The 139502-nt window shown below is 38.2% G+C and overlaps 10 protein-coding genes and 1 non-coding gene across 15 annotated transcripts; 4 read left to right on the top strand and 7 right to left on the bottom strand.

The window, feature by feature from the left end:
* Positions 1-2259: 2259 nt before the first annotated feature.
* Positions 2260-11398, bottom strand: LOC127442198 (NLR family CARD domain-containing protein 3-like). Its single transcript, XM_051700049.1, has 8 exons — positions 11258-11398; positions 9482-9613; positions 9278-9391; positions 7277-9157; positions 6405-6582; positions 5729-5877; positions 4357-4403; positions 2260-4268 (listed from the first exon to the last, which is right to left on the bottom strand). Exons 2-8 carry the CDS (start codon positions 9568-9570, stop codon positions 3730-3732), a joined length of 2997 nt encoding a protein of 998 aa, XP_051556009.1. The 5' UTR covers positions 9571-9613; positions 11258-11398; the 3' UTR covers positions 2260-3729.
* A 1040-nt stretch (positions 11399-12438) lies between these two features.
* Positions 12439-14113, bottom strand: LOC127442500 (relaxin-3-like). The gene is made up of 2 exons (XM_051700580.1): positions 13756-14113; positions 12439-12613 (listed from the first exon to the last, which is right to left on the bottom strand). Exons 1-2 carry the CDS (start codon positions 13919-13921, stop codon positions 12474-12476), a joined length of 306 nt encoding a protein of 101 aa, XP_051556540.1. The 5' UTR covers positions 13922-14113; the 3' UTR covers positions 12439-12473.
* Positions 14114-19576: 5463 nt separating this feature from the next.
* On the bottom strand, positions 19577-19648 carry trnap-agg (transfer RNA proline (anticodon AGG)). Its single transcript has one exon. It is a non-coding gene; the product is annotated as a tRNA-Pro (tRNA).
* Positions 19649-44319: 24671 nt separating this feature from the next.
* On the top strand, positions 44320-49891 carry LOC127442478 (B-cell CLL/lymphoma 6 member B protein-like). Its single transcript, XM_051700539.1, has 8 exons — positions 44320-44370; positions 45965-46134; positions 46254-46475; positions 46840-47502; positions 48339-48436; positions 49062-49192; positions 49297-49434; positions 49678-49891. The coding sequence occupies exons 2-8, from the start codon at positions 45974-45976 to the stop codon at positions 49795-49797; spliced, it is 1533 nt and encodes a 510-aa protein (XP_051556499.1). The 5' UTR covers positions 44320-44370; positions 45965-45973; the 3' UTR covers positions 49798-49891.
* Positions 49892-54013: 4122 nt separating this feature from the next.
* On the bottom strand, positions 54014-62610 carry LOC127442493 (UMP-CMP kinase-like). Of its 2 annotated transcripts, XM_051700566.1 has the most exons (6): positions 62345-62605; positions 58794-58940; positions 58256-58408; positions 56110-56186; positions 54937-55033; positions 54014-54810 (listed from the first exon to the last, which is right to left on the bottom strand). In XM_051700566.1, exons 1-6 carry the CDS (start codon positions 62486-62488, stop codon positions 54769-54771), a joined length of 660 nt encoding a protein of 219 aa, XP_051556526.1. In that variant the 5' UTR covers positions 62489-62605; the 3' UTR covers positions 54014-54768. The 2 variants fall into 2 exon arrangements, with proteins under 2 accessions (XP_051556526.1, XP_051556527.1); XM_051700567.1 differs by lacking the exons at positions 54014-54810; positions 54937-55033; positions 56110-56186 and adding an exon at positions 57455-58125 and having other exon boundaries at positions 62345-62610.
* A 160-nt stretch (positions 62611-62770) lies between these two features.
* On the top strand, positions 62771-68016 carry LOC127442488 (protein FAM78B-like). The gene is made up of 2 exons (XM_051700560.1): positions 62771-63865; positions 66361-68016. The coding sequence occupies exons 1-2, from the start codon at positions 63531-63533 to the stop codon at positions 66881-66883; spliced, it is 858 nt and encodes a 285-aa protein (XP_051556520.1). The 5' UTR covers positions 62771-63530; the 3' UTR covers positions 66884-68016.
* A 1703-nt stretch (positions 68017-69719) lies between these two features.
* Positions 69720-98081, bottom strand: LOC127442483 (UDP-N-acetylglucosamine transporter-like). Of its 2 annotated transcripts, XM_051700550.1 has the most exons (8): positions 97972-98081; positions 91443-91623; positions 91035-91189; positions 90566-90688; positions 86594-86768; positions 85473-85591; positions 85235-85368; positions 69738-71594 (listed from the first exon to the last, which is right to left on the bottom strand). In XM_051700550.1, exons 1-8 carry the CDS (start codon positions 97984-97986, stop codon positions 71504-71506), a joined length of 993 nt encoding a protein of 330 aa, XP_051556510.1. In that variant the 5' UTR covers positions 97987-98081; the 3' UTR covers positions 69738-71503. The 2 variants fall into 2 exon arrangements, with proteins under 2 accessions (XP_051556511.1, XP_051556510.1); XM_051700551.1 differs by lacking the exons at positions 85235-85368; positions 85473-85591 and having other exon boundaries at positions 69720-71594.
* Positions 98082-104861: 6780 nt separating this feature from the next.
* On the top strand, positions 104862-112357 carry LOC127442495 (U3 small nucleolar ribonucleoprotein protein IMP3-like). The gene is made up of 7 exons (XM_051700570.1): positions 104862-105094; positions 105283-105390; positions 105498-105572; positions 105691-105770; positions 106019-106070; positions 111525-111597; positions 112063-112357. The coding sequence occupies exons 1-7, from the start codon at positions 104958-104960 to the stop codon at positions 112087-112089; spliced, it is 552 nt and encodes a 183-aa protein (XP_051556530.1). The 5' UTR covers positions 104862-104957; the 3' UTR covers positions 112090-112357.
* Positions 112358-112497: 140 nt separating this feature from the next.
* On the bottom strand, positions 112498-117992 carry LOC127442494 (vesicle-trafficking protein SEC22b-A). The gene is made up of 5 exons (XM_051700568.1): positions 117482-117992; positions 117173-117282; positions 115956-116116; positions 113657-113803; positions 112498-112873 (listed from the first exon to the last, which is right to left on the bottom strand). The coding sequence occupies exons 1-5, from the start codon at positions 117554-117556 to the stop codon at positions 112719-112721; spliced, it is 648 nt and encodes a 215-aa protein (XP_051556528.1). The 5' UTR covers positions 117557-117992; the 3' UTR covers positions 112498-112718.
* A 1249-nt stretch (positions 117993-119241) lies between these two features.
* LOC127442499 (uncharacterized protein C1orf21 homolog) lies at positions 119242-133329 on the top strand. 2 transcript variants are annotated; one of them, XM_051700578.1, is made up of 6 exons: positions 119242-119325; positions 123242-123380; positions 129536-129621; positions 129714-129778; positions 129878-129938; positions 132123-133329. In XM_051700578.1, the coding sequence occupies exons 2-6, from the start codon at positions 123290-123292 to the stop codon at positions 132159-132161; spliced, it is 342 nt and encodes a 113-aa protein (XP_051556538.1). In that variant the 5' UTR covers positions 119242-119325; positions 123242-123289; the 3' UTR covers positions 132162-133329. The 2 variants fall into 2 exon arrangements, with proteins under 2 accessions (XP_051556538.1, XP_051556539.1); XM_051700579.1 differs by lacking the exon at positions 119242-119325 and adding an exon at positions 121706-123000.
* Positions 133330-133469: 140 nt separating this feature from the next.
* Positions 133470-136823, bottom strand: LOC127442496 (tRNA-splicing endonuclease subunit Sen15-like). 2 transcript variants are annotated; one of them, XM_051700572.1, is made up of 5 exons: positions 136806-136823; positions 136482-136565; positions 136315-136396; positions 135212-135347; positions 133470-134827 (listed from the first exon to the last, which is right to left on the bottom strand). In XM_051700572.1, the coding sequence occupies exons 2-5, from the start codon at positions 136536-136538 to the stop codon at positions 134659-134661; spliced, it is 444 nt and encodes a 147-aa protein (XP_051556532.1). In that variant the 5' UTR covers positions 136539-136565; positions 136806-136823; the 3' UTR covers positions 133470-134658. The 2 variants fall into 2 exon arrangements, with proteins under 2 accessions (XP_051556532.1, XP_051556531.1); XM_051700571.1 differs by lacking the exon at positions 136806-136823 and adding an exon at positions 136660-136727.
* Positions 136824-139502: the final 2679 nt, after the last annotated feature.

Below are 139502 nucleotides of genomic sequence, written 5' to 3'. Positions count from 1 at the left end.
TACAGTGGCAAGAAAAAGTATGTGAACCCTTTGAAATTAGCTGGTTTTCTGCATTAATTGGTCATAAAATGTGATCTCATCTTAATCAAAGTCACAAGTATAAACAAACACAATGTGCTTAAGCTAACAACACACAAACAACATCGTTGAGATGATGTTTTCACGTTGGTATGCGGTGCCCTTTTTACTCCATACGTAGTGCTGCATGTTCTTCACAAACAATTCAACCTTAGTTTCATCAGTCCAGAAAACATTTTCCCAGTAGCGTTGTGGAGTGTCAAGGTGGTCTTTGACAAACTTCAGGCATGCAGCAATGATTTTGTTGGAAAGCAGCGGCTTCCTTTGTGGTGTCCTGCCATGGACAACATGCCTGTTTAATGTTTTCCATATAGTAGACATATGAACAGAGATGTTAACCGGTGCCAATGATTCCTTCAAGTATTTAGTTGTCACTCTAGGGTTCTTTTTCTCCTCGCTGAGCATTCTGCGGTGTGCCCTTTGAGTCAACTTGGCTGGACGGCCACTTCTAGGGAGAGTAGCCACAGTACTAAATCGTCTCCATTTATTGACAGTTTGTCTAACTGTGGACAGATGAATAAATAAGCTCTTCAAGATAAATTTGTAACCCTTTCCAACTTTATGCAAAGCAACAATTCTTGATCGTAGGTCTTCCGAGATCTCTTTTTTGTGAGACATGGTCCATGTCAACAGATGCTACTTGTGAATAGTAAATTCAATATGTTTGAGTACTTTTTATATGTCAAAGTAGCTCTAACCCACACCTTCAATCTCATTTCATTAATTGGATGCCAAGTTTGCCAACTCCTGACTCTAATTAAGTTTTGTTAACGTCATTAGCCTAGGGGTTCACATACTTTTTCCAACCTACATTGTGAATGTTTGAATGATGTATTTAGTATGTACAAGGACAACACAATAATTTGTGTACTATTAGTTAAAACAGATTGTGTTTGTTCATTATTGTTACTTAGATTAATTTCAAACCAGATTTTAAGACAAATTTATACATAAATGCAGGTAATTCCAAAGCGTTCACATAGGTTTTCTTGCCACTGTAGATCTGAACCTTTTACCAATCTTAACATTACGTTACAATTTAACCTCCTCAGAAACAGAATAATTTAAATATGTGCAACACATGAAAGAATGAACTTACATTCTATGTAACATTGTGTTTAGTATCATATGGGCTGTCCTGAGGGCTACTTTCTCTTCAGATTTAAACGTGACACAACAGGTTTTTAGTATCTCCCTATGTGTACTGCTTTCGGTTTGATTGTATATGGATAGTCTTAGAGACAGTGACATTATCTATGCCATTGCTAATGTAACCTGACACTGATGAAGCATATAGTCCTCTAGGTGTGTTGACAATAGGCATCCGCTAGCATTAGCCTGTGCAATCCAAATAGACCTGTAATTCTCTGTTTCAGAACAAGTTTGGTATGTTTGAGAAGTACTCTGTATACAAGAATCACATTCTAGCCACCACCATACAAATTAACAGATGTAACTGCATTTCTGTCTGCATGTAATTCTTTTCAGATGAACAGCTGTATCAAGAATGTTGCAGTGAGCACAGGTGAAAGACTAGAATGGACAGGAGAGCTGGTCCAGTTTTGGATGAGCTTTTAGCAATTACCACAGTCTGCTTGGAACTATTTTTGAGCCAGGGCTTTGTAGCAAGCCGAGACAACTGCAGATCTACCAACTGTATTGTTTGTTGACAGTACATGCATGTAATAATATTAAAGGAATAGTTCAACCAAAAATGAAAATTCTCACTTAATTTACTCACCCTCATGCCATCCCGGATGTGTATGACTTAATTTGTTCTGCTGAACACAAACAAAGATTTTTAGAAGAATATTTCAGCTCTGTAGGTCCCAACAATGCAAGTGAATGGTGACCAGAACTTTGAAGATCAGAAAATCACATAAAGCAGCATAAAAGTAACCCATATGACTCCAGTGGTTCTGAAGTGATATGATAGGTGTGGGTGAGAAACAGATCAATATTTAAGTAATCTTTTACTTTAAACCTCCACTTTCATTTTAAAAATGTGAAAGAAGGTGAAAATGGACATTTATTGAAAAAAAGGACTTCAATATTGATCTGTTTCTCACCCACACCTATCATATCACTTCAGAAGACATGGATTTAACCACTGGAGTCGTATGGATTACTTTTATGCTGCTTTATGTGATTTTTTGACCTTCAAAGATCTGGTCACCATTCACTTGCATTGTCATACACAGTCATACACATCTGGGATGGCACAAGGGTGAGTAAATGATGAGATAATTTTCATTTTTGGAAGAACTATCCCTTTAATTAATAAAAACTTGCATTTTGTTATTTGCTTTTAGCATTGTTTTTTCCCCCCTGCTACCTGTGTAACACACTTGTGATCCATCAGTTGAGAATCATTGCATAAAACACAGCAGATGAAAAAAATTATTTTATCTGGTTGCTGGTTTCCACACACCCAAAACCACAAACAGAACTACAAAAACATCCACCGGAAAAATACAATAAATAAAATTCAAACAAGAATAAAGACAAAAAAGAAACCTTAATTTGTGACAGTCCCATCATGTAACATAATGAATTCAGTTTTCTAATTAAAGGTGTAAGCACCATAAATAGGCATTTAATTACATCCAAAACATAAGAAAACATTTATTTCATTTATGCATATCAATAAAGTACTAAAGATGTGCATGTGGGGGGCCTGGGTAGCTCACCAAGTAAAGACGCTGACTACCACACCTGGAGTCATGAGTTTGAATCCAGGGCATGCTGAGTGACCCCAACCAGGTCTCCCAAGCAACCAAATTGGCCCAGTTGCTAGGGAGGGTAGAGTCAAGTTGGGTTAACCTCCTCGTGGTCACTATAATGTGGTTCGCTCTGGGTGGGGCGTGCGGTGAGTTGCGCATGGATGCCGTGGAGAATAGCATGAAGCCTCCACACGCGCTACGTCTCTGTGGTAACACGCTCAACAAACCACGAGATAAGATGCACGGACTGACGGTCTCAGATGCAGAGGCAACTGAGATTCTTCTGCCGCCACCCGGATTGGGAAGAAAAAGGGGAGAAAAAAAAAGACGTGCATGTGTAAATATTATTCCAGAACTAGTTTTACATACAGCATAACAGTAAATATGTATTTAAATAAGCTATCATATTTCAGGATAATTAATGTATTTTATTTTAATGTAAATGTAATTCATAACTGTTGACAGGCTATATGTGAGGCAAAAGAAGTTTGAAACATCAGTCGTAACAAGATAAAACTGCAATGCATGGCTTTTCAACACCACTTCTGTTTACAATTTTGAAGACTTATTAGATTACATATTAAGCAACTACACATTACTTTACAGAGAGGTAGCGACAGAAGACACTTTTGAATGGCTTTTAATTGGGAAAGATGTTTTTTGGGCCCTGATGGTGTAGTTACGTCTACCTGCATGGGCTAAATGAGCCATACTAACCAGTGAAACCTTGACCCCTTGTGGTGAAAGAGTTTGCATTAATGTGTATAAACAGGGTGGGACATACTTTTCTCAGGATTTAAATGCATGAGACCAGAGTGTTTTGTGTGTGTGTGTGTGTGTGTGTGTGTGTGTGTGTGTGTGTGTGTGTGTGTGTGTGTGTGCGTGCGCAAAACTGTGCATTAAAGGAAAAAGTTGAAAGATGGTTATTTTAACTTTGTAAAATCTGACACAGAGACACTGAACAATCAGGATAAAGTCTAAATCCTGCATAAAGGGGCTCAGTGAATGTGGAGTGAAATGTGTGAATGTGTGTGAGAGACTGTGTGTCAGAGATGCTATAGAAGGACAAAGAGCCGCCCTGCCAGTCCAGATACACTCCCACTCTGTTAGAGGAGGCTGAAGGGGCAGATATGTTTGTTCTCTTATTGTTGTGCCAGACAGTATAGATTGTGTCACAGCTGTACAAACTCCAGGATTTTTCATTGATTCCAAATTGGCAGTCAGTCTCTCCTTTCCTGTTGATTCCTTTATATGTCATAGCTATATGGGCCCAGCCTTTCAGTTCAACCTCCCAGTAACAGCGTTCAGACAGACTCTCTCTACACAGAATCTGCTGCGGATGCATGAATCTCTCTGGATGATCAGGATATGGCTGTTTCTCTTTTGTCCATGTTACTTTTTTGCTGTCCTCAGTCAGAATGAGAAGAGTGTGTGCTGTGTTTTCATTCAGTGTGAGATCACAGGCATCTGCACATAAAACAAAGATTAGAACTCTTGTGAGAAATACATGTGCATGTATAAATAAGGGAGGTCAATAACAACAAAGATGACCTACATTTTTTTAGTCCTGGTGTCATTCTGAAGTGTTCATTATGGTCCAGACTGAGGGAGGCAAAAAAATAAATAAAATAAAATAAATAAATAAAAAACAAATAAAACATGGTAAATAGTTTAATACATGATACATGCATCTCTCCCTTTCTTCCCCAAATAAATACTCTGTCTTATATGCTAATATTGTTATATCTAATATCGGCTCGACACACATCATTTGTGTACTTTTTACATGCAGTGAACCTGTAACTAAAGGTGCAGCTACACTAGGCACTGAGCATGAAAAATTACATAAACACTAGTACTGCAATGAATATGGGCAACAGGAAATTATGTCACGCTCTAGGGTTTCTTCTTCAAATGAATAAAAAATGTAGGGCTGTCATGTGATTATTATTTTTTAATAAAAAAATAATAATCACATGACGTGCCAGTTAATTTATAGAATTAATCGCAAATATAACATTTTCTTTTTGCTGAGAAAGGTCCTTAAATGAAGATAATTCAATATTTAATGATCAAAATAATATATTTTTTTGTTTGCTATTTTGGCCTTGCCCCCTCCTGAAGTTGTTGCTTGCTATCATTTACCACTTGGGAGAATTTAGAATTTAGAAAAGCCTAAATAACTTGTCTACAGTCCACAGCAATCCATTTTGAGTTGAGTTCGTCAATCTGTCAGAGGTAGACTTGAAATGCTGAAACTGTTAATATAACTATACACACACTGAGCACCTTATTGAAACACCTGTACACCTACTTATTCATGCAATCATCTAATCAGCCAATCATGTGGCAGCAGTACAATGCATAAAATGAAAATTCTCTCATCATTTACTCACCCTCATGCCATCCCAAATGTGTATGACTTTCTTTTTTTATGTAGAACACAAACAAAGATTTTTAAAAGAATATTTCAGCTCTGTTGATCCACACAATGCAATTAAATGATGACCAAATCTTTGAAGCTCCAAAAAGCACATAAAGGCAGCATAAAAGTGATCCATATGACTCCAGTGGTTTAATCCATGTCCCCAGAAGTGATCCAATTGGTTTGGACTCTTTTTCATTTTACATCTTGCCATTGCAGTTTGATTTTTGGAGTTTCAAAGTTCTGGTCACCCTTCACTTGCATTGTTTGGACCTACCGAGCTGAGATATTCTTCAAAAAATCATTATTTGTGTTCAACAGAAGAAAGAAAGTCATACACATCTGGGATGGCATGACAGTGTGTAAATGATGACAGGTTTTTCATTTTTGGGTGAACTATTCCTTTAACAAGGCCTATTCATTATTATGTATTATTTGTTTTACATATTTATATACCACAAAACACACAAAATTGTGCCATGAGTACTTCTACTCAACATACTGTAGTTTCTCCAGTTTGAAGCTTGAATCCCCCAGCAGATCAGAAAGCTTCTCTCCTGAGTCTCCTGGGTAATTGTAGCTAAGATCCAGCTCTCTCAGATGTAAAGGGTTTGATCTCAGAGCTGAAGCCAAATACAAACAACATATCCTCTGTCAGCATACAGCCAGATAACCTATAGAAAGAAAGGGGATTTGACATTGTGCTCTTTTGTTGTGCTAGATATCTTCACTTGTGAGCACATGATTGTAAATGTTTTTAAAAGCACCTGAATTCTTCAGTTAAAAAAAGTTATTTAAAGCTTAGTGTGACGAGGAGGAAGGCAGGTCCGGGCTGTGAAGACACATGGCCAGCTATGAATTAGCCGGGAGGGGGATAAAGACAAGCTGGAGGTGCCAGTTCGAGAGAGAGACGCACTCAGCCATGCTGCATGTTTGTTTATGTTGGTTTTAAGTTGAGTTTGACATTTAAATTTTATGTTTACTGTTCAGCCGGTTCAGCCTCCTCCTTGCCCATCTTTATACTGTTACACGTTAGGTTTAAGCTAAACTGGTGAGACTATTTTTCTAGGTGTACGAACTTCTAGTTATATGTTACAGGATTAATAAACTTACAAATTAATACATTTGTGTTCAACAAAATTAGAAAAGTAATGTGGGTTAAACAGCTTTATCTTTACACACCTCAGTATTTCCAGTTGACAGTTTGTATTCTTCAGTCCATCAGAGAGCAGCTTCACTCCTGAATCGCGCAGGTCATTGTTACTCAGATCCAGCTCTTTCAGAGGGGAGTTTTCTGACATTAGAGCTGAAGCCACTGTTTTAGTAGACTGATCAGTGAGATTACATTCAGCAAGACTGAAAGAGAGCAAAATACAACATTCTAATGGTCATTTTAATGGATAATAACTAATACATGCTCATAAACATTCATTATTATTGTCATTTTATCATCCTTGAGTCAATTAGACTTTTACACGATAGCCTATATCACCAGAAGGACTGTGTTGTGGAGCACACTTTTAGCATTTTAAAGAGCCGATTCAGGTGCCTTGATCGCATTGGTGGAGTGATGCTGTAGTCTTAGTCAGGTAGGGCAGATCGTGGTAGTTTAACCATTTTAGGGAGATCTGGGGTATGTTTTTCCATATATTTACTTTTTCTTTCTGCTTCTATCTAATTATCCATCCATCCACCCATCCATCCATCTATCTGTGTTAGTACTATTACAATCATTCTCATTATCAGTTATCAACACTGAGAAATAAGTTTAAAGTTCTATGCCCCCTGTGTCCAGCACTTAATTTTTGGCAATGTTGGCACCATAATTATTTGCCTAATTCCTTCATTGAGTCGGGTGCTACAATAATGCAGACAGTCCGTGCAAATAAAAAAAACTATTAATGGGCGCAGTTCATTCTTAGTGAATTTCCCCCTAAAGTGTGCTATGCAGCACATCACAGAACAACAAGAGTTTCACTCAGTCTGCACAAACATGCTGACAAACAGTCTTATAATTTTGTAATATACTGTATTTAAATTATATACTTACAAAGCTTTTCTGCAGTTCATCACAGCTGGTATCAGTCGTCTTCTGCCTTCCTCTGACACATTGTATTTCTTCAGGTCCAGCTCATCCAGCACCTCCTCTGACATCTGAAGCATGTAGGCTATTGCTGAGCAGTGTGACGCAGAGAGTTTCTTCTCTGAGAGTTTCTCTGATTTCACAAACTCCTTGATCTCTCTGTACAGAGATTTGTCATTCAGTTCAAATAGACAGAGAAAGAGATTGATGGGTTTTCCAGCTGAGAGTCTGTCATGTTCTTCTTTGATTATGTCTTTAATGTAACTAGCTGTTTTCTTGATGCTCTCTGTGCTGTTCTCTGTGCGGGTCAGTAGATCCTGCAGGAGTCTCTGATTGGACTCCAGTGTGATGCCCAATAAGAATCGGAGGAAAAGGTCCAAGTGTCCACTTTCATTCATTAAGGCTTCATCTATGACTCCTTTGAGTAAATTATGCAGTGAATCAAAAACCTTAAGTGGATGAAACACTTTATTCATAGTGTTACATACATAGCAATAAAACCAATAAAAAGCAGCAAGAAACTCCTGAAAGCTCAGATGTATAAAGCTGTAGACCTTCCTCTGATAAATCACAGATTCCTCCTTAAAGATCTCAGTGAAAATCCCAGAATACACTGAAGCCACATTGACATCTATACCACTCTCTCTCAGGTCCTCCTCATAGAACATGACGTTGCCCTTCATCAGCTGTTTGAATGCCAGTTCGGCAAGTTTCTCAATCACATCTCTGTCTGACTGGAAGGCTTTCTTTGGATCTCTTTTGTCATATTTCTGATTCATCATGGTTAACTGAATGAGTAGAAAGTGTATGTACATTTCAGTCAGAGTTTTGGGAATTTCTTCGACATCTTGTTTTTCCAGGGATTTTTGAAACACAGTGGCTGAGATCCAACAGAAGAGTGGTATGTGGCACATGATGTGGAGGCTTCTTGTTTTTCTGATGTGTGAGATGATTTTGTTGGCTTGATGCTCATCACTGATTCTCTTCCTGAAATATTTCTCCTTATGAGTATTAATAAATCCCTGAATTTCTGTAGCACGGCTGATGTACTGAGAGGGGATCTGACTGGCTGCTGCTGGTCTGGATGTTATCCAGATGAGAGCTGAAGGAAGCAACTCTCCTTTGATTAGATTTGAGATCAATGCACCAATTGATGATGTCATAGTTACATCACAAACTCTCTCAATGTCTGAAAAAGTTAGTGGATTTCTGTTTTCATCCAGACCATCAAAGATGAACACAATTTTGCACTCATTATATATCTGTGAGTCCAGATCTTGAAGTTCAGGGTAGAAGACAAGCAGTAGATTATGAAGACTAATCTGTTGGTCTCTGATCAAGTTTAGCTCTCGAAATGGAAGAAGAAACATGAAATCTACATCCTGATTTGCATTTCCCTCAGCCCAACTGAGAACAAACTTCTGCACAGAGACTGTTTTTCCGATTCCAGCGATGCCTTTAGTAAGCACTGTCTTTATTTTTGCTTTACACTTTTTTCTCTTCTTCTCACATCCTTGTTTAGGTGTGGGATTGAATATGTCATTGAGCTTGATTGGAGTGTCTTGTAAAAGTTGTGTTTTCTCTATCTGTAAAACCTCATGTTCTTTATTCACCCCTTCACTCTCTCCCTCAATGATGTAGAGCTGTGTGTAAATCTTGTTCAGGAGGGTTTTATCCTCTTGTGTGTTGATTCCTTCAAATAAACTGTCATACTTGTCCTTCATTCTGGTTCTGTGATCATTTTTGACTCTCTGCAGGACATCTTCCACTTGATGATGTATCTGCAGAGCTGGTTCTGTGTAACAGTGGGTTGCAGCAGCAGAAACTGACTGCCTGCTGAATCTCACACTGTAACAGCACGTGAAACAGCATTTTTGAATAATATATAAAATTATCACAAATATCAAAGTATTCATGTAGCTTCTATGTAGCATTACTTGAAGTTATTTTTAATGTGCCCTGCCTTACCTTTGGTCAGAGGTCATTTTTGCATCAGTTAATCCAGGGGGGTGATCAATAGACCAATTACTCTTCACAGAAACACAGCTGGGTTCTGACGATGCTGCTGTGTGTATCTTCTGCCTTATGACAAAAATCAAGACAACAATGTAAAAAATATAAATCTCTACTATACTACAGTACATACAACATTCAGATTTAATGTTGTGTCACCTGGGGTCAAAGGTCAGTGTTCCATCACTGATTTCAGGAGACTGGTGCTGAACAGATCCCCCCTCCTCTGTATCATCAGAAAGATTCATTTTATTTGCAGCCTTCTTTTATCTCTCCATAGAAAATTTAAGTCTGAAAATATATTCAAATATATGTAATTTGCATGTTACACAATCGTTCCACATGACATACGCAAGGTACAGTAGGATACTGTGCATCTTCATCAGGAAAATTAAAAACTATGTCACATTTCTTTTGTCTCCAGAGACACAAACTATTAGTTGTTCTAATTAAATAAAAGTGATTGTTAAAGGAATTAATGAACTTGTTGTGAAATATATGTATACAAAGCCATACATTCTTAAAAGCTGTTATATTGGTGGTGCTATCTGCTGTGAAATCCATAGCTATGTTTTTTAAAAGTCATGTGATCCATAGAAAAGTTGGGGGCAAAAAGGAAGAAAGCTCCCTCATCAATTAATATCACTCAAAAACATTAATTTTACAATGCAGATATTACATTATATAGCACTGTTTATATTGATCATTGTGTCAAATCTCCATCAATAAAGTGCTGTGTTAGGATCAGTGACAAATAAGGATGTCTGAGGTTTTAAAATTCAAGTTTAAAACACACGTAAATTCGTAGAAATGCAATTTGTGTCCAATTTGAAGCATTTTCTACAAAAAAATATTAAATGACTTTAAAAATGTCATGTGGTGTCATGAGAGTGTATCTTAATTATTAACTAATTTTTCAGGGTAAAAATATTTTTGAGTCAAGAATATCAAGACATTTTTAAGGGCTACACCAAATTACCCGAACAAAATATACCTTTTTATAATTTTTTATTTTTAAAACTTCAAACTCAGTCTTGATGTTCTAAAGGGGACATCTCTGTTTTATGGATTTTGTCAACATAAACAACAAAATGGCTATCTACATGTTGGTACACTACATGACTTTGATGCGATGGCCCAAAGTTTGTCAAATATTAATCGCATTTTAAAATGAGTTAAAATTAATCACTGCTTATTTTTTTTTTTTAAATAAATAATAATAAAAGAATATTCTGGATTACTCATGCATTTCTTTTAAAAAGTATATCAGCTTTAAATTAGACTTTTTATTTTTTCAAAATTTGATTTTTTTAGACTTTCTCCTGACAGTTGCACCACATGACATTTGTAACTTTACGCCCCAGAAATAAATATTGAAATGACTTTGAACTCTGAAATTGAAAACACGTTCATCATATAAGAGGTGTATTCAAGTAATTATCAAGGAATTGCATTTTTAATGTACTTTTGAATCATTTAATAGATCTGGACATTGATAAGTAAAACAACAGTAATGTAGTAGGGGTAATCAGAAATATCAAACATACCAATGATTGTCAGTAAAAACTGAAAATTTAATTAGGACATCTTTTGTTTCTAATCACCCCGGCAATGTGTTTTTATGTAGGCTACTTAAAAACAAAATCACAAAATTGAAAATAATAAAAACATGATAATTTCATACAGCTAATACCATAATTAAACTATTATAAAATTGATATCATTTTTATTGTTATTATTGTAATATATATGAAAGTTTACACCCAGTGCTGATATACACCTCAACACTATTAATAATTTATTTATGTTTTTATCTGAGCTACAAACAGATGTGATTATTTTCACACATTATAGACACTTTAGTACATCGTTACAATTCTGCTGTTGAAATCAATACTGTACATCAAATATTTTAGACCTTAATCGTGAACATACCTTAGTTTATGTCGTCTTCTGAACTGTGTTTTGTTGGAAAAAATAGTTTTACAAAAGTTTATCGGAGTACATTCGTTTAATATACGGTACAAATAATATCCAGTTAGGTAATAATAAAACAAAGCATTTGGAGAACTGCTATAGACAGTGTGATGAATCTGCTGTTAGACACACCTTTAGGAGTTGAGACAAGCTGTGCAAACACGGACTTGTTTGCTTTCATTTTCGCATTTGTGTGTGATACAATGGTCCATTGCTGGAGTTTGCAAATCATTGTACGCCCACAATGCAAATGCAAAAGCAAAATAGGTTTTACAGGTTATCTATCTGGGACATGCACAGGGGGGTGGTTATAGTTGCCCAAGCCATACTCCTTTGCCCAAAAGGGCTGAGGTGCCCCTCTGCAAGGGTGTAGATTCAGCTTGAAAATTGGGGGGGTTGCAACGTGAAGCATTTACATGTTTCCATTGATCATGGTATAAATATTGGGGGTTGTACTTGCTTGTTTTGAATAACCACCCACATTTACACATCAGTGATGCCTGTTTCAATTTTCAGAAACTTGACTTACTCCCTTATGGTGATGTAATATAGAAGAAGTATTATAGAAACAATTTATTCGTAACAATTTTTCTTCTGACTGTGGGATATCAGCTGCGTCTCTGCATAGCCTTTTGAAGGATCCCATTTGTCCCTGATCAGTTTCAATCCAATCTTTGTGCGCATTTCAGCATTGATTGTTTTGTGAACTCATATTTGATTTCAAAGTCTGGTGTGGAACGCACACTTTTCATGATCCAATCAGTTCCTGATGGATAAAATCAAGTCCTACGTTTTTTCTCATTGAATATTCTGTTTCTCTCTGAAAATCATTTCATGAAATTCATGGAAAACAAGATCTGATTTTTATTTGTATTTTTATTTTATTTATTTTTTTGGATTGTGTGGAGTTGGGGAATTTTTAAGCAATGCACAGAAGCCAGAAGAGAGTAAAGAAAAATAGCTGCATTTATTAACAGCCATATACATCTGAATAGAGAGAAAACATGTGATGCAAACCTTAATAATGGACTTGATACGTCACCATCTAACAAGTTTGTTATAGTCTCTTAACAATAAACTGTTGTCATTGAATACTCATTTAACACATTTTAAATATATGAAATACACCACAGTCTCTTGTCATTTAAGTGCTCAGAAATGGATTAAAAGCATCTCAGCACAAGAGAACAATATCACTTTTCCGACAGCCCACTTGACAGCACATTACGGGCAGCATTGTGTCTAGTTCTCTTCTGACTCTGTCCATTTCTGCAGTGACCTTGAACGACTCCACACCAGTCTGAAGTTCATAGCCTGCGTAGAATCAGAGTCAGTTCACTGTAAATGTTGCCAACCCACCATCAACCCCGCCTCATAATTACAGTACTACATCATAAACAAGGGATTGTGTTAGAAATGTTATGAAGAGGGCATACACAACCTAAATACATGGTTAGATAGCATCATAGTGTACAAACATATACAGTATTTAGGCTTTGTATGCCCTCTGCTGGATAAGACTTGTTAAGGTCTTGTTAGCGCCAATCATGACCAGAATAAGCCAACTGTAATAGACATCAGAAAATGTAATTAGATTACATATACATTCCAAGCAATCATCCGAATACAATTACATTTTTAATCAGTTCTTTAAAATATGACATTTATATATATATATATAAAGGTCACTTTATTATGAACACCTGTACATCTACTTATTCATGCAATTATCTAATAATTGAATCATGTGGCAGCAGTGTAATGTATAAAATCATGTAGATACAGGTCAGGAGCTTCAGTTAATGTTCACATCAACCATCAGTATGGGGAAAAAATGTGATCTCATTTATTTTGACCATGGCATGATTGTTGGTGCCAGATGGGCTGGTTTGAGTATTTCTGTAACTGCTGATCTCCTGGGATTTTCACACTCAACAGTCTCTAGAATTTACTCAGAATGGTGCCAAAAACAAAAAACATCCAGTGAGCGGCAGTTATGTGGACGGAAACACCTGTTGATGAGAGAGGTCAACAGAGAATGGCCAGACTGGTTTGATCTGACAGAAAGGCTAAAGTAACTCAGATAATCACTCTGTATAACTGTGGTGAGCAGAATAGCATCTCAGAATGCACAACATGTTGAACCTTGAGGTGGATGGTCTACAACAGCAGAATTGAAGAGAGTCACCTTCCTGTCAGCTTGGACCAGTCTGGCCATTCTCTGTTGACCTCTCTCATCAACAATATATAAATATAATAAATATAATTTACTATATTTTGTAGGTTTTGACAAATCATGAAAATTAATGTGATGGAAATTGCTTTTTGTTAGTGCAAAAACTATGTTTTAAAAAATCCTTTAACAATCCTGGAAAAGCTGTGGAAATTCTTTGTTTAAAAGATTTGGGAAACCTGATTGATAATAGAAATTAAGGAATGCTAAGGTGCATACTGACCATTTATGGGGCCCTCGGTTTGGCTCCTCCTCCATCTGGAACCCCCACATGTGTAGACCACAGCCCGAACAAACTCCCGGCCACACAGCCTGAGAGGCTTCTGAGACTGAGCTGAACCTGCCCATGCAACAAACACCAACAGCATTGCCAGCAGAAAAACCCTCATGACTGGATAAAGTGTCAAATCTACTCTTTTCTTAAGATGGAAGTTATTGATGTGTTTTGTTGGAGGATGTTCGAGTTTTCTGGCCTCAGAACGTCCCTTTTATATATTCTATGCAAAACATGATTTATGTGTTATTGACGTACTTCTTTTCCATGACATTTTAAATGAGGCAAAATGACCCACACAGGAGAGACTTCCGTAAAAAAAAAAAAAGATTTTGTTGGTTTTAAAGAAAAAGATGATGTAGAAATGATGTATCAAAATATAGCTAATTAAAAAAATTGACATTATTCTAAAATAAAGACTTTATTTAATTTGTTTCAGCAAAGTACCATTTAATAGATTCAGGGCAATAGAGCCGAATATAGCCAATCTGAGTATGTGTCACCAGCATTATGGTGTGACATCTAGATAATGACAGCACGCACTTCCTTCAAAACCTTGTTAATTTGACCTAAAAGCCTGAGCACCATAATCCTAGGTCGATTTTTATCTGGCTAGGAAACACTTTGTTGCCTAGCGCTCTGACACAACATCACTGTTTACAGGATAAAATACTAGCCTGTAGTGTTTGGTGCATATTTCAAATTTAGATGTAATGGCAGTCATTCTGAAAGGACACTTCTTAATGATCAACACTCTTATGTCTTTTACTCATTTACTTACACATACTTTTATGGGTTAATGTTTTTATTATTCAACAAATTTTAATTTCTTTTTGTATAAAGGTCACATTATAACTGGAAACTATGAACCCCATCATATATATTTTTGCTACATTTCAAATGACTTATAAACTTAGATTTTATCATTTAACCTATGACCCAGACCCAGACTTTCAATCTTAAAATATCATGTGAATGATTACATTTTTAAAAGTATGACAGTGTTAACGAAGAGTGAAATAAATATAAACTATTTCCAAATTTATTGGGTGAAAATGATTTATTAAAATTTTTACACAAAGTTTAAAATACATAAAATATTTCAAATATGCGGTACAAGAGACATGTGATGTGTGTAACAAAAACAAAAATAAGGGTAAGTATCACTGATTATTTTTATTGTATGATATTTCTAATCAACATTTGTTCCAAAAAAAAAAAAAAAAAAATGTATTCACTTGGGTTTTTGCTAATGGGCTCAAATGTTTTCATTATGTGTCTCTGGTTTTAATTTATGTTATGTGTGATTATATTTCATGTGATTGCTCATAAAGCAGTAGAATAAAACATATGAGGTGTAAATTATAAACTGAAGTAACATGAGAGACAGTCTGTCTTGCTTCTGTAACTTGGATCTGTGAGATCTGAAGTTAAATTGACGTTCATTTTGATCAAATGCGGCCAGAAAAGGAACTGAAAATACAATATTGATTAATTAATTTACTTTTAAAAGTGTGGAAGATCTCTATAGCCACGCTCTAGGTTTCTTTGTAAAGCTATTTTAGCTGAATAAATGTGATCCTTTTTAGTTCATTATATTTCTCTGTCAACAGCACTTCCGTTTCCCTGCGGTGTTAAAGCTCCTATTTCTCTAGTATAGATCTGGAAACAACAGAGATGCTATCTGGAAAATCTCATCTATGTTTACTGACATACACTCAAACATTTTTAATATCTCGAACTTCTAAATATTTTTTAGCTTTATTAATTTCACAATTACACCATACAATTCAATATAAAAATTGAAATAAATCTTGAAAATAGGCTAAAATATTTTTTTGAGTGTATAAAGTTGAAAAACCTCTACTACTACATGACCAAATCCCTGACATCATGTATTAAACCTCCAACACTTTCACCAGCAGCTCAGATTGCTATATATGAAGTAATCAAATATAAAACAGATATAAATCTCCACTTTCACTTTCAAAATGTGAAAGAAAGTGGAAGTGAAAATGGAGATTTCTAGTAAAAAAGAAAAAAAGAAAAAAAAAGGACGTAAATATTGATCTGTTTCTCACTCACACCTATCATATCACTTCAGAAGACATGGATTAGACCACTGGAGTCTCATGGATTACTTTTATGCTGCCTTTATTTGCTTTTTTGAGTTTCTAATTTCTGGTTACCATTTACTTGCACTGTATGGACCTACAGAGCTGAAATTGTGTTCTGCAGAACGATAGAAATTCATTCACATCTGGGATGGCATGAGAGTGAGTAAATGATGAGAGAAATTTCATTTTTGGGTAAACTATCCCTTTAAGGCCTAATTTGTAAGTGGGCTTGTTTCTATGTTTTAAAATGTGCATTTGTGCTAGTTGATGTGCTACTTTTTTCATCTCATGGCAAAAAGAAAAGAAGCTGAAAAAGCTAGTTTGGGAGTTACTGAAATGTTTATATTGACAAACATAAAGACATCAGAAAATAGGTTCCAGCCAATCGAAAGATACAAATTAAATGAAATGATAAAAATATAATTCAAACAAAAACAGTTCTCTGAAATAATAATTTAAAATGGTTGTAATTTCTGAAGATGTCCAACACACACACAAAAAAATGACACTTGACATGACTATAAAACAGGAAATCACATGACATGAATCACAAAACATGAACAAAAACACATTAAATGTGACACCTTGGAGCATCATGACTTTTATACTTTGTGTTGTAGCTGAAAACAAATTGAACAGAATTGCAGTTTAAACTAGTTTCATGTGAACAAGTGTGGAAACACTGACACACGCAACCAGGGCCGTAACCACCATAGACATTGAGGGGGACAATATTCATAATAGGGTCTGTTGATATGGGTTTTTCCATGGTTGATTATTAAATTATTACAGTTGGTCCCCCCAATCCTGAATATGTGGTTACATCCTTGACCGCAACCCAACAGATAAAATTCTACCTCTTCAGGTTCAACGGAGGACATGCCAGTCCATCACTCACTTCAAACCTCTTAGCTTGTTTTCTTTCCAAGCATTAAGCAGACTTATATTGTTAGAGGTACAGTTGACCAAGAATATTTAATGTGTGTTTAAAATGCTAATTAAAGGCATGGAGACCCTTTTTAAATTCATTCAAATGTACTGTATCCTTACTGAGTATTTGTTTGTCCACCAGGGGGCGCATTGAAAATAGATTCCCACTAGATGTCAAGGCCTTGTTTTTAACTGCCACTCTGCATTCCTAGAAAGCCATTCTCTGCTCATTGAGCTGCGAATCTTGGTGGATAGCTTCGTGCACCTGAAAATACCCCACACAACCTGTTGTTATTTGCCTCACCCATTTGGATGCTCTGAATGTAATGCCTGCTGTGAGTCAACTTTTGCATGTTTCATGTTTTCAAATGACTGTGGTCTCTTTTGCTATGCACAAAGCGAATACCTACAAGAGCAGCATGGATACTTATAACCAAATCAGACTCCCTTGCTGCTTTGTCATTAATCAGTTCAAGTCAATATTGGCCATTTATTTACTATTTAGTAAAAAAAAAAAAAAAAAAAAGATTATTTAAATGAAACGTTCACAGTTACTATACTACATCAATAAGTTGCAATAACATGATCTGTTTCAATTTAAACTGGACATCTATAAGTGTCTTTATATGATAGAGGAAGTATAATGTATGGTGTAACAGTGCCTGTGGATAAGCTGTTTACACTTAATATGGAAGTGTCAAAGCAAAGATAGCTGAAGTCTAGACTTGCAGAAGCAACAAGTGTTGAATGTGCCACTTCTGAACTTAATGTTTGCTGCTAAAGGACTGTAAATGTGTTTATATTGGTATCACTTTATAATAACTTTTAAACATTATTATTTTTTTCTCCCCAATTTGGAGTGCCCAATTCCCAGTGTGCTCTAAGTCCTTGTGGTGGCGTAGTGACTCGCCTCAATCTGTGTGGCGGAGGACGAATCTCAGTTGCCTCCGCTTCTGAGACCGTCAATCCGCGCATCTTATCACGTGGCTTGTTGAGCGCATTACCACGTGTGGAGGCTTCACACCATTCTCTGCGGCATCCACGCACAACTCACCATGTGCCCCACCAAGAGCGAGAACCACATTATAGCGACCATGAGGAGGTTAACCCATGTGACCCTCCCTAGCAACCGGGCCAATTTGGTTGCATAGGAGACCTGGCTGGAATCACTCAGCACGCCCTGGATTCCAACTCGTGACTCCAGGTGTGGTAGTCAGTGTCTTTACTTGCTGAGCTAACCAGGCCCCAAACATTATTTATAATACTCATATAATAACCCCAGACTTTTCAAGTGCCAGAGATAATATTTATCCTACAGCCTATCATTTACTTTTACTTTACTTTTACAATGTTTTTACTCTTTGCTATTACTTTTATTTACATTAGAAGCACTTGACAAACTTAAAGGAATATTCCAGGTTCAATACAAGTTTAGCTGAATCGACAGCATTTGTGGCATAATATTGATTACCACAAAAAACAATTTCGACTCGTTCCTCCTTTTCTTTAAAAAAATTAAAATACAGATCTGGTTACAGTGAGGCACTTACAATGGAAGTGAATGGGGACCATTTTTGGAGGGTTTAAAGACAGAAATTGAAAGCTTATAATTTTATAAAAGCACTTACATTAATTCTTCTGTTAAAACTTGTGTATTATTTGATCTGTAATGTTGTTTAAATCATTGTTTTTACATTAGTTTTAGGGTTTGTTGACATTACATCATCATGGCAATAAAGTTGTAAAAGTGGCTATAACTTTACACAGAAGAGGTTTGTAAGTGATTTTATCACACTAAAATCATGTTAACACATATTGTTTATGTCTTGTGGTTAGACTTTTGAAACAGTGAGTATTAAATGTTTACTGATTGGCCTCCATTCACTTCCATTGTTAGTGCCTCACTGTAAACCAGATTTTTGCTTTTTTTAAAGAAATGGACGGGCAAGACAAAATAATTGTTTGTGGTAATCAACATTATGCCACAAATGCTGTTGATTGAGCTTAACTTGTATTGAACCCGGAATATTCCTTTAATGATCAGTCTGCATCCTTCTTACCACCTGAGAATATCTTGAAAATCAGCATAGCAACACTTACTATTTTGAAGCTAGTGAAATAGCAATTTCGAATTTAGTATACCCAGTTTTAATAAGCATTTAAAAGTCATTGTTTAGCTGCATTGGATGTGCATATTTCAGATGTTTAAGCTTGTGTTGGAGAAACGTCACAGCGATGTGAGTTGAAGTAATTGGATAGGGCCGAGAAAGGTGAAGTAATCAGATCAGGCTGTTGAAACACGAGTATCAACGAAGGGGAAGAGAAGAAATCAGTATATTCCGTTTTTTGGAAAGGTGACTTAAGCTCTGATTTCACATAATCACATTGTGTTCACTGACTTACGTATTGATGTGTACTGAAATGCAACATTTCCTTTGTGATGGCTTGTAATGACATTTGACATTTTTAGCAGTGACAGTTAATTTAATTTTTAATTTTCTTTATTCATCACACATTTGCACATATACAGTGAAATTCTTCTTTTTCACATATCCCAGCTAGGCTGGGGTCAGAGTGCAGGGTCAGCCATGATACAGTGCCCCTGGAGCAGATAGGGTCAAGGGCCTTGCTCAAGGGCCCAACAGTGGCATCTTGAACCCCCGACCTTCTGATCAGTAACCCAGAGCCTTAACCGCTGAGCTACCACTGCCCCCAAACAGATAGGGCTCGTCCGGGATTTGAACCCGGAACCTCTCGCACCCTAAGCGAGAATCATACCCCTAGACCAACGAGCCGAAGTTGTGTCTTGCAGTGTGACCTGTAGGCTTGATCTAAAACTATTTTAATCAATCTTTTTGTAGTTCTTGTATACTGATAGTACATACAGATTTATGACCTCATATTACTGTAATCGAGAGACTACATGGAATATTTGTACTTTAAAAGTAATTCATCACCCCACAGGACTATTTAAGTGAACTGTTAAAATGTAAAAGGTCATTAAAAAAGGTTAACAGTGTTGTAATGATAACCAGTTACAGCACCTAAAATACACTTTCCTGTATACATTCATATACATTTTAATGTAAATCTTTATGTTACATTTTAAAAAAGTGCATATTTATGGGCCTGGGTAGCTCAGCAAGTAAAGACGCTGACTACCACACCTGGAGTCGCGAGTTCCTGGCGTGCTGAGTGACTCCAGTCAGGTCTCCTATGCAACCAATTGGCCCGGTTGCTAGGGAGGGTAGAGTCATGTTAGGTTAACCTCCTCGTGTCGCTATAATGTGGTTCTCGCTCTCGGTGGGACGCGTGGTGAGTTGTGCGTGGATGCCGCAGAGAATAGCGTGAAGCCTCCACACATGCTTCGTCTCCACTGTAATGCGCTCAACGAGCCACGTGATAAGCTGCGCGGATTGACGGTCTCAGACACGGAGGCAACTGAGATTCATCCTCTGCCACCCGGATTGAGGCGAGTCACTACGCCACCATGAGGACCTAGAGTGCATTGGGAATTGGGCATTCCAAAATGGGAAGAAAAAAAAAAAGTGCATATCTATGTTATTTGTCAGATATTTATCTCACAACCCTGTCAAATATATTACCAGAGTCAGTAAATTAAAATAACCGACACCAGGGTCAAAAATGTATGTGGGCTTGGGGCAAAAATGTACATGAAATTCAAAATGTAGGGGCAAAAATGCCCCCATAATGAATTCCCTCTTAAAGGGACAGTTCACCCAAAAATGAAAATTCTCTCATCATTTATTCACCCTCTTGCCATCCCAGATGTGACTTTCTTTCTTCTGCAGAACACAAATTGAGATTTTTAGAAGAATATCTCAGCTCTGAAGGTCCATACAAAGCAAGTGAATGGTGACCAGAACTTTGAAGCACCAAAAATCACATAAAGGCATCATAAAATTAATCCATAAGACTCCAGTAGTTAAATCCATATCTTCTGAAGTGATATGATAAGTGTGGATGAGAAACAGATCAATATTTAAGTCCTTTTTTACTATAAATAAACACTTTCACTGCCACATCTTCTTTTGTTTTTGGCGATTTGCATTCTTTGTGCGTATCGCCACCTACTGGGCAGTGAGGAGAATTTATAGTAAGAAAAGGCAACGTAAAAGGATTTTATTACCAAACAATGTCAGCGCGATATGAAAGGCCATTTAAAGCATATAAATTGTAATGATGTCACTATAATGGGGAATTGTTTCACCAAGTTCTGCTTTACCACAAACTACATCTTTCTTTTCACCTTCTCATAAAAACTGTGCAGCCAAATATTGAAAAGCAAGGCCACATATTTGGTAAATTTGTGATCGTAATGTTACTGTTGTGACCTTTGTTTGCCCAATTGTTCAGTATTTTTCTTTTTTTAAAGCACCAGAACTGCAATTGAATACAGATTGGTTTACAACTTTATTTTTAGTGTAGAGCTGATTCCCAGTCCTCTCATGCATAGATTGTGTGGCCTGAGACTCAGATTAAAGTACTCAAAGAAAGATCAATAGACTTTTGTATCTGTATGTTCATGTAACTTGCCACAGCATAGAATTATGTTACTAGTGGAAGTCATGAATGCTGAATCAATCCTGAACTAAGAAAAGCAACACATGTATTTAGAAAGCATGCACAGGTGCAAAGTTCAGTGCATATCTAGGCAGCTGTGTGCATGACACTGTATTCAGCACTGTTTGGTTTGTGTGCAGGATTGATCTGACACTATTGCTAAAGTAAATGACAATGGAATAACAATTTATTATTCACATTGTTTAAGGAGATCTGAAAAATGCTTGATAAAATGTATTAAAAACACTTTAAACCTTTACAGTCACATTTTTTGGAATTAACAGTTATGAAAGTGTCCATTTAAAGGTCCATCCATATAATAAATCTAACATGATCCACAGTCAAAAATTCTGTCAAAGGATCAAGAACAAGAACAAAATATGATTTGTGTTGTTTTATATATGCTTAATGACATGAACTTACTCTTGTTTGCTTTATAGTGAAGTTTAAAGAGTGAAGATTGGAGTTGATTGTTTTTTCACTGTTCTCTCTGCAGTGACAAAATGATTTGCTGGTTTAGCTTAAACAAAGAAAGGAACATGGTTGCCTTAATTTTAATTTCATTGGATTTGCTTATACAGATATTGTCCTTATTTTTAATTAGACTGATCTAACCACTAAAGATGATTTGTTAGTATAAAATGTTACGTTTAGTTGATATAATTTAAGAATATTAAAGTATATGTATCAACTGTTTATTAGGTTCAATTAGGTGAACTCTCAAGTTTAAACATACTTAAACCTAAAATGCACATGCGGGTCAAACTGTCTACTTTTTGAGTACAATTTTTCATGAAGTGGTCTTTTAATTTAACACTTTAATTTGACAGTTAAGGTGTATTTGGTCATGTAAAATGACTATTCTAACGGTAACACTTCACAATAAGTTTCCATTCGTTAACATTGCATTAGGCATCATGACAACACAGAACAATATATTTTTAAAGCATTTATTAATCTTTGTTAATGTTAGTTCAAATACAGTTGTTCAGATTTAGTTCATGTTCATTCATAGTGCATTATCTAATGTTAACATATGCAAATTTTGATTTTTTAAAAGATATTACTATATGTTGAAATTTATATTAACCAAGATTAATAAAAGTAAAAAGATTGTTAGTTCATGTTAACTAATGTAGTTAACTAATGTTGACAAATATAACCGTGATGTAAAGTGTTCCCACTTAGCATTTAGTTTGATGGGTTTTTTTTATATACGGGAGTTTGTATCACTATCCCTTTCCATGCATTTGTCAAATATGACCCGAATGCTATTGAATACAATAAAACTGACTAAATTATTTGTAAAAAAAAAAAAAAAAAACATGATCCTAGTCCTTTGCTCTTCTGCAGTATGAATGTGTTTGTGTGGGTTGCTAAAACATTTGATCTGGTACTACCAGGCATGGAAATGTCCCATGGTACTGTAATACAGCTTTCTATTATATCAAATGAAAGGCAACATTTTCACACATATAGTATGTCACACATATATCAATATATTGATCAAATCATTTTCACTCATCGCTGTCACACATCAAAAAGATATGCTGTTCTAAGAAAATAGAGATGCTGTTCTAAGAAAAGCATTCATTCACAGGTCATAAATTACTCAGCCATGTTTGTTATGAGTTCACTCTGTGTGAGGAGAGAATAGTTAGTCCATCAGGTTTAGTAGAGATCAGTACCTACAGAGGTGTCAAAATGTAACGTTTGCTTGAGAATAACAGCATGAAAATGTGTCACTTACTCATTTATACACTCGCATTCATTCACCCTTATGCACCCTTTACATTATAAGGGTATTTGTGCATTTCTTAGAGATAATTCATGTCAGAATAGTTAGCGAAGGGTTTTTGTACCCCCTTAGAATATATTTGTGGGTCAAAAATGACCGGGATGAAAAGTGTATTCTTTATAAAACTATTCTCTTTTTTTTTTTTTTTTTTTTAAGGAAAAGTAATTACAGTGATGATTATTATCAGAGATAGTGTGAATATAGCTAAAGTGGAGCACTAATGCTTAACCATCTATCATTATCTGTATATCATCCCATCACTAGAAATTAGCATTAGGTTCATCTTCTTTGGACATTTGGAACATAGTTTTGACAGAGGTGGGTAGAGTAGCCAAAAACTGTACTCATGTAAAAGTACTAAGTCTTTTAAAAATGAATTTGCTCAAGTAGAAGTAAAAGTACTAATGTTAATAATTACTTGAGTAAGAGTAAGAAAGTATCGAATTAAAAGATTACTCAAGTAACGAGTAACTAGTTACATCGCAAAGATCTGAGTATGAATTTTAGCACCTTGCGTGCATGAATCATGTGCCTATGTCATCCTTTATACCCACTGTTACAGTGATAGTTTAAAAATGAAAATGATGATATCATTTATTCACCCTCATGTTCTAAACCAGTTTGACTTGGACACAATGAACACAATTAAGGAGATGTTAGACAGAATTTTAGCCACAGTCACCTTTCACTTCCATTTGTTTGTCATTTTTGAAAGTGAATGGTGACTGAGGATGGCAGTCCCTAACATTCTGCCTAACACCTTGTTTTTGGTTCCAGTGAAGACGACAAAGGTTTAGAACAATGAGAGTGAGTCTAAATGATGACAGAACTTTCATTTATGGGTGAAATATCACTTTAAGGATGCTTAACAGATTGGGTTTGGAAATTAGAACAAAAGTTTGCAAACGTTCCTATAGCAACTGTTACAGAAAAAACTAAATGTCTCACATGCTCAATTATATTATTATGTATAATAGGCCTATTGTATATTCTTAGTTATGAATCGAAGCAAGATCATGCATTGTTAATGCCTAATGTCGCTATTTCACAACTTTAATGTCCTGCATACAGTAGATACACTGACATAAGAATTTAGATCATTAGTGTTGTGCAATAAAAAGTGAAGTTGCATCTTATTTCTATTGTGTTTAGAAGCGCATTTAGGCTTATTTTAGTTCAGAGCTTGTTCTCTGTTGTCCTTAAGAAAAACGCATCGCACAGGTGATTTATAACGTATATGGCTGTATGCTCCTTCTGCATTATCAAGCACGCGTTCAGCAGAGCAGCAAAATAACGTTCTGTCTACAGCCCCGTTCACACTGTCAGCGATTTTGTCGCTAGATGTCTATGGTCTCTGTATTTCTTGTCGCTAGTGGGCATTCCTACTGCTGTCGCTCTAACGTTATTGGTTGGCTGCACAACTGGCCATAGCTTCAGAAAATCTGATCACAGATGAGCTAGATTTCCAGTAAAATTAATATATCATTCTTATTTGACAAGGAATCATTTGTTTTACCTCTAATAATGAACATTCTGCAGGGGAGAGTACTTTTACATAAACTACAGCTGTGCTCAATGCATCCTGTCATGAACAAGACAAACAGTCTATTAATGTATGCATTAACCTCTCTAACAATGTCTACAATTTCTGGTATATTATCCAATTTGATTAGAAATCAGTTTACTTGCCGCTAAAAATGAGCATTCTAGACGGTAAAGTGTTATAAACTGCAGCAAAACACGATGCAATATATCAACACAAAGATCAATCTTTCATGTTTACATGCACTCATTTTTATCAATCCGAATGAATTCAGTCTGATTGCAGATTCCAAATGTACTGTTTATATGTCCCCTAAACGTTGTAATCCGATACAAATATTCATTTACATGTGCATTGCATGTACTCTGAACAAAACTTCTGCGCATGCAAAGAGCATCAGTCGTCGCCTTCTGAAGAAGCAGAGAAAGGCTGAGAAAGTGAGAATGGCACCAAAGTCCATAATTGGTGTTTTTGCTTTGTTGAGATATCTAAAAAAAATATACCAGAAAAGCTTTCTTCTTATGCTACTCACTCTACTAGGCAAACAAAGAATTAGAAGCAGCATCTAATATACCCTGTCTGACTTAACCATACATTTGCCTCATGCCCATTCCTCTAATATAATCCCAGGCATCTCTGAATGCAAGTACGAAGTAAAGACACGTGGGTGACAGTTGTCCTTATAGGAGTTTACAAATGTGGAATGGAAACAAAATAATAGGGACTTTAAGCAACAGCTGTGGACTGGATGCTATGCAAAAATCACTAAGCAATAATGACGGCGGAACGGAGCATTTAATTTAAATAACTGTCAGAAGAAGAGTTTTACTCTTGTACGCAGGGCCGTTTCAGACCATTCTGGCGCCCTAGGCGAGATCCGTATTTGCGCCTCCATGGGGGGGGGAGTGGGGGGGAGGCAGAGGCCTTCTCTTTGGCGCCCTCCCAGCAGGTGGCACCATAGGCGACTGGCTAGTTCGGCCCTGAGAAACAGCCCTGCTTGTAGATATAAATAGCCTACGTCTAAACCATATTATTTATTTATTTATTTATAGATATTATTATTAATAGTCTACCGATATTTTTATTTATTTATTTTTTTATTCAAAGCCAATAACGGTGTGTAATTTAACATAAGTTTTGAGGAGGATGTTTAGGCTATTTACTGTGTTCACTTTGCATCATCTCTTGTAGAACATATCCTAACATTTACTTTCCTAATCTGTCACTATGGCAAAGAAGAAATGCTTTAGAAATGATGGTTTTGACTTCAGGAAGTGAGTGATGTCGCGTACACGCAGTGGAACACAGAACGCCTTATAACCGCACCTGCTGCTTAAAGTCCCTATTAAGAATGACATATCATATATAAACATACATATGCACCACATCTCTGCGCATGAGCGCAATGTATTTTGAATACAATTGAGAAAGTAGTCGGATTCGATCGTATATATGGCTAATATTTTTTGTTTTAATCTGATTATTTTAGGTCTACACACCACCCCCTTCATTCGGATGGAAATTTCATTTGGATTCAGCTCAGTTGGATCATTTTTGTGTTTGAAGGATTTTCAGTCTGATTGAGCTATCAGTCGGATTCTAAATGGATTATTTGATTACATGTAAACATGGCCAATGTATTAATCTTTTCCTTTCCTATTCTTTCAGGGGGAAAAGACCTCGCGGAGGCCACATCCTGCCCAGAGGAGAGAAGGGGTGCGGTGGTAGGTCCTGCCTGGAAGGGGAGGAGCTCTACAAACACAGCGACCGGGGGCAGAGAAGGCTCTGCCCAAGTGAGACGCGGGTCTGCTGACAGGGAGACCGTACTGCGGAAAATACATCACAGGGGGTTACCGGAGTAACCGGCACCTGTGGAGCACCTATCCCAGTACAGGGCATATTAGTACCCGTAATGGGTCCAGCTGCGAATTCTTCCATTGAATTCGTGAGCCCCAGGGCTAGGGAGGAAGGACATCCAGGGTTCATGGTTCGTGAACTTGCATGGGAGAAGAAGCGCACATCTTTGCCTCATGGAGGGGAAAGGCGCTATACGCAAGCGATACACCCGGCCAGCTGTTCCGTATTACAAAACTTACCTGTTCGTACCTGACAAAACACAGGACGATACCGGCTCAACCCGGATATTGTAAAATCTTGCAAAGGTATTGGGTGTTGCCCAACCCACTGCTCTGCAGATGTCTGCTAGGGAGGTGCCATTGGCCAGTACCCACGAGGATGCCAGACTCCTTGTAGAGTGTACTCGTATTCCCAAAGGGGCAGCCATGGCCTGGGCTTGGTATGCCAGAGCGATGGCATCTACGATCCAGTGGGCAAGCCTCTATTTGGAGACAGCGTTCCCTTTCCGCTGTCCGCCGAAGCAGACAAAGAGCTGCTCAGAGCGTCTAAAGCTCTGCGTGCGATCCAAGTAGATGCACAAAGCACGCACCGGACACAGCAACGACAGGGCTGGGTCTGCCTCCTCCCGGGGCAGCGCTTGCAGGCTCACCACCTGATCCCTGAAGGGGGTCGTGGGAACCTTGGGCACATAGCCCAGGGTCTCAGGACCACGTGAGAGTCTACCGGACTGAACTCCAGGCAGGTATCACTGTCAGAGAACGCCTGCAGGTCCCCAACCCTCTTGATGGAGGTGAGCGCAATCAGAAGGGCTGTCTTCAAAGAGAGGGCTTTCAGCTCGACTGACACTAGCGGCTCAAACGGGGCTCTCCAAAGGCCCAGGAGGACCACGGAGAGATTCCATGAGGGAAAGAGGCCTGGCCTAGGAGGATTCAGCCTCCGGGCACCTCTCAGGAACCTGATGATCAGGTCATGCCTTACCATCCACTGCGTTGTGGTGTGCCGCTATGGCGGCCACATACACCTTCAGGGTGGAGGGGGACAGCCGCCCCTCCAGCCTCTCCTGCAGGAAGGAAAGCACTGACCCGACTGCACATCTCTGGGGGTCTTCACCTCGGGAAGAACACCAACTCGCAAACAAACGCCACTTAAGGGTATAAAGCTGCCTCGTAGGGGGACCCTGGCCTGAGTGATCGTGTTTACCACATGCTTGCCCTGGATCAACGGCAATAGCCTCTGCATCCAGGAATTACACAAAGACGGAACGGCATCTTTAAAAAGACGCATCTTTAAAAAGACATTCACATCAATGTGCTGCTCTAATAGAGGAAAATATACTCTTAGGCAGAGATATATACTCTCTTAGTAGTGCTGTTGAAGCACCCAGGGGCGTAGTCTGCACTAAGCCTGCAGAAGGAGAGAAAGCCATTGGAATGTGCCGTATATCCAACAGCATACGCTTCTATCTGAGGTGAATGGACCGCAGTGGAATTCAGCTCGCTGACACACAACCGCTCGGCTCCTAAGAAAAATTCTGAATGAGTGGTTGCGAGCCAGCTCCTTTTATACCCATATGTCCAGGGGAGTGGCATGCAAATTCCACTCTCCAATTCTCATTGGCCTTTTCTCAAAGACTAGAGGTGTTTGGGGCTCCCAAGTGTGACCCCTAGTGTCACTATATCGACAAAACTTCGAGTGAGTGACAGAAGGGGAACATGATATAGAACAGTGAAATCGATGACAACAATAACTCTGTCTTTCCTACTGTCGTCTCCATTATCTCACAGAGACAGATGATGTGAGCTTCACTGTCTTTTCTCATTGGCAGTCACAGTGCGATATCGCTCTGCATTTGCATAAAGTTGAACTTTTCACAATTTTGTCTCGTCGCTTGACACGCCCACATCCTGTCGCCAACGGTTGCTGTCGCTCGTGTCACCGGAAGTCGGCAGCTCTTGTTGAAAATGAATGGTCTCCTGTCGCTTTCAGCGACAAAATCGCTGACAGTGTGAACAGGGCTTACGCAAGCGGCACGATGCGACAAAAACAAATTGCTGCCATTATAATCAATGTCGCTGTCTACAATGGATGCATCTGCATGGAGTTGTGACGTGTCATCTCTCGCGTCCATTGTAAGACCGTTTGTAACATGACTTTATATGCAATGATGTATTGCAGCACTGATATAAGAACATATAAAATTAATTCCGTAGGTCCAGAATCACTGAAACTGACCATTACCATAACAAATAAGCCCGTGTTATCATTATCACAACTTACCGCAACGTGTTTTCTTAGTTGAATCCGAAATTATGTATGCTGAAATTCCCGCTTGTTTTGGCATTGACTGAAGGCATCGCATAAACGTAACTGTACATATTCACTGTGTGAAATAAAGAAAGCGTTTGTTTTGAGTGCTTACTGCTGTTGCTGGAGTGATGAACTTGAGTCGAGTGACAGAGCGCCGCTGTAAAGTTCCGTGTCGTAAAAGTCCCATTCAAAAATCTCTCAATAAATTACACATTTATTAACACTTATTGAATTCAAACCAGTAATGTAACAACAGTAACATCCCACATTGTAACGAAGAGTACATTTTTTAAAATTTTTTAAAATAATTTCACTTGAGTAAGAGTAAAAAGTAACCAACAATAAATCTACTCCTAAAAGTACATTTTCTCCAAAACGTTACTCAAGTAAATGTAACATAGTAAATGTAGCATATTACTACCCACCTCTGACTGGTAATGACAAATTGTCCCACTTTATGTGTATTCACTCTATACTGATCAATTATATAGGCTACACTGTATATTAGGCTATTTTATAGAGCAATTACCATTAACTAAAAATGACCATTAAATCCATTATAAATGTCTTACATGTTCTGGAAATTCTGAAGAAAATTATGACGTCCTATTTTCATTTTTAGTGTTGTTCCCAACATAACAAACCACAAAGAAGTAAGAATCAAAAGCCTTAACTAATATGTGGTGGGCCAAATTTCTCAAAAAAATTACATTGCCCATCCAACTTGAGAGTGAAACAGCTGTGACGGCATTCATTTCCGATAGGGCACTTTCCTCTTTTGAAGAAAGAGGAAGTGTGTGTTTGGATGTGTCAGAGAGAAGGAGCAGTTTCACAACAAAGTTTAAGAGATGCGACGTCTTGCCAACCATTCATATAGAAGGATTAAAGGGATAGTTCAAGCAAAAATGAAAATTCTCTCATCATTTATTCACCCTCATGTCATCCCAGATGTGTATGACTTTCCTTCTTAAAGATTTTTAGAGGATTATTTCAGCTCTGTATGTCCATAAAGTGAATGGTGACCAGACTTTTGAAGCTCCAAAAAGCAGATAAGGCAGTATAAAAGTAACCCATATATCTCCAGTGGTTTAATCAATATCTTCTGAAGCGGTCCCGTTGGTTTTGGGTGAGAACAGACCAAAATATAACTCTTTTTTTATTGCACATCTTGCCAGTGCAGTCTCTAGGCATGATAATGATTTTAAGTTCGATTACACTTCCTAGTGCCTGACGCATGTGCAGAGCGCTAGATGATGCTATAGAAAGTGTAATAGAGTTTGAGATCATGATTGCCAAGGAGACTGCTGATGTTAAGATTTATAGTGAAAAGGAGTATTATTTTGGTCTGTTCTCATCCAACACTAACTGGATCACTTCAAAAGACATGGATTAAACCACTGGAGTCTTATAGATTACTTTTGTGCTCCCTTTATGTGCTTTTTGGAGCTTTGAAGTTCTGATCACCATTCACTTGTATTGTATGGATGCTTCTAAAAATCTTTGTTTGTGTTCAGCAGAAGAAAGTCATACACATCTGGGATGGCATGAGGGTGAGGAAAATTCTCTCAGCATTTCATTTTTGGGTGAACTATCCCTTTAAAGCTATTCATTGTAATTAAAAGCTCAACATTTCTGACATTTCTGGGACTTCCAGAGTGTCATTTGAAGACAAGATATGGTCTTCCTGTTATTACATGGTATTTTTGAACTTTTACTATACTGCAATGTTGTAATTTCTCCTCATACACAGAGTATATATGGCACTTGTGAATAACTTGCTGTGTATTATGCAATGCAGTTATAATTTATAACCTGTCCAAGGTTGTAAAATCAGTTTCATGTGCCAATCAAGGACTGAATGAATAGCTATCTTTCATTCGAATCCATAAAATGTTATTTTGCTCATAAATTGTGTCATTTTTAAACTCTCTGTGTGAAAATTTTGTGTATATTATTTGTGTTATTTAAAGTATTTACTCAATCAGAATATAATAGCTGAGTTGCAATTGCAATAACTGTTCAAAGGGCATTTATTCTATATAATTAGATGAATTTACTTACACTCAATGTCTGAACTATACTTGAACTCCTGTAAAGCCTTGTTAATAAAATAATATCCACATTTCTTTGAGCTACAGTAACCAGATTATAGAACACTTCAATATTGTTATGACTTAATTAATTACTTTATATATAGTTACACATAATACACTTTTCTGTACACAACCTCCAAACAAGAAGTAACTGATCATCGACACTAATCTCCAGTTTCCAGTACCTCTTTGAGACTGAGGTATAAATAGTGTTGAGGGTTGTGCTGCGTTATAGTCCTGAATAGCTGCTTTGTTGAGTGTTAAGTTACACTCATAGCTGAAGCAGTCATGAAGTGTGTGTGAGTGTGTTTGTATCATGGACGGGTCTAAGTGGGGGTCTAATAAAGTTCTGTGTGTGTGTGTGTGTGTGTGTGTGCGGGTTTAGGTGGTTTACAAGGACATTTTTTTAGGTTACAAACTGGTAATTACAAGGGTATTATGCTATAAATGTGGTTTATGAGGACATTTCTAGTGTCCCAATAATTCAAATCATTTTAAAAAAAACATAATAAACGATGTTTTATTGAAAATGTAAAAATGCAGAAAGATTTTTTGTGAGGGTTAGGTTTAGGGGTAGGGTTAGGGTTAGGGGATAGAATCTATAGTTCGTACAGTAAAAAAATCATTATGTCTATGGAGAGTCCTCATAAGGATAGCCGCACCAGCATATGTGTGTGTGTGTGTGTGTGTGTGTGTGTGTGTGTGTGGCCTTAATTGCCTCAGATGCCATCTTAATTCTATGCTGTACTCAATCTCTGACCTCGGTCTTGTGATGTACTTAAGATAGCAGTGAGAACCAAGTAATGTTAAGTTCACTTAAAGGAATATTCCGGGTTCAATGCAAGTTGATGCCTAAAAAAATGATAAAACCTAAAAAAAAAACAAAACACTGACTATTTAAACAACTTTAATGCTCATATAATACATGGGTTTTAAAGTAAGAATTAAAGTAAGTCCTTTTATAAAATTGTAAGCTTCACCTTTCTGCCTTTAAACCCTCCGAAAATTGGCCCCATTCACTTCCATTGTAAGAGTCGAAATTATTTTTTGTGGTAATCAACATTATGCCACAAGTTCTGTTGACTGAGCTAAACTTGTGTTGAACCCGGAAAATTCCTTTAAAATATTTCTTCCTTTATTCCATTATTTATTTTATTTTATTTTTAGTACGTGGAAACACAAGGATGTTATTACTATTATCTTTCATTTTTATTTAAGTATTTATTTAGCTGTGTATAATAAAAGAAGTGTGTGAATGTGGTGAAAGACAAGTGGTTTGAACTTTATGACCACAGTCAATAAAGTAAATGATTTGGGAGTAATAAACAAACCCTGTTTAAATTAAATGGACATAATAAGATCAGTGATTAAGGGTACGTTTACACGACAATGATGTACTAAAAACGGAAAAGTTTCCTTTGCGTTTTTGAAAAGTTTCGCATACAGACGACAACGTTGTCAAAACGATCCCCGTTCACACAGATCTGCGAAAACGACTAAAAATGCTGTATTATGCATGCCAGGCCAGTAGTTGATGATGTCACTTTGTAAAGAAACACTACGCACCTGTGCACATAGGCATTCTTCCATAGAGCAGTGAATACAAACAATGAAGATGGCGAAAGCATTGAGCAATTTTGTCTGGACGGACGATGAGGTTGCTTTATTACTACAATTACTTTGCTGGAGAAGCGTCAATAAACTCAAAATCTTGAGCAGCACAAACACAGTCCTGTAGTCTGCCATTGTATTTTTGAATGTCTCGCACATTGTTTTGAAGGACATATTTTGAATACCTATAGACTGAACTCTCAAGATTATTCAAAACTGCTCATTTCTACCATCACTTCCTCTCCTGCCTTCTTCTGTATTCCCCCTGCTAACTCTTGGGCTGGTAGGAGAGGAAGTTAACATAAGCTGTTGATGTTGACTGGTTTTGGATATCAGACAGAACTCTGATATATGGATATCTTCTGACAGAGAGAGAGGTCTTGTGTACACTGGATCTAACATGCATTTTCACTGCCTCATGTTTTCATATTCTAAGCATATCATTGAATACTGTACATGGCATCACATCTCTGTCTATAGGCTATATACATAAGCAGTGGATAAATGAATTGCAGTGTAAAGGTACATCAAATAAAATTAAGTAAATAAATAACATTTAAAATACAAATACATTTTTCCCATGAATCCATACATTAATTTCAAGATTTTCAAATTGCAGGTTCTGCCTACTGTACAATGTTCACACTCCATACAAAACACTCCAAATGAATAAATCGTTGATTATTGTTATTTGCACAGACACCAGTATTCATATTGATAATTATACATCTCAAATTGATGCCTGTCAATCCATCAATCGTCATTGTTTTCACAAATTTGCGTTTTTGTATGTTTACACGGAGACGATAACGGCATCGTTTTCAAAAACTTACACTTTGAAACCGTTTTCAAAAGTTTGCATTTTCAGGCCCCAAAACGCTGTTGTCGTGTAAACGAACAGCCAAAACACATAAAAAGTTTTCCGTTTTTAGTTGAAAACGTTGTCGTGTAAACGGCCCCTAAGACAGCCTATTTCAAATATAGGCCTGGCAAGGACTTCCAAGGTTGCGGTTACGTTGATGCAAGTCACAGGAGCACGAATCCTGGGGAACACATCCTTAGCTAGGGTACATCTTCGATACTGGGTTACCCATGTTTGCACCTCATTGGACATTGTGGGCCAATAATAACTCCATGTTCATGCACCCCCTCATACACTTTCTCCCGTAAAGACTCTGGTACTACCAATTGCCAAATCTCCTTTCCATCTCTTGGGTCCATAATCACCCGAAACAGCACTTCATGTCTTAGTTTCAGACGCTCAAACTGTCTAGCTAGCTTCTATTGCTGTGGTTCCATATCCCGGAAACTACTTGCCATTAGCCTTCTGTTCTTGAGCACAGCGTCGTATACAGGTGCTATACATGGATCCTTCCTCTGTTGCTCTTTGATGGATGATCAGCTATAACCATTAACACCCTTCTTTATTGTTGCATGCTTGGCAACTCGGACACCGGACTTGTCATCCTCCTCTTCTTTACCCGGCCATAAGCATGCCCATACCTCGTCTGAGGTCAACCGAATGAAATATTTTCCTGTGTCATCCTTCTCAGGTTCTTTACCCCAGGGAATCAGGGAACCCCAGAACGACAGCATTGGTATTCTGTCAGCCAGGCTTGTAGCAAACCTCAAAATTGAATTCTGCTAACTGAGCGGCCCAACGCTGTTCTACTGTTCCAAGGTTGGCTGTCTCCAGGTAGCGGAGAGGGTTGTGATCGGTAATAACCAGAAATTTTGCAAATATCAGGTACTCCTTAAATTTCTCGGTTACTGCCCATTTAAGGGCTAGTAACTCCAACTTGAAGGCACTGTAATACCTGTAATTTCTTTCAGATCCCTTTAGACCTCTGCTCATGTAGGCAATGATGCGTTCTACGCCCCCCTGCTTTTGGCGGAGTATGGCTCCAAGTCCATTTAGGCTCCCATCCGTCATAAGTATGAACGGACACTGGAAATCAGGGTAAGCCAGAATCGGAGGTGACATGAGACAACTCTTTAGCTTGCTGAATGCGATCTGACACTCCTCACTCCAGACGAATGGTTCTGACGACTTGCCTTTGTTACCTTTTCCCACTAGGGCATGTAGGGGTTTTGCCAGCTGTGCAAATCTTGGAACAAACCGGTGATAGTAACTCATAAATCCCAACAGCTGTCTAATGTCCAAAACATTCGTCAGTGGAGGCCATGCTTCGAAGCACTGAACTTTGTCCTTGTCCACTTGAATTCCCTTCGATGAAATTATGTGTCCTAAGAACCAGACTTCTGGCCTCAGGAGGAAATATTTACTCGGTTTCAGCTTCAGTCTGTGTTGACGCAACCTGGAGAAAACAAGTTCCAGTTTCTCACAATTACTCTTGAAATCCACTGAGAACACAATAATATTGCAGAGATAGATTAAGAGAATGTCAAAGGCCAGATCACCTAATTCTGCAACTATCAATCGCTGAAAGGTGGCTGGAGCATTGCATAAACCAAACAGCATCCGCGTCCACTCAAACTACCCAAATGGTGTTGTGACAGCAGTCTTCTCACGATCTGATCTGATCGGATGAAAGCATCCAAGGATTCCTCCACACGGGGAAGGGGGTAGGCATCCTTGAATGTGACTTGATTGAGTCTCCTGTAGACACAGCAGAAATGAACTCCTCCGTCTTTTTTATCACAATGACTGCAGGAAAGGCCCACGGACTGTGACTCTCCTTCAGTATACCTTGACTGACAAGATCTTGCACATGTCTCTTAAACTCTTGAAAAACGTGAGGTGGGACTTGTCGATGTCATTGCTTTATTGGCTGTGCTTTTCCAGTAGATATGCTACGCATCACTGTCATAGTGTATCCATAGTCTGTATCACTCTTGGAGAAAAAATCACTGTAACGTAGTCAGCAGAGCATTTAACTCCTCCCGTTGCATCTCAGACAGTCCGTCTTGGTTCACCTGAACTGGAATTGACAGTTGTTCGGGCTGGCTCTCAATCTTAATGCTGCACTGTACCTGTCGTTTAACACGTAACTCGTCATCATCCTCTTCGAATTCCACCATTTGCTTTGGGACTACTTTTTGAGGCTTAGACACAACTGCAATCCTGGATCTTGGAATCAACCTGACAGTTTCTTTACAGAGATTTAACACTCGCACCAGAACTTTACCCTTTTCTGGGCTTGCAAGCACATTGGCTACTAACAGTCCTTTTGGAAGGGTAACAGAATCTATGCACTCCACCAGTACTTGATGCCTCACTTGGTGAGGTATACTGCAGTGGCCTTCCACAATCTTCTCACTTAAGGGTGGGATTGTCACAACTTGCTTCCCAGACACCTTATCAAATCCTATCCTTCCCTCTGGGCCCAAGAGTCCCTCATCTTTATTCACTCTTGCTATCACTCACCTGACATTAGCATCTGTACGCTGGCTGACTTTACTCTCTTTGTTCAACTCCTTTCTAGACAGTACAAGGTTTTTCAATTCACTAAGCACATTCATCCCCACGATTCCAGCCAATCCCTTCATCTCCTTCGCATCGGGGTTGGACTCTGTGAGCACGAAAACACACTTTCCTGGAAGCAGACTTCCCATGCACTCTATATCTGCCTGTAGACATACAAGAACAGGAATGTCTTGTCCGTTTGCAGCAGTGAGGTGCACCCAGTTAGCAGACGACAGCTGTATCTCTTGCCCTCTGAAATGTTGTTTAAAGTTAGACTCTGAGATGGTGGTGACCTCTGAACCTGTGTCCAGCAGGCATTTGGTGGGCACCCCTGCTATTTTTACATCCACTGTCAAACAGTCTCCAAAAGCACTATCCCTTAGTGTTTCTGGTACTACATCTGCCTTCCATTCAGCTGTATGGCTCTGGATTACTGAAGGCCCATTGGTGCTTGCCAAGTCCCCCAACGAAACTCCTCTTACTGCCTCGGTCACCTCCGCCACTTGTGATGACGTACCGCCCTGGTTGCTCAGCTCCTTGCGCTGCCTGCAACGTCGACTGGTGTGACCTGGTTCACCACATGTGTAACAGATATATTTCCCTTCACTGTTTTTCAGTGGCTGTCTTCTCGTAACACCAGGCTGGAGGTCAACTCTCCCTTGACTATGGACTATTCTGTACAATTCTTCCCGACGTGCAGCTATCTTCTCTATTGCCTTGTGCAACTTTTCTAACGTTAACGAAATGAATTGTCACCAGGCAGCTTTCGCACGCAAAGGGGTCTTCAAGTTACCTTCAGGCTGTGCTTCCTCTTCCTCAGAGCATTTGAGGGTATCCTGCATCAGCTGTGCAAAAGTCAAGCTTTGCTATTCCTTGATCCTTCGTTTCATCTCTCTTCTTAGGAAATCATCCCTTAGTCCAAGGACTAACTGCTCTTTCAGAACACTCTCTTCATCTGAAACTCAGCTGGGCTCTCTGCACTTTACCTTGTAATGTTTCTCTCGTAAGTCATAAGCATAGGCACGTATGGTCTCACCAGGTGCTTGTTTTCGATCATAAAAGTATTTTAACCTTGTGCCAATAGGTACCTTGTCCCCATAGGTTTCCTGGAGCAGCTTGAAGATGGACTCCACACTGTTATCCCCTTCTTCCAGCATGAACGTCACAGTATCTTTAGCTTCCCCCTTTAGGTGCTGCTTTATCAGCTCCACTTGATCTTCCTCTGGCACCTTCATGACTCAAAATGCTGATTTCATAGAGACTATCCACTCTTCCACACTTCCTTCTCCAGGCTTGGTGGTGCCAGTGAAATCAGTAAGTTTATGATCTCTTGGGATAGAGATCATTGCTGGGGGTGCACAAGTGGCTGCTTGCTGCTCCAATACTGCCCTTGCCAATGACAGAGCTTCTCGCTGTTCCATTCTGGCATGATCCAATGTTGTTCCACTAGCCTCCTTTGCATTTCAGTGAACTCCTTCCTCAGTTCTTCCAGTTCTGCCATTTTTCTGCTTACTCACAGACCTGGGACAGAATACTACAACAAAAATCAGGCTAAGTATGATCCTGTTCGTGACGCCAAAATTAATGTAGCGGGAAATTTTACTACAAAGAAGGGGTAAATATTTCTTCTGCAATATCTTGGACGACTAGGAAAATGACAGGATCTAAGTCCCCACTCCTAGTACGATTAATTCCTGTACTTATTATCTAAGTATGTTTTGATCTGCCTTGATAATCTGTTTTCTTTTTTTTAGCAACGACTGGTGAGGAGGAGGCTCCAGGACTAAAAAGTGTACACAGTAGCTTCCCAGAGTGTGATGAAATTAATGAACCCCTCTTCCCCTCTACCAGCCTACAAGACAGGAGGAATGCCCCTACTCCAAGATGACAGAAATTTTAGATTTATTTTTCTTAATGTTCAATAAAATAAAAATAAAACAAAGAGAATAATAGTAATGAGAACCACAGATAAACCCTTGTTTCACTTCACTTATGATTCCACATGCAAACAAAGAAATAAAGCTTCATTTAGCTTCAAGCTTTTGTTAAGTCTCTTTTCTTTCTGCAGTAATACTCAAGCCAAACAAAAACAAAAAAACAACAGTTCCAATAGAATGTTCAGTTCACCCAGTTCACTCAACAGTACACAATAAATGTACATTCCACAATAAATGTTACATTCCACATCAGATACTTTTCCTCATGTCAGTCAACATAACTGAGTGAGATTTACAACCCAAGATTTGAATTTTACCTCGCTGCAGAACTGGGCTGGCGTTGGACTGTCCAGGTATGGCAGGGTAATCAGATCAACTAACAGCGACCTGTTCAAAAACAGCAAGTCTTTTCCCTTTCAAACACAAGAAGAACAGTTCAGAGAAAATAAAAATAAAAACACCCATGTGAGCGTTTCCAATAGACAAGGCAGTCTTTTCCCACGAAAAACACACAGTAATGCAGATTCGTTCAATACAAAACTCTGTTACCAGTTCAGTAAGTTTTTGCAGATGTCCATTCAAAAAGGATTTCCAAATCTTGAAATGAAAAACACTGCAAAGCATCCCAAAAAAAATTAACTATGAAATGTAGGGCTTTACTGGTTGTTTAGATCAGTGTTACTATCAGAAATAATTAATAATTGTGTGTGTGACAATAATTAATAATTATTTCTGTAGTTATTAATTAATTAATATTTAAATTAATCAATTGAATCTAACTCATTAAAACCTCATATGGGGCTCCAGTAAATGTAGTGTGCAAGTTTGGTTATTAGCAATAATTAATAATTATCAAAGATAGTTATAAATTATTAAAATCAATAGAACATTGATGAGAATCAATGTTAGCTTTTTTAAATCCTTTAAATCAACAGTTATCAAAGATAATCATTAATTGTTAACATCGATGAAACATTAATTAAAATTAATGATAGCTTATTGATCATTAAAATTCAATCATCAAAGATAATTATCAATTATCAAAAATCAATAGAATATTAATAAGGATTAACATTGACGGGGCACCACCTTGGAATTAGGGACTAATAACCAAATAGTAAAACAGTCTCAATATTAGATTGTTTTCTTAGGAAAATCAACATCCGAAGAATATCGATTTTCGGGGAAAAAAAACAATGAATGAAGGTTTGAATCCGAGCACTGACATCTCGTCAGCATGACACAGGTGTATGCAAAACAAACCAAAACACTTCTCTTTGTAATATAAACAAAGTTTATTAATGCAGTAATATCAATTAATAATTAATACAATGCAGTCAATAAACTCCGACTTACAACTACAAACTAAACAGTGATATGATTAGATATGGAAATAAAAATAATTCTATAACACATAGGGTGTGTGTGTGTGACAGTGTGTGTGTAAGGAGGGACGCGCACAAAATAGCGGACGTGACTCTCGTGGAGAGTATGTCCGGCCAGGGAATATGACCGCGAATGGGGGCGGAGATGGCGTCTACCAGTTACCGCGTATATCCGCTTGTACGATAGCTTAGGGACAAAGCTGGACTTTAGCATTTAAGCTATCTACGAGCCAAAATGTGTGCCAGAATGTTTGTGAGGGGTCGCGTGCCTGCGTGTGTGTGTGTGTGTGTGTGTGTGTGTGTGTAATTAGTACGAGAGAGAGAGAGAAGTGACAGCCCTAAAGCTGATTTTGCGATCGTGGGAGAGAAAGCAGCTGTTTAGTTCATCGCTCAGAGACGCGGTGGACGGCTCGTAAACAGTCCCGCATTCTTTGATTCTTTAATGGATAAACTCAGTTTGCCAGTCTCACCCCCGATGGCGAAATTGCACAACAATCCAATTTGGTTGGACCACAATACAGCAAAACAAAATCGTGATAATTAATACCCTGAGTATTAATAATGAGCGGACATGGTGATCCGTAAACTGTACAAGCAAAAACCTTGAAACACAAGAATAACACACTATAATATTCTATCTCTGCCCAGACGTAAACGTCTTACTTGAATCGCATGAGGACACAGGTAGAATGTGTTTTCCTCCGTCCTTTAACTCTGACCCGGTTCCTTGAGGCTCGTGTGATGACAGGAGGCCGTTTCCTCGCTCTGTCGGCGGGCGGTACGGCTGTTGATTGTTGGCGGCCGGTACGGCTGTTGATTCTCGGCGGGCTGGCGGAGAACTCAGAAATGTCGACTTGATTGAAGATGGAAGAGAAATCTTTAATCTCTTCACTTCTGTAGGCAAACGGATGAAGATGCGAATTGCTCGGCGGTCTCCTTCGGATCCATTAGAGTGTTCGGTTGAACACAGAGTAATCTCAACTCGTCCAGCGAGATGGAGATTGTATGGCTACAGTTTCAAGTCGGACGTTACTTCCTTATGCCACGAGGTTGCACCTGAGAGCAGCAAAGAGCTACGTCTATATTCGGTGAACAAAGTTGCTGGAAGCCACTCACGATACATTTCAGTGGTATTTCAACTCCTGATGATGTCATGTTTGAGGGACGTTCTGTTGTGTGCCTCATCCAATAGGAGTTGAGAGTTCGATCCTTTAGTGAGCAAGGCTTCATGGATTTGTAGTCTGTTTTGGACTCCCTTTGTTTGATTTTGGCGCGATTTTTATCAGTAATATTTACGACATGGAAGGTGGGGGCTTGAGTTAGGTTTTACGACTTGTGTTAGGCCTGCCTTTGTCTTCTATCTGAATACATGAGGCCCAACAAAATATAGAGGGAAAAAATTATTCCCAGGGCAATAGCTAAATACTCAAAATAGGAAGGAAAATACTGTCAAAAGAAAAAGCGTCAAAGTGTTCGCAATGCCGTTTGCGTCCACACAGCGGCACTAATGTGTCAAAATAACGAGCAAGGATTTTTCTCGAAACAACAGTAGCAAAAATCACTCGATCCGAATCAGCTTTATTCCAAAGCAACAACAAAAATTATGTCAGTGTATTTCTTTCAAATGTCAACTGTAGTTAAACAACAATGAAGAAAACTCACAGTACCTCAGCTCCCTTGAATCAGAGACAAACACTCGGGCCAACACAGCGTCTCAGCAAGCACAATGAGCAATGCCCCTATTCGTATCTCACAGACGTGCAGTTCAGTTCCTCAGTGATCACACTCAGCTGAAACTCATGACAGCACAAGCTTGGCCCAGCTTCTCGTCAGCTCACCTCGACACTTGTCAAAAGCTGACCATGTAAAAGCAAAGAAGTCATGAGAAAACTGCTTTCCCTCTTTCACTCCCCGCTTCACTCGCGCTCCCACTCGTCTCACTCAGTTCCACTTCCGGTTTCAGTTTTTTCAACAAAAAAAAAAAAACTTTCAAATTGAAAGTCCTTGAATACTTTCACACTTACACAAGCTTCTCACAAAAAGTTGCTAGAATTTTGGCCCATTCCTCCAGACAGAACTAGTGTAACTGAGTCAGGTTTGTAGGCCTCCTTGCTCACACACACTTTTTCAGTTCGGATTGAGGTCAGGGCTTTATAATGGCCATTCCAATACCTTGACTTTGTTTTCCTTAAGCCATTTTGCCACAACTTTGGAGGTATGCTTGGTGTCATTGTCCATTTGGAAGACCTATTTGTGATGAGCTTTAACTTCCTGGCTGATGTCTTGAGATGTTGCTTCAATATATCCACATAATTTTCCTTCCTCATGATGACATATATTTTGTGAAGTGCACCAGTCCCTCCTGCAGCAAAGCATCCCCACAACATGATGCTGCCACCCCCATGCTTCACAGCTAGAATGGTGTTCTTCAGCTTGCAAGCCTCATCCTTTTTCCTCCAAACATAACGATGGTCATTATGGCCAAACAGTTCCATTTTTGTTTCATCAGACCAGAGGACATTTCTAACTACGTCCATCTCTAGGAGACAGAATGCATCTCCTTCCTGAGTGGTATGATGGCTGCATGGTCCCATGGTGTCTATACTTGTGTACTATTGTTTGTACAGATGAACGTGGTACCTTCAGGCATTTGGAAATTGCTCCCAAGGATGAACCAGACTTGTGGAGGTCCACAATTTTTTTTCTGAGGTCTTGGCTAATTTTGTTTGATTTTCCCATGATGTCAAGCAAAGAGGCACTGAGTTTGAAGGTAGGCCTTAAAATACATCTACAGGTACACATCCAATTCAGTACACCTCCTATCAGAAGCTAATTGTCTAATTGCCTAAAGGCTTGACATCATTTTCTGGAATTTTCCAAGCTGCTTAAAGGCACAGGTAACTTTGTGTATGGAAAACTTCTGACCCACTGGAATTTTTATATAGTCAATTAAAAGTGAAACAATCTGTCTGTTAACAATTGTTGGAAAAATTACTCGTGTCATGCACAAAGTAGATGTCCAAAATGACTTAATATGGACTCAATATGAAATCTGTGGAGTGGTTAAAAAATGATTTTTAATGACTTCAACCTAAGTGTATGTAAACTATATTTAAGCAATATCACACGAGCAAGAGTGCGATATGGCCCTACATCAGCACTGCTGTGATTTGGCTGCAGGCCGAGTGCCGTAGGTAATCACAGCAGTGCTGATTTAGGGCCATATAGCACGATTGCGAGTGTGATATTGATTATATACAACAGTTCAATGAACAAGTAAATATTTAGAAATGAGGAAAAATTGAGTACAGTCACAAAAAACACATTTGTGCATGGAACTAATTTCTCACGCGACGGATCAGAATCTGCCTTTGCTGGTTCAAACCAAATGATGCGTCCAAGCCTCTCAAAAACATCACTTTAGAACTAGTATCATGGCTTGGGCTGTTTCTAACATGTTATTGGAGAAACAAGGGTGTGTGTGTGTGTGTGTGTGTGTGTGTGTGTGTGTGAGAGAGAGAGAGAGAGAGAGAGAGAGAGAGAGAGAGCATTTGCGATCACCTGTTGATGATGCTGTAGTCTGTTAGTCAGCTTTCTGAAGATAATGTAATTTTGGTGAAATTCATTCTATTTTTTCAGTGGAAAAATAGCCGTCCAAGCGGGGGTATTCCTCCTATTTTGCGGTAGCTGGTGCGCAAGAGTCTTTCACAATAGAAACCTCAATCTCCTCTGCCATTTTGTCCTCTCCAATGTGGAAAGTCCGGTAAGAGGTAAGCACCTTGAATCTGTTGTGTCTCTCAGCTGTGATGATCCTTAATGCTGAAGTTGTTAGTTTAAAGCAGTTTAAAGCTATTTCCTAGATTTAGTAGTGTAGTAGTAATACAAGCGATCACGATGTGCTGTTGAATATAAACACACTGACTGACGCTGACTCACTTCACGTCACCAACTGGCTCATATTACACAAAAGAATTGTTTTTTTGCTGCCACCTGCTGGCTAAAATATGTAATGTCACAAAATTAAATGTAAAGAGACAGATAGCTCTTAACACATCTGCACTGCTCTTACACTTTAGTTTGTAAACAAGGGGAGTGATACACACAGTGAAGCGTCCGAGTGATGATTGTGTGAGACCATCAGTGCTCATGGAACATCTCTCGTCCAATTAGATTCGAGGACCGGAACTAACTGTTGTGTGTGTGTGTGTGTGTGTGTGTGTGTGTGTATATATATATATATATATATATATATATATATATATATATACACACACACACACACAATATATACTATTGTTGTAGTGGCATAAATAGTGTCATAATAACCTAGTTGAACTAGCAAAAGCCCAAACTAGTCTCATAGAGGCTAAAGATTTACCATCTTCAGTATCAACACTAATGCCTGAGTGCAGATAAACATCTGACATCATGAGACACTTATCTCATAGAGACAAAAATAGTTTGTTTGTACTTTGTTCATGTGGACCTAATGAGGGTTTAATTAACTCGTTAGGTTCAGAAGCGTTTAATGTTTGCACACTGACTCGTAGCAACTGATGGAGGAGTTAATCCATCATTACGTAAAACAATTTGTATTTGAAGCGTCGAGGAATCATTTCTGGTCAGAAAACAGAGGGCGGGAGGAGTGACGTCGAACATGACCGCTTTCTGGAGCGATCCACTACACACACGGAGACTCAGAAGGTAATGTACTTCAAAGATGTAAACAACTTAGGTGGTAAAAGGAATAAAATGAATTACACACGCTAAGTCAAACATATTCGTAATTAATGACATAGGATTTCTAATAAGAAATTGCTTATCAGAAGAGCAACGTGAAAACACAAAAGTGTGTATCTCCCCTCTAGTGCGCAAGTGGTACAGTCCACAATTCCGAGAATTGTGCACTGCGTGTTCTCAGAATAGTTCTTCCAAGAACTGTGTTCGCCGGACGCTTCCAAGAAAAACAGACCAGGTGATTTTCGTCTATCTAGCAATAAGATCCTCTATAGTAAATATATAATAGGATTTTTTCTTCTCATTTCTCTTTAAAACAAACTACTTTTTTGTGTTTGGATGTGTCATGTTAATAGCGCGAGCGGACTTTTGTTGGCCTAATTGCGTGAATAACAAATTTTATTCGTTGAATGTGTTAGTATCTCTCAGATTTGCTCTAGATTTATAACAGGTTAAGCAGGAGAAGGAAGAAATGCTCACTGGCCTCAATCAGGGTTGCATAATAAAAACAGGTTTATGCAACTTTATATGGGTGGAAAAAAGTTTATTTTCTATAGAAAAAAAGAGTCTGATATTAAACAGTAGATAAATGTTAATCACATATACATGTACATTATGCATTTTATGTAATGGTTGACTATAAAAAATTATATTATAAAGTATTATATTTGTGTCGTTTTTGTGTGTGTGTGTGTGTGTGTGTGTGTGCCTAAACTATCATTTGTCCATGCGCATGTGGTGTTGTATAACTCAAATAGATGCACCCGTTTAATTGACAGTCTACTCTTTTGACTTCAGTCCAATAAAACGTATTAAAATGCACATTTGCGGTTGAACAAGTTTGACGCGCTATAAGGGTGTTCTTAATAATATACTGCTCCGAATATACGAAACATGCTTATCCAGACATTTCAGGGCATGTGATGTAAAATGTCAGAAAATTCTTATTAAAAATAAATAAATAGAATAGAAAAAAGTCCGGTTCATTTGATGACTTTGTGGAAGTGTCTCTAAACCTAGTAAGCTGCCTACCTAGACTGCATTTTTTGCTATTATAGGCGCGTTCCGAAGCGTCAGAAATGCTGTCTTGAATTTGGAGTTTAAACCTGAATTCAGTATTGAGAACGCGCCCGTGAACAGCAGTCTGAGGGGCCGTTCAGACCGAACGCGTTCTTGCGCTAAAATACGTTAGACGCAGCGCAACGTATGCCAGAACGCAGGTGTCTCGAGACGCGTTTTTGACTGTTGAAGTTCTTTTTAACCTGACGCGGCGTCTTAAAAACGCGACGCTCCTGCTCGAGATGCTAAAAAAAATAAAAAAACAGCTGGACGCCGCGCAACGGTCAAAGACCTCAGTCAAGCGCATGTTTACATGGAAAAATTGTTGAAAATCAGCGCGGACGCCAAAAAGGTCCCTAAGTAGACAGCTCCCTAGGTTTTGAGACACAGCCACTGTCGCGTCTACAGAGTTTGGCACTTGAATAAAATGAAAGTTATGGATTTATTTCAAAATAAAACTTTGTTAAGCCAACATAATTAAAAGAAAATAAAAACTGAAGGGTAAATGAGAACTGGAATGACAGGATTATAAAATGTATTTTTAGGTCTTACTGTAAAAGTCAGTCAACACACCTTTCGTTTCTAACTTTGTGACTTTGTGGACACCTAGTGTCTGTTTAGTAAAGCTCACACGTGCTTATTTGTTATATTTAATATTTTATAACATTGTAACACTTTTTTTTCAAAGGCTTTTTATAGTGTGATTCAGTGGAAACCTATGTAGACTATTTTGGGGCAAATATTTGACCAGGCATTTAACTATTTCTACACAGGTGGACAACATGTCAAGTGCAGCAGATGGCTGCATCAAATTCACTCGGCATGCCGGTGATGTGCTGTTCAACTTCAACCGTCTGCGCAGCAGAAACATCCTGACCGATGTCACCATTCTGGTCGGTGGACAGCAATTCCCGGCACATAAGACAGTTCTGATGGCATGCAGGTAATGCAATTTTGTGCTGTTTAATTTATGCATTTTGTAACTTAATCCAGAAGCATTTAATTAATCAATATATGATATGTACATTATGTTTAGTGTGATACGTCTTTATCTTGTTCCAGCGGCCTCTTTTACTCTATGTTTGCCGACACCCACAAAAGTAACCTGAGCTTCATAAGTTTAGATCCAAAGGTGGACCCCACTGGTTTCGCCATACTGTTGGAGTTTATGTACACGTCTTGTCTCACGCTTAAAGATAACTTCATTATAGCCACACTCAACACGGCCACATACCTACAGATGGACCATGTAATGGGCATGTGCCAGAGGTTTATAGACTCCAGGTAAGCACTTAGAACTGAACTCCAAGAAAGCATTCAAGACCCCATTTACACCTGTTATTAACGTCTGTTTTGGGCAATCTGACTTACTATCCACTTGAAACCTCACATTTGTGTTGAGATTAAAATTTGAAGTGTAATTGGAAGCAACAGTGTGGTGACTTTCTGTAGGTTTCTTTTGGACTTTTCTGTGCTTTATCATCATGCAATAACACACAGACACATACAGTATTACTACCAGGTTTAAATGGCAACCTGTCTCACCTGACAGGGACAGATGGGAATATAAGGTGTAAACATGGCCTAAAATGCTCTGTTTAGAGAAAAATATGTAATTTGTAACATCTTTTTCCTTATCTTCTCCAAGGGGCTTGTGTGTGAAGCAGAAAGATCATGGATGTTTAACTTCAGAAGCTCCATTTATTCTTATTGATGCCCTGAGCAACCCATCCAGTGTTAACACCAGAACTTACGGTCCACGCAGTCTACACTATGCAATCAGCACTTCCACTGAAAGCCCTACTCGATTCTACAGACACCTTCCTCTCCCACTGGAGAACTCCAACACCACAAACCCCCTCTGGCAGATCCCAAAGACTGGCATAACATCCCTGCCAGACAGTGGAGTGACTACTGGTAGAGCCATGGAGACCAGAGAGGAGAGGAACCGCCCGTCTGTGCTCTTCCGGTCAGCTCAGGCTGAGGGAGACAGGAAGGGAGCTCCATGTGTGAATTCAGAGTTGGAGAACATTGAGCCTTCTGACACCAGTGGTCCTCAAAGCCCCTTTAGATCAGACTGCCAGCCAAACTCACCCGCAGAGTCCAGCAGCTGTAGTCGATGGGCAGCATCTCCTCAGAGCTCAGTGAGTGATCCCAAAGTTCGCAACTGGAAGAAGTACAAGTTTATAGTGTTGAACTCCACAGATGGAGTGAATGACCATAACACACCAACTCCATCCCAAACAGTTACAGATTCCACCAATAAGGCCAATGAAGATGCAGCCAGAAATCAACCCAATATTGACAGCAGGTTAGTGCTCCAGAACACTTCTGTGCATTGGTGTAGTACTTGCCAGTGCAAGTATTAGCCTTTTAAGCAGTATTCGTAAAAATGCACTAAAAAAAAGGATGTTCAATTTACTTAATTAAAATGAACTAAAGCAACACAATTCTAGAACATTTTGTCAACATTTGATTTCATTGCATTCTGTCCATTTATTTGTAAAATATAAGTTTACTTAATCTTTTTGAGTTGGAACTACATGAATACTTTTTGTGTTTTCATGTAGCATTGATGAAACTGGTCATTTCCCAGCATGCTTTGCAATGGGACTCGATAGGGAGAGTAAATGTTAAAATTAAGTGTTATTTTATGTGTTTTTGTGCAAGATTAATATAAAGGGTGAGACTTGTTGGTGTTTAAAGTTTTGTTATGTTGAGATTTAGAAGAGTTTCTGTTATATTGGAGTTTTGGTGAAGAGTGACACTTGAGCTAACAATGAGGACAGGTGGATGTCACACATGAAATGGTTTGGTCGCTTCGTTGAAAAATTGCTGTGCTGATCATAGCATAGTTACCAAACTACACTTTGTAGTGCTTTCAACTAGCATGTATGCTAACATTCACTTTCACTAGTTAATACATAAAGAAATAAGAGATTTATTTGAGTTGCATTGACTTGTCTAATTTAGTTGTGTTTACCCAATTCAACTAGGTTCTTTCTACACAAAGAGTTTGTGTTGAGATTACATAGTAATTTTAAGTTAAGAAAACTCATTTCAAACAGGTGGAACCACTGTTCATGATTGAATCAATTTCAGCTAACGAGCTATGTTTTTTTTTATGTGGTGTCGTAATTTGTTTAGCTTTACAGATGAATGCATTCAAAAAGAGGAGCGTGGCTCTTCATCTCCTCACCTCAACACTTTGACAGACGAGAGCAGCATGGTACCCACAAGATTAGGTGAATACACTTAAAGTTTGAAATCGGTGTTTGTTTGTAACAATTTAATAATCAACCATGGAAAACCCCTATATCAGTAGACCACATTCTTATGTTGTTTGAAATGCAGTTTGCATTTCCTTCTGACTGGTTAAACTGGAAATTCAGTGTTTTTTTTTTTTCTTTCATTTAGGACTTGATGTGTATGTAACAACCTATTTATTGGCATTTCTTAATGGCTTATCTAGTGTGTGTATGACTGTTTACATTTTATCGTCAATAATAATCCGGTGATTTCAAATCTCATGTAAACAATGTTTTTGATTAAGCTGATTTTTGGTAGTTATCAGTCAGCATATTACTGTGCATGTAAACGCGCTCATTGACTAAACAAACAGATCCGATATCTTCACTTGCAAAATGACAGTGTGGACAGTCAGTCTTAAAGATATATTTTTTAAAACAAATCGGAAATTGTGTGCAGTGTGAACAAAGCCTAGCCATGAAACCTAGCTAGCCACAAGTCTGTCCACACAGGTAAATGATTGCATTACCACATGCAAATCACAAAGTGTCAATGTTCTGCATTTGAATGATGTGACAAGTAGCATTGCTTTAACATTTTCATAACATTTTATTATTTCAGGGGAGAAGCCATACTGCTGTAATGTGTGTGGAGCACAGTTCAACAGGCCTGCAAATCTGAAAACCCACTCACGTATCCACTCAGGAGAAAAACCGTACAAATGTGAAACCTGTGGCTCTCGCTTCGTCCAGGTAAAAACAAAACACTGGTGTTTCTGTACAATGACACTGTGAGGTGATTCAGGATCAGACTACAGCTGAATCATCTTAAACGTTACTCTTGTTCTCTTTGCCAGGTGGCTCATTTGAGGGCTCATGTACTGATCCACACTGGAGAGAAGCCATACCCATGTGACGTCTGCGGCACTCGCTTCCGCCACCTTCAGACACTCAAGAGTCACCTAAGAATACACACTGGAGAGAAACCTTATCATGTGATTAACATTATGAATTTCAGTTTCTAGCATGTCTGTATATTATTATGGAAGTCACACATTTAGTTTTGATTATAAATTACAATCCTCTGATGTTATGATGCTCAAAGTAGTAATTATTGGTGCTTTCTTAGTCTGTTATCCATACTTAGGGTAAGGGATTTGAATAAACGTTCGATGTAGTTGTTAGTATGTTATAACTGAAGTATTTCATGTGAGATCTTTGCTGTTTTCTCCTTTCAGTGTGAGAGTTGTGACCTGCACTTCCGCCACAAAAGTCAGCTGCGACTGCATCTGCGGCAGAAACACGGCGCTGTCACCAACACCAAGAGCCAGAACCGCAAAACCAGACCAGACCTCTAAGACCTGAAAAAAAAAAAAAAATCAATTTAGCTCTTCACGGACTTAACATAAACCATCAAAGCAAAGCTATCCTACAAGATACATGTCAGACCTGTGGTACATTAGTGGAACTGCCATACTAAAAAGTCATATATCTCTGTGATGCCCTTACCTGCATGTTTACAGATATGATGCAGTTGCAAATGTATCTTAAATATGCAGGACAAATTCACCAGCACATTCTGTACATTTTTGTGTACTTCCTTTCAGGTATGCAGAAGCACTTGTTCGCTCTGCATGATTTCACACAGATATCATGATAGCTAATAATATTTAAATAAGGAAATAATTGACTTGCAAGCATTGTAAATCAAGTTCTTGTCAATATATACTGAAAAGTAACTGAATAAGGCTGGAGTAGCCTATAAATACATTTCTATTATTTATTTCTATTTACAAATACCAGTAATGTTATTTCACTCCCTTTCAGCCAAACTGTATATGAAATATACAAGGAAGTTATTTCTGTTAAGGATAATTGTGTTTGCAAATGCAGTGTCTGCTTTTGGAGCTGTTAATGTGTGGTACTTTTAAGGCACTCTACACTGTCTAACAATATTATGTATTTAGACATGTGTTTGATATTGTACAGCTGTTTTTGGTACTAGAGGGTCCTTACAATTAAATATTTGATACCATAAAAATCAAGTGTAGAGTTCTGTTTTATTTATTTATTTAAAGCTGAAATATGTAACTTCTGTGACACTAGCATCACCAAATGGAACTGGAAATATAAACTTTTTCAAAACAGCTTTCTGAATACGTCCCCCATCTGCCGTTGGTCAAAGAAACTGATAGTCCCTCCCCCAACTCACGCTATTGGTTGAGTCAATGTTATGAGAAGATAACTCGAAACAAACAAAGGAATTTTCATAGAGACAGTGTTTACAGTTTTCAAGAAAATTAACCTATGCATGGCTTATAGTTTTTCCTGCATATTAAGCTAGGATAGGAGAAAGTATTATAACACTGTAAAAGTTACATACTTGAGCTTTATTGCTTTTAATAATTTTACATTTACATAAAGACAGATTTTGCATTATACACTATATGGCCAAAAGTACGTGGGCACCTAAACACCACACCCGAAGATTCTTAGAAGAATATTTCAGTAGGTCCATGCAATGCAAGTGAATGCTGACCAGACCTTCAAAGCTCCAAAAAGGAAATAAAGTCAACAAAAAAGTACATTGCAGGCATGATCATGATTTCAAGCTCAATTACACTTCCTAGTGCCATCTAGCGCTCTGGCCAGAACCCTTCTGCATAGGGGATCCTACAAGCTAATTGAGCTTGAAATCATGATCGTGCCTAGAGACTATAATAAACCTTTTTTCACAGACTGTGATGACGCGTTTCCACCTTATTTAGCAGCGTAAATCTTGCAAAAAAATTTTTTATTAAATATTGAGTGTAACTTTATAACATTATGCTTATTGTTATATTAGTTTTAAAAAACAAATTGCCACAGCTGCGAGAGGGTTTGTATTACAGCTGCTGAGAGAGTGACAGTAAATTTATCATATTTTCCCATTTTATTGTCTTAATCCACTGCTCTCTATTTTATTCCTCTTCTGGAAAGTCATTCAAACATAAAAGTGGATTTTTTTCTTTTGTTCTTGAAGCAAATGGATAAGTGAAAATAATATGTGCTGTGATCTCCCATTCACTCCCATTCACCGCTGTCGAAGTTTACCCTGCAAACATTTACAGTCATATGAACAAGAAAGTACACCCTCCTTGAATTCTATGGTTTTACGTATCAGGACATAATAAAAATCATCTGGTCCTTAGCAGGTCTTAAAATTAGGTAAATACAACCTCAGATGAACAACAACACATGACATATTACACCGTGTCATGATTTATTTAACAAAAATAAAGCCAAAATGGAGAAGCCATGTGTGAAAAACTAAGTACACCCTTACTGCTTCCATAGGAATTAAGAGGCTAAGTAGTAGCCAGGTGCTGCTAATCAAATGCCCTTGATTAATTGATCATCAGCAAGTGTGATCACCTCTATAAAAGTTTTAGCAGTTTGCTGGTCTGGAGCAGGTGTGTGTTAACACAATACCAAGGAGGAAAGACATCAGCAATGATCTTAGAGTAGCAGTTGTTGCTGCCCATCAATCTGGGAAGGGTTATAAGGCCATTTCCAAACAATTTAAAGTCCATTATTCTACAGTGAGAAAGATTATTCACAAGTGGAAAACATTCAAGACAGTTGCCAATCTTCCCAGGATTGGTCGTCACAGCAAATTCACCCCAAGGTCAGACCGTGCAATGCTCAGAGAAATTGCAAAAAACCCAAGAGTTACATCTCAGACTCTACAGGCCTCAGTTAGCATGTTAAATGTTAAAGTTCATGACAGTACAATTAGAAAAAGACTGAACAAATATGGTTTGTTTGGAAGGCTTGCCAGGAGAAAGCCTCTTCTCTCTAAAAAGAACATGGCAACACGGCTTAGGTTTGCAAAGTTGCATCTGAACAAACCACAAGACTTCTGGAATAATGTCCTTTGGACAGACGAGACCAAAGTGGAGATGTTTGGCCATAATTCACAGCGCCATGTTTGGTGAAAACCAAACACAACATATCAGCACAAACACCTCATACCCACTGTCAAGCACGGTGGTGGAGGGGTGATGATTTGGGCTTGTTTTGCAGCCACAGGACCTGGGCACCTTGCAGTCATTGAGTCGACCATTAACTCGTCTGTATACCAAAATATTCTAGAGTCAGATGTGAGGCCATCTGTCCGACAGCTAAAGCTTGGCCGAGACTGGGTCATGCAACAGACAATGATCCCAAGCACACCAGCAAATCTACAACAGAATGGCTGAAAAAGAAAAGAATCAAGGTGTTGCAATGGCCCAGTCAAAGTTCAGACCTCAACCCGATTGAAATGCTGTGGCGGGACCTTAAGAGAGCTGTGCATAAACAAATGCCCGCAAACCTCAATGAACTGAAGCAACGTTGTAAAGAAGAGTGGGCCAAAATCAGTGAGAGACTGATAAAGTCATGCAGAAAACGATTACTTGAAGTTATTGCTGCTAAAGGTCGTTCTACAAGCTATTGAATCATAAGGTGTACTTCGTTCTTCACACATGGCTTCTCCATTTTGGCTTTATTTATGTTAAATAAATCATGACACGGTGTAATATGTCATGTGTTGTTGTTCATCTGAGGTTGTATTTACCTAATTTTAAGACCTGCTAAGGACCAGATGATTTTTATAATGTCCTGATACATAAAACCATAGAATTCAAGGAGGGTGTACTTTCTTTTTCACATGACTGTACTTCCGCATTCTAAAACCCAGAGTGTGAAAAAGGTCTAAAGCAAGATGTACAGTGGAAAAGCAGTTATATTTTCGTCTGTTCTCACCCAAAACTAACTGGATGACTTCAGAAACATTAAATTAGTGGAGTCATCTGAATTACTTTTTATGTTGATTTCATCTCCTTTTTGGAGCTTTGAAGGCCTGATCACCATTCACTTGCATTGTATGGACCTACAGAGCTGAAATATTTTTCTAGTTCTTCCACACCTGTATAAACTTTGTTTTGTCCAAAGTGGGCATTGTTGTGCTGAAACATAAGTCCTTCTATAATATGTGTGTATGTATTTAGAAATACATACAGTATGTAGTTCAAAATCTAGATGTTTTACTTGAAATCTTGTCTTTTATAATTGTATCAAAAACTAGTAATTCACATACATAGTACCCTGTTTTGTTTCTATGTTTATGGACTGTTGTCTGTATGCAGTAGCTATTTTATCTGGAATCATTTACTACTGTATAAGAAATCACCAGGATGCATTTGCAGCTGAATTTGCCCTAATGTTATAAAAATCAGTTTTCTTGTTGCATTAGACAAATTAATTTGGTAATAGTACTAAAATTGCCAAGAGATGTATTATCTTTTTGAAAGAGAGAAGAATAATGTTTTTTTTTGTTGTTGTTGTTTTCAATTATTTCAGCAGAGCTAAAATCGAGTCTGCCAATCACTTTTCATAATTGAAACAAGAATGTTCATTTAGCTCATATACTTTACAAGGCTGTTATTCTTTCTCATTAATGTCATTTCTTTTTATTAAAAAAATGTGTGATATTTGAAATATTATTTTATGTGATTTGTTGGTATGAGACACTGGACACAATCTAAACACAGATTGAACTGTCATATCAATATGACACATAGAGAGTTTATTCATGAATGACCTCAAAGATGACAATCAAGTAAAATCAGGAGCCCCCAAAAATGTAAATCTTTTGCCTGAGCAAAGATGCCATGTGTCTGACATACAGTAGCAACTTTTGCAATGACCACAACATAACAAAAAGTCAAACTTACAGCTAAAACCCAATTCTCTGAAAGGCTACTAATAGGTCCTCAGAACCTGTTTTGAATTACTATACAAAACAATGTTGCCAAATATAATAACACAGACAGGTCTTGTAATATACTAAAATACTCTTACTTCATGTAGGTCAGTTACAATTGCTCATCTGCTTAGAGAACAATGTCTTACGATACAGTTAAGTGCAGATGTTCACAGAACCCTACAGGAACTGCAACATTTTCTGACCTATTCTTGGCCAATTTGTATCTAATTCTGTTCTAAACACTTAATAATATGAGACAGTCCTAAACATGAATAGATGTAACACATATATGCCAAGCATGTACTGTTCCTATAGAAGTGTCCTGAATGTTATTGCTTAAGATTACTTGATTCTCTACTGAGATATTGTTCCTCTTCAGTGTATTACTAACATATAGATACACGCACTCTCTCCCACATTTAAAAAAAATTACCATTGAATGAGTAAAAATGTATATCGATACATGAAGACATAGCACTGCCAAAATCAATAAACAGTCAACTTAATTTTAAAAATGTTTTTGCCGTGGACATATGTAGCTTTAGCCTTCTTTATCCAAAATGTTTTTCACATCTGCAAACACCTGAAAGAGAAGTGAGAGAAATGAAAGGATGGAAAGACATCTATTTCTACTCCTAAAATGGATAGTTCTGACTCTAAAATAAATATCAGTTAAATGAAGTAAAATAAACTGCTACAACAGTCCTACCTTATCCACTGAGCGGGAGGCATCAATAGTGCGCACCTTCCCTTGCCGTTCATACAGCTCTACAATGGGCCGTGTGGACTGGAGATATGTCTGGATCCTGACAAGAAAACAAAATTTAATGCTTCAACACAAATCAGAATGTGCATTAAGAATGAAATGGAATAACATTGGTGCTGTTAGTCTAGTGGCTGTGCTATCAAAAAGTATATATTTATATATATATTAAAATCCATCTCAAAGTGTTAACATGATTTGTGCTTGTTTTTTATTTTCTGTGGTAATCGACAGCAAGCCACAGATACTGTCGATAGAGCTTAACTTGTACTGAAACTGGAACATTCTAACTGGAGTGTGACTTTAAAACTATATACTATTGGGCAAAATAAAGGTAAATGTAAACATATTGAATTAATCTAAAAAAAAGTCTAAAAACAAATAAAGTTCTTAAAGGGATAGTTCACCCAAAAATGAAAATTCTCATCATTCACTCACCCTCATGCCATCCCAGATGTGACTTTATTTTTAGAAGAATATCTCAGATCTGTAGGTCCATACAATGCTAGTGAATGGGGTCTAAAACTTTGAAGCTCCAAAAAGCAGATAAATGCAGCATAAACGTAACCCATGTGACTCCAGTGGTTAAATCCATGTCTTCAGAAGCAATATATGTTTTGGGTGAGAACAGACCAAAATGTAACTTAATTTTCACTGTACATCTTGACATCAGCAGTCTGCTTGGTGATCATGATTTCAAGCTCGTTTACACTTTCTGTTGCACCATCTAGTGCTCTGTGCATGTGTTAAGCACTAGGAAGTGTAATCAAAGACTACAATGACAAAATGTACAGTGAAAAAGGAGTTATATTTTGGTCTGTTCTCACCCAAAACGAATTATATCGCTTCTGAAGATATGGATTAAACCACTGGAGTCTTATGGATTACTTTTATGCTGCCTTTATGTGATTTTTGGAGCTTCAAAGTTCTGATCACCATTCACTTGCATTGTATGGACCTACAGAGCTGAGATATTCTTCTAACAATCTTTGTTTGTGTTCCGCAGAAGAAAGAAAGTCATACACATCTGGGATGGCATGAGGGTGAATAAATAATGAGAACACATTCGTTTTTGGGTGAACTCTCTCTTTAAGGAGGGTCTGGATGGGGAGGAAGTACCTCTTCTCTAGACTTTCTCTGTTATCATCAGTGCGTCCGCTGCTCTTACCCCGCTCCAAACATCTGTCAATGCACACCTGAAAAACACAAGCACCAGTGTAACATGTGTTGACGGATTTCATGCAGTGACGAACAAAAATCAAACTCAACAAAATCTGAAAATGTATCAACTTATTTGGGGGGGGGGGGGGGCGAGTTGTTTGTTTTATACAAGGTTCTAACCATTGCTTTGAAAGCTCTTCACCGTCTTGACCCTCTCTGTCTGTCTAAACTACTAACTTTCTACACACACTCCTCTGAAGCTAATCTTTTCACTATGTCTGAGTTTATGTTGTCTTTGATGGGTGGAAGGTCTTTTTCACTTTCCTCCTTGTCTGCCTTCAAATCTCAATAATAGTAGCTTTAAAGTAGCTTAAAGGGATGGTTCACCCAAAAATGAAAATTCTCTCATCATTTACTCACCCTCATGCCATCCCAGATGTGTATGACTTTCTTTAGCAGAACACATTTGAAGAAAAATAGAAACATATCTCAGCTCAGTAGGTCCTTATAATGGATGTGGATGGTAACTTGATTTTTGATGCCCCAAAAAGCACAGACAATCAGCATGTGGTTAAATGAATGTCTTATAAAGCGATACGATCGCTTATAGTGTGAAAAATATCAATATTTAAGTACTTTTTAACTATAAATCATCGCGTCCGGTAAGCAGTAGTATGTGGGTTCACTAGAGGGCTGAGGTCAAGAGGTCTTTCCAGCGATGGCATAGCAAAGTTCCATTCGTTGCAGCAGATGCTCTCTACCTCTGTTGGCATTACCTACATGTGCACCACCATGTCTCCTGAGCTCTCTCTCTTTCTCTCTCTGAGGCTTGTTGATCCAGCCTCTTGAATCAAAATCTTCTGACATCTTTGTTTAAATTTGCTTCAATTTGTTTAGCATTCGGTCTGTATAGCGTTCCTCCTACTCACTTGCAAACAACGTTGCGCTTCCGGGTGTGTCGCATATGTGTCACTTCTCGCGTGAACATGCCAACGCCAATACGAATGTGCATACCACTGCTTAACGGAAGTGATTGTTTACAGTTAAAAAGTACTTAAATATTGATATTTTTCGCAATCGTATCACTTTATAAGACATTAACCACTGGAGTCATATGGATGACGTTAATGCTGATTGTCTGTGCTTTTTGGGGCATCAAAAATCATGTTACATCCACATCAATTATAAGGACCTACTGAGCTGAGATATTTTTCAATTTTTCTTCATTTGTGTTCTGCTGAAGAAAAACATCTGTGATGGCATGAGGGTGAGTAAATGATGAGAGAATTTTCATTTTTGGGTGAACTATTCTGTGGTAGGGTGGAGGGCAGGGCCGGGTTGTGATTCCACACACCCGGCCCCTAATAAGGCTGATTAAGCCCGAGAGGGATAAGGCCGACCGGAGACGGCAGTGCGACAGAGATAGTGTTCTGACACCTGTGTGTGTTTGTGATTTTGGTTTAAGTTTATCATTAAATTATTATTTTAGTCAAGCCGGTTCTCGCCGCCTCCTTTCCACTGAGCTGTGTTACACTGGTGCCGAAATCCAGGAAGGAGGAGGGATGCGCCGTAGTAGAGTCCTTGCCACTACCATCCACCCCAATGGAGCAGCCGTGGCCATCCGCCGGGGGATGGAGGAGCCCGGCCACCTGAGAACGGCGGAGCCCGGCCACCTGAGAACGGAGGAACGGCCGCCGACTGCGAGGGGAGGAGGGGCTCCTAACCGACCACCTGGAGCGGTCAGGGCCGCTGCCAGGGGCGGAGGACACCACTACCAGCCGCTGAAACACGACAGAGTCTGAGACCGCCGACCGCAAGCAGGGAGGGGCTCCTGGCTGACCACCTGGAGCGGAAGGACCGCTACCAGGGGCGGGGGAGACCCCTTCCGTTCACCGAAAACATGGTGGGGCGTTCCGTCCACCAGGGGCCAGAGGACTGCCTCCGATCTGCCCAGCGAGTCGCGGCTGTCATCCACTAGAGGGTGGAGGGTTACATATTCCTTTAAGTAAATATAACACTAGCTAGTAATTTAAAAAAATAATTATTGCAGTGCAATAAATGAATAAATACATAAAAATCACTCTTAAAAAAGGCCACTCCTTACCTCATTGCTACAGTCAAAGAAAAGAACAAATCTGACGTCTGCCTTCTCATCCATGACAGTGTTCCATCCCTGTAGGTTGTCTTGGTTACGTGGGAAACCATCAATAAGAAAACGGAACTTGTTTTCATCCACCTTCATAGTCTCCTCCATTGCCTGCCAATGGCACAAATACTTTTCAGAGGATTTCAGAGATTATAAAGACAAATATCTTAATATCCAACTTAAATACAATAAAATACTAATCTGCAACTCACAATAGGGAAATCAGTCAAAGAGTATCATTGCACATTGAGCCTAAAAAGACTGGAGTACCTTATAATGCATGTTATTGGAGTTATGATTTATGCCTAATATGAGACAAGCCCTTTCCACAGCCTGAACGCTCTTTGCACTCTGCTACTCGGTTAGTGAAACATTATATTTATCACACAGTGAGTTCACTTTCAGTACTATTTCTCAGCCTGTTTGAAAATATCTTCTACATTAATCATGACAGGACTGCAGAAGGTTGTAGAGTAGTATAGACAAGTGTAACCACCTTTTTCAGTAAGCTGATGGTGATTTCCACAGGGACGATCTTTCCATCTTTGATGTAGTTGTCAATGAGCTGACCAAACTCTGACCCCTTGCGGCTGCGCTCTTCTCTCAGCAGGTCACCGGCAGACAGGTGAGTGTAGCTGTAGGTCTACACAGGAAATAAAGACATTAGAACATCTACAGTGAAGTGAAACATAGTATAAAAAGGATCCTGGTTCTCATATCATCATGTACTGTAATATAAATAATAACGATTTTATTTGTATAGCACCTTTCATACACAAAATGCAGCACAAATTGATTCACAGGCCTGTGTGTATAAAACCATTTACAAAAAAGATATAAAAACAATAAGCTAAAAACAACAAAAAAATAATCAACAAGGATTACAATAAAAGTGTAAAGTTAATAATAAAAAACAACAACAAATTGGGAAAAAAATACAAATTAATTATAATGACTAAACAGAGTTACATTTATTAATAAAAGCTAATGTAAAAAGATGAATGCTTGGAGTCTAATTTCAACTGGTAAAAGGTTCCAGATTTTTGGGCATAATGGCAAAATGCATCTTCTCCTAAACTCATGGTTTACATTATAGTGTGTAAAATCACTATTAGAAAACCTCAAGCAACCATTTAACCCTTTAAAGCCTGAGCCCTAAATTCCGAAAATTCCATTGTGTGCCAGAATATGATATTCATATCAAAATTCATATTATATTCATATTCATACAACATCACACACCTGAACTGTATATACCACATTGAAGAGATAAACTAGGGCTTTCGAATGATATAAATATATGTATGATTATTTAAGGCTAATCATCCTTTATCAGTAAGATATCACACATTTTTACAAAAATCTTCTCCAGCCACCATACTTCATCAGACAACTGCATTTTCAACCATTTTAATTACAAGCTAGAGGGAAACTTAGAATGTATGAAATATACATAATTTTTTGGGCAATGCAGAATAGCAGACAGCATAATCTATTGTTTAAAAATTTATGACCATTCTAATGATTAGTGGGAAAACTGGAAAAACAAACATTTAGAATGTTAAGATTCATTTCACATGACCAGTCCTCAAATACTCCTTTTGAGCACCTGTAATGATAAATTGAGATTGCATCTGAAATTGAAGGACACAAACACTGAAATATAAATTTTATGTGCTCAATAAAACACACACTTTATTTAATTTGAACATTAGAATTACACAGCAAAACATACAAAATCAAACTTTCGAACTATCTACAGTAAATACATCTTTAATAAAGAGTGCAGGAACAGAATATATATAAATTCATAAATACTCAACAACTTCAATACCTGTGGAGAGAAGAGAGGGAGGACAATAACACCAGTAACACAGCCCAACCTAGGTCTCTTCGCGAAACTGGTCACACTCAGCTGAGTGCCAAGACTGAAAACAGTTCCTATCGCGAACCAAACAAAGTCTTTTGCCGTTACATTCCGGCACGCAACAAGCTACTTTAGTTTTATTTTCAGTCCTACTTTTCCAATAGCATAGCCAACATCTCTTAGAGGACTCTTCAAATTTAGGGACATGGGCTGTGTGGAGTGATGACGAAGGAGGGACTACAGGCTTTAGTGTATGCAAAGGGAAACTTGCGTGAATATCGATACCTCCCAGCTGACGAGCCAGGTTTTCTCTGAAATCTATCTGGGTTCAGTTCACCGGTCTACGCTCATCCCCTGGTGCTGCATGAATGCGTTGCCATTCCTTAAACAATATGAAACTATTGACAATGGCAATGTCTATGAAGTGGAAAAAAAAGAGTCTTCCACCACTTCTGAGTTTTTTGTAGGACGCCGTAAGATTTTATCATTCACCGCCCATGTTTTTGTTATAATCGCTGATGACAGTGGGCTGGAGGGCTGCTTCTTTTGTCCAGTCGCCATAATTTTTTACAAACCTAGTAATTTCGGTTGAGCCATTCGCATTGTGGAAATTGGAGAGGCATGTAACTGCACGCGTGTCCTTCCACGGAATTACAAGTATATTCCCCTCAATACTACACCACCTCATATCCCCACGAGCTGTCTTGCGTTCTCATCTTTTGATGTCTTTAAATTCTGCAGGAACAGTCTACGATTCACCCTGCATGTCCCACAGGCATTAGTTCCCATTTCTAACAACTTAACCATAAGAGCTGGGGACATGTATATGTTGTCAAACCAAACATTGTGGCCCTGGTCTTTGGTGGCCAAGTCAGTGACACGCCCATCATGACTACCTGTGTAAACATTAAAGTCGAGAGTATACCCCGAGTCTGATGTTGCAATTACCCATAATTTAAAACCCCACCGAGTAGGCTTGCCCTTCATGTATTGTTTAAATCCTGACCGAGCTTTAGACTTGACCATACATTCATCTATTGCAAGATTTTTGGTTAGGCTGAAAGAGCTGCTGGCATTTTTGTTTGAGAAGGTCCATAAGATAACGCTACTTCCTAAGGCATTCCAATATATTTTAACATTTTTAATATAATATTATTTGTTATTTGTGATGTATTATTTACTGTCACCAGAAGTTCATCCTGCGTGACATCATATCCTGGTCCATTGCGTTGTACAAAAAAAATGTGCATGCTCAAAGGTTAGTGTGACCACCCCTTCACCTAGAATTTTGCTTTATAAAAAAAAAGAAAAAAAAAAGAGGAGGGACGAGTCTAAATACATTTTTGTGGTAATCAACATTATGCCACAAATGCTGTTGATTGAGCTCAACTTGTATTGAACCCGGAATATTCCTTTAAAAGTAGGCTAGATAAAGGGAATGGGTTGGCATGACAATTCGAGCCAGTGTTGTGCAGTATGACATGCTACAATTAATCTAAAACCATGTTAAACTACATTTTTTCAACTGTACAGTCAGTATGCATGTACTACACAGAATTTTGTACTATTAAAAACTCATTTGTCATGCATCAGGACCACTTGAAATGAATCAGTGAAGGCAAAAAGGTGACTAAAAATTGTACAAATTTAAAAGACATGGTCACTAGTTGCAGGACTTACCGTATACACTTTCCCTTATACATAAATGTAACATTTAGCATAATATTTTGATGTTATATGAGGAAAGAAGTTCTTGTACATGTTATACAGTACGACACTCATGCCCTTATACCCAGCTGTGCTGGTGCCAAATGACAGCTGGACACTGTGCTGACTTTACTGAACAGACAGCAGAGGGTGGGACCTGTTTGAACAGAAGTCCTGTTTAGAAAACCAGGATATGTGAATAACCTGAACACGTCACAGGGACTCATTACAACTCAAAACATACCAGTGAAGACAAACACACAGATCTCTCATACAAAAATTATCATCTAACACAGCATTATTGTTAATGGGGCCAAACTGCTTTGCGCTCGAGCGCATTTCACCTTATTAAATGTCTTAGAGGACATGCGGAAATGCATTTTCCTGGTACACTGTAGCAATTATTAACTCAATAACACCTAACTAGAATTAGCCTATTATTCGACGTATTTGATCCGCTGCATCTCTCTCACCTCCACGATTTTGGCGCATTGTGTCCCTTTCCCCGCGCCAGGCCCGCCCAGAACAAACACAACCTGCGGCTTCTTCATCACACTGATCGTATGCACAACGCGTGGAAGCTTCTCCGACAGCCTGTGCAGCAGCCCGACAATCATAAACCGCGCACGATAAGAGACAGCTCAGTGAATGAACATCGACCCCTAGAAGTCGAATACAGCACACAGAGCTGATTCAATAACCGGTTGATGCGTGTCAAGGAAGTGCACTGGTGCAGATGCCACTTCCGCCGTACACGTGCCCGTCCAATCAGAGAGCAGATGGTGTGATGGCATCACTTAAACCACGCCCACAACTCTGAGCGCTCTTGGGTGCGCGCATCCCCGTCCCTCGCGGGCTCGCGCACCAGCATCAGCACCTCTCTGCAATTGAACAGCGACCGTATAAGCACATGTCTGCGTTAAGATGCTGCGCCGCTTTTCATTGGAAGAAAATATTTGAAAATTACCTCATTGCATGATGTTGCTTTGGGTTTATTATCATCATCATCTTTGTGTTTCTTTGCACAGGTTTTCTTGGCTACGGATGTAAGGGACGCAGAAAGGGAAAACACAAGATTAGCTATATGATGCTCATGAGAGGCACTGCATTTGTGACGGTAGGATCCATCTGTGTTATGTACCGCGTCTCCGATTTTCAAAACGAGCCGCATCAACGAAATGTTGGGTAGGTCGTTCACCTGGAGGAAACAGACCCAACGCACAGTCTCCATGCAGCACCGGGTGCCTCCTTAACACTGACATGCCCGCGCCCAAAGGGCTACGAGATACAGGCGCACGCGTGAATTGGCAGGAGGAAGGGAAACGGGCTCGCACCGGGTGTCCGATTCGGTGGAGGCCGGATCGCATCTGCTGGGGACAAGCATCAAGGGCAGTGCGGCAATCTAGCGATTCACGAACAGGCGAAACGGATCGTCGATACACCCTAAATGTCCCAATCCCGCTGCATTCCCATTCCAGTTCCTCAGGAGTCACAAAGATGTCCTAAAACGGCAGATGTACGCTTTAAAATGCAACTAAGCAGTCTTTTCTATAGCACATATGCTGTGTTATTGCTTTCATTCGGGGTTTATCGAGGAAATATTGAGTTGGAAATAAAGACGAGGATCTGTCATCGTTTTAAGGGTTGCAAAAAGGGCCAATGAATATATTGCTTAGACACATCCTTATTTTTTCGTCATTGGCCACACTGACTCCCATCATAAGCAGGACCATGGGTTGCATTCAGAGCATCGCCTGCAAGCCCCGCATCCGTCGGGAGAACATAGTGGTGTATGAGGTGTCAGCCTCCATTGACCAGTGCCCGACCATCATTGAGGAGAACTCGCCCATTGTACTGCGATACAAGACGCCGTACTTCAGAGCATCGGCCGGGATTGTGATGCCACCGGTTCCCAGAAACGAAACATGGACTGTGGGATGGATTCAGGCATGCACACAAATGGAATTCTTCAATACATATGGTGATATTGGCATGTGAGTTGTCAATGAACCAAATACGACAATTTTAAGCACAGGTTTTAGCACAGGTCTGATCTAAATATGGTTTAATATGAAGGGAACATGAGGGGTACTGGGGATTTTTATATTTATTGTCCCCCCCCCCTCTTCAATCCTCTTAACCCTGATGAAGTCTTGTGTGCTGAAACATGCTGGTTTAAATTAATTTCTCCCTTTAACAAGTGTTACTGAATTTACCCTTTTCAAGAGTACTTTGTTGTGCCCACCTTTGTTGGTGAAGTTGCACGAGACTCATTACCTAAACAAACAGTCTTAACCTGGGATGTAACTGCTATAGACATTAAGGGGGTCACGTCCCACCGCAGACTGAGTCTGACTGTTTAGACTATAACCATATATTAATCCGTAATATGTACAGTCTTGGTCCTAACCCTAAGTATAACCATAACCAGAAGTATACTTAAAATTACAGCTACGTAAAATTATGTCTGTACACGTAGTCTGCGTATTCAGGGCCGTTTCTAGGCATAGGCGAACTAGACGTTCGCCTAGGGCACCACCTGTTTGGGGGGCGCCAATGGGAATCTCGCCTAGGGCACCAGAATGGTCTGAAACAGCCCTGTGCGTATGCGTCTGACGTTGACTATCCTAAAGAGTATTACAAAGCAACATGTGGGGTCATGGTCAAAAGAGTATACTTTGAAAGGCTGAGCGATCAACTGTGCATGAGATGAAACAATATGCGGAAAAACAAAGTATACCCTAGACTTAAATGCCAAAGTATACTTCAGTTGTCCGTGTTCCACTATGTCCTGCATACAGTGCAAATGACTTAAATTTCATCATGCGCACAGTCCACGCATCCCAATATTTCTAGACATGCAGACAGTCCATTTCTGTGCGCACCGTCTGCACATGCACCTGCCGTTTACTGTCCTAAAGGGTATCACAAAGTTGCTGTAGTGAGCATGTGTCGAACAAATCTTCTCCAACACATCCGTACGGGTTCACAGTCAAAAGAGTACACTTTGAAAAGCTAGCGTGCTCAACTGTGCACAAGACGAAACAGCACGTGGAAAAACGAAGTATACCCTAGCCTTAAAGACCAAAGAATACTTTGGTTGTTCACGTGCCACTACACCTCGCACACAGTGCACGTGATGTACATTTTTTCATGTGTACAGTCTGCACATACTGTCCGCGTAAAGCTCAACATTTTTAGAAGCGTAGATAGTCTACATCTGTGCACATCGCCTTGGATGCACCTGGCATTGACTGTCCTAAAGAGTATCACAAAGCAGTCATAGTGCGAATACCTGTCTGTAAGGGGTTGCGGTCAAATGAGTATAGATTAAAAGGCTAGCGCGCTCGACTGTGCACGAGACGGAACGTCACATGGAAAAACAAAGTATACCCTAGCTTTAACCCTTAACCCTAACAAGTAACTAGCCTAAAATCAGAGGGAAAAAAGATACTGATAGGAATGTTGTTCAGATAAAATGTGCAAGCACCAACCCCAGCACTAATCCTAAACCTTACCCTAAATTTATACTTAATCCTAAAATATGATTGGTTTATAGGAATGTTGTTCCAGAAACAATAAGGATGTTGATCCAGTAATATGCCCTACTTGGCGAAATGACAGTAAGCAAATGAGTGTAGGTTAAACACGAAAGACAGTTAGAGTGGGAGAAAAGTTGACAGAGAAAACTTAGAATGAGTTCATTAAAAAGAGTGGGAAGGTTAATGAAGAAAAAAAAACAGATTCATGAATATTTCATTCACAGCCCTCAGTCTTTTAATCACTGTTTTTCAATATTTGCATGAAGCACTTTGTTCTGAGCAGGTCCTCTCACCAACCTCTCTATTCACTTACCTTGTTCGGCTTGCAGCCTTTTGATGTATTACAGCACTGCCGCTCTTTGGACTCATACCGCTTTTGTCCTTCCTAAAGGCTTGGGTATACTTTGTTTTTCCGCATGCTGGCACAGTGAGGTTCTCTGGCCTTTCAAAGTATACTCTTTTAAAGTAACCGTGAGCCCGTACGGTAGTATATAATGCATTCCCACAGTGATTGCTTTGTGATACTTTTTAGTACAGTCAATGACAGGCGCATGCATAGACGACGTGCACAGATGCAGATTGTCCGCATATTTTGAAAAACTGCGCAGCACGTGCAGAGTCCGCACGTACTGTGCTGATGATAGTCAAGCGCTCTAGCCTTTTAGTACAGACTGTACTAAAGTGCATAACAAATAAGTCGTAACGGATATGCGTTGAACGTGTCCGTACAGGCTTGCAGTGCACAGTGTGCATAGTGTGCATGATACAAGCGCACCCAGATATGGACTGTCTGTGGGTCTATAAAAACTGGGTTGCACGCGGACAGTCTACACGTGATGTGCTGGTGACGAAATGTGTGTCACACTCACTGTGCAGGAGATGTTATGGTTTGCAAAAAAACTAAGTATACTTTGGATTTAACACTTCACCTTGTTTTCCACATGCAGGTCCAGCTGGGAGCTGCCAGAGCTTCGTGAAGGACGGGTGAAGGCCATAAGTGACTCTGATGGTGTTAGTTATCCCTGGTACGGTAACACTACAGAAACAGTGACCCTCTCAGGCCCCACGTCCAAACCCTCCCGGCTAACAGTGAGCATGAACGACAACTTCTACCCTAGTGTGACATGGGCAGTTCCCATTAGCAACAGTAACACGCCGATGCTCACGCATATCACTCGAGACCAGAGCTTTATCACTTGGCTGGTGGCACTAAATGCAGACACCAAAGAGCGTATTGTTCTTCAGACAGTACGTTGGCGTATGCGGGTAGACATTGAAGTGGATCCATCCATGCCTCTAGGTTCTCGTGCCAAACTGATGGGCCGACCACACCAAGAACAACCGCACATTCTCAGCAACAATGAACCCATCCCGCCCAATGCACTAGGTAGGCCCAATGCCAACGACGCCCAGGTGCTGATGTGGAGGCCCAGGAGGGGACAACCACTGGTGGTTATACCACCAAAATAGGGATGTGCTTGCAGGACGATGGTGTTGCTTACTTTGAAGACTGCATGCACTGCTTGGACACAGCAGTAGTGGATATGAGAAACCACAAGTTTTTGGATATACAGGTGTCCTGTGGATTGCCAGTTTTGTTGGTTTTGTTAAATTCTCTGAACTTGACCTTCTGAGAAGAGAAAACTGAATTGCCTTTCAACTTCATAGCACTCAGTACTTGATTGGTTATCATTTGATGGAAAGACTAGTACTTAATATGAACTGCATTTCAGGACAGGTGCTCCATAATGCATGAAAGAGATTAAATATTTGGTCCATACGACTCAAATCCGGCATCCGAAGAAACAAGAATGGTCAATGCAAGTCCGGCCAGAAATTAACACTTTTCTTTGTAGGACAACCAGCAAAACTCTTTGAAACTCACACGTCAGTTGAATGAGACTTGAAATGAGACTTTGGCAAATGCTAGCAAATATCTTTTACATGCTGTACGGAAAAAAAAAGACCACAGAGTGCATGAAGACATCATCAATATTGTGGAGTGTGTTCAGTAATTTCGGTACTCAAGAAGGCATTGGTTGATATCCTCAACCAATCAGACACATCCTGGCACTGAAGAGTTGATAGGAGTTTTGTTTATGCTCGCACATAAGTTTGTTTGAGTTGACGCAGTGGGTGCTGCACCATAGGCATTCAACAGATTAGTCACATGCCATATACTGTACACTCCATCTGTGCCATTCTCCATCTGCCTATCTCTCTGTAATTCCTCAAGCTGTCTCAATATCTCCTCTCCCGTAGAGACTCCTTGGGAAATTATGACACAGATGACATTGAATTTCCATCACAAATATCAGGTTTAGCTTTTACCTCAATCGGTCGGTGGTGGCTTAATTTAGAAAATAGCTAATATTGAGGCCCATATGGAATCTGCAAATAAGCTCCGCAGATTTCTGCAGAATTGAAAAGTCATTCACAAAGTTCTATACATAACCCACCCCTTGCAGGATTGTTTATTAAATATTTTGGCTAATTTGAAAATGCTTTCATCTAATAATAAGAGTATTTGTTGTACTCACAGCTCCATTTAATACATTTTACTAAATCCATTTTGCTGTTTTTACTCCATCAGTACAGAAAATGCTAAAAATCTGCAGTTTCTGTTTTTTGACTTCCACAACAAAGATGCATTGCTTTCTAACAAATAAATACAACAGAAGAGAATGAAAAAGAGGAGTGCATACTATGGTATGAATTTGCTAATAATGTAGCATACTGTATGTGATTAAACTGACATGTGAGGCTGTTTAGCTACTGATAATGGAACCACAATCCCAATAAACAAAATCTAGGCTTTGTTCATAATGCTTGTGAATATTTACATAAAGACAGAGCTAAAGATGACTGTTTACACAGGCAGGCCTAGAAAATAAAATGAATAATGAATGAGAACTGCTTGGACTAAAAACATTTCAAAAACACATTTCAAATCAGTGAATTCAATCACTTTCTTTGTAGCCAATTGCCCAGTAGAGGGAGCAACTAAAAATGAAAACAGTAGAAATTTGTGGCTGATGCCTTCTTGAATTCTGCTGGACAATTCTGACCATCTTGCAGACGTCAGAATCTGTTTGCCAAATTTATCTAAACGACTCACTAGTTTTGTTCATTATTTGCATGATTTAGTGAATTGCATTCTTTTATTATGCTTTGGACCTGAGTGGTCTGAAACAAAGAGGTGAAGTCCAATCTGGACATAAAATGACAATAATGACTAACTCTAACATAGCTTTGCTTCATGTCTGATGCTTCACCTAATATCACTTTACAACTCAACAATATGGACTATTTAAGAATTTGAGCTGCATGCAGTATGTCTAAGCTTGAAGCTCTGATCTAGATGAAGGTAGAATAAATCAAATGGGGTTCCCTTTTATCTAATATGATCAATTCCTCATCTAATCTACCTCTATCTTGACCTTTTTCCTCTATCATTTCTCAGTTACATTCTCTGTATCTGTCAAAGCCATATTCTTCTTCAAGATGATCATTTAAATAAAGATGTATTATTAAAAGTATGTGAACTCAGTATCTGAAAATAATCACATGAACACCAGCAGGGAATCTGTGGTTAAATACAGTAGCCCCAAAAATTATTTGGAAAATTATACCTAAATGAATGAATTTCATTGCATTGGATACATTGGATTTGCAAACAAATGATTTTCTTAACAGGTTTTGCAATGACTTTCAAATAAAGCATGTCAAGGTGATTTTTTAGTGGATGTATGTTCACACAGGTGTCCTAGAAGAGTAATCACATGTGTAGTTCAGCACATTAACTATGTGTTCCACTAACAACCAGAAAGTGTTTTTCTTTTGTTCTTATTCATTAACAATTTCTCATTTAAAACCTAACAAATGTGTTTTTATTAAATGGTTTACTTGAAAAGCATGCTTCGGCTACCTTTCTTTCAAATTAAGTGACTAAATATTTTTGGGGGCTACTCTGTACAGCTCAAGAGTATCGTTTCAACATTTCTTATCTTGGAAGTTAATGTTTCAGTTTTTAAAGTGTGATTTCAGACATATTCTTTACATGAGGAATAAAAAACATCAATTTCTAATGTTTTGCTATCAATCATGTCATAAGTTCTGTCACAAACATCAATCCTAAGTGTTGTTTTTAAACAGCTACAACAGCTTTTTGTCATATTCGTATGCTTCCCACTGCAAAACTGGTCTATGCAATTGAAGAGACTGAATTTACTGTGGAACAGCAGACAGTGTCATAACATTGCATTAAGAGTAGGAAACGATAATACAATTAGTAGGAAGTATGTTTTTCCACCTCTCTTTTTGCATGCAAGTATTTTTTTATTAGTTTTGTTTTTATATATATAAAACAAACTGATGCAAAATATATTTCCATTGGAATCCCAAGAAGAGGTACTAATAAAAGTGCACTGAGCATTTTGCTGCAGTCTGATCTTTTAAGATGCTGACATACTAGACTATGCATGACGTAAATACAACCAGTAAATACAGTACCATATCTACCAGCACTAATTTGAACATTTTAATATCATTATGTGAAGTACATGTGCTGAAAATGTTAGCTTAGCATGCTAATCAGTGAAAACACAAAAGATAAACTTTCATTTGCCCATTTCTTCTTTGATTATGTCATGTAACATGTAATAGATAGCTTACATGACATTAATTTATGTATTTCCATTCTTAAGACAACATAAATCTTCAAGCAATATTGTAGGATCAGGCACTGCAGAGACTGCCCAAAACAACTTCTTTCAGCCAATTAAATCGTTTTGGGGTCCAAGCGTACAGAATTTCATGGGGAAACTGAAAATGGCATAACACTGGAGTAATTTTTGCATGCTTAGAGTCTAGTATGATAAAATTCTGGGTTCAATACAAGTTAAGCTCAGTCAACAGCATGTGTGGCATAATACTGATTACCACAAACATTTTAGAATGGAAGTGAATGGGTGCCAATCTGTAAACGTTAAAATACTCACAGTTTCAAAAGTATTGCCACAAGACAAACAATATGTGTGTTAACATGATTTTAGTGTGATAAAATCACTTACTAACCTTTTCTGTGTAAAGTTATATACAATTTTACAACTTCGTTGCCATGGTGATGTAATGTCAACAAACCCTAAAACTCTAAAATGACTGTTAAAATGACAATTTAAACAAATGTATGGCTCAAATAATACATGTGTTTTAACAGAAGAATTAAAGTAAGTGCTTTTATAAAATTATAAGCTTCACATTTCTGTTTAAACCCTCTAAAAATTGGCCCCATTCACTTCCATTGTAAGTTCCTCACTGGAACCCAGATTTTTGCTTTTTTTTTTTAAAGAAAAGGAGGGACGAGTCGAAATTATTTTTTGTGGTAATCAGCATTATGCCACAAATGCTGTCGATTGAGCTCAACTTGTATTGAAAACGGAATATTCCTTTTAGCACCAATTCTGCATTTTCCACAATGCCACTTGGTGTGATTACTCCACCAATCAAAACGCAGCCATTGCTCTCTTGATATTAGATTAAACTTCACAATTTAAAATTCACAATTTAAAAATTACAGCTTTTGGCTGTCTTGTTTTATTGGCTTCTCAAAAGGTACATAAACAATCCATTTAGAATATATCAGTATAATGGCAAACAAAATAAATATGCAGACTGTAACATTTGTTGTGTTCATGAGGCTCTGCCACAGAAACTACTTTATTTTATGCCAAAAAAAAATTTTTTTTTTGTCTTTAAATGCCCTCAATTGACAGTAAGATAAGTGCTCTCTGCCATCTCTATTTTAAAGAAGTGGCGGTCTCTGATATTAGAGCTATACAATAATAAAACATTTAATATTGGACCCATGTAGCATAACAAATAAAGGTTCATGTGTTGAAAACAACAGAGGACATAGAAGACCAAGTTTTAGTTGGATGTAGTCCTCAATTCTGCTCCTTAAACACCTGGTTCATTTGCTATATTCCAATAGCATCCTTATAGTCTCCACTTGTTCTCTTGTCCTGGACTGCACCTGAAAGTGAGCATCTTAACAGACACTCTGTTTTGGATTATTTACCATCTCATCTTCTATTCTTCACTAGGGTTGATTGCAGGTGTTCTCTCGTAACCATAAAGAAACGTAGCACTGATAACCAGCAGAGCACCCAGGAAGAACACACTGCAAAAGAACACATGAGTTATTCTCAAGAAACCATGCATTTGTGTCTAGAAATTTGAGGATTTTTGCTTATAATTTCATTTGAAAAGGTTTTCAGTGAACTCTTATATTTTCATAGACACTTTGGGAAAATCATAGGGGGATGTGTCACCCCTTATAACATATTAATCATCAACAAACGTTTTCTTAAACGGACGGTTCTTAAAATTCTGTATTATCTCCAATCCTAATTATGTGATTACAATATTGCAAAGTACCAATATTTATTTACCACTACCAACCCTAGATTACTTTAACCCTGTCACCATAAGTTTGGACTTTATTTACAATTTGACTTTGATAACTGTGTACATTCTGGTTGTATCACTCAGTTTTGGTGACCCATGACCAGTGTTGGGTAAGTTACTCAAAATAAGTAAACCACTACAAATTACAACTCTAAAATGTAATCAGATGACTTAACTGATTACTTCATCTAAAAAAATTACATTACTAAATATTTTTCTTTAAAGTTACTTTCTAAATGACTTTTCCTAGAAAAGTTTTTATTTTTTCGCTCTTCAAAATGTCTATATTTCCTCATTCATTGTCACACACTCTTCAGCTGTCACTGAAACGCTAACAGATGTACATATGAATTCATATTTTAAATGTATTATACATATTACTTTAGCACAAGTAATTTACTTAAAAGTAATTACTTTAATTGAAAGTCAGTAACTGTAATCTGATAACATGAATTTAAAATGTAATGTGTTACATTACTTTTTTTTACTAAAAAAGTAATTTGATTACAGTGACTAATTACTTTGTAATCGGATACACCCAACACTGCCCATGACATTTCTCTTTTAAAACATGTGGCAACCTGGTTAAAATCAGAATATTTTGGGGCTGAACATGACGGTTGAAGGTTGATGCAAAAATGTCATATAACAGTTTACAATCAGTATTTTTGTGGTTTGAGCCAAGAGGCTTTTTTCTGTAAAAGAATATCACTTTATCACTTTGATTTCCCAACAGAGCTGAACTATTAAGGGTGATGAGGCCAATATACAGTGCATCCGGAAAGTATTCACAGCGCTTCACTTTTTCCACATTTTGTTATGTTACAGCCTTATTCCAAAATGGATTAAATTCATTATTTTCCTCAAAATTCTACAAACAATACCCCATAATGACAACGTGAAAGAAGTTTGTTTGAAATCTTTGCAAATGTATTAAAAATAAAAAACGAAAAAAATCACGTACATAAGTATTCACAACCTTTGCCATGACACTCAAAATTGAGCTCAGGTGCATCCTGTTTCCACTGGTCATCCTTGAGATGTTTCTACAACTTGATTGGAGTCCACCTGTGGTAAATTCAGTTGATTGGACATGATTTGGAAAGGCACACACCTGTCTATATAAGGTCCCACTGTTAACAGTGCATGTCAGAGCACAAACCAAGCCATGAAGTCCAAGGAATTGTCTGTAGACCTCCGAGACAGGATTGTATCGAGGCACAGGTCTGGGGAAGGTACAGAAAAATTTCTGCAGCATTGAAGGTCCCAATGAGCACAGTGGCCTCCATCATCCGTAAATGGAAGAAGTTTGGAACCACCAGGACTCTTCCTAGAGCTGGCCGCCTGGCCAAACTGAACGATCGGGGGAGAAGGGCCTTAGTCAGGGAGGTGACCAAGAACCCGATGGTCAGTCTGACAGAGCTCCAGCATTTCTCTGTGGAGTGAGGAGAACCTTACAGAAGAACAACCATCTCTGCAGCACTCCACCAATCAGGCCTGTATGGTAGAGTGGCCAGACGGAAGCCACTCCTCAGTAAAAGGCACATGACAGCCCACCTGGAGTTTGCCAAAAGGCACCTGAAGGACTCTCAGACCATGAGAAACAAAGATTGAACTCTTTGGCCTGAATGGCAAGTGTCATGTCTGGAGGAAACCAGGCACCGCTCATCACCTGACCAATACCATCCCTACAGTGAAGCATGGTGGTGGCAGCATCATGCTGTGGGGATGTTTTTCAGCGGCAGGAACTGGGAGACTAGTCAGGATCGAGGGAAAGATGAATGCAGCAATGTACAGAGACATCCTTGATGAAAACCTGCTCCAGAGCGCTCAGGACCTCAGACCGGGGCGAAGGTTCATCTTCCAACAGGACAACGACCCTAAGCACACAGCCAAGATAACAAAGGAGTGGCTCCGGGACAACTCCGTGAATGTCCTTGAGTGACCCAGTCAGAGCCCAGACTTGAACCCGATTGAACATCTCTGGAAAGATCTGAAAATGGCTGTGCACTGATGCTCCCCATCCAACCTGATGGAGCTTGAGAGGTCCTGCAAAGAAGAATGGGAGAAACTGCCCAAAAATAGGTGTGCCAAGCTTGTAGAATCATACTCAAAAAGACTTGAGGCTGTAATTGGTGCCAAAGGTGCTTCAACAAAGTATTGAGCAAAGGCTGTGAATATTTATGTACATGTGATTTTTATTTTTTTTATTTTATTTATTTATTTTTATAAATTTGCAAAGATTTCAAACAAACTTCTTTCACGTTGTTATTATGGGGTATTGTTTGTAGAATTTTGAGGAAAATAATGAATTTAATCCATTTTGGAATAAGGCTGTAACATAAAATGTGGAAAAAGTGAAGCGCTCTGAATACTTTCCGGATGCACTGTAAATGAAAAAATAATGAAGATAAAGACTTTAAGAGAAACCTACTTCTCCTTATACCATGTGGTAAAAATGTTTTTTATGTCACACCTAAATATGAGGTCAGAATGATCAAACTATTATTTTTAAAGGAGAAAATGTCAAAAATCTTCTACAGAATTTAAGAATATTTTAAATATATTTATTTCAATAAAAGCTACATTTAGGTGGCTTTTTATTATTAATAGTATTCTATATAACCCATTAAAATGTAATAGTAAAGGGAACATGCAAATTAGCTGATATTCTGATGTTAAACAAACATTTAAAAATACATTTACATTTTTTACATTTATTTGACATTACAGCCTAAAAAGTAAAATAAATATTCCAGGTTCAATACAAGTGAATCTCAGTCGACAGCATTTGTGGCATAATGTTGATTACCACAAAAAATAATTTCTACTCATCCCTCCTTTTCTTTAAAAATAAATAAATAAATAAATCTAGGTTACAGTGAGTCACTTACAATGGGGCCAGTTTTTGGAGGGTTTAAAGATATAAATGTGAAGCTTATAATTTTATAAAAGCACTTACATTAATTCTTCTGTTAAAACTCATGTATTATTTGAGCTGTAAAGTTGTTTAAATTGTAACTTTTACAGTTATTTTAGGGTTTGTTGATATCATTATGGCAACAAAGTTGTAAAATTGGCTATAACTTTACACAGAAAAGGTTAGTAAGTGATTTTATCACACTAAAATTATGTTAACACACATATTGTTTATGTCTTGTGGCTCTCCTTTTGAAACAGTTAGTATTTTAATGTTTACTGATTGGCCCCCATTCACTTCCATTGTAAGTGCTTCACTGTACACCAGATTCTTTCTTTTTTCTTTTTCAATTAACATTTTTTGTTTCATAGACATATAACAAAGAAAAAACACAACATGTATACACTGAATCCCCCTCCCCAATCACTAAACCTACACGAACACCCATGTGGTCACAAATAAGAATACACACACAGGGGAGCCACGTGACGCCATGCGAAGGGCAGACGTGTGAGAGACGGCTCTGTGCACCTTGCTAATTTTTTAAATTATTTTCATGATATAATCCGGTGAAATTCGATACACCCAGTTACACATTTGCTGTTTGAGGTAAACATGGTAAAGAAGTCAAAATCCTCGGACTCTGGAGACATTAAAAGACACTTACGGGTTCAAGATGAAAGCCCAGACAGGCCTGTGGACCGGGGACTCGATTTGAATGGCGCGGCGGGAGAAGGAATCCAGCGTCAACTGTCCAACATGTCAGTGATGTTGACGAAGGCACTTGCGGACTTGGAGGATCTTGCTGTAATACGTCAATCGATTACAGCGATGGAAAAAAAAAATCTCTGAGTTAGTCGCAAGAGTGACGGATGTGGAAAAACGAATCGATTATTTTGAGGCATCAGAGAGGGAATTAGCCACTAATCCACCCGCGACTAAAGTTGATTTGGAACGTGTTCTTGAAAAGCTTGAAGATCTTGAGAATAGAAGCCACAGGAATAACATTCGAATTGTTGGAATTCCTGAGCATGAAGAGGGCAGAGATATGGTGAAATTCCTAGACAAGCTTTTCCCGAGTCTGCTCGACATAACAGGCCACAAGCTGGAAATCGAGCGAGCTCACAGAGTCCCGGCTCGCAGATCTGCTGAGGCAGACAAGCCCTGATCGATTCTGGCCAATTTTTTAAATCATCCAATAAAGATCTCGTGTTGTGCCAGGCGAGGAGCAAAGGAAAGCTTTCTTGGAAGAATTACAATATTTTCTTGTTCCCGGACATTGCGAACTCGACAAGAGAGAGACGCAATCGGTTTAAGGAATGCAAGAAACTCTTACATCAGCGGAAGATAACTTTTGCTCTGATGTTTCCAGCCAGACTGAGAATAAACACCAAGGACGGCAGCAAAGTATTTACATGTCCCAATCAGGCAATGTATTTTATTGAAACAATGGGTGAGTAACCATTGGGTGTTTTTCTTATGTGGAGTGGACTGACTCACTGTACATGCTCTGGCTTTTGGAGGAAGCTGGGTGCCATTTTTGTTTCTTTTTGCGTTGGCTCCACCGAGTGGTTGGAGTTTGTTTTGTTTTGTGGATTAACACTTTTCCTTAAAGAAACGTTTGCATTGACGGAAGACTATTTTACAATGAATTTCCCGGGCAGATTGAGAATAGACACTATGGATGACCGCAAAATATCTACATGCCCGCACAAAGGATGTCTTTTATAAAGTTGGCGGACTGTGTAAATCATGGGATATACTTTTATGCGGCCTCCGAGTGAATTGACTCTTGACTGTCCGAGTAACCGGGATGCGTGTTTCGTTTCCTTTTGTGCTGGTTCCACCTAGCGGTTGGAGCTTGTTTTGTTAAATAACATTACTTCGGGACAGTTATGGATGAATCTGTCAGTTCCTTGTGCTTATGCCTCCTGTTGGCTGGAGTATGATTTGTGGAGTATTTTTGTGGGACATTGGAATGATTATGTTATCTGTTGCACTCATCAGCTGGCTCACTGAAGATTCGTTTGTCTGACCGAGGAAACTGAACGGCTTTATATCGGCTGGAATTTGTTTTGTGAAGGAACACACCTTCAAGACAGTTCTGTGAATGAGTCTACATGTTCTTTGTGTTTATTCTGCCTATTGGCTGGGGGTTTGTTTTACAAAATAGTTGATGTTATGTAATTTTGCCTTACAAATTTGTGAGGCAAAATTGAGATATCCGATGGCAAAGTTGTCGCGGGGGCTCTCGTAGGCATACATGGACTCTTTGAGTTTAAAGAAATTGACGCCGGTTGGTGCTGCGCACGTTTTTCTTTTTTCTGTTTGTTTTGTTCGGGGGGAAGTTCGGAGTTTTATTGTTGCATTAATGTTGAAATGTGGTCTTCATAATTTTGTCTTTGGCACAATTATTTTTTTTTATATCAAAATGTCAAATGTTAATATGAGTGTACTATCTCTCTCCACATGGAATGTGAATGGGTTGGGTACCCCATAAAAAGAAGAAAGGTTATTTTTTTTCTTAAACGTAAGAAATATGATATAGTGTTTCTTCAAGAAACGCTTCTTTCCCCGCAGGAAGCTGAAAAATTTGGGAAGATACGGGGTGGACATGTTTTCTTTAGTGTTGGCTCAAGTAAGAGCAAGGGAGTCATTATATTGTTAAATAAACATTTACAATTCAAATGTCTCAAATAGATTAATGATAAATTAGGAAGGGTCATTATTGTTTTAGCAGAAATTCAGGGGCAAAGTCTGATTTTAGCTAATATTTATGCACCTAACGCTGATGATCAGGGCTTTTTTATAGATCTTGAAGGGATGTTGCAAGCCGCTGGCACCCCTCATGATATAATTTTGGGAGGAGACTTTAATCTATTGATGGACTCAGTCCTTGATCACAGTGAAGCAAAAGTGTGTAAACTCCCTAGAGCAACATTGATGCTTCACAGGATGTGTAAAAATCTTGGTCTTACAGATATTTGGAGACTTTTGAACCCATCTGGTAGGGACTATAAATTTTTTTCATCAGTCCATAAGATTTATTCTATAATAGATTTTTTTTATATCCAAATCCCTCATTTCATCTGTTGCTGAATGCTCAATTGGAAACATTTTAGTCTCGGATCACGCCCTGGTGAGTTTAGAGGTGTTGCCACATATAGAGAAAAATAAATCATATAGTTGGCACCTTAATGTATCCCTTTTGCAAAATCCTGATTTCCAACAAATGTTAAAGACTGAAATCAATATTTATATGGAGACCAACTGGTCCTCGGTATCCTCTGTGGGCGTGGCTTGGGAGGCACTTAAGATGGTTCTTAGGGGTCGGATCATACAGTATGCCTCATTCATCAAAAAATCCAAAGCACAAGAACTCGTGGAGTTGGAAGGAAATATTAAAAGTGCAGAGGCAGAGCTGAAGCGCCGTATGTCATCTGATGGCCTCAGAGAATTGTTCTGGTTATTCAGGGCAAGACAGTCATACTTTGAGTTTGGGACAAAGCAGGCAAGCTTTTGGCTAGATATATAAAGCAGAGAGAGTCTCTTTCTATCATTCCCTCGGTGAAATCTGCTGGTGGTGAAATTTTTACCTCGGCCATTGATATTAATAATGTCTTTAAAGAATTCTATCTTGATCTCTACAGTTCCACGTCTTCGTCTACTGGTGAAATATTAAAAATTTTGTGGAACCATTAGATCTTCCTAAGCCGACGATTGAGCAAAAAAACGCTCTTGATTCTGAGATAAACTTGGAGGAGCTTGACAAGGTAATTAAGTCCCTACCTACTGGCAAGGCTCTGGGGCCAGATAGTTTTGCCGCTGAATTTTTTAGATCCTATGGTACAGAACTGGCTCCACTTTTTTTAGAAGTTTATACTGAATCATTAAAGAATGGAAAGCTTCCTCCAACCATGACACAAGCCCGGATCAGTCTGATTCTTAAAAAGGACAAAGATCCAGGCGAGTGTAAAAGTTACTGTCCAATCTCCCTGATCTAACTAGATGTAAAAATGTTGTCAAAAATTTTGGCTAACTGATTAAACAAGGTTATGACATCTCTTATACATATAGATCAGGTGGGGTTTATTCGGGGCCGCAGCTCTTCTGATAACATCAGGCGTCTCATCAGTATCATGTGGTCAGTAGCAAATGATCAGTCTCCGGTCGCTGCCATCTCACTTGATGCAGAAAAGACGTTTGATATGGTAGAATGGGATTATCTTTTTAAGATTTTGGAAATGTATGGGTTCGGGAGTACATTTATTGGTTGGATTAAGTTACTTTATAGACACCCTGTAGCAGCGGTACAATCAAATGGATTAATTTCAGATTATTTTACTCTGGATAGGGGCACTCGGCAGGGTTGCCCTCTTTCCCCATTACTGTTCTGTCTTGCCCTGGAACCATTAGCAGCTGTGATAGGAAAGGAGGATGATTTTCCAGGGGTGGTGGCAGGAGGTGTGGCGCATAAGCTTCTGCTTTATGCAGATGATATTTTATTATTTGTCTCTGAACCTACCAGATCTATGCCTTGACTCCACAGAATTATTAATTCCTTTTCCAAGTTCTCAGGATATAAAGTAAATTGGTCTAAATCCAAAGCTTTGGCACTGACAGCGTACTGTCCAGTAATGGCTTTCCAGCTGGGCGCCTTCCAGTGGCCCAAACAGGGCATTAAGTATTTGGGGATTTTATTCCCAGCAAATTTGTCTGATTTAGTTAGTGTTAATTTTGATCCTTTAATAAAAAGGTTTTTGAGCGATGTGGGCAGGTGGGCTTCATTACATTTATCGATGATTGGGAAGGTTCATGTTATTAAAATGAATTGTATTCCAAAATTTAACTACCTGCTACAGTCTCTCCCTGTAGATGTCCCCCACTCTTATTTCAAGCAATTTGATAGCATAGCGAAGTCCTTCATTTGGAATGGTAAATGTCCCAGATTGCATTTTAATAAGTTACATAGGCCGATAGACAAAGGTGGGCTAGGCCTACCCAAGATTTTGTTTTATTACTATGCGTTCAGTCTCAGACATTTGGCTCATTGGTCACTTCCACCTGAGAGAGCCCCTCCCTGGTTCTAATTGAACAGGCAGTTCTTGCCCCTATTTCGCCATTCTAAAGCATCTCTATCAAACTAATCGGAAAAGTTAAGTTACACCCCGTTATTTCGTATTTACACTCGGTATGGACTAAAGTGTCCAGATTGTTTAAATTGGACACTTATTTAAATGTTGCCTCGAGCATATGGCAGAACCCAAGATTGTGTATTGGCAAGTGCCCTTTCTGCTGGCCAGAGTGGATTGTGAGGGGGGTTGTTTAATGAGATTGAGGCGAGTCACTACGCCACCATGAGGACTTACAGCTCATTGGGAATTGGGCATTCCAAATTGGGGAGAAAAGGACTTAATAATTCTGTGGAGGCAAGGCATAGATCTAATGGGGTCGGAGATGAATAATAAAATATAATCTGCATAAAGCAAAAGCATATGCGCCATACCTCCCGCCACCACCCCTGGAAAATCATCTTCCCTTCCTATTATAATGGTTCCAGGGCAAGACAGAACAGTAATGGGGAAAGAGGGCAACCGTGCCGGGTGTCCCTATCCAGAATAAAATAATCTGAAATTAATCCATTTGTTTGTACCGCCGCTACCGGGTGTCTATAAAGTAACTTAATCCATCCAATAAAAGTATTCCCACACCCGTATATTTCCAAAATCTTAAAAAGATAATCCCATTCTAACATATCAAACGCCTTTTCGGCGTCAAGTGAGATGGCAGCAACCAGAGTCTGATCATTCGCCACTGACCACATGATATTGATGAAACGCCTAATGTTATCAGAAGAGCTGTGGCCCCAAATAAACCCCACCTGATCTATATGTATAAGAAATGTCATAACTTTACTTAATCGGTTAGCCAGAATTTTTGACAATATTTTTACATCTAGCTGGATCAGGGAAATTGGACGGTAACTCTTACACTCACTTGGATCTTTGTCCTTTTTAAGAATCAGACTGATCCGGGCTTGTTTCATGGTTGGCGGAAGCTTTCCATTCTTTAATGATTCCGTATAAACTTCCAACAAAATTGGAGCCAGTTCTGTAGCATAAGATTTAAAATATTCAGCGGCAAAGCCATTTGGCCCCGGAGCTTTGCCTTAATTACCTTGCCAAGCTCCAAGATTATCTCAGAATCAAGAGAACTGTTTTGCTCAGTCGTCAGTTTAGGGATTTATAATGGTTGCACAAAGTTTCTAATATCTTCATCAGCAGACAAATATGTGGAACTATAAAGATCAAGATAGAATTCTTTAAAAGCGTTATTATCAATGGCTGAGGTAAAAATGTCAATGTCTACCATGAGGGAATGGTAGAAAAAGACTCTCTCTGCTTTATATATCTAGCCAAAAGCTTCCCTGCTTTATCCCCCGATTCAAAGTATGACTGTCTTGCCCTGAATAGCCAAAACTCTACCTTCCATGACAAAATAGTATTATATCTGTATATAATACGGGTCAATTCTCTGAGGCCATCAGATGACATTCAGTGCTTCAGCTCTGCCTCGGCACTTTTAATAATCCCTTTTAATATTACCGTATGCGCCGACCCCTAAGAACTGCCTTAAGAGCCTCCCAAGCCATGCACACAGAGGATACTGAGGACCAGTGGGTCGCCATATAGACATTGATTTCAGCCTTTAACATTTGTTGGAATTCAGGATTTTGCAAAAGGGATACATTAAAGTGGCAACTATATGATTTATTTTTCTTCATATGTGGCAACATCTCTAAACTCACCAGGGCATGATTTGAAACAAAGATGTTTCCGATTGAGCAATCAACAACAGATAAAATGAGGGACTTAGATATATATATATGTGTGTGTGTGTTGTGTCGAGCAGATTCAGAAAGAGCCCGTCCAGGAATTCCACCATATTCTGACCCTTTCCTCCATCAGGAATTCCAACAATTCGGACATTATTCCACCGGTTACGATTCTCCATATCTTCCAACTTTTTCAAGTTTCAAGTTTTATTGGTCACATACATAACCATACACAGTACGACATGTAGTGAAATTCTTGGTACGACTTTTCTCCCCACAGTTTTCAATAAAAAAAAGATTTTATATATATAAATATAGATAGATAGATAGATAGATAGATAGATAGATAGATATAGATAAGGAGTAGAAATAGAAGTAAAAACACAATTAATAAACACAATTAAAAAACACAATTTACAACACAATAAAATACACAATAAAATGGGAGAAAGAAGAAATATATACTGTATGTAGAGAGTATGAAAGTATGAAATAGTGCATAATGACAGATGTGGAGGTGGTAGCAGCAACAGTTTGACTGGCAATATGTACATTGTGCAAGGTAAAGTGCAATTGTGCAGTAATGTTGACCTGCAACAGGCTGATGTTATAGAGGTGATGTTGTAGATGTATAATAATGATAATATATAATATTATAATGCAGTGTAATATTGGTTCAAGTGTGTGGTGTTGAATAGTGAAACTAGTCCTGGTGTTGTCCTTGGTTCAGGACACAGATGGCCTGGGGAAAGAAGCTCCTTCTCATTCTCTCTGTTTTAGCCATCAGGGAGCGGAAGTGTTTCCCTGACCGCAACAAAGAGAAGAGTCCATTATTAGGATGCCTTAGGTCTTTCATGATCTTCCTGACTTTGGTCCAGCATCGTTTGCTGTAGATGGACTGCAGGTCAGGGAGTTTGATGTGGGTGATGTGCTCAGCTGATCACACCACTCTTTGTAGAGCCAGTCTGTCTTGTTTTGTGAAGTTTCCAAACCAGGCTGTGATGTTTCCTATCAGGATGCTCTCAGTGGTGCAGTTGTAAAAGTTTTTTAGCACCATAGAGGGCAGTTTAAAGTCCTTTAAGCACCTGAGGTGTTAATGTGGCAGGTCCACGACAGATCGTGTGAGATATGTATACCAAGATATCGGAAACTTTCCACTCTTTCTGCCTGCTTTGTGTTAAGTCCACTATTGGCTCCTTTGTCTTGCTGACATTCAAAAGGAGGTTGTTCTCCTGGCACCAGTCCTCCAGGCCTTTGATCTCCTGCAGATAGGCCCTCTCGTCGTTATCAGAGTTCAGGCCCACCACAACAGTGTTGTCAGCAAACTTGACAATGATGGTGGAGTTGGAAGTGGCCACACAGTCATAAGTGTACAATGATTACATCAGGGGGCTTAGAACACAACCCTGGGGGGCTCCAGTGCTGAGGGTGAGGGGGGGTGAGACATGTCTGCCCACCCTTACTGCTTGTGACCTGTCAGTCAGGAAGTTGGAGATCCACTGACACAGAGATGGGCTAAATCCTAGGTCCTCCAACTTGGTGGTGAGTTTTGTGGGAATTATAGTATTAAAAGCTGAACTGTAATCAACAAACAGCATTTTAACATAATTTCCCTTCCTCTTGTCCAGATGATCTAGGACTGTGTGGAGGAGATGTGTGATGGCATCGTCCGTTGAGCGATTTGGATGGTAAGCGAACTGTAAGGGATCCAAGGTGTCAGGTAGTGAGGAGGTGATGAAGTCTCTGAACAGTCTTTCAAAGCACTTCATCACAATTGAGGTCAGTGCTACAGGACGATAGTCATTAAGGCAGGAAGGCTGGGGTTTCTTTGGGACAGGAACTATGATGGACTGTTTAAAACAGGTTGGAATTACTGACTGTTACAGGGAGAGGTTGAATATCTCTGTGAACAGCGGTGCTAGCTGGTCAGCGCAGGCTCTGGGGACCCAACCTGAGATTCCATCTGGTCCTGCTGCCTTCCTGATGTTCACTCTCCGGAAAGCCTTTCACACATCACACTCTATTATGGTGAACGCGTTTCCATCATTAATGCTCTCCACATACAAGCAGCCATTATCACTACTGGCACTGTTAGCACCGTTAGTGCAGTAAACTGCAGCCTTTTTCCCAGACGCACTCCAAATCCGCCTTGGTCACTAGCGGATTAGGAACTAATTCCCTCTCCCATGACTCCAGATAATCGATCCGTTTCTCAACATCCGCCACTCTTGTAACCATCTCAGTGAATTTCGTCTCATGGCAGTGATCGATCGACTTATTACAGGAAGCTCCTCCAAATCAGCAATGACCTTCATCAGCATTGCCGACACGTTCATCAATTGTCGGAGAATTTCCTTCACCTCAATGGCCAAATCGACTCCTGGGCTTGCGGCCTGCTGCTCGGAGGCTTCAGCTTGAGCACGTACGTGTCTTTTAATATCTCCAGAGCCCGAGGATTGTGAATTCTTTGACATATTGTCTTCCTAGAACAGTTAAGAATCAGGGTGTCGAATCTCACAGGTTTATGACAAAAAAGTATTAAAACTAGCAAAGTGTGCAGAGCTCGCCGTTCACACGTCCAAACCTCGCATGGTGCCACGCGACTCCCAGATTTTTGCTTTTTTTTAAGAAAAGGAGGGACGTGTCGAAATTAACAATTTTGTGGTAATCAACATTATGCCACAAATGCTGTTGATTGAGATTAACTTTTATTGAACCCAGAATATTCCTTTAAGCAATGTAAGACACCGACATTATAATTTTTAACATGATTTTAGTGTTATAAAATCAGGGATTTACTGGCATTATGGCATTCATCAGATTACAGGGTTTACCGGTGTTACATCATCATGATGAAGAAGTTGTAATATTAAATATAAATGTACACATATAAGTTTAGTAAGTGGTTTTATCACACTTAAATCACGCTAACATGTATAATGTTTACATCTTGTGGCTATACTTTTGAAACTGTGTGTATTTTAACGTTTATGAACTGGCCCCCACTCACTTCCATTGTAAATGCCTCACTGTAACAGCGATTTTTTTTTTAAAGCTGAAGTATGTAATTTATGTAATTCCACCGAATGGAATTGCAAAAATAAACATTGTTTTGAAACAGCTTTCTGAATATGCCCTTCACCTGCCGTTGGTCAAAAAAAGAGATGTTTGTTGGGGCGGGTCTAAGCGAGTTGCTGAGGAATTTTTATAGCGCCACAGAGACACAGTGTTTACAGTTTAAGAAAATTAACCTATGAATGGCTTACTTATAATTGTCTCTGCATATTAAGCTGGGATAGGAGAAAGTATTTTAACACTGAAAAAGTTCCATTCATCAGCTTTAAATGTAGGATGGATGAGTGGAAATTATTTTTTGTGCTAATCAACATTATACCACAAATGCTGTCGATTGAGCTTAACTTGTATTGAACCCGGAATATTCCTTTAAGCCTATCAAATAATGTGACTAAATTCATTATTATGTTATTTATATCAGTAGTAAGTAATGGGAGCATAGCACACAAATGGCAAAGTTTCCTCCAAATGACCTAAGTATAATCAGTCAAGTTTTGGAACAACTATATAATTGATACAATACCTGGAAGGGTCAAAATCCTGCAACCAGAAATAGGAAATCATGGTGGAAAGAATGACTGACATGGATGTGGCAAAGCCTTTCAGGATGTTATCTGAATACTTGATCACAGCTGCAATGACCAACCCACCCAAAGCCTGCAAGGTATGTTTAACACACAACATAGATAACAAGCCATGTGACATGCAGGTTTTTGTTGGTTTTGTAGCATTCTGAACAGGAAATGTCAATGACAATTCACCTGAAGAGCCACCACCATCCACGTTAGAGTATTGTACCCTTGAAAGAGTCCATTCTGCCACACCCTTTCACCATCATACACGCACACTCCTACAAGCCCAAACATGAGTCCAAATATACCTGCAAAGAAAGAGGGAACCTGCAGGGTGAATGAGCAAGACAGTGACACATGCACACACACAAACAGACACAAACACAAAGAAAAAAACTTCAACAAAAACTTGTGAACAATAGCTTGTTTTCCTTTTGTTAAGGGATTAATTATAAAACTAGATTTTTTTAATGGTGTTTGACTGTGCAAAAGAAGCTTTCATGATGCAAGGGTCCCGTGTGTAGTTTTGACACTGAGTTGCTGGGTGGTTGCTTGGTCAAAAGAGCCCACTCCCAAGTCTCTAAGATATCACTACATATTGTTCAGGATGTACATATTGTAAATATTTGCCTTTTAGTGCAAGTCTCTGTGTTTGCCCATTTTACTGCCTGCAAGGCAAACATCGTGGCTCACCGCTTACTGGTGAAGTAAATCCGTAAATCCGTAAATCCACTGCTGTGTTTATTATGCCCAGGACATGCAATGCGCGTGATGAATAAGCGTGCATTGCTCTATGCAATTAGCTTCTGTGCTAGAATGTGCAGTCGTGTCGAGCATTTCCCTCCTGGAAATTAATATATGCCCATTTTAGCCACAGGAAGAGGGGAAAAACATTTGTTGAAATTTCAGGAACTAAAAAAACAGATACTGAATTAAATGCATTTTTTAAATGCGTTTAACAGCGTTTAACTATTAATCGCCAAATTAACTAGTTAAATTTCCCAACCCTAATAATAATATAAATTAATAATATAATTAGGTCTGTCGATTTAACGTGTAAATTTAGTGCGATTAAAAAAATAATGCATTAAAAACAATAATACAATTAATCGTGCCCCTTGACTGTAATAAGGAATTTTCCAACCATTGGAGCAATTCAAGCTTGAAGTACAACCTTTATGTTTTTACGAGTCTTAGTAGGCAGGGAGCAGTAAGCACAACTCCAGCTCTACAGGCAATGTGCAGCTATACAAACAACAAACCAAACAATAGCAGACAACACAAGCTACATTTGTTGAAACAATTCTGACCTAGCTGGATGTTACGGATCCAAACACTCTGTGTGGTCTCTTTGAGGATCTTTTCGAAATAGATGCCAGCAAATCCACTGGAGAAGCAGGCCACCAGCACAGCCAGCAGCCCCATAAAATGAGAGCTTGCAGTCACATCCTTCTGCTGGGTGCCTGATGAAGTGTCAGTTGGCCACTGTCCAGTCAAGTCAAACACAAAACACAGACATACAGTGTCACACAGTGTTATACAGTGAGACTAGAGCTCTGTTCCACAACCTAGTGAGGTATGCTCCCAACACAAAAGCTGTTACAAAAGGCAGAGAGCATAAGCACGCTTCCTTTTAAGATCTTTTAGGGTTTTGCTGCCTTCTTCTGGGCACTTTTCAGAATTAGAGATGAGCTGGTCAAGCAGCTAAATCAGGTGAGCTGGTTTACCATCTCAAACCAGCTAAGACCAGCAAACCACCTTAGGCTGGTTTAAATAGGCTTTTGAAAACTGAAAAATATTGATACAAATAGTTCAATCTAATTAAAAATGGACTATTTTAACCTATATTTGTGTGTGTGCTATATATTCTTGTCCTTATTAGATTATTGTGTCAGTAGCTTAGCGACATGCTAGTGCTAAGCAAACTATTGAAATCAGTCAAGTTTCCTGTGTTTTTCACGTTGTGAGCACTATTTGTACGACGTACGAGGTGCTGCCGATGTAGACCTTCCAAATAGGTAACTTATGGGGTTCCATTTCAGTGCTGCTTTAGAAGGCAGCTGTCTATGTAGGTCGTAGCCTAGGATTCAGAAATAAATACACTGGAACATTGTTTTATTGGGCGGTGTATTGCAAAGGTTAGAGATCTGGACTGGAAAGTTGTATGTGTTGCAATGAGTGATCTATAAAACAAAATACTGTTGTGCACTTCAGCAATGCACTTAATTACTGTCTTTTATGTATCTACTTGTACAAACACGGAAGAAACATCCACAGAATTAATTTAATGTAAGCAAATAATCAGGAAACTCTTGACTGACTTGAGCAAGTTAAACCTGGACTTAAAACTGAACCATACAGTTACATTAAGCAGCCTGTTTTTTGTATAACCACAGGTTTTAGGGAAAGGCAATCAGGGATGTAGAGCCAATGTTACAACAATCCCAACTGCATGAAGCAGTCTAATGCCATGTCCACACTATTATGTTTTTGTTTGAAAACACATCTTTTTCTGTACGTTTTGGCCTTCCATCCACACGAGACGGCGTTTTTGACAGCAAAAACTGAGTTTTTCTAAAACACTCTCTCAAGTGGATACATTTGAAAATGCCGTCTTCATGTTGTAGTGTGCAGTGGCAATTTTAGGGGGTGGCCTGTGGTGGCCTGGGCCACCCCTGAAATCTCATTGGCCACCCTGTGGCCACCACAGAACTGACTGGTAGTTCATCATGTTCATCAACACAAGAACGAAGAACCAATAGAAACACCTGTCAATCGAAGATGACATCTCAGGTCATTTGTTGATTTAGAGCCACACTGACCCAGGGTCAGTTTTATATTTCTGACCATTATAGTAGTGGTGGGACTGAAGCTGTGTGAGCTGATCTTTGATCAGTGGGGGGAGGGGCAGGTCGCGGGTGGCCAGGCAGGTGCCGCAGGTCGCGAGCAGCGGGTGCCAGGTCTGGAGTATAATGGTCAGTCAGAAGCACGAAGCTGACACGAGCTAGCGTCTACCTCCAACTTCCAATTAGTTGACGACGTCGATTTGTGGTCAAAAAGAAAGCTGTTATTTGAGAGGTATGTTCATCTAATCTAACATTTAATTTATCCCGAATTTCCATGTGAATGTGAAAACATTTTTTCATTGTTACAGTAGCTAGGTTAAAGAGTAAGCTAGACCCTACACCACATTCAGCATGTTATCTTTATATTGACATGAAATATGAAATGCCATGTTTTCTGATTTAATGACGGAGGTGTGTAAAGCGTTTTACAGATGTATATGTTCAATAGCTAAAGTTATATATATGGCTAACCTGTGTGTGAAATGGAAGGGTTTGTGCTGTGACTGTACTTTACATCTTTACATGAGTTATTTATGAGCTCTTTATGTGTATTATTGGTCAGTCAGACCAATAAAATCTTCAAAGTTTTTATACCTTATTTGACATTTTAAAATATGCAGAGGCAGGGCAAATTGCACTTAAATGCCGCAAATGATTTGGCTAACTATTTTATTTGGTAATATTCAAAGTAATTGAAGCTATCAGAACATGTGGAAAATAAACCTGAGTAGACACTGTAAATAGAGTTTTGTTTTTTACTGTATACAGAGCTCAATGTGCAATTTTGGGGTTTCCAGACAGACACCTATAAGCCCTCGTAGCCAATTTCACACACTGATTTGTACCCAATTTAACAATATTTCTGCTGGACAGTGCAGTTATAGCTAATAAATGAATGAATAATTGATTGAATGATTGATTGAATTGCGCCTCAATCAGTTATCACCTGTACTTGTATCTTTATATGATTATACACTATACCTGATGTTATATGCAGATTAATTCTCTACAATGAGAATAACGCTTAAAAATGTGTAACTGACTTTTCCTAAACAATTACTGATTTAAAAATGGATGTTATGTTAAAATAACCAGAGATTCCCAGAAACTGTAATAGGTTGAAATAGAACAGGAATAGAAAACTGTCAAATGTCAAAACAACAGTCTGATATTGAATACAAACAATTCAGTGAATGCTAACATGAGATTAAGAATTCATTTATTCTACATGTGTAGATGTTGAAGCAAAGCAATGCGATATTTACACATTTTGATCATGTGCCATTCATAAAGGTTCTTCCGGTATCACCACCCCACACTAGGTATGTGCCCCATCTTGGCCACCCCAGTAAAAATGTCCTGGATACGCCACTGGTAGTGTGGACAGGGAAGACGGAGATATCTGAGAACTATGACGTATTTGTTGATATGTGACACAGTGATGTGATCCATTCAAATCAGAACAACCAAGATGGCGGCCCATGTTGTAGCGGCGTCGTTGTGACTGATATACACTTTGATAGCGTTGTTAAAGATAAATGTTACTTTGTACAACCTTCACATTGCATTCCTTCAAAGGAAACGGGAAGTTTACTCAGAATCACTGTCTGGTGACGGAACACGAGGACAACTGCATTTTAGACTGTACATGGAATGGCAATTTTTCGCATGCACAGTTAGGGGATTTAAGAGTTTTCATAAGTTGTGAACAAGCAACTTTTGGAAAATGCTTGAAAACGACAGTGTTGACGGAGAGCGTTTCAAAAACGAAAACGCCGTTTTCAAATATATCTGGATTAATGTGGATGTAGCCTCAATTTTCTTAATGAAAACTAAAACAAATGAAAACATTTTTATTGACTGAACATAATTGGACAGACTGAAACTACACTAAAATACATTTTCATGACTCCAAAAACTAAAAAGACTAAACTAAAAATTACCACAGTTTAACTGAAAGTTTTTCATAAACAGTATATTATAAACCTTACATAGTATATTTAAAATTATATTCACAGTTTATTATAAAATGATTACAACTTGGCTTAATTAAACATGAAAATACCACTAAATCACGATAACACTAGACAGCTCTGATACATTTAATGTTGTTAAACATTTGATATCATTTGATATCAGTTAGTGCTTTCGCTTTGGCAACCCATAAATACTGAAACTACAATAAAAGCTAAATACACTGAAAAAAGAAAACCAAACTGAAACTAGAAAACACTGAAATAACAAACAACACTAATACTAAAACAGTCATGGAGTGAAAACTAAGGAAAACTAAATTGAAAGGACAAATTGAAAATAAATAGAAAAAAGAAATAAAAATAAAACCTTAATAAATAAATGTAATATATATATTTAAGATTTTAATATTATTAAACAAAATAAATCATTCAAAGCAGTTCTAGTGTATACTATCCTTACCTGGACAAGTGCAATGCCAGTCATCAGAATGACTAGGGAGAGCCACTGGTAAATGCTGAGTCTTTTACCCAACATGGACACAGAGAACAGGGCTGTAGTGAGAATTTTCAGCTGATATGTAACCTGGGAAATGCAAGAGACATTTAAATGAGGTATAAAACACTAAGAAACAATAACATACTCTATATAATTCACGAGTAGACTCGCATGGAGTATAGGCCCATAGAATTCCAAACAATTCTGCATATTTCCCAGAATTGTAATGCTTTTCCTTCACAAACTTTGACACATCCTTTTAGGGGCTCTGTTAAATGCTGATGGCTAGGGGTTTGTTTAAAAGCACGCATAATCAAGCTTATGGTTTCTTTCACGTGTGGCCCCAAAGAAACTCCCTACTTCTGCCACCAAAAAGTTTTGAACAATCAGAAAGCTTTTGAAATGGCCCTCTCCTGGATTTGAGCTTTCTCACCTGATAAGTGACTGCATCTAGATTTGACAGGGCCACGTAAAGCAGGTTGTTCTGCAGGGTGTAGATGCCTGAAGGGATTGCCAACTTTAGTGTCAGATGAGGCATGTTCACTATTTCCTCCTTCAGCACCTGATTCAAGCCACAGACACTGAAACCTATGAGTCACATGTAACACTGCACATTAGAATGACAACAGGGAGACATCAATACATTCTAGTGCCTCTTCTGAATGTTTGGTGAAAAAATGATCAATATAAAAAAAGAGATAGCAGGGGGCACACCCCCATTAAGCTCAGATTGCAGCACGTTTTATTATCACATTTGTTTGTGCACATCAAATTCAGCTTAAATAATTGCAAACTGAAACATCAATATAGAAGCTTCAGAATTCGGGTAGTGTAAACTCACTGTGATCTTTGAAGACGAGCAGTATGCATGTAAAAATCTTCAGAACTTCAGCAGACACAACGGCAGAAGACGGCAGGTAGCGCGGCCCCTCTGAATGCAGAGTCCGCGAATAACGCATGGTCAGCACCAATAAGGTGTTCTGCAGTACCAGCACCCCCAGAGAAACATATTTCAGCCACACCTAGATGGATGACATAGGAACACTAGACACTTCAGCTGATAAAGTGACAAGGGCCAGGGATGAGAGTCCCTGTTTAGACTGAGAGAGAGAGTAAAGGAAGGTGATTAACAGCCACAGATTATAAAAACTCTTGATTTTTAAGCATATTTTTTATTTTATTTTTTTTATTTTTTTACTTTTGAAAACAATGGCAGTCTATTGGAAATGTTTGATGTTAAGCACATTTTGCGTTGAGATGACACTCAAATATGCATTTTTTATAAGTAAGTAGAAGTAAAGTATTGTTTAATTACATATTATATTATATATTTAAAATGAAAGATATGGATTATAATTTAGCTGTTAGTTGTTAGGTTAAATAAAGTGAGAAAACATTTTAAAAAATTATAAAATTACATAGACTGAAAAAAAAGTAAGACTAGTCAAATTTACTTGAGTATGTATCTTACAGATAACCAGTATTGGGAGTAATCCAATTACAATGTAATTATTTACTAGAAAAAAAAGTAATGCAATGCATTCCATTTTAAATTCTTGTAATCAGATTAGAGTTACTGACTTTTAATTAATTTAATTACTTTAAAGTCCATTATTGGGTTATGATTATTTCATTTTTTTTTTTTTTTTTTTTTTTTTTGTCTCCCCTTTCCTCCCCAATTTGGAATGCCCAATTCCCAATACGCTCTAAGTCCTGGTGGTGGCGTAGTGACGTCATACAAGAAACTTGGTTGAAACCAACATTAGACTTTGTAATAGCAGGATATGATAGTATTAAAAGAGACAGAGACAGCGGTAATGGAGGAGGATGTGTTACATTTATCAAACAGGAACTACAGGACAGGGTAGTGGCTAAAGGAAAAGAGTTTGAATTTATCATAATTGACTTTTGGACAAAAGAAGGAAATATTAAAATAGCAAATTATTATAATCCATGCAAGAAACTGTCATTGGAAAAATTGGATGAACTGGCAATTCACTTAGAAGTTAAGGTTATCTGTTGTGGAGATTTTAATGGTCATAATACGTTATGGGATAATTATATTGATATGAATGGTGAAGTTATAGAGGAATTAATGGATAGGAAAAACCTAGTATGCGTTAACAATGGAAATGGTACTAGAACAAATCTTGTAAATGGGGAAGAAACAGCAGTTGATATCACAGTTATATCAGAATCTATAGCAGGATTATGTTGGTGGGAAGCAGGGGCAGTTACCCCATGCAGTGGCGCCTGCAGCTGTATGGCCATATGCACTGTGCGTACCATGAGCACTCCGACTGCCCTGAGAAATATTTACTCTCAGAATATTTCACCAATCATGAAATGTGTCCCGTATTTCTGTTGGCTGTTTAAAAGAACTAGCAATGCCCAATTCGCGAATGAATAATTCTTTTGAGTCGGTTCTTTTCAGTGAATTGGCCAAACAGGCTTGCAAAACGGTCTGAATCGATTCGTGATTCAGTACAATTCGTTCAGAGCGCTCTCTCACTAAATCACTTGGAGCAGTTTCTCACACAGTAAAACAGTATCGGGATATTTACTAATACAGGGAACAAACAGCGCTGGATACAGTGGAAATGTACCAACAATCAACTGAAACAAATGGTTGTCTTTTTGAGAGGTAGCTTTGAGAAACTTCAGCTAATGATTTGTCATGTGAACAAGGGGCTGTTCAAACTGAACGTGTCTTTGCGTCCACTAGCGCTAGATGGATGTCTTTTGACAACTGCGTCACGTTTCACTGTGTTTTTAGCATCTCTCACGGGAGCGCTGCATTTTTATATGCTGTATCAAATTAAAAAGAACTTCAACTGATAAAAATGCGTCTCGAGACACCTGCGTTCCGCTCTGTTCATTGTGGTGCATTTTGCTTTTTTAGCGCAAAATTGTGTCTGTCTAAATGGTTACTGGAAGAAATGCCTCAGCCAATAGTTACATGAATGCTACTCATACTCGAGAAAGTAAAACAAATGCTTATCTCTTAGTCACCAGAATTGAACGCTTTGGTGTTGGTTTTGCAACAACAACAACAACAACTACAACAAAAAATCTCCCGGGGGAGCATGCCCCACTAGATATAAGGTTTATTAGGCAGATTTCTGTACCTACCCTCAGATTAAATCCTGCAGGTGCCCCTGCCCCCATGTGCCCCTCCCACACCATTTGGATGATATAACACTTGCACCATAGACAGTGGGAAGAGAAACAGACATTGATAAGGTGTGGGGTATGATAAGGAAAATGAATGGGATCAGGAGAGAATATAGATATCCAACATTAACAAACAATGAGGAGACTGCGATAACTGAGGTAGAGAAATCTGAAATACTCATGAAAGCATTTGTTAAAATTCACAGTTTGGATAATATCACTGAAGAATGGTAGGAGAGGGCGAGAGGAAATTACATTAAGAAAAATTAAAATGCTAATGATACATTGAACATGCCATTTACAACAGGAGAATTAAATAATGCTTTAAACAAATACTAGATTATCAGCGCCAGGTAAAGATCAGGTTTGTTATATAATGATGTTTAATCTATGTGTATCATCCAAAAATATTCTTCTTGAGTAATATAATAAGGTGTGGGAATTGGGGAAATTGCCTAGTTGCTGGAAGGAAGCTGTAGTGGTACCAATCCGTAAAGCAGGGAAGGAAGGTAGCAGTCCAAATGATTACAGACCAATTGCTTTAACATCCCATATATGTAAAGTGATGGAGAAAATAATCAGTCAAGGCTAACATATTATATGGAAACTAAAGGATATATTTTAAAAGATCAAAGTGGATTTAGAAAAGGCAGAGGTACAATGGATCCTACAGTGTGTTTAGAATATGAAGTAAGGTGAGCACAGATTAACAGGGAAAGCGTAGTGGCAGTATTTCTTGAAATACAATATGATGTGGAAAGAGTGATTGATAATTAAACTATGAAAAGCAGTAGTTAAAGGGAAAATGATTAGATGGATTAAAGATTTTTTATTTGGTAGATCTATTGAAGTTAAAATTTTACTCAAGGAATTACCCAAGCAATTTGATTGTAGAAAATGGAACACCACAGGGAAGTACAGGTGCATCTCAATAAATTAGAATGTCGTGGAAAAGTTCATTTATTTCAGTAATTCAACTCAAATTGTGAAACTCGTGTATTAAATAAATTCAGTGCACACAGACTGAAGTAGTTTAAGTCTTTGGTTCTTTTAATTGTGATGATTTTGGCTCACATTTAACAAAAACCCACCAATTCACTATCTCAAAAAATTAGAATATGGTGACATGCCAATCAGCTAATCAACTCAAAACACCTGCAAAGGTTTCCTGAGCCTTCAAAATGGTCTCTCAGTTTGGTTCACTAGGCTACACAATCATGGGGAAGACTGCTGATCTGACAGTTGTCCAGAAGACAATCATTGACACCCTTCACAAGGACGGTAAGCCACAAACATTCATTGCCAAAGAAGCTGGCTGTTCACAGAGTGCTGTATCCAAGCATGTTAACAGAAAGTTGAGTGGAAGGAAAAAGTGTGGAAGAAAAAGATGCACAACCAACTGAGAGAACCGCAGCCTTATGAGGATTGTCAAGCAAAATCGATTCAAGAATTTGGGTGAACTTCACAAGGAATGGACTGAGGCTGGGGTCAAGGCATCAAGAGTCACCACACACAGACATGTCAAGGAATTTGGCTACAGTTGTCGTATTCCTCTTGTTAAGCCACTCCTGAACCACAGACAACGTCAGAGGCCTCTTACCTGGGCTGAGGAGAAGAAGAACTGGACTGTTGCCCAGTGTTCCAAAGTCCTCTTTTCAGATGAGAGCAAGTTTTGTATTTCATTTGGAAACCAAGGTCCTAGAGTCTGGAGGAAGGGTGGAGAAGCTCAAAGCCCAAGTTGCTTGAAGTCCAGTGTTAAGTTTCCACAGTCTTTGATGATTTGGGGTGCAATGTCATCTGCTGGTGTTGGTCCATTGTGTTTTTTGAAAACCAAAGTCACTGCACCCGTTTACCAAGAAATTTTGGAGCACTTCATGCTTCCTTCTGCTGACCAGCTTTTTAAAGATGCTGATTTCATTTTCCAGCAGGATTTGGCACCTGCCCACACTGCCAAAAGCACCAAAAGTTGGTTAAATGACACCAATGGTGTTGGTGTGCTTGACTGGCCAGTAAACTCACCAGACCTGAACCCCATAGAGAATCTATGGGGTATTGTCAAGAGGAAAATGAGAAACAAGAGACCAAAAAATGCAGATGAGCTGAAGGCCACTGTCAAAGAAACCTGGGCTTCCATACCACCTCAGCAGTGCCACAAACTGATCACCTCCATGCCATGCCGAATTGAGGCAGTAATTAAAGCAAAAGGAGCCCCTACCAAGTATTGAGTACATATACAGTAAATGAACATACTTTCCAGAAGGCCAACAATTCACTAAAAATGTTTTTTTTATTGGTCTTATGATGTATTCTAATTTTTTGAGATAGTGAATTGGTGGGTTTTTGTTAAATGTGAGCCAAAATCATCACAATTAAAAGAACCAAAGACTTAAACTACTTCAGTCTGTGTGCACTGAATTTATTTAATACACGAGTTTCACAATTTGAGTTGAATTACTGAAATAAATGAACTTTTCCACGACATTCTAATTTATTGAGATGCACCTGTATAATCAGTCCTTTATTAATTTCTATTATGATTAATGAAGTGTTTTTAAATATTGAAGAAGGAATAGGGTTCTCTCTTTTTGCAGACGATAGAGCGATTTGGAAACAAGGAAAGAATGTAGAATATATTGTTAAGAAAATACAGGAAGCAGTTACAAAATTAGAAAAATGGTTGTATCAATGGGGGTTTCGATTTTCTGTTTATAAAACAAAAACAGTATTATTATTTTTTTCAAAACGGAAGATTAGTAAGGAGTTAAAATTGAAATTATATAGTCAGGAGGTAGAAAGAGTTTCATGCTTTAAGTTTTTGGGGATATGGTTTGACGAAAAACTCACATTTAAAATACACATTAGGAAGATTATTGAAGTGCAAAACAATACTGAATTTAATGAGATGTTTGGTGAGAAAAGACTGGGGGGCTGAGAGGTCAGCTCTGAAAAGTATTTACGATCAGTTTTCGATTATGGGTGTATAGTGTTTCAATCTGCAGCCAATAGTATGCTGAAAGAATTAGATAAAATTCAATTTCAGGCATTAAGGATATGTACAGGAGCTATTAGATCAACATCAACCACATGGGAGTTGATGCCTTTAGAACTCAGAAGAATACAACTGTCATTAAATTATTGGGTCAATATATAAGGTCACAATCAAGAACACCCAGCAAGGGTCACTATAAAACCATGATGGGAAAAAGAAAAGCTGGAAATTCAAAGTTTTGGATGGAAAATACCTAAGAAATGGAAATAAACAAGACTCCCATTAGTCCAACAGTACTATGGTCAACAATTCCTCAGTGGTTGTTATCACAACCTACTGTAGATATGACACTGTTAGATAAGGAAAACAAGGATCAGGAGTCTAAACCAAATGGCCAAATAACATATAGGTACATGCAAGATAATTATTATAGATGGGATGGGATTATATATATTCAGATGCATCGAAAAATATAGAAAGCAAAGTAGGTGTGGCATTCACGGTTCTGGATTTCAATATTCAGGTTAATAAAAGAATCTCAGATCATCTTTCAGTGTATACTGGAGTAATGGTAGCAATCTTAATGGCTTTACAGAGGGTTGAGGAAAAAAGACCATTGAGGGCCCTTATATGTTCTGACTCAAGTTCATCATTAATAACATTAATAACATGTCATACTGAAAGTAGAGCACACATTTTGATTGAGATACTTCAAACAATATACAGGATTCAGATGATGGGATTAATTGTAACTTTTTGTTCGGTACCAGCTCATGCAGGGGTAAAAGGAAATAAGATGGCAGATGAGAGTGCAAATGAAGCCACAAAGAAAAGAGATATGTGGTGTCTTTGACAATATTTGAGAGATATGCATTAATACAGAGCAAAGAATTTACATCACTACTCATCTCTATCACTAATGCATCTCTATTAGTGTTCACAATCTTTCAAACCATCAGAGAGCATTAGACATTGCTGAGAGATACTGTTCGATTACTAACACCTCAAGGGAGACATCACAAAAATCATGTCAACGTTTCATTCATTCTCTGTTCCATGCCCATTAAAAATTAAATCTATAGCCTTTACCATGAGAAACTGCACAGGTGTGTATGCACTCTCACATTAATCACTCATGAGAACCCTCACTCCTTTATAATAAACCTTTCCCACCACTGAAAATTTCACAGATGAATAATCCACTCACCGCTGTAAACATCATCAGAACAGTGTAATTGCTAAGTGTATGAGTTGTATTCTGTCCATTTGACCAACTATATCTCAGAAGACACCCATTCAGCTGAAAGTACTGCAAGAACTTATGCATCGGTCTTCTGTAAAAAGCCAAGACTCTCGCATGAGCCACTCCCACAGAAACTGTCCCAGATAGAAGGAGGATGTCATTTGGTGTTGTAATCCTATCTGATCAAGAAAAACTGTCCTTACAAAGGAAAGACTATAAACATCGCCAGCCACTCAAAACCGCATGCTTTTGACAACTGGTGCCTGAAGGTAATTTACTAATAGAGGAGAAATGTTTAATCAGACAGCTTTACGTCAATGCAAATATGACTTACTACGGTGCAAATAAAAAGTGTGAGGGTGTGATTCAGAAAGACAAGAGAGAGTAAAATGAGTGCAAGTTGGTCAGAGGTGGGGCACACTTAGAGCACACAGGCTGCCTTATGCAGCAATGGGGTGCTGTTGAGGGGGGTCAACTCCACAATTCTCCTCTGTGTATGGGCAGAACTCAACAGCTCCTGTCTATTGAGATGGCACTCACCACCCTTGACCAACCAGGTCCAAAAAAAAAAAAAAAAGAATGAAAATTCTCCCATCATTTACTGACCCTCATGCCATCCCAGATGTGTATGACTTACTTTCTTCTGATTAACACAAACGAAGATTTTTAGAAGAATATTTCAACTCTGTAGGTCCATACAATGCAAGTGAATGGTGACCAGAACTTTGAAGCTCCAAAAAGCACATAAAGGCAGCATGAAATTAATCCATAAGACTCCGGTGGTTAAATCTATATTTTCAGAGTGATATGATAGTTGTGGATTAGAAACAAATAAATATTTAAGTAATTTGTTTCCTATAAATTCTCCTCCCTGCCCAGTATGTGGCGATATGCATGAAGAATACGAATTGCCAAAAACAAAAGAAGAAGAATGTGGAAGTGAAAATGGAGATTATTAGTAAAATAAGAATTTAAATATTGATCTTTTTCTCACCCACACCTATCATATTGCTTCGGAAGACATGGATTAAACCACTGGAGTCATCTAGATTACTTTGATAACTTTGACACTCGCATGCTGTTTTTGAGATGTTGTTTTGCAAAATGGAAACGGACACTTGCATGACTTTGAGTTTATAATGTTTACAAATAATAATAAATCAGTAAAATGTAAGTTATGAGCTGGGGTTAAATGTCTCTCAAGCACATTCAACCTCAGAAGGAATCTGTCAAAGCACCTGACACCCCACACAAAACTATGAGCTTATTAAACGTTTTATACAGTGTTTGGGTTTGGGCTCTTTTCAGATGCAACTCAGTACCATTTTTGTCCTTTTTCCCCATAGAAACATGTTTTCATTACTGTAAAGTGGTGACACTGACGAGGTTACAGTGCTAGTGCACAGATATTCAACTAATCATAATTGAATTCATTGTTCATTATTTCCCTAATTGATTTTTATAATTTAAGTGGTATTTAGGTTTTATTAATTAGTTGTTGCAGCCTTCTGAAAGTTTAGGCATATAGCCCATCACATTTTTCAAATGCTTAATTCACAACGAGTTTCAATGTATTCATTAACCCTTTAAACTCTGAAGGTGTTTTTAAAGATTTCCAGTTTCAGTGGCATGCCCAAAATTAACAGCTTATAAAAAAAAAAATTAAAAAAAAGGAGGGTCAAGTGTTTGTTATCATTGTATAGAAAACTTTTCAATTTTTTTATGATACATTCTGAGACTCATCCTAAGAAACTGCTGAAAAATCACACAAAAAAACTAATTGAGCCAAAAATCTTATTTATTTTTTCATATTTTTCTTATTTGGCATTATATATCTCTGGGTATAAATAAGGTGGCTCCGAAAAACTGATTTTGTTTTGTTCCCAAACATTTCAAATGTATTTGAGAAAAATGTTGTGTTGAAACAACAAAGCAATCAAAAGCATTTCATAAATGATTTATCACATTGTTCAAAAATGTCTCCATGTGTCCAAAAGCCTCTCCAAACAAAGAAAACATAATAACTGTACATAACAACTAATTACACATGCAAACACAACAATGACTAAAGGTGTGCATAGCATGGGGACATGATTTTAGTAGTGAGATTTCACAGAATGAGTTTCATTCTGAGCCATTTGAGTCATCATTGAGTCTGTGTCATTTACATGGCACCATCTCCTGGTGGCCATATGTAACAATGTGCTTTTTGTGGATTATCTAATGATTTATGCATTCGATTACCCTGTGTGTGGGCTTGTTTGAAAGATAATCGCCTCCTCTAAGTAGTGATATTTTTTGATCCGTTTATTTTTCGTGAAGTTATAAGCGAAAACGCGGCATATGAACAACACCAACATAATTGTCAAAGATATATACTTAGCTATTACTTGCTATATTTTTGTCTGTAAGTAAAACAAATAGGTTGGTTGTATTCTACTCTTTGAGAGCTTGCCAACAACATATAACGCAATTTTTTTTTATAAATTATCAAAACGGAAAACTTCTGATTTGTCTGCAATTTCAAAGCACTTGTTCAGTTTTGGTAATAATGCCTACATGCATTGGCAACTAGAGCTTCTAAGCTTTCAAACAATACCTATTTTGTGTTGGTCAAGACTGTAGTTATTAATATTTTGACAATTAATTTTTTTCTCGCAGGCCCGCTGGTGGGCCTATCTGAGCTTAAATGGTTAAATGAAAAAATGTGCTGCAATTAAAAAATTATATTAATGGATTTCATTTCACTTAACTACAAAACACATTTGCCCAAATTCCACTATCATAAGCCTAATACATTCTTTCTTTGTTGTAGAGTGGGTTGTCTCCATGTAACAGTCATCGTGGTGCTCCTAACTAGAATCACCCATATATGTATAAGGGAAAAGCTATACCTTAGGTCTTGTGACTAGTGAACATTTCTTTGGAGTTTTTTTTTAGTTTTTTTTTTTTATGATTTTGAATCAAATTTTGATCCTACTCAGTGACAAATAAAAAATGTTTAAAGTAAAAATATTACATCTCTCATTCAATATGAGGTCATAAAAACAGCATGTACTAATTATACAAGATTTGGAGAAACTTCACAATTATTTTTCGGAATTATAGCACAAAACACAGCAGGGTAGTTCAGCTTCCCAAAAGACTTTCATGTCAACTACCCTCATATTGTAAATGGTTCTGATTTGCATACATGCCAACAGGTTTGGCCACATAACAAATGATCGAGTAATTACTGTCTGTAAAGAAACCAGACACATTCTGAGTTCTCAGGTAGTACACCCACTTTTGATTGTGTGAAATTCAACCTCAGTCTGATGTCCGCATGTCATATTACAACCAACTTCTATTGATACTGCGAGTTGAATGAATGAACAAATATTGAATGTACTCCCTATCCAACAAAGGATCACATGGTAGGCCTATACTTTGCCTGGTACCTTTTAAATATATAAAATGCATGCTGTTTGTAGAGAGAATGAATAGCACATTTTCCCATGCATGCTACAAAAGGAAATCGGGGCTAGTTGTCACATGGAAAAGTTTACACAAATGCTATATCATACTAACTATCAGAATTTGAGTCACAAGTCCAACTGCGCAAAACAGTATAATGTAGGGATGCAAATTTTGGCAAATTCTTTTAACCGAGTAACCGCCAACATTAACCGGTTATTAACTGGATAACCAATAAGCCATGAATCAAACAAGTGACCAAACAGGCATGATAAAGCTCTATACTGGCTGAAACAAAGCAGGATTACATGACAGATGTGTATATTTTACAAATGTTATTTCATCAACATTTGAATGAACAACCATATATATAAATATATATATATATATATATATATATATATATATATATATATATATATATATATATATATATATATATATATATATAAAACCATATACAAAGTTTAAATGGATCGCTTGCACGCCAGTTAAACCTTTAACAATGGAAGAATAACACAAATATTTTGACTGGTTGGACCAGCCATTAATCTGGATGAACAAGTGCCACCCTGGCCCTTATGTGGCCTCACCCCTGGCACAAATGTGTGTTTTGTCTAGCAGAGGTTTTGCATGTTGGATTCAAACACTTTGTTCAAAACAATATTTTTGTGACTTCTGTATTCCAAACTAAAATATGTAAAATGATCATGTTTTACAAATATATTACTGTTTTTTGTGCAAACAACTTTACTAATGTTATAAGTGAACCTCAAGGAACATATTCAAATAATAAAATAAAGGCGTGTCATGACCCCTTTAATGTAATGTAATGTTGTATACAATTTATTAATCACACTTTATGTATTTGCGTGTTACATTTCACCTTTTTTGTTTCATGAATTGTTTTGTGTTTTATAATTGTTTCACTGTAAATTTTATTGGAACACCTTCAATTAGCCATTTAAAGGCAGGTTCCCATTGTGACGACTTAACCCACACAGCGACTTTCAAAAATAAACCTACACTGTGAAAAATTCACTGGAGTTAAATTGTGACAACAAACGCTGGTTTCCCCAATGGACACTATTTTTTGTTCAGGAATTCTCTCTCTCTCTCTCTCTCTTTAATTGTTTTATACAAGAACAATATATACAAAGAGAAATGTTCATTCAAATGGAAAAAACAAAACAGAAAGGAAACAATAAACAGGTGCAATCGATATGTTTGTATAAAAAATACATCGATAATTAAAACGTTATTAACTTTTAAAAAGTGCTTCCTGCCAGCAGCTGACGAGAGAGTTTGGCCATATCAAACTGCATCAGAGCCCTGGATGGAAGCGCTGATTTAAAGTTAAAAAAGTTTTAATTATCGATTTGTTTCTTACTTAAACATATCAATTCACTTCAGAAGACATTCGTTGAATGACTGGAGTCATGTGAATTATTTTATTGCTACCTAAATGTGACTTTTGAACCATCAAAGTGCTGGAACCCGTGTACTTCCATTATAAGGGCCTGACAGAGCTCTATCTTCTTCTAAAAATCTTTATTTGTGTTCTGCTGAAGAAAGACAGTCATACACATCTGGGATGGTACCAGGGTCAAGGTCGTAACCATGTCTTGAACACTGGGGGGCACCAAACCATTTTGGGGGTGGGGGATCACGGGTGTTATGTCACAGATAATGGTCCTCTTTGGTCCTTTAATATAGTAAAGGTGCTGAATGCAATAATTTTCTGAATAAAGGCTTGAAATGTGATAAAGGCCCAAAAGTGTATAATTTTTGGTTTTAAAGGATACATGTATTTTTAAAGTTCACACAGTACAAGACAAACACTGTCTGCATTCTTTTTTGCGCTGTCTCAAAGAAAAGATGAATATCATTTGAATTTCTTTTCATCATTGATGGTACTGTAAAATGACATGACTGTGTCAGCTGGCTAGCAAAAAGAAAATACACAAAATTATTTACTGCCCTCAAGTTGTCCCTCATTGTTTTGTCCTCCCTGTAGAATCTTAACACAATATTTTCTTCAAGAATCCTAACGCTGATCTTTTCCACACAAAACAGTTCATATTGACCACTGCTGTCAAGGTCCAAAGAGAGAGAAAAAAAAAAAAATCATTATAAAAATATCATAGTCCATCCAACACATAGCTGTTGTATGGCCCCAGAAAGCTTGGAATGTAATGCACAAGTCATATGGACTACTGTTATGTCTTTATACTGAACCTTAAATAGTGCCTTACAGTATTTGTCCTTTATGAAGCTTGACAGCTCCTGCTCACTATAAACTGTTATTCTATGGAATAGAGCTGCTTAAAATATATATTTTTATGTTCCAAGAAAAAGTAACAGCATATGGGTTTTGAACAACATAAGGGTAAGTGAGTGAGTAAAAGTACATTTTCCATTTTTAGGTAAACTACTTTAACCGGTGGCTAATTTTTTGAGCACAGACCTGAAAAGTCATACTCAAAATAAGTATATATACATAAGTACTCTTTTAAAAGAAGTCTCAATTATTTAGAAAAAAATTATTAAATTATTACCTAATAATATTTGCATTGAGAATATACCATACTGTCCTTGCCACAACCTTAAAACTCAATGGAAGCCACAAGTCACACGTCTTACCATGTTCTAGTTCTGATCTGGGTGATAACACTCTACTTTGTGTTTTATAGATCATTTTCTGAGACAGTGTCAAGTGAATTTTCTAAAGCCTGCCAGATTACCACATTCATTCAATTCCTTTACAATATAATTTTCTTTAACTAGGCTACATAGACACAGTGAACAATTCATTTTGTATTTATTTATTTATTTGTGGTGCGGATTTGTAATAAATAAATACATAACAAAACTATCACCACTTATTTGCCTTCACAAGTTCACTAAAATAGTCACATAAATATGTGAAATTAATTTTAAAGTATAAATGCCCTATGTAGCCTCTCAATTAATATGACGAGGTCATAAAAACTGCTTGTATACTCATAGAGGAATTAGGAAAAAAGTTGTTTAAAATATTCTTAGATGTAGAATAGCATGTCACACATGTGCTGTATTTATATTTATTATTCATGGCAAATACCATACTCATAGACAGAAGTAGTAATGCTAACATCCACAAACATGCAATGTATAATAATTGATACATTACATTACATGCACCCATGGGATATCTGAAGCTCTTCCTCGAAATACTGATAACTTTCATTTTACCCACCTGGAAATGTAATGTGTGCCTTTTTATTCGTGTTCATTTATTTTATTTTTCGTGTAAATATGTTAAATAAATAAATGTAATTTTTTTTTTAAAGCGCTTTTCTCCGCCCGGCCACTGGACGGCAGAGTAGAGCTGTTCAATCTCCACAAAACCGTGGAAGGAGAGCACATGTGTTTCCGGTGGTTGCTAGTGTAAGCATGGTTTAAAGAAGTCAGTCACATGCTTGGTGACAAATCTAGTACATTTTATTTACAAAATGGTCCGTAAATTGAAATTTCACGAGCAGAAGCTCTTGAAGAAGGTTGATTTTATTAACTGGGAGGTTGACAATAATTTGCACGAGGTGAAAGTGCTGCGAAAATACCATATTGAGAAGAGAGAGGATTACACCAAGTGAGTAAGAACACACACCTTGTACAATCTGCTCTGTAGTGATACATATGATGCACAATCGTGTGTTGTAAGCCTGTGTCTCTTTTTAGCCTAATCTGTGTTCACAGTCCAGAGAGAATGGATGTTAGTGGCTGTCTTCAGCTGGAAGGTGATTTTTAAGTCTTAAAACTTGTATTTTCTACCTTTAGATACAACAAACTTAGTCGAAATATCAGAGAACTAGCCCAGAAAATAAGGGACTTGGACGAGAAAGATGGTTTCAGAGCTCAAAGCACAGCCATCTTTTTGGAGAAAATGTAAGTATGATAATTAATTTGACATTTTGTTATTAATCTCTGGCACCATTTGTAAAGACAGCAATGAATAAATGTTTGTGTATAATGTTTCTTTCATTTCGCCACAGTTACAGTATCGGTTTGATCCCCACCAAACAGAATCTCTCCCTTGCAGTTGATGTCAGTGCATCTTCATTCTGCAGGTAAGATGAACATCTGCATCATACACAGTCGTGCAACAGTCAGGATGGATGCTATATACAGTATACAAACAAATAAGAGAAGAACAAGACAAAATTTGAATCTTGTCCTTATCTTTAGGAGACGTCTTCCCACAATCATGCTGAAACTGCGCATGGCTCAGAACCTGAAGACTGCCATAACCTTCATTGAGCAGGGCCGTATCCTTCTATCATAAATGACACTGACACATCCATATTTATTTGACAAGTTGAAAACAATGTTTCGCAGTTAGCCTGGTTTATGTTTTAACTAAGCTGCCTCACTGTTATTTGTTTTATTTTGGTGTAATTGCATTTATATTATCTTCGTGGATTATCTTTGTGCATCTAAAAGGTAAATAAGCTCAGCTGATGGATTTGATTTTGCATAACTATTACCTTGAAACCACTTCTTGACTGGGTGACAGATATTCGTGTTGGACCTGAGATTGTCACTGATCCTGCATTTCTTGTAACAAGGTTAGTTACAATAGAGCACAACAGTCTTGTTCCAGAAGTAAAAGTCCAATTCATTTTTCCATAGGCAAATACATTTTTAACAATAACAAACTTTAAAGACAGGTTTACCGTGAGCTCCGAGGTTGTTAAATTGATGGTATATGCTTCTATTGAAGCCATCAGTCCGTGCATTTTCAATGTAAAAGTTTCACAGTGGAAGTCCTGGTGAAGAACTACACTACCCATAATCCTGCAGGGAAACGATCCACCAATCAGATAATCGTGGTCAACAAAGCCCACAAAAATAGCTCTGCAGCAACCGCCCATTTCCATGATTCAATAGAGTTGTTCTTCCTCCACTCTCAAACTGTTTAAATATTTAGATATTGTTTCTATACTTGTAATCAACAACTTTAAATTATTAGTTTTATATTTTACCCTTGTTTTAATTTGATTGTAGTTCATTCCCATATAAAAGACGGCAAGTACACAGTCTTGTACCTTTGTGTTTTTGTCCAGTTTTCAAATATGTTTTTTTTTTTTTTTTGTGCTTCAATTCAAAGTTTGTAATGTTGTGATTCACCGTGGAGCTGGTTGATTTGGTTCATGGCTTAGAACTCATTTATGAAGGATTTTATGAAATACCTATGGCAGACAATTTATGGGAAAAATGCTTCCGGAACTAAGATGGTTGAAAAAAATGGGCAGGCAAGGTTGCACTCTATAACCCCAAAACCCTCTGTGGCAGCAGTGCAGTGCATAAAATCAAAAATGGGTCTGGAGCTTCAGTTAATGTTCACATCAACCATCAGAATGGGGAAAAAATGTGATCTCAGTGATTTTGACCGTGGCATGATTGATGGTGCCAGATGAGCTGGGTTGAGTTTTTCTGTAACTGCTGATCTCCTGGAATTTTCACGCACAACAGTCTCTAGAATTTACTCCGAATGGTGCCAGAAACAAAAAACATCCAGTGAGCGGCAGTTCTGTGGACGGAAATGCCTTGTTGATGAGAGAGGTCAACAGAGAATGGCCAGACTGGCTCGATCTGATGAAGTCTACGGTAACTCAGATAACCGCTCTGTACAATTGTGGTGAGAAGAATATCATCTCAGAATGCACAACACTGGACAGTTGAAGACTGGAAAAACATAGCCTGGTTTGATGAATCTTGATTTCTGCTGAGGCACACAGATGGTAGGGTCATATTTTGGTGCCAACAGCATGAATCCATGGACCCAACCTGCCGTGTGTCAACAGTCCAGGCTGGTGGCGTAATGGTGTGGGGAATGTTTTCTTGGCACACTTTGGGCCTGTTAATACCAATCAATCATCGCTTGAATGCCACAACCTATTTGAATATTGTTGCTGACCATGTGCATCCCTTCATGGCAGCAATTTACCCATCTTCTAATGGCTACTTCCAGCATGATAATGCACCATGTCTCAAAGCAAAAGTAGTCTCAAACTGGTTTCATGAACATGACAATAAGCTCAGTGTTCTTCAGTGGCCTTCCAGTCACCGGATCTGAATCCAATAGAACACCTTTGGGATGTGGTAGAACAGGAGATTCGCAGCAATAAAGGAATAATTCACCCAAAAATTGTAATTTGCTGATAATTTACTCAACCTCAGGCCATCCAAGACGTATATGACCATTTTTCTTCATCAGAACAGGATTTTTAGGAAAGTATCCCAGGTTTTTAGCTTCATTGAATGGACACCAATTTTTGACGGTCCAAAAACCATATTTAGGCAGCATCAAAGTAATCCACAACTCCAGTCGATTAAGTAATGTCTTCTGAAGTTAATCGATACGAATGTGTGTAAAACAAATCGCTACTTAAAATGTTTTTAACTTTAAATCGGCGCTTCCACTAGCTCTCTGTAGCTGTTTGAATTGACCTAACTCTCACGTGAAGTACGTTCATCTGTGGTAAACAGAGCGGAACTTCTGAATTCTCACGTGAAGGCTCCAACATGATGACGTCAAATGACAGCGATGTGAGGCATTCAGTGTTTACAGGAAGTGATTTGTTTTATTTTTTTTTATTAATAAAGTTTTAATTAGCGATCAGTTTTACACACAAACATATCGATTCACTTCAGAAGACATTACTTGATCGGCTGGAGTCGGATTACTCTGATGCTGATTAAGTGTGCTTTTTTAGACCATCAAAAATTGGTGTCCATTTACTAACACTGGATGAAGCTAAAAACCTGTGATTCTTTCCTAAAAATCTTAAATCCTGTTTTGATGAAGAAAAAAGGTCATATATATCTTGGATGGCCTGAGGGTGAGTAAATTATCAGCAAATTTTCATTTTTGGGTGAACTATTCCTTTAATGTTCTGTTGACAAATGTGCAGAAATTGTGTGATGCAATCATGTCAACATGGACCAGAATCTCAAAGGACTGTTTCCAACATCTTGTGGAATCCATGACAGAAAGTATTGAGGCTGTTTTGAGAGCAAAGGGAGGCCCTACCCAGTACTAGTATAGTATTCCTAATAAAGTGCTCAGTGAGTGCATATATATATATACATACACAGGTGCTGGTCATATAATTAGAATATCATCAAAAAGTTGATTTATTTCACTAATTCCATTCAAAAAGTGAAACTTGTATATTATATTCATTCATTACACACAGACTGATATATTTCAAATGTTTATTTCTTTTACTTTTGATGATTATAACTGACAACTAAGGAAAATCCCAAATTCAGTATCTCAGAAAATTAGAATATTACTTAAGACCAATACAAAGAAAGGATTTTTAGAAATCTTGGCCAACTGAAAAGTATGAACATGAAAAGTATGAGCATGTACAGCACTCAATACTTAGTTGGGGCTCCTTTTGCCTGAATTACTGCAGCAATGCGGCGTGGCATGGAGTCGATCAGTCTGTGGCACTGCTCAGGTGTTATGAGAGCCCAGGTTGCTCTGATAGTGGCCTTCAGCTCTTCTGCATTGTTGGGTCTGGCATATCGCATCTTCCTCTTCACAATACCCCATAGATTTTCTATGGGGTTAAGGTCAGGCGAGTTTGCTGGCCAATTAAGAACAGGGATACCATGGTCCTTAAACCAGATACTGGTTGCTTTGGCACTGTGTGCAGGTGCCAAGTCCTGTTGGAAAATGAAATCTGCATCTCCATAAAGTTGGTCAGCAGCAGGAAGCATGAAGTGCTCCAAAACTTCCTGGTATATGGCTGCGTTGACTTTGGACCTCAGAAAACACAGTGGACCAACACCAGCAGATGACATGGCACCCCAAACCATCACTGACTGTGGAAACTTTACACTGGACCTCAAGCAACGTGGATTGTGTGCCTCTCCTCTCTTCCTCCAGACTCTGGGACCCTGATTTCCAAAGGAAATGCAAAATTTACTTTCATCAGAGAACATAACTTTGGACCACTCAGCAGCAGTCCAGTCCTTTTTGTCTTTAGCCCAGGCGAGACGCTTCTGACGCTGTCTGTTGTTCAAGAGTGGCTTGACACAAGGAATGCGACAGCTGAAACCCATGTCTTGCATACGTCTGTGTGTAGTGGTTCTCCCCCACATTTTTGAATGGGTTTTGTTTCACAATCCTCTCCAGGGTGCGGTTATCCCTATTGCTTGTACACTTTTTTCTACCACATCTTTTCCTTCCCTTCGCCTCTCTATTAATGTGCTTGGACACAGAGCTCTGTGAACAGCCAGCCTCTTTTGCAATGACCTTTTGTGTCTTGCCCTCCTTGTGCAACGTGTCAATGGTCGTCTTTTGGACAACTGTCAAGTCAGCAGTCTTCCCCATGATTGTGTAGCGTACAGAACTAGACTGAGAGACCATTTAAAGGCCTTTGCAGGTGCTTTGAGTTAATTAGCTGATTAGAGTGTGGCACCAGGTGTCTTCAATATTGAACCTTTTCACAATATTCTAATTTTCTGAGATACTGAATTTGGGATTTTCCTTAGTTGTCAGTTATAATCATCAAAATTAAAAGAAATAAACATTTGAAATATATCAGTCTGTGTGTAATGAATGAATATAATATACAAGTTTCACTTTTTGAATGGAATTAGTGAAATAAATCAACTTTTTGATGATATTCTAATTATATGACCAGCACCTGTATATATCATATTTATTCAAGCTACCTGTAAATATTCTTACCTCTTCTGTGTCTTTCCATACAAATATTATTTCATTATTCGGTAACACTTTACAGTAAAGTTCCATTTGTTAACATTAGTTAATGCATATGCTATCATGAACTAACAATGAACAATATATTTTTACAGTATTTTTTTAGTTCATGTTATTTCATATTGCATTAATGTTAACATATACAACATTTTAGTTTAAAAATGTATTACTATATGTTGAAATTAACATTAACCAAGATTAATAAATCACTGTAAAAAATGTCAGTAATTTTAACAGTACATTGTTTTGGGGATTGAGTATTAACTAAAATATACAGTAAAAATTAATATATTTTAAAAGACAATACAGTAGTTTTTACATAAAATGTTATACAAATTAATTTGTTTAGATGTAAAATGTATGATTTTCCTGTATAATTAATGGTAAAAATGTACATTGTGTATCAAGAGTACATGTACAATTTTAACAATTATTGTTAAAATTACAGTAAAAAAACAATAATCGGGCATTCCCAGAATTCCCTGTGTGACCCATCATATTTCATTATATTTTATAGGAATAGTCCTGTTTCTTCTTATATTTAATATCAGTTATGTACTTTGGGGTGTTCTGTGTTATATTTGATGTAGTTTAGTTAATGTTTGTGACATTAAATTTAATTTCACATGTGTTACCCTGATGGTGTTTAGTGTTTATGTGAGTGACATTGAGCACTGTCTCTACATGTTTATTGGTCATTACTCCTGGAAGAGACACTATTGATGAACTTCATGTCATCATGTGCCCTTTTGTAATTACTACGGTGATTAAAATACATTATAAAGTGAAAAGCAGATTTTTACAGTTTCAGAAGGTCAATATCAATGAATTTAATATATATATATATATATAGAAGTTTTTTTTTTTTACAGTGCCAGCGTAGTCATGTAAATTACAACAGTTTTAAACTGTAAAATTTACAGGTTGTTCTGTAAAGTTGTTTACATTTTTACTGTATTTTTTACATGATTATTCTGGCAACCACAGCTGGCAGTTTTTTTTTTTTTGTTTTCTTTTTTTTACAGTGATGCTATAAAAGTATTTATCATTGTTAGTTCATGTTAACTAATGTTGTTAGCAAATGGAACCTTATTGTAAAGTGTTAAATTATTCTGCATCTTGCTATCATATTGTGTGTACCGGAAGCTGATGATAAAGCTCTCTTTAATTTTGATTACTGAACTAATTCAATTTTAACATATGAATAGTTTGTGCAACACTTGCAACTAAAATAAATGTAATATTGTTGTGGAATACTGAGGATATGTCCATATTTTAGGAGTATGGAAGACTTTGTCACATGGGTGGACTCATCCAAAATCAAACAACATGTCATGAACTACAATGAGGAGGTAGGTCAATTGTCCTGGTGAGTTTATACATTGACCTTTTAATAATTGAATCGTCTTTGAAATTATTATTTCAAGAGAAAATGATCACAAAGAACACCCTGGCTACATTGGACGAGGGGGGCTTGTCATATCAAAAACACATCTTTTCCTTTACAATCAATGATTCTTTATGCCTTATGTTCAATTATATGGAAAAAAAAAAAATGTATTGACTTTTTTATTGTCTAAACACTTTTTTAATCATCTGCCACAGTAATGTAATGTCTTAGAATAATCTGAATTCTTAAGGCCTATTTGTTATATACATTATAATTATCTTGATTATTATATATTTTAAAAAAATAATATTTGGAGGCCTTTCTCAGCAAATATATTAAATGTAATTTTATTAATCAACATGGTGTACATTTTAATCGATTGACTGCCCTAATGAATAATTGCTGTATTTTGTTTTTGTTCTTGCAGCGGGATGACTTTGACCTTATGATCTAAACCTCTTGCATCCAAGTATGGGAAGGAGTTGGCTTGCCACTAGACGTAATGGTCAATGCATCAAGAGCAGCTTTTACATCATTAATGTAAATAAATTGCACACCCTTTCTGAAATAAATTAAGAGTGAATGAATGAGAGTGAAATGCATTTTAGTGTGACTTTTGTATTGCATTATGTAATTTGTAAACAATGAACCTTTACAATACAATTGCCATTTTTACTCAGAAACCAACCACATTTTACAAATAAAAAAATAATTGTTTTGGACACCTTGTTGGACTCATCACAGATGCACACACGTTTCTCCAAGTATTGATGTGATTTCCTGTAAACACCAAATACACTTTGCATAGCTCAGTAAGACATCTCTTATAAACATACTGAAGAAGCAGGACTACAATAATTTGGGTAAATTACTGACATCATCCATTTACAGTTACAAATAACGTTAGGGTAGTAAAAAGGCAACAGCATTATGAATTTGACAAAACATACTTTTCATTCAATGAGCAAAGCTACATTCAGTCTCTTAACAGACATAAACTTAAGGCCATGAAGGACACTGGTGTCCGAACCATTTTTCAAGCAGGGCCCTGAGAGTTTCTGCTTGAATTTGTTGTTTATATATTCACAGCCACCAGAAGCGTACATACACAATGAGTGTGATGAAAATGACAGCGCCAGCCGCCACTTTAGCATATGTGGAGCGAGTGTTGAGATATTTGGCATCACTGCGGTACTTCTTAGACAGACTGGACAGGTTACTGGCTTTGAAATCCAAAGCTACAGAAAGACAGAATTACTACATTAAACAACTAGATAGGTAAAGTTTGTCAGTGCATTGCTAAGTGGTGGGTGTTCTGGGTGGTTGCTATTTGTTTCTTGTCTGTTCCAGCTGATTGCTAGGGTATGTTTGTTGGTTGCTATGCATTGCTAGGGTGTTCTGGTTGGTTGCTAGGTATTGCTATGGTGTTTTAGCTAGTTAAAGTATTGCTAGATAAGTTTGAACATTCCATCAATGGAAGTCTATGGGATTTGGGGGATTTTTGATTGTCCGTTATGGGAAAACCATAAGTCAGATCAGATAGAAATGACAAAGCAACCAAAGTCAGAAAGGTAAGAAGGTCTGTGCCAAATTTGGTGGATGTAGCTTGAAAGCTGTAGGATGAGTTACAATTGAAAACGTTTGATCTTGGTTTAGGGATTTAGGAAAAAACCTAAATCAAGTATGTAGAATAACAGCTTTGTCAAGCCAATATAATAAGCGGCATTTATTTTAAGAAAATACTTTGAGATTACAAGTTAACGCATGCGTCGCATGGACTACTTTAACGATAAATTTTGGTTCATTTTAAGCTTTACAGCAAGTCATTATCAACTGCCATTGTATTGAAAAGACAGGCCAAGATATTCATTAGATTATTCTTTTGCGTTTCACATAAGAAAGAAAGTCATACAGGTTTGGAACGGTATGAGGGTGAATAAAGTATGACAAAATGTTCCTTTTTAGGTGAAATATCCCTTTGAATCACTGAAGCAGGTGTTCGAAGTGAAATGTTGACTCACCAGATAAGGCTTCTCCACGCTGGAGCACTTCTTCTATATTAGCAACCATGATCCTTTGGACGTCATGCAACTCTGAATTGATGCTTCCCAGATTTCTTTGTGCTCTGCTGTCAATGTAAGACTTTTTGGTCTTCTGTATGTATGTATCTGGGGAGAAATGGAAAAATGTGAGTCTACTTTGTCAATCTACTGCTTGTAATTTTGCTGACACTTAAAAGGTACATAAAGCACATTTATTATGTTGGCTTGATAAAACCAACATACTGTTATTCTACAGACATGGTTTAGGGTTTTCCAAAATCCCTAAACCAAGATCAAAATGATACATTTTAACTAATCTTAGAGCTTTCAAGCTACATTCACCATACTTGGTATGGAGTACAGACCTTCAGACCGTTCTGGAATGGTGTGCTATGTCTTTTCGAACTGATCAGACTTGCGGTTTTCGCACAGCAGATGATCAAAACTTGTACAAGACTTACATTGACGGAATGTTCAAAGGGGCCAATGGAATGCTCATTAATTCAAAGTAAAACTCACATTTTTTTTTTTATGTAAACTTTTATGTTTTTCCATTTTTTATGAAAAATGTTTTGGGGGGGGCCACTCTGTATATAACCATCAAACTTAAAACTTTTAAAACTATTTGAAACTTTCAGACAAGGCTTTGTCAAGCCAAAATCTAAGTTTGTCTCGACAAACTTTACCAGTCTAGTTACAGATAAACTCAACAAAAAAAGAAAGTCCCTTTTTCAGGACACTGTATTTTAAAGATAATTATGTAAAAATCGAAATAACTTTACAGATCTTTATTGGAAAGGGTTTAAACAAAGTTTTCCATGCTTGTTCAATGAACCATAAACAATTAATGAACATGCACCTGTGGAACGGTCGTTAAGACACTAACAGCTTACAGACGGTAGACAATTAAGGTCACAGTTATAAAAACTTATGACACTAAAGAGACCGTTCTACTGACTCTGAAAAACACCAAAAGAAAGATGCCCAGGGTCCCTGCGTCATCGTGCGTGATGCATGCTGCATGGAGGCATGAGGACTGCAGATGTGGCCAGGGCAATAAATTGCAATGTCCGTACTGTGAGACGCCTAAGACAGTGCTACAGGGAGACAGGAAGAACAACTGATCATCCTCGCAGTGGCAGACCACGTGTAACAGCACCTGCACAGGATCGGTACATCCAAATATCACACCTGCGGGACAGGTACAGGATGGCAACAACAACAGCCCAAGTTACACCAGGAACGCACAATCCCTCCATCAGTGATCAGACTGTCCGCAATAGGCTGAGAGAGGCTGGACTGAGGGCTTGTAGGCCTGTTGTAAGGCAGGTCCTTACCAAACATCACTGGCAACAACATCGCCTATGGGCACAAACCCACCTTCGCTGGACTAGACAGGACTGGCAAAAAGTGCTCTTCACTGACGAGTTGCGGTTTTGTCTCACCAGGGGTGATGGTCGGACTCGCGTTTATCGTCGAAGGAATGAGCGTTACACCGAGGCCTGTACTCTGGAGCGGGATCGATTTGAAGGTGGAGGGTCCGTCATGGCGGTGTGTCACAGCATCATCGGACTGAGCTTGTTGTCATTGTAGGCAGTCTCAACGCTGTGCGTTACAGGGAAGACCTCCTCCTCCCTCATGTGGTACCCTTCTTGCAGGCTCATCCTGACATGACCCTCTAGCATGACAATGCCACCAGCCATACTGCTCGTTCTGTGTGTGATTTCCTGCAAGACAGGAATGTCAGTGTTCTGCCATGGCCAGTGAAGAGCCCGGATCTCAATCCCATTGAGCACGTCTGGGACCTGTTGGATCGGAGGGTGAGGGCTAGGTCCATTACCCCCAGAAATGTCCGTGATCTTGCAAGTGCCTTGATGGAAGAGTGGGGTAACATCTCACAACAAGAACTGGCAAATCTGGTGCAGTCCATGTGGAGGAGATGCACTGCAGTACTTAATGCAGCTGGCGGCCACACCAGATACTGACTGTTACTTTTGATTTTGACCCCCCCTTTGTTCAGGGACACATTATTCCATTTCTGTTAGTCACATGTCTGTGAAACTTGTTCAGTTTATGTCTTAGTTGTTGAATCTTTTTATGTTCATACAAATATTTACACATGTTAAGTTTGCTGAAAATAAAAACAGTTGAAAGTGAGAGGACGTTTCTTTTTTTTGCTGAGTTTAAAACCTTTCAGTTCGTGTTCATGCGTCTTATATAATTAGTGACTGTGTTGACCACAATCTAATTGCATTGATATGACTGAGATTTTTCTCACCAAATTCAATAAAGTAGTATGGCCGTGAAACTGATGGGACCTTTTTTCCATACTGCTCACTGAATTCTCCCTCAAGATCTTCCAGATAGGCAAACGCCAGTTTCTTGGAGAATCCTGCTTCACATAAGGCCAGGTAACACACTCCTTTCTCAATGACATAGCTAGAAAACAAGGAGAGTTTTTGAAGTGACCACATCTAGATATAAATCAACCACAAAAAATATATCAGTAAATCAAGTTTGGGCAGAAAGTCAGAATTTAAGAATTGGCTCTCTTTTAATGCACTGGATGGAATTTGATTTAAACTGCCCACACACCAAAGGATGTGGAGCCGGAATGACAGGAATAGGAATTTAGAAATTCCACCGAGAATTTTAGAATTGCATTAGTATAGCACCAGTTTAACAACAAAACGTAAATAAATTAGGGGCTGTCCATCCATTCAAATTTGTCATCAAATTAATGACATGAAATGCCGATTAATTAATCACAATTAACTGCATATCAATATTGGATGAGAAAGGCCCCCAGATAAAGAGAATTCAATATCTAGAATAATTATAGTAATTCAAAGCATTCAAAGATCTTACTGTTGCAGACAAGTGAAGCCTTAGTATTTTTTACATCATTTATTAGGACTGATTACGCCTATTTGTTCCCTGATATGTAAAATGCATATTTCTCAACTGATAAGACTATCAGAAAGCCTATTTCTGTAAACTAAGTTCAATACTTAGTCAATACAAGTCAAAATGACTAACAGAGCGATCAAAACAGATGTTAATATTGCCATTTAGCACCACAACATGTACACTATGCAGTTTTCAGTTAACTTAATAAGGATAAATATTGATATCAACATTTCTAATGAATCTACAGATTTTTGGCTCCATTTTGAAGACTTGCAATAACTTAAGATGTAAATTAGAACATTCTGGGAAATTATTAGTTCTTCCGCCATAAAATGAAGGTTAATCTATAAAATAATAAATGCAAAATCCTATATGTGCCACTTAAAACATTAATTATTTTTCATATAATGTTTCTGGAAATACCCCATATGCTGTATGATAGCATGTTTAGAAGTAATTCATAGTAAAAAAAAAAAAAAAAAAAAACTACACTTACAACAGTTATGATTTTTTTTTATTTTATTATTATTATTTATTCATTCCGTTTTAATTCTGAATGGTGTTTATATGTGTGTTGGTACTTACTGAAAGCACATGGCACCTGCCTCTAAAGTGCACCGTGCAGGACTCTGTTCGTTGAGTTTTCGGCACAGCTGTTTGGCTTGACTCTGATACTTCTGCAAGTCTCGCCCAGACTGTAAAGACCATAACATAAATTGACTAATATTTACACAAAGTGCTATACAATCACAGTTATAAAGAAACAAACAGTCGATAAGTAACTAAAACTTTTGAATGCATCTTATGACTTAGATTCGACAGTTACCTGTAGTATTGTAACCTTATCTGAACTAGTTTAAGCAGTGAAGTCTGTTGACGTGAGTTCATTCATACCTGCTCATCCTCTTGCATTGATGCAGCAAGTGGCAGTCCGTCGGCGACACGAACGATCATCGTCAGCGACACCATTTTGACCAAGTGTCTCTTTCTTCTGTATACTTTAAAGTGAAGCGATGTATTACTTGACTGATTGTCAGAAAGTGACACATTTGAACTGACAGCAGAGTTCAGATGAGTTGGCCGGAAGAGGGTGTGTCACTTCAAATTCTCTCCGCGTTCGCATTCCAAACGTTCCGATTGTTTATTTATTTATCTGATTAATACCAAGAACATCTTACACAATATCTTACAACAATAAAGGGAAGGGAGAAACAAGACACGAAAAAAGCAACTATTTTAATTTGTACATGGGTAATAAATGTTGACTTTTCTTTGATTTTGTCTTTCTGTGCCCAACAAGAGATGTGGCTAACATGGGAATCGTAACCAAACAATTTGTAAGAGCGGAGATTTACTTCAAAATAAATTGACGTAGCCTAGAGAAAAACTTTCAAAGACTGTAAATACTCTGATTCCCTTATCTTTTAATTAATAAATAAAAATAAAAATAATAAAAAAATAGACCGATTTCGATTTGATGTAAGCAAAGTGCGTTTCGAGGCAAGTCAGTCCACTCTGCGTTCATCTTTGGAGCGCTCTCGAACAGGCTGGGCAGCTATTTTCGATGTAAACAAGCGGCATAAAAGTACAGCTCCTATCTACTTGAATGTGGAAAGACTGAAATTCCCAAAATGGTTGGTCAAGATTACGATCAAAGAACATATTTCAAATGAGCAGTAAAATCTGACAACAACTGTATCATAATTTTTGTCTAATTAGCTCAGGTCACGCTGAAAAAAATAAAAATAAAATACGGTGTATTTCAGGCTGGTTCAGGTAATGCGAGTTGACTGACAGGCGATGTCTGTATCTTAAAGGTGATTGGCTCGTTTACCTGTAAGGCAGGACTTCGTTTCCAGGCGTTCAAATGTCTCTCATTTATTTTAACAGAAGTGGTCTGACTCTGTTAAATAGTCTCTTATGCAAGTCAAGAACATGGTAAGGCATGTTTTGTTGGTATTGCATCAGTGCATTACATACATAAAAACAAATAACTTCGGGAGGAACTGAACGTCAGCTGAACGACTACTTGTTGCTTTCTGTTGAATTGCATTCATTACATGGGCGGTCTTTGTTGTCTCGATGATTCTTTAAATCGATTATTCGAGTCTGTGGGCTGATTAAGTGTTGAGTTTTTATGTTTTATTGGTGCCTATTTTATTTTTGGTGGATCTTAGGACAATGCAATATTTGTTTTATTTTCAGAAAAACGATAAACGATACAATTATTTAAATGAAAATGAAATAACTGACATAAAAAGGTATTATAATAATATAAATGAGGTATCAGTACCTTACAAAACAATCATTTTAAAAGAAAGTGCAGACTTAGTTTACATTTTTTTTTTTTTGAAAACCAATAAATAGCCTATAGGCTTTTAGTTACTTCCGTTTCTCTTTTTAGTTAGTAAAGTCATAAAAACCAAACATTCAAAGGCAAGTGTTCAGTAGCTCATACATTTTTTTAAATCTTCCAAAATGTTTCCATAAACGAACAGTCCAACAATATCTAGTGCCAATTAATTTGGAGCATCACAGAATGTGTATTTAGTCTCGAATTAAACCTTTTTAAATATGTTTGGCTGCTTAAAATCAATGCAATGGTCTGTGAGCTGATCGCGCTGTAGCGCTTCTGTCTGTCACTTCGATGATTCGATGCATCGATTATTCTCGTCTGTGAGCGCTTTTTCTGCTGATGATCTCGAACAGCACGATTAACCTCTGCATCTGCACTGAAGGTAAGATTGGCTTCTTTAAGTCATTTATTATGCTCTTACCTGGTCCGTGCATCATTCTGTGAATGCACTTTAAAGATATCAAGTGAAATATGCCTTTGTGTCACCACCTTTGTTTTTGTTTTTCATGTAATGGTGTTCAGCATTAACAACACAACAAAACAAAACATCACATTTACAAACGAAGATGTTTTGGTTGGAAACACATTAATATCAGTTTGTGCGTGTAGGTGATTATACAATAGATATATTTCAGTGGGGACAACCAGTTTGTGTGCTTGCTTGCTTGTTGTTTCGCCAAAAAGTGTTGATTATTCTGCACATTCAGTTCTAGGCCACAAGATTTAATGTTACTTTTGAAAGAAAAACTAACCGTGGACATTCTGTGGTGAATATTTGTATCACTATTTGCTTGCAGGTCATTATCGTTGCTGTATGTTCTTGCACAAACGCATTAAACTGTTAATTAATCATCACAGCTTATCTTTCTATTGTATGAGCAGTTGTCACTTGTTTTTGAGCGCTGTGATTTGGATGTTAACGGTTCTTTCTAACCTCTGAGAGCGATTAGTTCAGCCTCATTGAATTGGCTGCCACTGCATGCAGCTCTTTTGATGCCACACATGGGCCCTTTATGCCCGAGGCTCCAGCTGCTGCATTTGTGCTCTGATTGGATGATGATTTTGTTCAAGAAATGAAATTTTGCTTTCAAAGACAAATTGCTTTGGTAAAACTGTCCACGATTATTAAAAAGTTGTTTTATTCATGTAAATTAGCTTTTGTATGGAATGTAGATCCATTAAATTTACTGTGTTCCCAAAAAGTAATATACTTAAAAATATATGAATGTCATTTTATTAGATAACAATATATCAAAACAAGTGACATTAAATTTGAAGAGAGAGATCTCAGTTTTCAAGTAAAAACATTTTACAAAAATAAATTTGTTGTGTTTTAAAACTTGATCCCATCTCGGAATAAAAAATACGTGTAATTCTGACTTTTTATCTCACAACTGTGACTTTTTCTCTCGTAATTGCGAGTTTATATCTCGCTGTTCAGAGATACAAACAAGCAAAATTCTGAGATACAAATTTGTAATTCTTAGATGCAAACTCGCAATTACAGTGCATCCAGAATGTATTCAGACCCCTTTTGTTTTTTTCAAATTTTGTTATGTTGCAGCCTTATGCTAAAATGCTTTAAATGATCATTTTTTTTCACATCAATCTATACTCTGTACTCCAGCACAAACCAAGCCATGAGGTCAAAGGAACTGCCTGCAGAGTTCAGAGACAGGATTGTGTTGAGGCACAGATCTGGGGAAGGCTACAAATAAACTTTGGCTGCATTGAAGGTTCCCAAGAGCACAGTGGCCTCCATAATTCTTAAATTGAAGAAGTTTGGAACAACCAGGACTCTTCCTAGAGCTGGCTGCCTAGCCAAACTGAGCAATCTGGGGAGAAGGGCCTTGGTGAGAGAGGTGACCAAGAACCCAATGGTCACTCTGGTTGAGCTCCATCCAAAACTCGCAAAATTCTGAGATACCATTCTAAAATACCAACTCGCAAAATTCTGAGATGCAAACTCGCAATTCTGAGATACAAACTCGATACGAACTCGCGAAATTCTGAGTTGCAAACTCGCGAAATTCTGAGATGCAAACTCGCAAAATTGGCAATTCTAAGATATAAACTTGCGCAATTGCGACCTCACAATTGTGACTAATGCAATTGCAACTTTATACCTTAAATTGAGATATAAAGTCAGAATTACCTTTTTTATTTTTTTTATTTGGATCAAGGCACCACAGATATGTTCTTCAAAATTAAGACAAAAAGTATTTCAGAAAAATAATCAGCTTTATTGCCAAGTATGCTTACACTTACAAGGAATTTGTCTTGGTGACAGAAGTTTCCAGTGCACAAACAATAAAAAAACAAAACAGAGATAATAATAAAAAAATAGAATAAAAATAAAAAGTGAATAGAAAATAAAGTATATATAGAAATACAATATGACAATATATTGTGGGTGAGTGGGGTCCAGAGTGATTTTTCCAGCCTTTTTCCTCACTCTGGAAGTGTATAGTTCTTGAAGGGGGGGGGGGGCAACCAATAATCCTCTCAGCAGTCCGAACTGTCCTTTGTAGTCTTCTGATATCAGATTTCGTAGCTGAACCAAACCAGACAGTTATTGAAGTGCAGAGGACAGACTCAATGACTGCTGAGTAAAACTGTATCAGCAGCACCTGTGGCAGGTTGAACTTCCTCAACTGGTGAAGGAAGTACAACCTCTGCTGGGCCTTTTTCACAATGGGGCCAATGTGGGTCTCCCACTTCGGTTCCTGTGAAATGGTAGTGCCCAGGAACCTGGATGACTCCACTGCTGCCACAGTGCTGTTTAGAATGGTGAGGGGGACAGTGTTGAGGGGCTCCTCCTAAAGTCCACAATCATCTCCACCGTTTTGAGCGTGTTCAGCTCAAAGTTGTTTTGACTGCACCAGACAGCCAGCTGTTCAACCTCCCTTCTGTATGCAGACTCATTGTCATCTTGGATGAGGCCGATGACAGTGGTGTCATCTGCAAACTTCAGGAGCTTGACAGAGGGGTCCTTGGCGGTGCAGTCATTTGTATACAGGGAGAAGATTAGTGGGGAGAGAGCACACATCCCTGGGGGGCACCAGTGCTGATTGTACAGGTGCTGGAAGTGAATTTCCCCTGTCTCACAAGCTGCTGCCTGTCTTTCAGAAAGCTGGTGATCCACTGACAGATAGACATGGGAACAGAGTTGGTGTAATTTATTCTGGAGTATAGCTGGGATGATGGTGTTGAAAGCTGAACTGAAGTCCACAAAAAGGATCTTTGCATATGTCCCTGGTCTGTCCAGATGTTGCAGGATATGATGCAATCCCATGTTGACTGCATCATCCACAGATCTGTTTGCTCGATAAGCATATTGAAGAGGATCTAGAAAGGGTCCAGTGATGTCCTTCTGGTGGGCCAACACCAGTCTCTCAAATGACTTCATGACCTCAGACGTTAGAGCGATGGGTCTGTAGTCCCGTGATTACAAGTCCTGTGATTTTGGGTTTCTTTGGGACAGGAATGACGATTGAGCATTTGAAGCAGCATGGGGCATCACACTGCTCCAGTGATCTATTGAAGATCAGTGTGAAGATGGGGGCCAGCTGGTTAGCACAGGATTTTAGACAAGCGGGTGAAACACCGTCTGGGCCTTGTGCTTTCCTTGTTTTATTTGGACACTTTCTGGTTGTCAAATGTTAGTGGAACATGTCCATATGATTAATCTGCTTGGACACCTGTGTGAACTTGAAGAGAACTGACTTCATACATTCGCTAAAAATCACCTGACACCAGAAGAACTTTTTACTCCAAGTCAGTCTCATGGTTATAGTCGGGTCAAATTAGCATTTTTGAAGAGGGGGAACCCTAACAACCATAATGGACAGTCCCACCCCAATTTAACCCCTGACTAAAGTTAACCTCAGCTTTGTATTTATGCATTGAATCTTAACAAACTCTTTGTCTGGCTCATCTTCTCTTGTCATCATGATGTCATCATATACTTTTCAGTCTGACTTAAGATCAGACCTCACTATTGCACAGAAACTAACCAGAAGTCACTGATCTCCTAACATCAGCATCTGCAACTGAGGTCAGTGTCCTATTAACTCAAATTCATATCAGCTGCACAACCAGGATACACAAATGTGACACCCAGATATTAAATTGAAGTTCAGCATAAGCCAGTACAGATAGACTAGTTCCTTTAATAACCAAAGTAGTCTGTTTTATGTGGAATGCTTCGTTAGGGCATTTAATACTTTTCTGCTGTATATCAATGCAAATTCATACTTTCATTTGCCAGATTGTATTGTTTGTGTTGCTGTGGTCAGGTGCCATAGAGAGTGCCATGCAGGAAGGAGAGGAGAGGGAGTGAGGCGATGGGCTGCACCTCAGCCAAGCAGTTGTCACCTGTACCAAGTGATGAAGAGGGCCGGGGAAAGGCCTACAGCAATGGAGATGCCTTCTCTGGTCAGTATCCCAGCTGTGCTTCCACATATCTTCAGGTCAAATGCTTTAGCATTCTTTTAGGTAGTTGACATTACATTACAAGCAGTGGTAGCAGTGTGACATGCCAAACCTCAACTATAAAAATTATTTTAAGGGTTATTCCGTGTTAACTCAAATAGAGGTCCCCAGCTCAAAATGTAGTGTATGATAATTTCTTTTAACGGGGGAAAGATAAACATAAAATATACACCGATCAGCCACAACATTAAAACCACCTGCCTAATATTGTGTAGGTCCCCCTCGTGCCGCCAAAACAGTGCCAATACGCATCTCAGAATAGCATTCTGAGATGATATTCTTCTCACCACAATTGTACAGAGTGGTTATCTGAGTTACCGTAGACTTTGTCAGTTCAAACCAGTCTGACCATTCTCTATTGACCTCTCTCATCAACAAGGCATCTCCGTCCACAGAACCACCGCTAACTGGATGTTTTTGGTTTTTGGCACCAAAAGATGGGATTCTGGAAAATCCCAGGAGATCAGCAGTTACAGAAAAACTCAAACCAGCCCATCTGGCACCAACAATCATCCATGCAATTATCTAATCAGCCAATCGTGTGGCAGCAGTGCAGTGCATAAAATCATTCAGGTACAGGTCAGGAGCTTCAGTTAATGTTCACATCAACCATCAGAATGTGGAAAAAAAATGTGATCTCAGTTATTTCGACAGTGGCGTGATTGTTGGTGCCAGATGGGCTGGTTTGAGTATTTCTGAAACTGCTGAGCTCCTGGGATTTTCACGCACAACAGTCTCTAGAATTTACTCTGAATGGTGCCAGAAACAAAAAACATCCAGTGAGCGGCAGTTCTGCAGGATGGAAACACCTTGTTAATGAGAGAGGTCAATAGAGAATGGTCAGACTGGTTTGAACTGACATAGTCTATGGTAATTTAGATAACCGCTCTGTACAATTGTGGTGAGAAGAATAACATCTCTGAATGCTATTCTGAGATGCGGGTTGGTGCTGTTTTGGCGGCACGAGGGGGACCTACACAATATTAGGCAGGTGGTTTTAATGTTGTGACTGATAGGTGTATGACTCGAGTGGTTTAATCTGTCTTCTAAAGCGATACGATTGTTTAGGGTTTTTTTTTGAGAAACAGACCTAAATATAGGGTCAGTCCATCTCAAGTGGTCCAATACAGGTTGCTTGACCATTTTTAATTTTCCTATTTTTTTTTTTATGTGATTACCTCTATGTATTGGTATTGCAAATACTTTTTTATTTTTATTTTACTTTTTTTAACCACGACTGCCATCTTTGTGTCATGGCACACGACAAATTTTGGTTATACGGCTGTTTGCAGAAACCTCGATATCTCGGCTCAGGATGGTCCTAGCTCCTTGAAACAAAAACTGATCTCTAGAGCACATTATAAGGTACATATACATATATATTTTGCACATTCTTGTTCCTTAGACTTAGAACCTAAGTCCTAATGTAATGCACAAGATTGCTCAAAGTTCCACTTTTAGGGTCAATTTATAATGCGAATGGTTCGAGTCTCAGTCTTAATTTTTTAGGGTTTGAGACTTCTCTTTTTTTATGGGGGTGAGAAAGTGCAATTATTTTTTTAATTCCCCTCACTTTCGGGTTGAATATCTGTGGTGGGGGACCAGATAGGAACCTGAAATTTTCACAAAAATAAGTCCTTTATGGTAGCATTTTGCTTTAAATGTTTTGAGTTTGAGATTCCACTGGTTACAGAGCCAGGGCTAGTAGAAATCTGGGTAAAAGCCTTCTTTATTCATGCATTTTGAGAAATGAACAGATGTAATATAAGCATAACCAATAATAAAAATGAACAGTATTTTACAGTAATTGTTTATGATTGACATACAATAGCTTATGCTTGTCAGTGAGGTCTAAAATGTTACTACTTTTGATATTGGAAACAGTGAAGCATGATCTATCACAGGGTTCTTCAAAAACTTCATAAACAAAAGCGTTTAGTATTTAATTAAACGTAATAAACTGTATGTGGAGTTTAAAAATCAGTACCGAAAGTTAAAGATTGGGAGAGCAAAATTTTGTGAACTGAGGCCAAAATAGTGTGTGCTGGCAGGAGCATCTGGAACTCACACTGTCTGTGTCTGCACACAACATCAGAACATCAAGCTGATGGTTGAGTCAGCAAAGCTATATCTGGACTACAAGGACCTGCTGGAACTACTAGTCTGTGACATAAACAGTTATGACTGCATGCTCAACAAGTGTGACCAGTGTCCAGGTATAGAGGCCTTACTGCAGATGCTTGAAGAGTGAGACAAAGATGACATACTTTCTGATAACATCACCTTTAAGCAGTGGGTTATGACTGACAGAGCAGATGTGATCACTGCCGTTCTCCCTATGGATTAAATATTTGTTTCTCTGGCTGAGAAACTCAATGCATTAAAGACACACCATTGGTTGAGGACATCAGCGTGGAAAACTGTGACGTTTTTGTCAAATTCTTCCACCCACCTGGACCAAGAACATCATTCAAAATGTCTACTGAGGAAAAGTGTGGGTTCCCATGAATAATGTTCAAAGAAAACTGACACCTGCCGAATTGACTGTCACTGAACGCTCCCACAACATTTCAGAGAGACTGAGTGAGGAAATCTCACAGCTTCAATAAAACGTACATGCAAACATGTAAAATACTGTTCATTTTTGTTATTTGTTATACTTATATTACATCTGATTTCTCAAAATGCATGAATAAAGTAGGCTTTTCCCCAGATTTCTACTAGCCCTAGCTCTGTAACCAGTGGAATCTAACCTTCCTTGCACTTGATGCATATGCAGAGCACGTGCACAGCGCACATACATGAACAGAGCGCATACCTCCAATCCTTCTCTGCCCATCTCATACATAAGAAATGGTCATATGTATTTTATATGGACTACTTTTTCGAAATCATTGTAGGCTGTTTGTCTTCACATAACATGTGATGTTAATATGCATTAGGGCTGTCAACAGGGCTGAGAAACTAAGTTTGAATTTTCCAAAAGTGTGTAAAATGATGAAGTCAGTAAATTTAGCTGGTTCATATTCTCAAATCTTTAGTAAAACAGTAAAACAAGAAATAAACGCTTCAATAAACGGTTCTATGTTAACCTGGTTTGCACAGTAGCCTTTAATGGTGCCGTAGTACTACCACAGATTCAAGCTTCATAATACTGCCGGTATCACATTGTTTTTCATTAAAGGAGACCTATTATTGCCCTTTTTACAAGATGTAATATAAGTCTCAGGTGTCCCCAGAATGTGTCTGTGAAGTTTCAGCTCAAAATACCCCACGGATCATTTATTATACCATGTTGTAAATGCCTCTTTTTTTATTTTTTTAAATTTTTTTTTAGGTGGAATCAAAAACACGCTGTTTTCGTGTGTGTCTCTTTAAATGCAAATGAGCTGCTGCTCCCCGCCCCCTATTATTATACAGACAGTAAGCGTAAAAATAACGACATAGCTCTGGTCTCCGTGAATACAATCAGAGACAATTGTGACTTTAGCTGCATTAGCCGTGGAATCAGCTAACAAGCACATTCAGAGAGGCGATTTGCAAACATTAACAAAATATAAAGTGTGATACTAAAGCTGGAACACGAACTGTTGGTACTGATCCATGCTTGAGAATAAAATTTTTGGAAAATCCTGCTTTATATTTGTGGCAGTGAGGGCGTGGTTGAGCGCCCGTCCGGAAAGAGAGAAAGCAGTAAGGGCGCTTGCGCCGGAGCTAAATTATGTCTAACACCTGTCTCTAATTCCAGTGAGCTGGGGAGAGCGACATATAAACAACCACGCCACCATCAGAAGCAGAGAGAGAACGACACGTCAGTCCAGTGTTGGCGTGTGTCCTGAATGTCAAAAAGCTGCATGTCTTTTAAGATGTATATGGAGAGTTTTTGTTATTGGTGAAGCTATCTGAGTGAACCCAGGAAAACACTAGAGAGAGTGTACAGCCTGTGCAGAGGGCAGAAAATAAAAGCCTTACTTTGACGGTGTCTGAGCGTCCCGACTCGTCCTTTCCCGTGCAACCTTCACAATATTGACCCTCATTCACAAAGCAGTCCAGTGGAAAATTATTTAAACAAACAAACAAATTTTATGTTTTGGGGCACATTTGCTTCAAAAACAAAACTTGTCCACTGCGTCTTCAGTGGCTTTGATGCTGGGAGTACATGAAGACTCTTATGTTCACTTTTACAGCCAACAACAGAACACTTATGACGCTTACGAAGCTGAGATATTATTCTTCTCAATGTAGCTGCTCCAGCGCGGAAAAAAATGGCAGACTGTGTGTCGATCACTCGGGAGAGGATCTATGATAATAGGGTGGAGTCCGTCACCAGTCGTGGGCGAGGCCTGCTCTAAAGTGACGTCACTTTAGAGCAGAAACGAAAACCGATCATTTTGAGACACAGTTTTTGATTAATAGAAATATAAGAAAGAGGAGTAGGTGGACTTTTAACATTGTAGGGTGGTTGTGTACACACACTGCCGACTCACATTTATGTTCAAACACCATGTAAAAGTGAATTTTGCATAATAGGTCCCCTTTAAATAAAACTGTATGTACGTACCTAAAACTTATGCAGTGTAGGGGAATGCTATTATACCCATTAGATAAACCAGTATGAACAATGAAGTGTCACGACCGGCTCGTAAGCTGTGATAAAGAGGGAGACCACACATTGGTTAAATTCTTATAAAAAATATATTTATTAAAGGAAAATGTTTACATAAATGAATTATAACAGAAACCAAAAATAATACGTCTGAATGGGGAAGAGAAGGGAGTGAAGACCGCTTAAATGCCATGCAGCATTTCTGGCACAGGTGTGTCCCATCAATATTAATAAGCCAAACGACTCCATTCACTGCCAATCTGTAAGAGTTCAGATTTCAGCCCAAAAAGGGTCGTAACAAAAACCAGGAGTCAAAGTTGACTTCCAATCCAGTTGAGAGAGAGTTTCCTAAAGACAAAGTTCTCCACATTCCCAAAAGCAATAGAGAGAAACAGAAAATTAGTTGAGAATTTAACCTCAAGTTGGCTGCCAATATGGGTCAGAGGTGAGTCAAATCGAGAGGGCTCTTTTAGATACCCTTGGCATCCTGTTCCTCTGACTTAGTCATATGACTCTCAAAACTCCAAACAATCACTGCAATGACATCAGTAGAGAGAACGAAAGAGAGGGGCTATCTTTCCCTCAAGGCTGATGCAGACCTTACTGGAACACAAGCCTTATCCAGCTGAAACAAACATGACGATAGAACAATGCGTCCAAACGCAACAGAGCAAAGTTAGGCTGAGATATACTTTGTTTCGAATGCTAAGAGTATATTTTTGTCAGTAAATACATGTATATTAGGGACCTAAAATTAGACATAAGAAAACTCTTGCTTAGATTAATCTTAAAATGATTGATGAATTATACATGAACTACAACTCACATGCATATTCGTTCACTGGGAGACGGGCTAAATGATCAAATGAGACGTTCATAAGAACAAGCCAAGGCATAGTACAGATACAACTGCCAAAGACCTCCACCTAAGGGGCGGTTCACTCCAAACGTTTCAGTGTTTTTTCAATGTCTTGTGCAGACGTGATGCATTTTTTGGACACTTTGTCAATTTAAAAGGAAATTCAGCCTTTAGAATGTGTCTTGAAAGGCCTGCATTCTGTTTTATATGTTGCACTGCTTCTATTTTAGCCTATGAATCAATCAGTCAGTCATTGTCAGTGCTTGACATACATCCAAAATTCGAATGCTCATTTTAGCATTCAAATGTGTGTTTTTATCTTAAATTCAACAAACATTCAAATTTTGAATTTTATTTTGACAGCCTTAGTATGTATCATCTAGAGATTGAGAACCCAAGTCGAACTATTTTTCGGTCACACAGTTGTAGTTTATTTAAAAAAAGCAGTTTATTTCCTATATTCCTATGTAAGGAATAAATAGCCATTTAGCAGACGCTTTTATCTGAAGTGACTTGCAGTACACTTATCACAAGGATGATAACCCCTGGAGAAACGTGGAGTTAAGTGCTTTTGGTCACTTAGTGGGGCTTGAACCAGCAACCTTAAGTAACGTAGTTTACTCTCTGTTGTAGATGAGTACAAACTGAAAGGAGTTGAGAAGATGAAGTACATGCATGGAGAAGAGGAGAGCCTGAACACACGCAACCAAGAGAACTTGGTAAAGACTGAGACACACTCATTGTGTAATGCATATTTAGATCATTTTCTATGTACATTCAGAACATACATTTTTCTATGTATGTGTTTCAGGAAAAGAGCACAATTTTGCACAAGGGCAGGCATAAAGATGCCACCGGAAATAGTAATAAGATAAGGTGAGTGCGTGTGTTGGTTTCTGCTCTTGAGTACTAAGAATTATGTAAGGAAATTATGAGAAGATGATTAATGTTTACTAAGTCTTGAATGTCCTCCAGCATCCACTCTTCAGAGAGCCAGCAGGAGTTCTTTAGGATGCTGGATGAGAAGATTGAAAAGGTGCGTGAAGTGCATTTGGGATGGGAACCGAAAGAAATGTGACAGTCCGGGTCCCAATTCTGATTCCACTTGACAATTTTGTTTCTGCAACGATTCCATTGATTCTTTTTGTTCTTTTGAGGCAGCATATGAACAAATTTGAACATATTTTAATGTTTTTAACAACTGTTCATATATGTTTAACTACACATATGAACAGCCAGTCTGTAAGTACACTATATCATAAGCTTTAAGTGAAAATAATACAGTAAAGGCTAGGGTATACTTTGTTTATCCTTATCCATGGTCAAGCATTTATAAGTATACACTTTAGGCTGCAAGCCAATACAGACAAGTTCAACGTATGCACACTACAACTGCTTTGTGATGCTCTTTTTAGTACAGCCAACGGCAGGCACATGCGCCGATGTCCGCGTGTCTAGAAAAAATTACAAAATGTGTGCCCTGGTGGTACCCCTCCTTGACCCTAAGCGGGACGTTCACACTGAACACATTTTTGCGTCTGTCCACAATGTTTTTCCAGTTTTACTATGTAAACATGCGCTATACATACATCTTTGTTGTGCGTGTCACTGTTTGTTTGTTTTTGTTTTCAGTGTTGCGCACAGGAGCGCTACGTTTTTTTAGACGCTGCTTTTTCTTTTTTTGTCGTGACACTGTAGATTCATTCACTACTAAATAGTGGTTCTGGAAACACTATTTTAGTATTTTAGCCTAAAGGTTCGACGTGTTGTGCATTCTGCTCACTACAATTGTACAGAGTGGTCATCTTTCTTTCATCTCAAACCAGTCTGGCCATTTTCCGTTGACGTCTCTCATCAACAAGGCGTTTCTGTCCGCAGAACTGCCGCTCACTGAATGTTTTTTTTGTTTTTGGCACCATTCGAAGTAAATTCTACAGACTGTTGTGCTTGAAAATCCCAGGAGATCAGCAGTTACAGAAATACTCAAACCAGCCCGTCTGGCACCAACAATCATGCCACAGTCGAAATCACTGAGATAAATTTTTTTTTTTCCCATTCTGATGGTTGATGTGAACATTAACTGAAGCTCCTGACCCATATCTGTGTGAATTTATGCATTGCTGCCACACAATTGGCTGATTAGATAAAAGCATTAATATGTAGGTGAACAGGTGTTCCTAGTCTCGCGTAGTCAGACCTATGACTGCGGCACAGGCCTTGGGGTCTATAGCCACTTCAATTGGCCAAAAACCACCTATTTAGACAAGAAAAGCCATCTAACTGACTTAAGCGACCAATCACAGTCAGGTTTGTCATGACGTGGTGTTTAGGGGCAGGGTTATCGAAGATGTATCATACCATAATAAAAGACTGACATAGGGAATAAATCATTTATATAATGGTGCACAAGTCTCCGTGAGCAACTGCACAGAAAATACACAGGAAAATAGCTGAAAATTTGTACAAGTCCAAGTACAGCACAGAACCTCATTATAAAGAATTTCAAATTCATAACGAAGTAAACAAATCAGGTTATGCAGCTGAATATCTTTAAAGATTTTTTTGTCACTAACTTGGTAAATGTCTGGCAGATTTTTTTTTTTTTTTTTTTTACTTGTTATTGATCCATCCATCCATCTTCAACCCCTTATCTGGGACCGGGTCGCGGTGGCAAATTCTGTCATTATTTAGTCCTCAAAAGCACTCATTGTATCAACAAGAAACCTTGTGAACACGACTCGACTTCAAGGCAGACTGATAAAACGTGCTGTGTGCGTCTCCTCACGGAAGTACTGTCGAACCAGCCAATCAGATTTGAGCTGATTGTTCGAGAAAGCCTTTTCCAGATGTGTATGCTATAAGCATTAGACGGTTAGTACACAGACTGTGGGTGTGCTGTCTGAAGCTGAGACTAAGGTGGCCTAATTAAGTGCTCAGTGAGTGTAACCTCTACTATCATCATTGTTTACTAGGGATGGGAATCATAAGAAATTTAATGATTCGGTTTCTGATTCCTCGTAACGATTCCGGTTCCTCGAGTACTTTTTTGGAAGAAATATTTGATTTCGATTAACTAAAAAGATCATACGGTTCTGATATTTTATTTTATTTTTTTTAAATGGAACCATTCTGAAAACCGGTTCTTGGTTCCCAACCCTGCTGTTTATTCATTACTGTTTGCAGAGGTTCCTTTTCCTAATTTTCACTTTCACTTTTACAGGGACCGGACTACTGCTCGGAGTACGAGGATATGACATAGCATGCCGAGACCTTAACTTGGGCCAACAGCAGATAATCCTGCCCCAATGTTCCTTAAGACTTCTTCCTATGCCCCTCGCCCAACAAATGCTAATTATTAAGAGTGTAGGCTTAATAACAAGGTTGAAAGTCACCCTCAGTTTGCATACCACACATTTCTTCCAGATGTCTGACAGGTCAGTATTTTAGACTCTTGAGGACCAGTATTTATAAGGGGGGGTGGTACATGGAAAGGGCATGTTTAAGGGAACTGGGATTTGGCCCAAGTTTGGAAAGACATTTTCAGACAGTTCCTCAATCCCTTGCCTTACACTACCCATAAGCCTTCTACTCAGACTACAAATAACAGAGAGACATGCACAAGATCTTGGATTTTGCCCTCCCTTTGAAGTGGAATTTTCAAGATGGACATCTTTTGGGCACTACATACTTAAAGACAGCACATGTACCATCAGGAAAGTGGTGGACACAAAGCAGAGATGATATCTCCTCTCTGGGATTCACACTAAGGGGGAATTACTTGCCAATTCTGTAGGTGCTGTTAAAACATGAAAGCGTATGGACTGTGACAAGACAGACCATTTCTAGCATTCAAGTGTGTGTGTGTGTGTTTTTTTTTTTTTAACTATGTGAGCAAAGTATTTTTCACCCACAAATGTATTATGTCTTTTTTTAACCTTTTCTTTTGAGTTATGTGTTACAATGCTCAGGACAGTGGTGCTGTATGTATCATCACTAGAATTGTTGTTGGATGACCACAGTACAGTTCCTATAGTGCTGGTCTTGAGGTTTAAATGGAAAGTTCAACTAAAATTAAAAATTCTATCATCATTTACTTGGAACACAATTGAAGAGATTCAGTGAATGTTCAGTCTCAGTAACCAATCACACTGTAAGAAAGATCAGTCTCTCACATTCTGCATAACATCATCTTTTGTGTTTTTTAAGAAAGTAAGTCATACATGTTTGGAACAACCATTGAGTAAATGATGAAAGAACATTAATTTTTGGGTGAGCTATCCCTTTAAATTCAATTGAATGATGGAAATAGATCACAGCATCTAGCAGAGTCATGTTTAGAGACACCAGTTGTAGTATTTTAAGGTCATAGTTATCAGATACTCATTTTGTTTTATAAAACAGGTTGATATTACAAGTTAGCTTGACATTTACATTTAATGTTCTTCTAAATAGAGTTGAATACCAATGCAAGTTTCAAAACCAGCCTTCCAAATATTTTACATAGATACATTTTATTACCAGAAAGTGCTCCTTTCTTTTAGTTATGACAGTAATGATAAACATACCATAGCCATAAGCACACTTTTTATTTTCTCTATATAAAGTTGGGCCAGATGATATTGCCAAAAATACAGAACAAATAAATGCACATTAACCAATTAAAGGGATAGTTCACAAAAATGAAAATTCTCTCATTTATTCACCCTCATGCCATCCCAGATGTGTGACTTTCTTCTGCTGAACACATATTTTTTTTATAGAATATTTCAGCTCTGTAGGTCCATAAAATGCAAGTGAATGGTTGCCAGGAAGCATAAAATTAATCCATCAGACTCCAGTGGTTTAATCCATATCTTCTGAAGCTATCTAATTGGTTTTGTGTAAAAATAGACAGAAAATGTAACTCAATTTTCACTGTACATCTTGCCATTGTAGTCTCTAGGCACAATCATGATTTCAAGCTTGATTACACTTCCTAGTGCTTGACGCATGTGTAGAGCGCTAGATGTAATTGAGCCTGAAATAATGATTGCCAAGGAGACTGCTGATGTCAAGATTTATAGTGAAAAAAATAGTTTTATTTTGTTCTGTTCTCACCCAAAACCAATTGGATCACTTCAGAGGACATTGATTAAACCACTGGAGTCTGATGGATTACTTTATCTTGCCTTTATGTACTTTCTGGCCACCATTCACTTACATTGTATGGACCTACAAAGCTGAGATATTCTTCTAAAAATCGTAATTTATGCTCTGCAGAAAAAAGTAATACACATCTGGGATGGCATGAGGGTGAGTAAATGATGGGCGAATTTTCATTTTTGGGTGAACTATCCTTTTAAAAAAGATCTCTTAAGCAAAGGCATATTGTTTCTAAAGAAATTATTATCTCTGTGTTGACTATGAGAATTTAATGCGAGACATCACTTTCTATTTGCCAATATTTTGTTTATGGTCTGTTTTCTCTGCACTGTTACGTTTTTGTGGTGTAATTTTACACAACTGATATTTCAAGTATTTGTTTGAGTAAAGAGGAGCAGCTGATTGGTGTAGTCTGTTTGATACTGTAAATATATCTGCCTCGTGATTTACTGCTACAGGACAATTGTAGGATGAAGACCAAACCCCTATTTATAAGCTCAGCATTATACACACAAATATGGTCCATGCTCAAGCTGATCTTAATCATCTGTACTTAAACCGTTCTTAATAGCTACTGGCTGTATATTTGTTTAAGCTAGATCTGGATGTCCGTTTCACGTCTGCAACCTTCGCTTGCGATGCTGTCGACGGCCTTGGTCTTTGATGTCCACTGGGGGGTCAGGGGTCAGAAAACCATCACACAGCCTCTGGTACACCAGACTTGAGTCAGACGCCACTGAACACAAGAGCATCGGAGCACCTCTGTCCAATATACATCTTAACCTGAAAGATGTAAAATGACATCACAGTGACTTGTTAGGCACTTCTAAACATAAGGCACTTCTTGACTGTATCCAATTAAAAACATACAATGTCATAATTTTGACAGTCTGTTCAATTGATATTTAATGAACTGGTTTATATCTGAACTTAAATTTCATTAACAAAAATGTCCAATATTTTATGCACAACCCTGTAACCACATTATTTTCTCCAGTGACACTACAAACCAACAGTTTGTTCCTACTTAGTACACTTAAAGTGATATTTTCTCAAAACATCCAGTAAGTAATCATATTAGATTACTGTAAAGTGTAATCTAAAGATTCCATTATTGATCATTACCAGAAAACATTCCATTATAAACTGTGAGACTGTGTGTCCTACTCTCTGTGTTTGATGGATCTGTGTGAAGGCAGAGGGTAGATCATCTGGACTGTGTCTCCCTCTTTCTCTCGAGCCTCCAGTAGAACTGCGTGTAACTCTGGACAGGAAACTCCAGCCACATCTGACCAGCCGCGCACTGCCGGAGAAGTATGGAAAGCCAAGAGTGTCAGAATTCACGTGTTTTGTATCGCCGTATTAAGCTTTGAAACGCCGTACGCCGTCACGCGTTAAGTTAACGCGCGTTATTTTAGCGCCTCAGGTAACTTAATTAGCGCATTAATTTGCTCATGTACATAACTCCTCCTCTATCGCGTTTGAGGTATCTATGGCAAGTCGGAGGATTCAAATAATTAACGGCAACGATTTATTTAGTTTCACAGTGCAAACGCACATTAAATGACTGCACCCGACTTTTGTTGACACATAATCCACGACCTGATGTCCTTCTGTCATCACGTAATAGGTAAGGATTTTATCTCCGCTGTCCAAAACTGTTTATTCAACTACTCACACAGAATTTGACTCGTGGTTTGAGTTCAGGTTTAACAGCTAGGTGACTAACTAAACTGGCTATTGGTTTTCACAAACTTTGCAAGCTAACTAAAATAGCAAATTCTTTCAAAACGTGAAAAACATTCTTAGTGATTCCAAACTCCTGAAAAGTGGAGTATGTGTGTGTGTTGCAAATATTGGAAAAGCACTGATGTACTCATTCTCATAACTATTTTTACATTTTCAGAATTAAAACCATTCATAGGAGTCTGGAGTGGGCAAGGGGGAAGACTTCTAAATGCTCAGGCTGCAGATTAAATAATCCATGGGAAAACAGTTTATTCGGATGGTTCCGAATTTAGACAGCAGAACACATGAAGGAAAACTGCATTTAGTTAGTCACCTAGCTGTTAAACCTGAACTCAAACCATGAGTCAAATTCTGTGTGAGTAGTTGAATAAACAGTTTTGGACAGCGGAGACGTATGTAACGCCTAACGGCGTTTAGAAAACGGCGTTTCAAAGCTTAATACGGCGATACAAAACACGTGAAATTTGAGCTCCTGTTTGTTACCAATATTGTTGACAACAATGTTAGGAGTACTTCCTCACCTTCTGTCAGGTCCATGTACACCAGGAAGGCAGCGTGTACTTGAGCACTGTCACCTACATTAAAACGCATCAGGTCTTGGTACTAAAGAGAACATCAAATTAAAGACTCTATGGTCCAGATATTCAGTGTATCAGTTTAGTTTCACACGCATATGTCTCGCTCTTACCACAGCGTGTTGCTGGATCCAATTCGGAGGATCTGCTCGATTCGCTTCGTCCATCATAATATTCCTCCTCCTCCTGCTGTTTTCCTATTTTAATTAATCAATACATTTTAATAAACAATGTTTATAAACGTAACACGTGCTCATGTAATCCGTAGGCACTCTGAATCTGCAAAATTACCTTATTCATTACTCCCTTATGAATATTAATTACGCCATTTTGGCGAAGCTCTGAACGTTTTCTGGAGTGTCCAATCATGTAGCTAATTTAATATTCATGAGGAAAGTGAAGTCTTTTCATTTGCTAGCTGACTTGCATTTACATACCAACGTCTGCCTTGCAACAAATCCGTGAGCTGTACTGGGCTAACGTCACGTAATCTCATTAATATACATGCTTTCATACCAGAGAGCTTCTATACTGTGTAACGACCTTTTTCTTGTTCTCTTGATTTTTTGACGGTTGGCAAACCAGCTTTTGGTGAATTACCGCCACCAACTGAACTGGAGTGTGGAACAGCGACGCGGAAGTACAGATCTGACATAATATATATATACACACACACACAAACGTATGTTCTCGAATATAATCCTGTTGCTTTCATATATCTCAAACATCTGTCACATCTAATTTCACTTGTTTTTTCGCTAAAAGACTTTAATGACATGCCTTGGATTCCCTTTGCCTGCAATTTTGAGTGTAATTCTTGTCTTGCATTGTTGTAGGCTGTGCAATGTAGAATAACATGCTCAACAGTTTCTACTTAATCACAGTGACTGCATAACCCATTATGGTGCTTTTTTTATCGTATACAAATTTCCATTTAATCCAGTGTGACCTATGCGTATTCTTGTTATTATTTATTCTTCTCTTCTTCTTAATAAAGCTGTGGTTCCTCCTCCTGTACCCACATTTTCCTGTATCTATATAAGTGTCTCCCCTTTATTTCTCCATCCCAAAGTTTCTGCCAGATATTATTTGCAGCTTTAGGAATAAGTGCCTTGGCTTTCGATTTGCTCATGTGAATTATGAGTTCGACATTATTTCAATACGTTTTTTGCTAGTTTGTCCACAATCTCATTTCCTTCTACTCCTACATGTGCAGGAACCCAGATAAAACTAATGATGTTTCCTTGATTATGCAGTGTGTACTAGAGTTGTAAAATTTCATATATTATGTCTTGTCTACAGTCAGACTTTTCAGGGCTGCTAGAGAGTCTGTGCAAATGGCTACTTTGTCAAGTCTAACTACTTCCACCCACTGGAGAGCCAAATATATTGCCACCAACTCAACCGTAAACACCATTTAATTGTCTGGTGCTCTCTTATTAATAGCTACCTGATATTTCGGTACATACACAACTGCTCCTGCTTTTCCAGGTGCTGGGTCTTTTGATCCATCTGTAAAGATGTCTACCATATTATTATATTTTTGTTTAATATATTGATTAACTATACAATCCTCTGTCAAGTCCTTATTTTCTTTGATTTGTTCTTGTAGATGTGTATCAATGCAGGGCATAGGAAATAACTATGGTGGAACTACAGGTAATGGCACACTTTGACAATATTTTCTTTGATCAAGACCCATTGATTGGGTGGTTCTATTTCCTTTCCATCCTAAGCTCTTGGTGCTGCCTTGTGTGTGTTCCCAGCACTCAACAAACACAGATTTTGTGGGATGCACATCACTGTGTCCTTTTAATGATACCCAATAAGCCATTGATAGTTGTTGATGCCTCACTGTCATTGGCATTTCACCCATCTCCACTTGCAACCATAATCAACTGCTGATCTTATAAGCGCACAATAAATGTTCTTGAGTGAATTGCGGCTTGCTCCCCACTCACATCCTACCAGGCATCTCATGACATTTAGTACTCTTTTACACTTTGTAATAAGTTTTCCAATATGTACAGTAAAGGTCAACTGTTTGTCTAGCCACACTCCCAAAAAATTTCACCACATCTACCTGCTCAAGTGGATGACCATATAAGGTGAGTTTCACTGCTGTATTTTTCTTTTTTGAAAAACACACTATTTGGGTTTTAACTGTTGACAGGCGCAATCCCCATTTCACTGCCCACTCCTTAATCTGGTGTATCGCTAACTGGACCTTTTTTGCAGTGTACAAGATATTCCGTCCTCTCTTCCACACTGCCCCATCATCAGCATAAAGCGATCGTCCCATACTCAGTTCAACCTGCTTAAAGATATCATTGATCATTAAGTTAAATAAAAGAGGGATGTTCCATACACTTCCTTGGAGTGTTCCATTTTCAATTGGATAGCTGTTAGAATACGATGTTCCCACCCTGACCTGTATTGTTCGGTTACACAAAAAATCCATCACCCAATTATATACTCCACCATCAATACCCAGTGAATTTAATTTAATCAGCCCCCCTTTCCATAACATGTCATAAGCTTTCTCCACATCAAAAAATACAGCTACAACAGATTCTTCACATACTTGAGCCTTTCTTACATCTGATTCCAGGCAAAGCACCGAGTCCATTGTGGTTCGACCTTGCCGAAAACCACTTTGATATGGAGTAAAAAAAAGGTTTCTGCTTTCAATAAAATGCATTAGTCTGTCAGTTATCATTCTTTCCATAAGCTTACACATATTTGAAGTTAGTGCTATTGGTCTATAGCTAGTGCCTTCAGAATGGTCTTTACCAGGTTTTTTAATAGGAATGACAAATGAATGTTTCCAGCTAGAGGGATGTATGCCTGTTATCCACACTTTGTTGTACAATTCCAGTATAACTTTACATGCCTCATCAGACGGGTGTTCAATCGTGCTGTAACAAATCTCATCATCCCCTGGGGATGTTTTCATTGCTCCAGTAATAGCTCTTTTAAGTTCAAATAATGAGAATGGAACATCCATAGAGCTTTCATTCATATTACACTTCTCTAACACATCCGGATTTTCTCTTCTTACTGTCTCTCTTGATTTCTTAGCTTCTTCTGTCAAATTACTATTACTATGTACCTTAATAAACACTTTAGCTAAC

This window comes from Myxocyprinus asiaticus, chromosome 6 (genome assembly GCF_019703515.2).
Source record: "Myxocyprinus asiaticus isolate MX2 ecotype Aquarium Trade chromosome 6, UBuf_Myxa_2, whole genome shotgun sequence".
Taxonomy (NCBI): domain Eukaryota; kingdom Metazoa; phylum Chordata; class Actinopteri; order Cypriniformes; family Catostomidae; genus Myxocyprinus; species Myxocyprinus asiaticus.
Note: the sequence above shows the minus strand (reverse complement) of the source record. Positions and strands in the feature narration are given on the sequence as shown.

What these genes read in the sequence shown, in the direction of transcription:
- LOC127442198 (XM_051700049.1), bottom strand. Translation starts at nt 9,570, where the DNA reads ATGAATCTTTCTGATGATACAGAGGAGGGGGGATCTGTTCAGCACCAG. An exon ending in ACACTGACCTTTGACCCCAG is followed by an intron (nt 9,392 to 9,481) that starts GTGACACAACAT and finishes TTTTGTCATAAG; the next exon opens with GCAGAAGATACACACAGCAG. An exon ending in GACACCAGGACTAAAAAAAT is followed by an intron (nt 4,269 to 4,356) that starts GTAGGTCATCTT and finishes TTTTATGTGCAG; the next exon opens with ATGCCTGTGATCTCACACTG.
- LOC127442500 (XM_051700580.1), bottom strand. Translation starts at nt 13,921, where the DNA reads ATGAGGGTTTTTCTGCTGGCAATGCTGTTGGTGTTTGTTGCATGGGCA. An exon ending in AACCGAGGGCCCCATAAATG is followed by an intron (nt 12,614 to 13,755) that starts GTCAGTATGCAC and finishes GATTCTACGCAG; the next exon opens with GCTATGAACTTCAGACTGGT.
- LOC127442478 (XM_051700539.1), top strand. Translation starts at nt 45,974, where the DNA reads ATGTCAAGTGCAGCAGATGGCTGCATCAAATTCACTCGGCATGCCGGT. An exon ending in CAACCCAATATTGACAGCAG is followed by an intron (nt 47,503 to 48,338) that starts GTTAGTGCTCCA and finishes TAATTTGTTTAG; the next exon opens with CTTTACAGATGAATGCATTC. An exon ending in CTGGAGAGAAACCTTATCAT is followed by an intron (nt 49,435 to 49,677) that starts GTGATTAACATT and finishes TTCTCCTTTCAG; the next exon opens with TGTGAGAGTTGTGACCTGCA.
- LOC127442493 (XM_051700566.1), bottom strand. Translation starts at nt 62,488, where the DNA reads ATGATTGTCGGGCTGCTGCACAGGCTGTCGGAGAAGCTTCCACGCGTT. An exon ending in CCATCAGCTTACTGAAAAAG is followed by an intron (nt 58,409 to 58,793) that starts GTGGTTACACTT and finishes TGCCATTGGCAG; the next exon opens with GCAATGGAGGAGACTATGAA. An exon ending in CCTCCCGCTCAGTGGATAAG is followed by an intron (nt 54,811 to 54,936) that starts GTAGGACTGTTG and finishes CTTCTCTTTCAG; the next exon opens with GTGTTTGCAGATGTGAAAAA.
- LOC127442488 (XM_051700560.1), top strand. Translation starts at nt 63,531, where the DNA reads ATGAATATATTGCTTAGACACATCCTTATTTTTTCGTCATTGGCCACA. An exon ending in ACATATGGTGATATTGGCAT is followed by an intron (nt 63,866 to 66,360) that starts GTGAGTTGTCAA and finishes TTCCACATGCAG; the next exon opens with GTCCAGCTGGGAGCTGCCAG.
- LOC127442483 (XM_051700550.1), bottom strand. An exon ending in CTGGCATTGCACTTGTCCAG is followed by an intron (nt 86,769 to 90,565) that starts GTAAGGATAGTA and finishes TTGACTGGACAG; the next exon opens with TGGCCAACTGACACTTCATC. An exon ending in GGATGGTGGTGGCTCTTCAG is followed by an intron (nt 85,369 to 85,472) that starts GTGAATTGTCAT and finishes CATACCTTGCAG; the next exon opens with GCTTTGGGTGGGTTGGTCAT.
- LOC127442495 (XM_051700570.1), top strand. Translation starts at nt 104,958, where the DNA reads ATGGTCCGTAAATTGAAATTTCACGAGCAGAAGCTCTTGAAGAAGGTT. An exon ending in GCCATCTTTTTGGAGAAAAT is followed by an intron (nt 105,391 to 105,497) that starts GTAAGTATGATA and finishes ATTTCGCCACAG; the next exon opens with TTACAGTATCGGTTTGATCC. An exon ending in TCATGAACTACAATGAGGAG is followed by an intron (nt 111,598 to 112,062) that starts GTAGGTCAATTG and finishes TTGTTCTTGCAG; the next exon opens with CGGGATGACTTTGACCTTAT.
- LOC127442494 (XM_051700568.1), bottom strand. Translation starts at nt 117,556, where the DNA reads ATGGTGTCGCTGACGATGATCGTTCGTGTCGCCGACGGACTGCCACTT. An exon ending in CAATGCAAGAGGATGAGCAG is followed by an intron (nt 117,283 to 117,481) that starts GTATGAATGAAC and finishes TGGTCTTTACAG; the next exon opens with TCTGGGCGAGACTTGCAGAA. An exon ending in GCAGGTGCCATGTGCTTTCA is followed by an intron (nt 116,117 to 117,172) that starts GTAAGTACCAAC and finishes CTTGTTTTCTAG; the next exon opens with CTATGTCATTGAGAAAGGAG.
- LOC127442499 (XM_051700578.1), top strand. Translation starts at nt 123,290, where the DNA reads ATGGGCTGCACCTCAGCCAAGCAGTTGTCACCTGTACCAAGTGATGAA. An exon ending in CAATGGAGATGCCTTCTCTG is followed by an intron (nt 123,381 to 129,535) that starts GTCAGTATCCCA and finishes TCTCTGTTGTAG; the next exon opens with ATGAGTACAAACTGAAAGGA. An exon ending in CACGCAACCAAGAGAACTTG is followed by an intron (nt 129,622 to 129,713) that starts GTAAAGACTGAG and finishes TATGTGTTTCAG; the next exon opens with GAAAAGAGCACAATTTTGCA.
- LOC127442496 (XM_051700571.1), bottom strand. An exon ending in GGATCCAGCAACACGCTGTG is followed by an intron (nt 136,397 to 136,481) that starts GTAAGAGCGAGA and finishes TGTTCTCTTTAG; the next exon opens with TACCAAGACCTGATGCGTTT. An exon ending in GTACATGGACCTGACAGAAG is followed by an intron (nt 135,348 to 136,314) that starts GTGAGGAAGTAC and finishes CTTCTCCGGCAG; the next exon opens with TGCGCGGCTGGTCAGATGTG.